Below are 134,817 nucleotides of genomic sequence, written 5' to 3' on the forward strand. Positions count from 1 at the left end.
AGGTGTGTTTGCACTCATGTCAAGAGCTTTATTAAATATAACATCTCATACAATCTCAAGACAACATATAACAGAATCTCATACACAATATTAATGTAATTCTTGATATTCAATCAGCTGTTATTTCTTATCATCAGTTCTATCTGCAAGCTTATTTAATACTTTCAAATTCTTCTTATAGATCTTGCACTCTCATCTTCATATTCAATGAATAGAAGATTGCATCTCAGTTCATACTTTAAAAGATGTAAGTAATGTTTCTTTCTTACATTCAAATATCTTTATTAATGTTGAGAATGTGTTGATTATCATGATCACAGCTTGTATTACTTCATCTCAAAGTTCTCTCTCTAATTCACTATTAAATAGTAGATTTCATATCTTTTCTACAATTATTCAATTTACATGTTTCACTGAGTCATTTGATTATAATGTATCAGATGTAGTTATTTCATATGCTATTTCTTTACTCTGATAGTAAGTCTTAAGTTCTTGACTTTTGAACTCTTCTTCATCATCTCAGTGTAGAATTTCAACTCAATATTATATAGTTATCTTAATATTTATAATGAAATTTATTAATCTTATAGTAGATTCTCTCTTTCTCATTATAAGAATTGTTCATCTATAACAGATTGTATTATCTATTATACTTAATTAGTAGCTTATACTCTCTCTAATAAGAGTGTCATTTCTGTTAAAAAGTGTTTTTTCACTCTCTGTCAGATTGATGAAGAATCTCATTACTGGTTTAACAGCTTGTATTATAGATATGAAGATTGAATGTGTTATTTTTATCTGAACACAGACTTTGCAGAATAATAAAGCTTATTAACTAATAATTCTCATCTCTAGATGTGAATCTGCTGTTATTTTTATAATATCTGTGAGATTCAGATATTCTAGCTTTTAATACTATTATATCATTATAAGTTCTATAATCTTTATATCATTTCTTTCAGATAGTGTTAATATTATGTCATCTTTCATCTGTAATATATTCACAGATTTAAAATTATCATTGAGTATAGCAAATCTGATTAAGTCTCTGTATATAATCAGTCTTTTCATCTCATAGATATCATTCTCATTTAATCTTACTGTAAATGAGAATATGTAATCAGAAGACATAATCAATATAGTATGATTATTCTTATATATTAACTACTTATAGATATAACTCTGATGTACAAGCTTATTCATACTCATGAGATTCACTTCTAACTTTGAGACATAGCAGACATTATTTAACAGTATATCTGTCTCTTTCACTGAAATCTTTATATCTTCTATAGCTGTAGCAGAGATCACTGTTTTATCTACTATTTTTAACATCACTTTCATCTTCTGAGATTTTATCATGACAAGATCTCTGTGAGATGTGATATAAGTGCCTGATTCAGAGTCTAGAATTCAGATATCTTTTTCTATCTGATTACTCACATAGATCTTTTTTTTGATATAAAATACTTACTTTATAATATTGTGAATAGAAGTAGTATCTGTATTCTCTGTATTCTTGTCTTCATTCTTATTTCTATTCATATTAAATTTTGAAGAATGTTTCTCAGAGTATTTCTTTCAACAGTTAGTCTGAATATAATCAATCTTTTGATAATAATAGCAGGTTCTTACATTATTATCTCTACATTCAGGTTTGAATTCAGTGTTCTTATTCTTATTATTATCTTTGTTTTTATCTTTCTTATTCTTGTCTTGAGTGTTATTCATGAGATTTTTTATGAATTCAGTACTACTATTTTCTGCAGTAGAAAGATGTAGAAGTATGTTATAATATAATCTTATAAAGTCTTCTTCTAAAGATCTTGAATTATTCTTATTAATCTGATTCATTCTATTCTTTATAAAGAATACTCAATCTCTATTAACTTCTGTCAGTAATCTATTGAAAAATATGACATCTTCAATCTTATATCTCAGACAGATATAATCAGTTCTGATAATAATTAATTATTCAATAAAAGCTCTGTCAGATTCTTTGCTTTTGAAGATTATTTCAATAAGCTCTTCAAATAAATAAGTTCTGTGTATAGCAGATCTTTTAGAAAAGTTATTCTTTATAATAGTTTATAAAGTATAAGCTGATAATTTGAACTTCTTAAGTATAGTGAAATAAGTCTTGATCTGCAGAATAATTGCAGATTATATATAATTATATAATTAAAGATTGTATTCTTTTCAGAAATATTATATATTTATAATAGTATTCTTACTAAAATTATTATTTTTAAGAATATTATTGATTTCAGACTGTTCTACAGCTAAAAGAATTTTCTCTCTTTATATTAAGTAGTTAATGAATTCAGTGAGAATAATTAATCTTTTGATAAGTCTTACTTAGCTTCTGAATTCTTTAAAAACTTTTATTATAATAGATATTTTCTCTTTTTATTAAAGATATTTTATCAGATCTGCTTTTATCTCATTATCTACAGAGTCACTTCTACTGATCTTTATTCACTCAATCTCATGCTGAAGTCTTGTAATTTCAAGTCTTATATAAGTCTTCTCACTTACTGAGCTATTGTTATTTCAGTTACTTAAGTCTCTTACATTATCTAACATCTCACTGATATCTTTAACTGAGTCTTTATATATATTGAACTTATCAGACTGTTCTTCTGTAATAATTTCATTCAGCTTAAATATCTCTGAAGCTGTCTTCTGATTTATTATTAATATTAACAGTGATCTGTGATCTTGTGTTTACTACTCTGATATTTTCTCATTTCTTTATCTTGAAGATATATATTCTTTTATTAAGTCAGACATCTTCTCAGATCTTAGATTAATTATGAGTTCAATTACTTAATAAATTATCTAGACACACTTGTAATGATGTGTGAAGATATTAATTGTATGTTATTTTACAGCTTTTCATTGCGTGTGAAGAGCTTCATAATCTCTTGAAGAATAATATTGTTGTGTTGTAATCTAACTACGCGAGTTACACTAAATAGATTAAGGTGGCACGTGACTAGAGTAGGTGTAGTAATCATCAACACACTTCACAGATTCCACGTACGCTCTGATTCTCAGTCATTCTCAATCACTGATTCTCGGCCGTCACAAACATATACACTTCAATTCTCAGCCATTCTCAATCACCAATCCTCAGCTGCTATAAACGCGTGTATATTCTTTCACCCTGAAGCTTTATCATATACATGTATAAATATTCATCTTAATTGCTGATTCTTATACTTTCTCTTTTCTTTCTTCTTTAACATTTTTATCTTTGTTATATAAGATCTATCAATATTATACTGATCTATTCAGTGTAGATCTCTTACACTATAAAAACATTCATTGTCTTCTTATTAGAAAATAATTATTTATGTATTATCTTCTTATCAGAAATAATTATTTATTAAGAGATATCTGAACACATAACAATGTATAAGAAATAGAGAAACAGTTAAATAGTTAAGTGAACACTGAGTTCTTAGATAGAAGCTTACTCATCAATTACTCTAATTCTGTAATAAAATCTTATAAGAGAATGTCAGTGAAAGATCTGAGAGTTCTGACACTTAGATATATAAGATATTCATATGATTACATTTCTTCAGATTTCACAGATATTATATATCTAATAATTGATATAATCATGTCTAATGATAATATGAAACTCTTAAATATAAGTATAGACACAGTATCACAGTGACTCTGAGTAATGTTGAAACTATAATAATAATAAATAGCTGATATACATGCAACTTAATAATATCAATATGAAGAGATTTAATAATTATTATAATAAGAAACTCATACAATTTCAACATCTATAGAATTAAATATAAAAGCACTGAAAGAATGCTTAGATACTTCTGTATATTTTAATACTTTCAATCTCACTCTCCACTCATTATGAAGAATGAAAATGCTTGTGAAACTGAGTATAGATAAAGATTTTATCAGTTTATTAATCAATCAAGATTGATATATCAATGAATAATTGAAGAATTGCATGAAACAGAAGTTTTATTCATGAATAAAAGTATGTAAATCAGTGTTGCAAACTTCTGACAATATTATGAAACATCTTGATATTCTGTTTCAAGACACTGTTATATAACAGAAAGTATTAGATTGATTACAGAGTATCTGACAGAGAAATACTTCTCTTACAATATTCATCTCTGACTTCAATATCAAGATTCTAGAAGTAGGTGATTAATCTTGAGAGAATTGAATAAAGATTAGCATGCTTAAGAAGACATTAACTTTCAAACTCTTACAGACTCTTGTAAGTATAGATAAAGATCAGACTTATGAAGGCTTCTGCACACAGCTTCAGATAATGAATGATTATCTTATCAAGCTCAAGAATATACAGAACAGTAATAGAAGATATTACATCTCAGTAACTTATACACTTACACTGAGAAATAACAATAATGCAGATGCTATGAATTGAATAGACTTAAATATCTATATATAAGCAAGAGTCTCTGCTGTCTGAACAGACTTCTGAGTCTCTGAGATCACTCTCAAAGAAGTCACTGATTAATATCAACATAGAGTGTGTATTAACTGTAACTGATTAGAATATATTGCTTTCAACTGCTGATTAATCTATATATCTTTATATTTGAGAGAAAGAGCAGTGTCTTCTTATTTAAAGAATGAATCAGCATCTGTCCACATCAATCATATTATATTAGAGAAAGATTCAGAGAATAACTATGAGAATATCTCAGTGAAACAGAGAAAAGATTAACTTCTATTTAAATTTATAAACAGAAGCTTGAAGAGGTCAGATGATAATAATTTAAAAAGAAGATAATAATGAATGTGATTCTTGTATCTACTGTGATTAATAACATGTATAATATGAAGATTATAATAGACAGTAATCTATGTCACTATACAATGATAAAATCTTCAGTTGTAAGATATTATAATCTTCAGTATATTTCTCTATTAAAACTCTGACTTCTCATAGAATTTAATGATTCAAAAGATATTTATATCTATTACATGATAAAGCTGATCATAGATATAGAAGAACATCAACATGAAAATATCTATATATATGAAGTTGATAATCTTGATTATAATCTTATATTAGAACTTGTCTGACTATCTGAACAAGGCATCTTATTAAATGCTTGAAACAGAAGCTTGATATTTCCTAACAATGATAGAGTTCATGAAGATAACATTCACAAGATTATAAACCTGACACAGATCTCTGTCAATGTGTATAAAATACTCTGAAAAAGAAGTCATTATCAAAATCACTGACAGAGTCACTAATAGCAAGACTATGTATCAATCTATTCTGCCAGTCTGACTGATATCAAAAAGGCTTTAGAAAAGTTATTCTGTGTTACAATAATAGATTCTTATATGAAACTCTCTTAATAATATTATGAATATCTAGATATCTTCTGATAAGATAATATTATAAACATATCTCTCTTACAAGATTCTGAAGTGAATCACAGTATCAAGTTAGAGAAAAAGAATGATAAGAACTCTGAACTGTTATAAGACCCTCTTTATAATATATCTCAAGATGAACTTCTTCTTCTTCAAAAGACACTCAATGATCTGTTGAATAAAGAATTTATATATATTAGTAACTCTTTCACTGCAGCCTCTATTCTCTTTGCAAAGAAATCAGATGAAGAACTCTGATTCTGTGTGAACTACTGAGATCTGAATAGATTGATAAAGAAAGATTGATATCTCTTATCTCTCATCAATGAAACCCTAGCACAGATCAGATAAGCTCAATAATTTATAAAACTAGATATTATTACTGCATTTCATAAGATTCATATCACTGAAGAAGATAAATAACTTACAGTATTTCAAACATATTATAGTCTCTTTGAATAAATAGTCACACTTTTTAAACTGATTAACACTCTCAGTACATTTCAGAAGTATATCAACTGAGCACTCTGAGATTTTCTTGATAAGTTTATATCTGCTTATCTAGATGACATTCTCATCTTCACTGATGAATTCAGAAAAGAATATCAAGAATATGTACAAAAGATATTACAACAGTTATAAGAAGCAGAACTACTGATAGATATTGATAAGTGTGATTTTGAAGTTAAGAGTATCAAGTATCTGAGTTTTATTATAGAAGCTGGTAAGAAGATTCAAATGAATTCTGAGAAAGTCTCTATCATTCTTGAATGAGAAGCTCTGTATACTGTGAAAGATGTATAAAGCTTCATCAGATTTGCTAACTTCTATCAGTGATTTATATGAAACTTCTCAGATATTATAAGATTACTTACAGATCTTACTAAGAAAGACTCAGTATTTCAATGATCAGTAGACACTGAAGCTGCATTTACACAGATAAAGAAGATATTTATTAATACTTCTCTACTGATAATCTTTGATTCTGATTATGAGACAGTTATTAAAGCTGATTTCTCTGACTACATGATAGAAGAAGTGATATTATAATATGATAATGAAGATATTCTATGATTATATGTCTTCATATCTAAGAAACTGAGTTCTGCTGAATGCAATTATGAGATCTATGACAAGAAACTTCTCACAATTGTATACTGTTTAGAAGAATGAGACTCTGAACTTCAAAGTATCTCTGAGTTTAAGATAATTACAGATTATAAGAATCTTAAATACTTCACAACTATCTGTAAACTTACTGAATAACAGATATAATAATCTGAGTTCTTAAGCTGCTTTTATTTTACAATACACTACTGTTCTGACAGTCAGAACTCAATGACAGATGCTCTCTTACAATAAGAGTAAGATATATTATTCAATGTAACAGATACTTGCTGAATGAACTGAGAGCATCAGCTCTTGAATTCAAAGATACTAGTTGATCAAGATGAAACAGCTCACAGCACTATACATGCTTCTCTGATTAGAACTGTTACTGATATCTCAACTTCTTCTGAATCTATATTAAATAAGCTATGATATACAGCAGCTCAAATCAATGAACTTCTTCAAGCACTCACTGAAGCAGTATAACAAGAAGCATTCTGATTTTCCCTGGAATTATAAGTAAGAACTGATATCTCAGAATGTTCAATTGATAATAATAATGCTCTACAATTCTGCAAATGACACTGAGTCTCTCACTCTGAACTCTTACATACTCAGATAATGCAAGAGATGCATGATTCATGTATAACTGATTATTCAGACTGTGAATAACTGTATAAAATGATCTCTCAAGAATTCTATTAATCTGAGATATTAAACAGTATTAGATACTTTGTCTGAAACTGCAATCACTGTTCTTTCATTATCTTATGAAAGAATCATAGAAAAGATCTACTGAAATCACTTAATATTTCTGATAGAATCTGATAAGATGTGATAATTGACTTCACTATTAATTTATCTGAGAGTAAGAGTTGTAGAAACATTCTGATCATTATGAATTGATTAAGCAAAGATGTAATATTGAAATCTTATAATAAGATAAATATCAAACAAGTCACTGAAGTCTTTCTACAGAGCCTGTTCTATCAGATGTATAAATTACTGAGATTCATAGTATCAGATCAGAGCTGTTAATTTATAAGCACTCTCTGAACTAGAATCTGTCAAGTTCTTAAGATTATATACTATCTGTCAACTGTCTATCACTCTGAGACTGATAATGCATCAGAACAGACAATTCAGACTGTAGAGAATTATATTTATAAGTTCTGCAATTATTTATAAGATGATTGATATAATCTTCTTCTATATACAGAGATCACTATTAACAGTTAGAATACTGTTTTAACAGATGTAAGTCTGTTCTTTCTTATACATGAATATTACATGAAAGTGTTGAATCTTCTAGAGATTACACAGTTCACACTGAATCTCTGCAGTTCAATTCAGATTGCTGACAATATAGTAATAAAGCTCTAAGATGTCTGTAATTGAGCAGAGACCTTCATAGCAACTGTGAAATAAGATTAAGAGAATCAAATCAATGTTCACTGAGATCTCACTGAATAATATAAGATAGAAGATCTGATATGATTAAATCTTAAGAATATATAAATCACATGTTCATTTCATATGCTAGATTACTGCCATATCAGATATAAAGTAATAGAAGTTCTAGATAGTCATAACTACTATCTTGACACATTATCAGAAATTCATGATGTATTTCACACAAGCTTGCTCTGCTGTGCTATCACTGATCTGTTTTCTTCTTAACTGACTTCTGACTGACAACTGCCAGAGATCATAGAAGAAGATAATGAACTTGAGTGAGAGATTGAAGAAAATTTCAATAAGAGATTACACAGCTGCAGCTGATAATATCTTATGAAATGAGTTGACTATAATTAACTGATCTGAACTCTGAGTTCTGTGTTATCTGAAACAGTGACTCTTAACTGATGAGAACTGCTTCTGAAAAGAGGGAACTAATGTGACAGGCTGCGCCTGATCAATCATATAGACTATTCTGTTACACTTCACAGATTTCACATACACTCTGATTCTCAGTCATTCTCAATCACTGATTCTCAGCTGTCATGAACACATACACTCTGATTCTCAGTCATTCTCAATTGCTGATTCTCAGCTGCTATGAATACATGTATATTCTTCTGCTCTGAAGCTTCATCATATATATGTATAAATATTCATCTCAATCACTGATTCTTGCACTTTCTCTTTTCTTTCTTCTTTAATATTTTTATCTTTGTTATATAAGACCTATCAATATTATACTGATCTATTCAGTGTAGGCCCCTTACATAATTATAGTAATAAAAATAGATTTAATCTATATATTTAAGTAATTAATAATTGATTGAAAATCAGTTGATAATCAATTCAGTATTATTATTAAATTCAAGAATAATTTCAGTATTAAATTGATTTTAAATTGATTTTAAATTGATTTTAAATTAATTCTGAATTGATTATAATAATAAAAATAGATTTAAGCTATATATTTAAGTAATTAATAATTGATTGAAAATCAGTTGATAATCAATTCAGTATTATTATTAAATTCAAGAATAATTTCAGTATTAAATTGATTTTGAATTGATTTTGAATTGATTCTGAATTAATTATTAATTAATTATAGTAATAAAATAAATTCAATCTGTATATTTAAGTAATTAATAATTGATTGAAAATCAGTTAATAATCAATTCAGTGTAAATTATATAAATACTTACTTTATTATTAAATTCAAGAATAATTTCAGTATTAAATTGATTTTAAATTGATTTTGAATTAATTGTAGAATTGATGGTAAATAATTAAGAAAGAAAGAGTGGTTTCAAATTACAAGAAAAGATGTATTGAGTGAGGTCAGGTAGTGGCACGGGCCACATTTGCGAGGTCAGCTTACATAACGAGGTCAAGTGGCGCACTTAGCGAGGTCAAGTTTTCTGCTTCCTGTAGTAGGAGACAACAACCCTGGCTGTGTCAATATTAGTAATAGCGGCGGTGACAAATACAGTATCCAAGGCTAGGCTGCAGGCTTCCTGGAGGATCTTTGGCTGGGCTTGCAGCGAAGAGATTTTCATAGCATGGTTTCTCGTAACACGAGGCTACATCGACATTCATCAACATACTCCGTCACGGTAAACGATTGGTACTTATTATTTGAATTCTTTTGAAAGCAGCAGAATTGACCTGATTGATAACTTTGGTGCTAATCTGTCTACAGATGTATATATAGGTATGGTATGCAACTCTCCATTATTTGTATGCCAACAGAGTTCGGATAAAGATGCCAGACGCTAGTCCCTTTGCAGTCTAGCCGCGGCGTGGCAGCCCTCTGCTTTAGTCAGCGCCCCATTTCCGTGGGGTCCAAGCGTCTCCCGCGAGTTCTGGTTGCTTTTATAAATGTTATCATTCCCCGACACGAGGAAACAAATCCCACGACAACCCTTTGTTTCTGTCCTTCCCACCTTCTCGCCGGGTGTTATAACACCTCCTGCTGCTGCTGACTCCTCTCATTTTCCGGTCCATGGTTCATTGACCAGAAGATGGCCTTGAATGGATTCCCCCAGGTGGTCCTAACCGCTCCATCGACTTTCAACAATGTCAGCTCCGCATTGCCTTCAGCCCTCGCCCGCCGGCAACCTTTCTGCGGCGATAGCGAAGGATGGGGCCCGATAAGCGGCACGAGATTCGACTTCACGCCTTGTTTTCTAGATGTCTGGGTATCTCTGGTGGCCGGATGGGGTCTGGTTATGGGCCCTGGTGCCATATGGTTCCTACTCAATAAGCGAATCGCCCAGCCCGTACAGAAGAATTGGCACTTCTACGCAAAGTTGGTAAGTTCATCCATGAACCCTATTTACAAGCTGTTGGTGTTGGTTGGTCTAATACGGTTAATAGTCGGTTATATGGGCTCTTATCTTGGTTACCACCCTCCAGGCCTCACTTCAGGTCGAGACCTATCCCAAGATCTGGTTTGGAGACTTTAGATTCTGGACGACGATCCTTATTCTCGGATCTTTGGGCGTTATTTATACCGTACAATACTACGAGCATTGGAGGAGCCGGCAACCGAACGGGGTCGTTCTATTCTATTGGCTATTTTTGATCATCGTCTACGCCGTTAAGCTCAGATCCCTTATCTCCCAGCAGTTATACCGACATCAGTTACCTTATTTTATCTCGTTTACCGTTGGCTTTGGCCTTGCCATAATCGAGTTTGTGTTAGAATACTTTATCGAGAAGAAACAAAGTGCGTATGACGCTCTTGGAGACGAAGACGAATGCCCGTACGAATATGCCGATATTTTCTCTGTTTTGACTTTCTCTTGGATGACACCTTTGATGAAGTTCGGCTACAAAAACTTCCTCACCCAAGATGACTTGTGGAATCTGCGTCGCAGGGATACCACAGGTGTTACCGGTCACGAGCTGGAGAAAACGTGGGCTTGTGAGCTGAAAAAGAAGAAGCCGTCGTTATGGCTTGCCCTCTTTAGAGCGTTTAGTGCGCCATATTTCCGGGGTGCCGTGATCAAGTGCGGTAGTGACATTTTGGCTTTTGTCCAGCCCCAGCTCCTGCGTCTCCTTATCTCGTTCATTGACTCATATCGCTCTGACACGCCCCAGCCGGTTGTTCGGGGTGTCGCAATTGCTCTTGGCATGTTCGTCGTTTCCGTGAGCCAGACAGCTTGCCTTCACCAGTATTTCCAGAGGGCATTTGAAACTGGTATGCGAGTTAAGTCGTCTTTGACTTCCATGATCTATACAAAGTCCTTGAAACTCTCGAACGAGGGTCGCGCTTCAAAGACAACCGGTGACATCGTAAACCATATGGCCGTTGACCAGCAACGACTTTCTGACCTGGCTCAGTTTGGGATGCAGCTTTGGTCCGCTCCGTTCCAAATTACCCTTTGTATGATATCTCTATATCAGCTTCTTGGGTTGAGTATGCTTGCTGGTGTTGGAGTGATGATACTTATGGTTCCACTCAACGGATTGATTGCAAAGATAATGAAAAACCTTCAAATCAAGCAAATGAAGAACAAAGATCAGCGAACCAGGCTAATGACGGAAATTCTAAACAACATGAAAACTATCAAACTTTACGCGTGGAATAACGCCTTTATGAACAAGCTAAACCATGTTCGCAATGACCTGGAGTTAAATACACTAAGAAAAATTGGCGCAACACAGTCCATTGCAAATTTTACCTGGTCGTCGACTCCATTCCTGGTCTCCTGTTCCACCTTCGCCGTATTTGTTTTGACGAACGATAGGCCCTTGACTACAGAGATAGTCTTCCCGGCATTAACCTTGTTCAATCTCCTAACATTTCCTCTGTCTATTCTCCCAATGGTCATCACGTCCATTATCGAAGCTTCAGTCGCAGTATCTCGTCTTACGACTTATTTCACTGGTGAGGAATTGCAGAAAGATGCAGTTACATTTGAGGAGGCTGTTTCTCACGACGGGGATGAGTCCGTACGAATTCGAGATGCGTCTTTTACATGGAACAAACATGAAGGTCGAAACGCGCTGGAGAATATTGAATTCAGTGCTAGGAAAGGGGAGCTGAGTTGTATAGTCGGCCGTGTGGGCGCTGGAAAGTCATCGTTCCTTCAAGCTATGTTAGGAGACCTGTGGAAGATTAATGGGGAAGTGGTTGTCCGAGGTCGCACTGCGTATGTCGCACAACAAGCTTGGGTTATGAATGCTAGTGTCAGGGAAAACATCGTCTTCGGTCATCGCTGGGATCCTCATTTCTACGAGACTACTGTAGAAGCTTGCGCCCTGCTCGACGACTTCAAGACCCTTCCGGATGGCGACCAGACAGAGGTTGGTGAACGTGGTATTTCTCTTTCCGGCGGCCAAAAGGCCCGTTTAACGCTGGCAAGGGCCGTGTATGCCCGTGCTGACGTATACCTTTTGGACGATTGCTTGTCCGCAGTGGATCAACATGTCGGGAGACATATTATTAACCGAGTCCTTGGCCGGAATGGTGTACTGGCTGGAAAAACGAGGATCCTCGCAACTAATGCGATCACTGTGCTAAAAGAAGCGGACTTCATCGCATTACTACGCAACGGGACTATTATTGAAAAGGGAACATACGAGCAACTCCTTGCCATGAAAGGTGAAACTGCCACTCTTATCCGCTCCACTACTACCGACGACGATTCTGGTTCAAACGACAGCACTAGGGAAGAAGAAAGCGTGAACAGCCCAGAGACATTAGCAATCGTTGACGATGTAGATGACTCTGATCTCTCCGAAATAGAAGAGGCTCAGGAGCGACTGGGACCTCTTGCACCTGTTCAGAATGGTGGTGCCATGCGACGCACAAGCACTGCAACTCTACGACGTGCTAGCACGGCAAGCTGGCAAGGCCCACGCAAACTCGTGGACGAAGAAGGCGCTCTCAAATCCAAGCAGGCGAAGGAAACCTCCCAGCAAGGAAAGGTCAAATGGAGCGTCTATGGCGAGTATGCGAAGACGAGCAATCTCTACGCGGTGGCTAGTTATTTGACGGCACTTCTATTGGCACAAACGGCGCAGGTTGCTGGTAGTTTCTGGCTAGAGCGATGGTCGGATGTAAACAAAAAATCTGGAATGAATCCACAGGTTGGAAAATATATTGGCATTTATTTTGCGTTTGGATTTGGATCTTCTGCTCTTGTTGTCCTGCAAACCCTGATTCTTTGGATATTTTGCTCTATTGAGGTATGCTTCTCAGTCATTTGTACTCTTATAGCTATCGTCGTGGACTATTTCGCTAACTACATTATCAAGGCATCGCGTAAATTGCACGAGAGAATGGCATACGCTATTTTTAGGTCTCCCATGAACTTTTTTGAAACTACACCTTCTGGTAGAATTCTTAATCGCTTCTCAAGGTTAGTCCTTCTCTTTATCCTAGTCATGCAAGTTCAGTTGTGTTCGTTGCTAACGAAGTGTAATATAGCGATATATATCGAGTTGATGAAGTTCTCTCCCGCACATTCAATATGGTAAGATATCCTGACAATCTCTCCGGGTAAAAACTTAATACTAATCTGGGGAAAACAGTTATTTGTCAATGCTGCTAGAGCAGGATTTACAATGATGGTTATCAGTGTTTCGACTCCACTATTCCTCGTTATGATTATTCCTCTCGGAGCAGTTTATTTCGGATTCCAAAAGTATTACTTGAGAACGTCACGCGAACTTAAGAGATTGGATAGCGTCAGCAAAAGCCCTATCTTCGCTCACTTCCAAGAAACTCTCGGCGGTATCTCGACCATTCGGGCTTATAGGCAACAGGATAGGTTCTCAAAGGAGAATGAGTATCGGATGGATGCGAACCTTCGAGCATACTACCCTTCCATCAGTGCAAACAGGTGGCTCGCTGTACGCCTAGAGTTCATTGGCTCCGTGATTATCCTGGCAGCAGCCTCGTTCCCGATTCTGTCTGTGGCGACTGGGAGCAAATTATCTGCTGGAATGGTTGGCCTATCGATGTCATACGCGCTCCAAATCACCCAGTCTCTTAATTGGATTGTGCGACAAACGGTCGAGGTGGAAACGAATATCGTGTCGGTCGAGAGAGTTCTGGAGTATGCAAACCTGCCCAGCGAAGCTCCTGACGTCATTTTCAAGAAGCGGCCCCAGATCAGTTGGCCGTCCCAAGGTGGTGTACAATTCAAGGACTACAGCACACGATATCGTGAGGGCCTAGACCTTGTATTGAAAAACATAAATCTTCACATTAAGCCACACGAAAAGATCGGCGTCGTTGGTCGGACAGGAGCAGGTAAAAGTTCACTGACTTTGGCACTGTTCCGTATCATTGAGGGGACATCAGGAAGTATAAGGTAAAGGCTTTTCGAGATGAAGGTGGTCAAATTGCCGGGACCTTTGTTTGCTGACTTCCTCTGTGACAGTATCGACGGTTTGGACATCAGTTCTATTGGCCTCTTCGATTTGCGGGGTCGCTTGGCAATCATCCCGCAGGACGCGGCATTGTTCGAAGGTACCGTCCGAGACAACCTCGACCCACGCCACGCCCATGATGACACCGAGTTGTGGAGTGTCCTTGGTGAGCCCTCTTTCAGCCTTAGCTGCCCAATCCGTAGTTCCCCGCTGACCACTGTCGATCAGGACATGCACGATTAAAGGACCACATTTCCAGTTTGCCTGGACAACTTGATGCACAAATCCACGAAGGAGGTCAGTTTCCATACAATCACTTCCAAGACAGCCAATCAGGTAGATATTTATCGTTTTAATTTTCGCACTGATGTGTTTGCATTTTTAGGTTCGAATCTTAGCCAAGGCCAGCGACAGCTTATTTCACTAGCCCGAGCCCTCCTAACGCCAAGCAACATCTTGGTGCTCGACGAAGCCACTGTAAGCCACCATTTTCTTTACCCCAGCAAAAACGCTAGTTAGCGCATTGTGATTATCTTTTTTTTCTTCCATTTTTTTCTTTTTTTGTCTAGCCAGCTTTGTGATTTTGATTCCTCATTGTTCTTTTCCACAGGCCGCCGTCGACGTAGAAACAGACGCACTGCTGCAGCAGATGCTCCGGAGCAGCATTTTCCGCGACCGCACTATCATCACCATCGCGCACCGTATCAACACTATCTTGGATAGCGATCGGATCGTCGTTTTGGATCATGGAACTGTTGCTGAATTCGATACCCCAGCCGCGCTTATTCAGCGCGGCGGCCAGTTTTACGAGCTTGTGAAGGAGGCTGGACTCCTTGAATCTAGCGGCAGTGCCAGCAATGATACTAACACAAGTACGACGACGACGTCCACGCTTACTTCATAAACAAGGAAGGGAACAGGGGTTGTCCGTCTATTTCCGGCATTTTTTTTTTCTTTTTCTTGGATTATGTTCTCCTTTTGAGTCCCCACTCCCCAGTCGCTGTGCGGGTGGATGGGGGTTGTATAGCGATGGAAAATGAGCGAGAGGAAGGCGAAGAAGAAATCTTGTATATGTACATATAATCCGCCACAATGTTCAATATTTTTGTTTTCTCTTCTAACCCCCGTATCTTGATTGGAGGTTTTTGTTGAGGTTCTGGGGCGTAGTACTCTGTATTTTCTTCTATTCACAACCGTCTATGGGCTGCTTTTCTTTCCCGGCCAATTTTCTTTTTTCTTTTCTTTTGGAATCGATTTCCATTCCTAGCGCGCCGGGGAAGCCGGATTGGCCGGGCTGTCGGTATGCTCGAAGAAGCCCAAGCGCAAGGAAAGGAACAAAAGCAGACATCTAAAGAGCCAATTTCTACACTGGGGTAAACTATTGACGGGGTTGTTTGCTTTGCTTTTCTCCTGCACTTTGCTTTTTTTTTTTTTTTTTTTCTTTTTTTTGCCCCTGCTGTTTCCCCTCCATCCCATCTCAGGTCGTTCTGTCCGCAGAATTCCTCTACTACAGCGTATGTAAATTACATTGATCCTGCTCAACTTTGCCCGCCGTACTCCGTACCGCGTAGATAATGGCCGAGAACATTCAGACCGAAGAATAAATTGCTTGGGGCCCCAGAACCCGCTCCTTAACCCTATGTCGCAGAAGCTTCTTGCTTGCTTCCCCCTTCCGTTCCGGCTCGATAGTCGAAGCGGTTGGGGCACATAGATTAAATGTATGGCATATTCACGCCTAAAACGAATCCCCCCATTTTCAACTACAGTACTCCGTTCTACTAACAGATTTTAGATGTCAGATGTCCTCCGTACAGTATGGAGGATGTATCAGGCGATGACGCGGCTTGTGTCTTAAAGTGTTGATGGCGTGCATAAAAAATTTGAATTCGAGCGGCCTGTTCGTTCTCCATTATTGTTCCCACCCAATTCTCGTCGAATTCCATTCGACAGAGTACCATGTAAGCTGAAAGCTGGCTCCGTCACAGCATCCATCCATTCATCAGCTGCAAGTGATATGCAGTCAAGGGAGTGATTCCTTACCACTAGGCGCGGCACGGAGTTTTATCCCCAAGCTTCTTCGGCAAATCATGAGGCGTTCCGCGGCCGGGGTGGGCCCGAGACCTGAGCTTGGAGACTCGGTTCGGTAGCTTAGCGACCTCACTGTCTCAAGAAGGGGTTGTAGATTATCACTGTGAGTGGCGGTCCGCTATGTGGGTGGTTAGGGGTTATCCGCCCAGAGACGGCCCTACAACATTTCCCCGATGGCTGGCGATAGGCTACGCTTAGCACCCGGTCTTCTGGTTAAAGTACAAAAATGGCTCATAGGCTCTAGATAGGCGGTCACACTAGAACCACGCAAAGCACTGTCGCTGACCCAGAATCCTCCCGTCTTCCCTGTAGAAGACCCCTGCTAAAAGAATTCCAGGCCCAACAAGATGAGCGAGATAGGTGTAACCACCCTGGCCGTTTTCGCTTGTCATGCGAGTTAGTGTTGGTATTATATGCGATCCCTTAATCTAGACGGGATCAGGAACAGGGACCCGGCTGGAGGGATTTTTCTGTGCCAAACAGCTGGCTGCTGTGGCTTGTCATGGGTTAGGAAGATGGGTCAACCCTTCCTTTGGCCAGCGGGAGGGATCTTCTGCTCTCAGTTTGCTATTCTTCTGCCTAGGTCTAAAGGAGTGCCGGGAGGATTGGAGGTGCTGCTGTATAGCGTTCTTCACAATGTTTAATAGGCTTGACATCAGTTGGCTAAGTGACCGTGCACAAGTGTTAAAATCTCAGTTCGCTGGGTGGGGACGTTCTGGGGCGTTGAGAGGCGTTGAAAGGCGTTGTCCTAGTTATTTTAGAAATTCATGGCTGAGAATCAAAACGGGACAATGTTTGAAAACTCCCGTAAGAAGAAGCAGGCATGGAGTTTTCAAGCACAATTTTTGGGTTTTCACACGCTGTCACCAGGGAGAATTCGACAACACCTTGGTGCAGTACTGCGTATTTGGGAGTTAGCCATGCGTGATATTTATTGCTAACCTCGAGTTGAAGAAGAGTGAGTACTCCGTACACTCCCAAGGCTTGCGTTCAAGATCTTCAAGTTAGCTCAGCCGCCAAGAGCATCCCGTGAGATTGAGCTTCTCGCTTCTCATATCAATACGAGTTCTTATTTAGCAGTTCAATAACCCTCGTTTGTGGAATGCAGCTTTGTCACAGCGTTTAATCGATTCAATTGGCAAGGCCACCTCCCCATCCGTGCGCATCGTATCCCACCAATACGATCATCATCCAAACAGAGCAACGAGAAACCATAACAATGCATAATTTTCACCTTGTTCCACCAAATTGTGGGTTTTCCTACCATCGTACAGCACCAAGTTGCCAGGACGGCAAGGCGGCAGACATGGCACGCCGACGTCAGTAATTGTTCGGAATAATCCCCGGAATCTTGTTGCTGATTATGTGATTTCTGGCCCTACGAGCGGTCAACCCAGTGACAACATGTCACGTTGAATAATGGTTGGAGAAATGCTAGCGAGGTTGCGGCTCGCGGATCGATACTCTCTGCCTTCCACCTTGTCAGGTATGTTTCGAGGGATGCTCGCAAAAATACAACCCTGTTGGAGCAGTTACTCTCCGTGGCTCCTACAAATCTCCTGTGGAATCTATATACGGAAGAACATTCCGGAGAGAGCGTGTTAAATATATCCACGTGTATCTTGCGAGAGACTGGACAAACTGCGCTACCTTCAGTATAGCGAGGAGATATTTGGAAGTAGCGGTGGCCTGAACACTTTGAACCAAGAATGGTATGAGCCCGCTACCGCGAATGGTGCCCGCTCGGGTTCTTTCATCGTAAAATCGCTGCCTCGAAGGTGCATGTAGTTCGGCCGCTCGTTTAACATGGCGAAGGGGTTGAGAATGCGCTTCCTTCTTCAAAGCGGGTTTGTCAAGACCTAGCAATGTGCTAGAGTAAAGCGTCCCGGACTTTAAATTGCGTCATGGCGTCAAAGGTGCACTGGTAGAAGCAGGATCCTCGCCCCTGGTGGATGTCTAGTTATGTGTTGTCCAACATCAACAGTGCCCTGAGCACCTCGGGCAAAGGCCATTGGGAACAAGTTTCTTTCCGCCTTCACCAACAACTCCACACCGTCCTTGGAAATATAAAATATCCTTAGGTCAACAAGCCAGAATGCTCTTTTTTCTTGAAAGCGCGTTGCCACTGATGCAAAAGAAAACAACAATATGCCGACCCAAACCGAAATTAATAAAATGTGCGAAGGAGAGACCAGAAACGCCGACAGCCTGGCCAGTAAAAATCCCAAACTCTTATTTCTGCACCTTATCTGTTCTCAGTAGCTCAGAAGAACTGGCAATGCAATGTATGAAGAAAAAATTATAGTATAAAAAAAGAAATAAACAGAATGGTCCAACCAGCAACATCTATTATTGATTTGCCGTGTTGAGCGGCTATCCGGTTTTGTCAACTGATGGTAGAACTTGAATATTTCAACTCGACATTAAGCAAGATTATATTGCCTGCATTCTCTGACACCCACTTAAGATTGTTGATCGAATTATCAGCATTATTAGCATTACCGCCGCAAATCGCCATCTGATCGATCCAAGAGACCTTCCGATTAGACTACCTCAAGAGCAAATAAGGATTAGGTTGGCGCCGATTTGCATAACTATGCCTCAAACCTTGGAAGGTTGCCTTGAGATTTTGGGGATGATCGCACGGTACTCGTAGAGAATAATAGAACAAATGCTTGCCACAAGGAATCGCACAAACCTCACCTTGAATCCGAAGACAATCATGTAGAAATAATCGACAGATATTAATATTGAGCATACTCGTGATAAGTAGTCTGTTCATAGCTCCTATCAGAGTATGCCATCCGCGATGGCTCGGGGCTTCGAGTTCTGTGACTTAAATTACCCGCACTCACTGCGAGTGGAATTAAGTTTGCATGGCATAGTTACTGACTGCGAAGAGACCATCCACAATATTATTTAATAATCTTCACAGGCCAGGAATGCATCTCGATCCTTGCTGGCGTGCCGATCAATGTGTGGACGTAAGATTTTGGAAAAAGAAATATTCCTGAGGGCACCTAGACCCTCACAAGCGCAATGTTGTTCAGTAGGTCGCATGTTTGATACCTCCATTTTTCAATATCTCTAGATACCTCTTGATAAAGTAAGCCGGGCGCAAATGAGCTGGCTGTTGTTAAATAAATGTTTTCCAAGCTCGTAGTAGAACCATGTCCAGCCGCTTATGATTCTCCTAAGTAAATCGGGTTCTTCAAAGGGGGTTGTGGATTCCGCTGCGGTGCTTTTGGCCAGTAAGTGCACTAGAACCACATGGTGGTGGTCCATTGATCTTCATGGATCTTCAGCCTGGATGTCGGCAGACAAGATGTTGCGGGGATGGATGCTTAGGAAATAGAGTAGGACAGCCTTCCGAAATTTCTCGCTGTCTAATATCCAAGTTTTCACATTTTGGAAACCTTAATCCATCCCATCTGCACTGCAAAAGAAGTAGCTACACGAAAGTCTGGACAATGGTTGTTTTAAAACCCCTTAGACAGCATTATTTCACCAGTAACTTCGCATGTAAACTATCTCTCCATCCGGGTGACCTGCTGCCAACCTTACTCGGAACGCAGGTGGACTACGGCAACAATTCTTCGACTCCATCCATTGCATCTCCGAAGAAAAACAGCACTAACCCCACCTAAAGGGCGAACCATCGAACGTATATGGTGCAGCTATCTGTCTCACGAATCCTGTGTCAGACTCTGCATGTGGAGTCGCCCCGCGGTATACCAGAGCTTCAACTCTAGTTCATTGGACGGCCTCACATTTCAATTTCGGTGCGGCAAATTCCTCGCATGACGATTCAGTCTGCAACATTATATTGATTTACCTTATAGGAGAAAAGATCAAATGATATATAAATAACGTAAGCGATAAGCCGGAATCTTGACAGTTAATAGGATTCGATTCGAGGCGGTGCAGTGGCCTGGGAAGTGAAGCGTTGTTCGCGCGGATGCCTTGTAGAGGGGGGTGAACCGGCCTACACACTTTCGAGGGCTTCGATCCGCACTCCTCTCCTAGGCTCCGCAAGATCAGGGGGTTTGCACGATGCAAGATAAGATGTCATCTGATGCAATGCTGCTATCTCGTTTGAACTCCACCATCAGGCTGGGAATCAAGAGTCCATGCCATTTCACAAGCCCGCAACTGGCATCCTTGTGGCGAGCCTAGGGATGCTTCATTCATAGTTAATTGACTCTTGGAACGAAGGTGTCAACTACCTTGGGAAGCTTCTCGATCCCAGGAAGACTAGGACAAGTGCAAAGTGCCTACCCTGCACGCCACAGTCGATTCAAGGGGCGAGAAGAGAAATGAACGGAAATGTTGGGGAATGCAGAAGGTCACTCACTCCAAGGTCTTAGCCAAAATGCTCCAAGATCTGCATTTGCTAGGCTCCGATTCGAGTCTGCTTTGCCCTCAAGAATAGGTCGGATTTCCAGGCTTGACTGAGGCGCTTCTTGACGTGCTGGTGACGAGAGTCATGGTTATTCCCGCGGATTGGCGGAGAGAAACCATTCCATTCCCCTGATAGCAATAATAATAGTCTGAGATGCGTTAATACCCTAATTCCGTAGAAGAATAATATTCTGTCCATAGCATGAGTAGCGCTACTCCGCAGTTGGTCTACATAAACCGCTGACGTTGTTGCGGAATGGCTGGATGTTGGCGAAAAATACTACTCCAAGTGTCCAGATTAGGAAATCTCCCGAGTCCCGCCCAACCTCAGCCTCAAATATGTAGTTGTTGAAAACAGCCAGGGTTGGACATCGCAGGATTTCCGGCATACTTTAAACACCGAATCAGACAGTCTCATGCAGCGTGCGAGAACAGTAATAATAATGTTTACTTTGCCACCCGAGATACCAATATGTCCTCCATCTGCTGGTTGTGTCACGGAGACGGCCGGCTCTCTCAATCAACCTAGCCCATACGCTATCCAGGTGTGATTCCAAACGCTCCATGACAGACTATCATTGACCCGGATTGTCGGGAAGCGGCGTCAGACCGGTATCTGCCTGATTGATATTCGGCAGGGGAAGCATTCAGGCTTGAGCTATTCTGTCACCAGAGATGACCCACGCCGCCTAGGCACGCCAGGACGAGAAAGCCTCAATAACCCGGACTTAAGGCTGCTGTCCATCGGGTGAATTTGATGCATCCCCCTTACTTACTACGGCACGCAAACGAGAGATGCGTTTGCGAAATGCATCTGAAGATGCGCAGAGGTCGAACAGAGGAATTTCAAGCGGGCCGTAACCTGGGCTTCCTGTTGGCGCTGCCCCGTTTGCGATCATTATTGCTGCGTTCCCAGGTTGCTGCCCTTTGGAGCCTTTGAGGTCGCCAAGTTTTCAGGGGGTCAGAGCGAACAGAACCTGGTCTTGGTTAATTTGTGCACTCAACTGATTTTAGTCTCGACTCCAAACCGGCCCCACAACCCCCGATCCCGCGATCGAACCTTGCAGATTTTGTCTGGATGTCCCAATAATGTGCCAAAATCTCTCCAAGGCCCCAGCCAAAGTGGAACTCTGGAGGCGGGACAACCCGACAAGGGGCCCCGAAATAACCTTCATAATTGGAGGCGGATACAGCGGTTGGACCAGGATCTAGATATCCCTTGCCCTGAGGCTTGAGCAACTTCGATCTGGATCCGTGACGGATTCTGCGGATCCATGTAATGATGCTTACTGGGCTCGTGTTCTTCAGTTCTGTACAGACATTGGGCAGCCCAACTTGAAGAGCGCGCTCTATTGAACTAGGCCTTCGGGATCACTATTCAATGATGGGTTTACAACCTTTTGGGAGCGTTGAAGTCCCTAGAGGAAATAGGAAACAGGAGATCAAATGGCGGAGGACAACCATGTACTGTACATGTACCTCTGCTTGAAAGAAAAAGGACGGCATTTAATTTTGATTCGAGAATCAGCTAAATGTACCCTCCTTTTTCTTATTGAACGAGATGCCACGCTGACGGTGGCGTTTCCCCCAAACTCTTGTGTTAAATCTCGCCATGACCGTGGAGCCTCCGTATTTTCCAGGGAAGGACCAGTTCCCTTCCAACACCTGCGACAACTCTCGAGACTACTCTTGAAGCTCCCGCACGGTCCCTCTGCATTCATTGTCGGTCTCTTGGCGGGTGCTACGAATCATTCTTGCTCCCCGAACACCCTGATCGCCCCCCATTTAGTTCGAGCACTGGTCGGTGGATCCCACTCTATCAATGAGAAGTTAGTTTAGCCTCCAACAATAATCAAGTGGAACTGCCGGATCACACTGCAGTTGGAGGGGTAGTAGAGCCGGGGAAGATGAAGTAGCCCCCCGTGGAGCCGTGTCGCTTGTGTTTCTTGGACATCACTACTTGTTTTGAACGACCGCCACTGTCTTGCTAGCAGATCAAGGTCCTCATGTACCTCTCGCTCCAGCTGGCAATGAACTTACTGCACGGACATGCCCTCGACGTATTTATCTGCCTCATTCCCCGTCCTCCAACATCTGATTTCATCACTTTTCTACAATAGCATGCCAAATATCGCTAGCATCGTTATCCTGACGAAACGTTCTACCTAACATCGAGTCGACATCTACTCCCCATTTTCAGCCAAGAAAGAACGAACTCACTCTGCGTCCAGATATCTCGGAACTGGGGGATCCTGTCAGTACATTACGCTCCTAATAATCGACTTGGTTTTTCATGGTGTATTGGGAGGTCGTGTCGATTATCCATTGTTCATCCGTCATATCTCTTGGTTCTAGTAAATTCTGTTCTTCCTGTTTGCCCCTCACTTCATCACTCTGGGGATCCCTGTGCTGTCTATTACGGATCGCCTTGGGACCGATCATCGTATATCTCGTCTTTGGCTTGGGACAGCTAAGGGAAATCAGTACATACGTTATATGTGCTACGTGCCTAAACCCTAACCGATTGTCGAATAAAATATTGGAAGGCCTGCTTCAGCACTATGGTTGTCAGACCCGCGCCCACCGCTTCAGACTCTCAACTGAAATCTGGCAACGGTGAATCGATGGAGGGAACTCAATCTTGGGAGTCCCCACCCGTATGTAGATATGCTATGCTGCCTCCATCCACAATATTACCGAGGAGCTAACATGACTAAGGATGTGTTCACAGTTGAATCCCGTTCAGCAATCCACATTCCATACCGACATTATGCCCTGGCATATCTTGATCCGTCTGGGAATGTCCGGTGTGAATTATCTCCGTCTATGCACCACCACAAGAGTGAAATATTTCTTCCGGACTTTGAAAACGGGTTCATACAGCGCGCCTCCCAGGCGATATTTCCAGGTTTGTATACCTGATAGATTTTCGTGAAAATCAATTGTTAAGGTGGAATGCAGGCCAGTCAAATATAAACCCGGCGTCCAGTTCAAAAGCCAGACGACCCCGATATCTGTCTTCCCTCAGAGATATGCCTGCGCAGAAGCGCCAGCGATTGGCGTATACGGTTAATGGAGCCTCTGAGGAGGAAGACGACGACGAATTTGAAGACCATCCTGTGAACAAGATTGGTTTGCCTATCGGTGATGAGGAAAGAATGATGGCTTATTACGCAGAAGCCTTCAGAGCCTTTCAGCAGATTAACTGTCGCCAGGTCGCAAAGGCTTATATCAAGCTCATTGAGCCCCGGAAGCAGGCAAAGCATCCGTATAACGGAGGAAAAGCAGCACCCGGAGAGACTAGAGATCCCGAGAAAACTAAGCCAGAGTGGTGGCCTGCTGACGTGATTCATAAAGAACCTGACCATCTGAGGAAAATACGTAAGCCGCTCTTTCCTGATCCCCAACCAGTTTATTCCTCTAAACCTCCAGAAGCTTATAAATACACAGCCCGGGTGAAACTCCTTATTCATATATTTCGAAATTTGAGGAAATCCCATGGTATTACAGCCAGGAAACTCAAAGCGGCTGGTGAGGAAGCACAGAAACAATGTAGGCCCACCGAAAAAGCATCTGTTCTGGATGAAATATACCGAGTAAGGGAGGAGGAGGAGCGTTATGAGCGGGGAGAAATTGGTTCGTGAAGTGCTTCATCATTCTCCCCTTTTCCAATTTCTATGATCTAATGGGCCATCCATTTGTCAGACGCCGATACATTGATTTATGTTGTTAAACGAGAAAAGACGAATCGCTGCGTTAGGGAGGAGCCAGAAACTGCATCGGACTCCGAGCAACCTGGCTACATCGACGAGACCAATGATTCTCGCGGGGGACATGTATCAGAAGTGGCGGGTTCAAGTAGGCCGCAAAATAACTTACAAATGCCACCCCAAACTCTACCGATGCATAACCGTGTTGTTCCCACCTTCGCAGAAACCAGGAATACCATCTTCTCGTCGTCGATATCAGGGCCTTTTGAAGCTGGAACACCGAATTCTCTCTCACCTCTGGGAATCAAACCCGACTACGAGGAATTCACCCCTATGGGAAGTCCCGCCTCAATTGATACGAGGGCAACTCTATCTAATGTCAACTATTTTCAAGGATTGCCTCAATCCCCAGTCGATGGTCAATATATGAATCCAAGAGGCTCCGTTACAGGAAATCAGGCCGCGGGAAATTATGGTGCTTGGCCAGTGGCACCAGTGGCATCTTTTCAACACCCAGGCTTTATCCAAGTTGAATATGCAAGCAGCAATGCAGGGATGATTCCACAACAATTCATGTCGCCCATGATGCCTTCATCCCATGCTTCTCTTCCTATCCGTGACCTCCAGGAAACACGTTCGCAACAACAGATGGGTGGTAGCCCTATATTTCACCCATCGTTCCGCACAGATTCCTAAATCATTATTATGTGAGGATGGTCCCGACCCGCCTGATGGCGGAACAAGGGAAGAATATAAAATAGCTCTCTTCTCCTTTGAATTGATCTGATCTGTCGCCATCCAGGGGGGAAACTTCGAATTATCCTTTTGGAGCTAGCGATCTTTTTTTTTGTCCTCACTCTTTCTGGGTCGGTTAGTAGTCTTATACGGAACAGATTTTGGGCGGCCATCTGCTTTAGCTTTCAAGCGAGAAAAACGATGCCAAAAAATGGCAAACAAGGTCCGGTTTTTCTTTTATTTTGGCGTTATGGGTACAGTTTCCTATTGTTTGGCACATCTTTTCGTACATAATTCCCTTAATCAACAACCCAACCACCCCACCCCCCGGTTTCGTTTCCCAAGACAACCGCTCCAACCACCACTAGCCAGATCACCGGATTTTAATCTAACCGTCCGTGGCTGTGGTACACTTATATTCCAGCGCCGGATATATCATCAGTTTGAACTATGGCCTCACAGGAAAGCAAGCAAAAAGTTCAACACGCAAGGAACACATGTTCCAATTTGACCAGTTCTCTTCTTAGGTTTTTGCTACTCTTTTCGGTTTTGTTATTGTTCTTATTCCGGTCTACTTGTCCTTTCGTGAAATTTACCCTCCATCAAGCCTTCGGTTACCAGCAGTTACTCTTTCTCCCCCTTCCCCCACCCTTCGCAAAAGCTGAAGTCGTAAAGCGTTTCTCTTGGTCGTTTCTCTTTTATCTTCGGTCCACCAGCTGTTCCCGTGAATTGTCCCTAAAACAGCCCCAAAGCTCTTTATCGCCCTTTTTACCTGTACTGTGTTTTTCTTTTTCTTTTTTTTCTTTTTTTCCTTCCCCACCCTATTTTTTGGGTCCTGAACCCCAAATGCAATAATATAACTTATCCCTATTTGATGCCCCTTTTCTACACACAAATAATGGCCTACCAGATCGAAGACACCTTCAGGCCCACTTAGCTTAGTTATTCAAATAAAAATAATACCAGACATTCAATACTCATGAAGGGTCTTTTGGTGGTAGATACGATACATGTATATTCCTGGCGAGAGTGATGTTGATCAAAATGTCAAAAGAATAATCACCATGTCACGAGTTTAGGGGGAAGAAATTAATCAAATCCACATTCCATTTCATTCGCAACATGCCCAGGCCTAGGTGGGTTATATACGTGTGAAAATATTTCTATGTTTAATATTGCATCCACTTAACATGGGCGAGTTCGATCTTCATGACGCTTTGCAAGTTGCAATTCGAGCAAATACAGAGAACAATAAGATGGCCTCTCGCCAACTTGCGCCCCAAGCAACCCAAAAGCATATGTTTCATTTTTTTTACTGCTTCCACCCATTCATTCCTCTTTCCGAATTCACCTATCGCGCTGGAATCAAGGCAGGATCCATTTCCTGGCGGCTAAGGTCATGGCGGTCCTTGAACGAGTCGGTGATCTCTTCAAGGCAGCCTGAGGCGGCAGCAAAGAAGCCAAGGAACGTCTTGCTGGGCGCAAGCACTCGAGAAAGATACTCTGGGTGAAACTGCACGCCAACATACCACTTGTGGTCTTTGAGCTCGATGATTTCCATCCGCTCACCTTTCTCGTCCCTGCCTACAAATGCCAACCCGGCCTTCTCCAGCTGCTCCACCATCTCTGGATTGACTTCGTAGCGATGACGATGCCGCTCCCAGATGGCAGGTGCGTCTCCGTATAGCTTGCGCAGACGAGACCATTCCGTGTCAGGCTGGAAGATGGTGGGTCGTTTGCCCAATCGCATCGTCCCGCCCATCTTCTCCTTGTTGATTTCAGGCATGTAGACAATTGCCGGGGTTGAATGGTGCTCGTCAAATTCCTCACTATGAGCATCTATACCGCAGACGTTGCGTGCATATTCGATGACAGCAAGCTGCATTCCTAGGCAAATGCCTAGGTAGGGGACGTTGTTGGTACGGGCCCACTTGGCAGCTTTGATCATTCCTTCCGTTCCCCGGTAGCCGAAACCTCCAGGGACGAGAATTCCGTCTGCCATGCAGACAGCATGCCATGCTTTATGGAATTCTGCGGGGGAGATCTCTTGAGTCGTCTCTTCCAAGTGAGAGGCATCAACCCAGATAAGGTCAATTTTCCGTTTACAATGCATAGCCGCATGTTCCAGCGACTTGCTTACACTCATGTAGGAGTCGTGAAGGGCTGTATATTTGCCAACAAGAGCAATAGACACAGTCTCCTGCGTATGATCATGAGCTGTCGCCAGTGATTTCCACGCAGTCCATGTAGCATTGCCCTGCTGTACAAGATTTTTAGGTATAGTGACAGTATCAAGCTGAAGGACGCGGTTAATGGTCGAGAGGACACCCTGGTTCTCAAGAAGAACGGGAACGTGGTAGGTTGTTGAGACGTTGTGTACTGTGAGAACCTGGTCACGATCAACCTGACAGGCGCCGGCGATTTTGACAATTGTTTGATCTTCGAGAGGTCTCTCGCAACGACAAGCAATCTAGAAGGTTCAAAACAATCAGCTAATAGGGCAGGAAATGTGAAGGGTGGAGCAAAATGTAGGATATACCAAGTCTGGACTAAGACCTGCGCTCCGGACATCGCTGATCGCCCGCTGGGTTGGTTTCGTCTTCTGCTCGCCGCTACCAGGTGGAATTACGGGGACATAAGAAACATGGATTTGTAGAAAATTGCCCTTTCCGGCTCGTCGCTGTAGCTGGCGCATGGCTTCAAAAAAGACACCAGATTCCACGTCTCCGATTGTGCCTCCGAGCTGTGATAAAGAGAAAGTTCAGAATTTGAAAAATGGGGCCAGATATCCGGGTCCCTAAGGGGGGGTCTAACCTCGACAATACAAACGTCTGGCTCTTGCCCGGATTCATCAACGGGAATTTTAGCCACACGTTCAATCCAGTCTTGGATTGCGTCTGTCAGATGTGGTACAATTTGTACCGTTTTGCCAAGATAGTCGCCACGGCGTTCACGCTCAATAACGTGTAGGTAGATCTTGCCAGTGGTTATATTATGCTCGTGACTCAGGGAAATATTCAGGTAGCGCTCGTAGTTTCCCAGGTCCAAATCAACCTCCCCACCATCATCTAAAACGTATACTTCCCCATGCCTATGTTCCCAGTCAGTTCTAGTTGTCCCTCTATTGGGTCTTTTACGGGTGGGAGGGAAACCAGGAGTTCAAATTGGAAGGGTGAACCAACTCTGTAGGACTCATAGTCCCAGCATCAACATTCATATATGGGTCTATCTTAATGCTGGTCACTTTTAGACCACGAGTCTTCAGGAGTAGCCCAGTGCTGGAGGCAATAATGCCCTTGCCAACCCCAGAGATGACACCTGCACGCGAGAGGTTTCGTCAGACACTCCGGCGAAAAACACACGGAATCACAAGGTACAAAACATACCTCCCGAAACCAAAATGTACTTCATCTTGATGCGATGTTGAAGTGGTATTAATGAGCCCTAAATTCGCAATTCGCCCCTCTTTGGGGAGGGGGCGGAAAAGGGGGGAGAAGAAGAAAAAAAAGAGAAGAGAAGAAACAAAAAAGTTTGAGGGTGTGTTCGCTCCAAAGCGGCAGTATTCCGAGAATGGAAAGCGGTGACATTAGACGCGGCAAGCGGTAGCCTTCAAACTTAGCGTCATAGGCGATTAAAAACATTGTGTTGATAACTTGACGTGGTTCTTTCTGAACATTCCTACCTAAAATTTCCCCAACGGACATCGCAAACTCCAAATGCTTCAAACCAGGGTTGTTTGTTAAGGATCGGATCATTCTGTCAAAAGGAAAAAAGGGAACCAGGTGGTCAAGGGCCGACGCTTCCCCCACTATGACCACAATAGGTACCTTTTGTATGCGTATCTCATATAAAAGGTACCTGTCAATTCATGTTTTTAGAATATACTATATCTGCAACACAACATCAGATGTACAATATTAAAAAGATACAAGTTATATTCTAATACAAAGAATGTGATTATATAAATTTTTTTTAAATAGAAGTAAATTATTCTGCTTATTTTATATTAGCTATAATTTAAAAGTAAAAAGGTTTAATATACTTAAATTCTTTGATACTACTCTATTTCTCTGCTCAAAAATATACACTGATATCTCTCATATCTGATGTTGGGTTGAAGATATTAATTTTTTTACTATGTATATGGTGAGCCCATACAAAAGATACAAGTTACACAAATTAGGGGGCACGGCATGGTGAAAAATGCGGAGCTATGAGTAGATAGACACGTCTGCTGCATTGATGTCATACGCAGGCCAATTCGGGAGCGAATTATTGTGGAGTCCCAATCGCGGCGTTGCTCACTCATTTATCCTTCAAATGACGTTTCTATGAATCACCCACGGTGACCTAGCTGAAACATGCCGCGACGATCCGCCATCATTCGATAGCTTTCCCCGCCATTTCTGAGGGTTAGCATGCACGCCGTCCGGCACCAGGGTCTCCTTATGTTTCTGCGCTCTAATGGAAGGTCAATTCGTGGTACTCAAACAAAGTTAGTCTAGATACAAGATTTCAGCAGAGAGAGGCAATGTCCACCGAGTATTCGAATTGTCTTTCCAGCTCTATCTACTCTCTCATCCTCTTGCATGGACTTCCCAAGTCTTGCGCGGAATAAATGGTTCATTGAATTGCATTCGCTCTGACAACAAACATTCTTGCCTCATCTTCCCATTGTGATTGATTCAGTCTAGGACAGCCGTGGGATGATGTCTACTTGCAAGGATGTTAAAGTGGTTTGTACGCATTTTTGTTGCATTGATAACTTTCCAGTAACGTTATTGTAGAAGTACGAGGTGAGTCCGCTACAGATGGACAGATCGATGCTGTTATATAATGTTTGAAGACAAAACCTTAGAAAGAAACTATCTGGCCACTTTCCCTGAGGATTCCCGGTGGAAACTAGGTAGGTTACAATATCCGTTCCTCTTCCGGAGCAAGGGAGCTAGCTGCACGTAACATAATTTAACAAATGTGCCACTCTATTCAATGTGCTATCCTCGGATGCATTGGGAGGTTTAGGAGAAATATCGGCTCGGTTCGGTTCGGTGGGCTCATTTTCTAGTCTCTACCAGTGGAAACTTCGTGGTGGAGATTGATAAGATATTAATAATAGTCTGAAGAGGGGTTCGTGGTTTGTGGGACAGAAGATCTAACCAAGTTACGTTAGTGTTTCTTAGTTCCTTAACTCTCGTTGAAACCCAACAGGATTTATCAGTTGGCTTATTACAGTTACGCAGCGTATTTTGCTGTTTGGTTGGCTGGAGATGAAAGTTTTTCCATTATCTAGTGTCAAAATGAACATCCAGTAATAATTCCTATAAGAGGGCCCAGAACCAAGCCGAACCGAACTGATGAATTATAAATTTGGTCTGCTAAACATCTCTATTTGCAAGATAGTAACTAGGCTTTCTATAAGATCAGGAATTATTTGGCAGAAACGGCGACAAACTCGATCTTATTATATCTTATCGATCGGTTGTAGGATACATACTCTCCTTATTATAAGCCTTATAAGGCGTCGCTGCTTCTTCATCTGAGAATTTAGACTACTCTGCCAAGACCATATCTAGCCAATCACGGTGCTGTAATCTCCATTTACCCGCCGCTCAACCAAGATCCGCATGGAGCAAACCGGCCCGGTTGGCTGGTCTTGGCGATTGGCCACGCCTAGACTCTTCAAGGCACAACACCAACCCTGGGAACTTGGAACCTTGAGAAAGGGAGGAGGAATGAGATATATTAATTTAAAATAATAATGAATGCGCCACTGCATGTGGCCAATTTTGAGGAAGAGTACATCTCAAACAATGACAAGGTTTCCTCATTTCCAGACTATATTTATCTCTTAGAGGAATGATTTATTTTTCATCCATCTTTCGCCCATCTTTCACTGTTACAGTAAATCTCGTCGTACCCCTCTCACCTTGCGCAAAATATTACGACATTATTAAAATTCCCATCAGACAATTGCTAGCGCCGAATTCAATGCCAGTTTTCGTCTAGCCCAAGCCGTCCCGCCTGTAACGCAGTGTACGGTGCGATCTCGCCTAAAACCGGGCTTCAAAGGGCTAGGCTAGTATTCCTTGACCGTTGACGTTAATAACACCTTACAAGTCAATAACAGCACTTGTATCTTGGCGGTATTCCACAGGCCGGCCCATAGAACGCTTGCTTCTGCGGGGATCGAAAACTCAGCGGATTCGTCATCCCGAACTCTTTTTCTCACTTTCTGACCCCGACGTTGTGCCTATATCTCTTGCCATATCCCTGAACGTATTTTGTTGCATATCTATCTCGATATATCTCTACGGAGTACATACATCGGATATTGGATTTCTGATAAATCAAGCGAACCCAAAACCCCTATAGGCGGGAAAAAAAGGAGAAAAAAAAAAAAAAAAAAAAAAAAAAGGGACCTTGTCTTCAAACCCGCCTATCATGAACTGCCCGTCCCGAACCGATCAATGCCCCGACCATCCAGACTGGAACCAAAGCCCACCATTGTTGACAGCCGACCTGACTACATGCGAGGACCTCAACGGTATTGTCAATTCCAGGGCATACCGGAATCGGGATTCCCATCTGTCCTGCGATTCTGCTCAGACTTCGGATGGTCTTCTTCAGAGACCGCCTGAGAATTACCGTCCGCCTCTGGCCAGCAAGGGCGCAGATGCAGGTTGTCATTTTTTGAACAAAGAAGGTATTTGCTTATAATTTATATTACGCACAAGCTGTTCTCGGGAATAAGTTGAGGATAGAAAGAAATATTCATGCTAACAACTATTTCGATGACTCCAGACACCTGCTCTGCCACCCGTGCTTGGCCTCCCGCAATTGGGACAGACCAGCGATCTTGCCAGCGTCGAGTTTGGATCTGGCGAATCGCGTTATTTGTATTGTTTGCATATATATCTTATGCCGCTGGAGGCTCGTTGTTAGCTTATGGTATGTTTAGGTATCCTTGATTTATTCTAAAAAACCACCCTCGGTTGACCTAGAACTCTTCTCTCATTCCTCCGAATATCTATGTATATATCTGCATGAAACAAGGAGCTAACCAATCTCACAGCAGCAACCTTAAAATCAAACCTATCCCACAAACTGCCCACGACCCGATTACAACGGCGCGGAACCTGCTCCAACAATCCGGCTTCCGACCGCGAATACAACACCCCCCTCCATGTCGGCGCCCTCATGATCATCCTCTCCGTATCCACCCTCGCCTGCTCATTCCCCCTTGTGGCCGTCAAATTCACCTTCCTCCGCATCCCGGCCTGGTTCCTCTTTCTCGTCCGCCACTTCGGCACGGGAGTCCTGCTCGCAACGGCCTTTGTGCATCTCTTGCCCACCGCCTTCGGCTCGCTAAATGATCCGTGTCTCCCTCGTTTCTGGACGGTAGATTACCAGCCCATGCCTGGTGCGATTGCGCTGGCGGCCGTGTTATCGGTGACGGTTGTGGAGATGATATTTAGTCCTGGGAGGCATTGTTGTAGTGATAGGGGGAATAGGAGTGTTTATATGAGAGGACAGGAGAAGAAGGGGCATGATTGTTGTGGTGGTAGTTGTGGTGGCGGTCAGGGTGGAAGCAGAGGCGGCGGAGATGATTTTGAGACATCTAAGACACCCGACTCCGATCGACTGAAGTCGCGGCCCAGTATTACGACGGATGCCTCACTGCGCCGCGAGCGGCCGCTTGTTGGCAATTCGAGTAGTCTTGGTCGCGAGTTGGCGCATATTAACGCAGATTTGGTGGAGATGGAGCGGGTGCAGTCACCAGGTCGAGGACAAGGACCACGAGTATCGGCGGCGGTGTCGGCAGCGGAGACCAAGGCCGATGTTGATGAACCCCAGTCGGAGAGCGATGATGAGCTTTCATCGATCAAGTTGACGCCGGAGCAGCAGCGTAAGAAGGCTGTGATGCAGTGCATGTTATTGGAAATGGGGATTTTGTTCCATAGTATTTTTATCGGGTTGGCGTTGGCGGTGTCCACGGGGAGTTCATTTGTGGTTTTGTTGATTGCTATCGCTTTTCATCGTATGTCCTGCCCCAGCATTTCAATTTCCCTTACAATCAAAGCCGGACTTTCCTCAGCCGGAAGATTAAAGCGAAACTAACGAGACGGGGATAACTTACAGAAACGTTCGAGGGCCTCGCTCTAGGCTCGCGCATCGCAGTGATAGACTGGAAGGATAAAACTTACCAGCCATGGATTATGGCCCTATTATATGGCTGCACGTAAGTTATAAACACCCCCCCCCCCCCAAAAAAAAAAAAAAAAAAAGAAAAGAAAAGAAAAAGAAAAAAAACCTCATTCACCTCAAAAAGTACCACTGTCTGTCGGAACGCACATGCTAATACCTCGTTAGTACACCTCTCGGCCAAGCAATCGGCCTAGGAACGCATACCCTCTACGACCCAGACTCAGAAGTCGGCCTCATAATGGTCGGCGTCATGAACGCCATCTCATCAGGTCTGCTTGTCTACTCCTCACTGGTTGAGTTGCTGGCTGAAGATTTCTTGAGCGATGAGAGCTGGCGCATACTACGGGGTAAAAGGCGAATTTATGCTTGTTTGCTTGTGTTCTTTGGTGCGGCTGCCATGAGTTTGGTAGGGGCTTGGGCTTGATTAACAGCGCCTTGCTAAAATAAAAGTCTGGAACTTTTTTCGCAGCTCAGTTTGAGGGGTTCACCTTAAGGAACTAGTTCGTCCTTTCGTTAAACGCTTTTACTTGTTGATCTTTCCTTCCTACTAGATAGTATGAGATGACATGATTAATTGCAGGCACTTTTCAGATTTCTCCTTGTCTCTAGACGTAAAAGAAAAGGTCTCCTAAAGCAAACATGACTTTGCTAGAATGAAATTAGCCGTTATAATCGCAAGCGCCAAACGTGGCGTTAACCATAATTTCCGAAAATAGCCTAGCGTTGCCTGCCAGGAAGCTTCACGTATTTTGTATTCACGCCTCGACTCATCTCAAGACTCGCAATAGCGTCTTCATTCACGGGCCTTCGTCGAGGCTGCTGTCCAGTCTAGAACAAACAAACAAGCTTATTAATTACCGCTTAGCTATAAGGAAGGAACTTGAATTACAAATCCGCAACGGGGTCATCTACAAGCACCCGCGCTGTCTGCCTTGGCTCGTGAAACTTGAAAGTCCTCGAACTATCCCTCTCCGCCTTCTTTTGGTTTATCATCGAGTGCCTGCAGCAAACCACCTCTGAGCGACTGACTAGACATACCCTTTACACACCACAGGTATTAACGTATCTTACTCTGGATTGCCGCCTTTGTGGCGCTCGCGTTTGACTCCTACCCTTGCTCTCGCTCCCTGCCCTGTATCTTCACCTCCCTTCGGCGCCCGATCCCCCGGGGGAAGTTCGATTGCTCTGATCATAGTGTTTGCTCCCATAGATTCATAAGCTAACTAGTCTTCTGTTTTCTTTGCGATGTTTGTAGTTGAGAGGTCTTGCCACGGAGCCTGCACCGCTTTTCTCCCTCCGTTCCCGCTGCGGCAAGTGTCTCCCGCTGAGCGCTTATCTATCGCCCGTCGTATTAAGGGTTCCCACCACCGAAAATATAGGTTTTGAGGTTACTTGGAAAAACAGAGTTAAGAGAAGGTTGCGGTTTTTATCGGGGCTGGAATGGTTCGATACCAGCACTCGTGCAAATAGCGGTTCCTACCTGGGAATACCCTTGCCAACAATTATCCGATAAGAATACGTACGTCTAAAATCGTTCAGTCTACTTTCGTCATATATTTAAACCCAAATCTCAGTCCGAGTTTTGAGATCCGGCAATTCGCGGGACGATTCATTTCATATACCGATTCAACCTGAGATTTTGATTCGCCGTGTAAAACGTCGACGGACCGATTCCCTCTCCTACCTATATACCTCTTTCTTTATTTTCATGGCATGATCTAAACGTATGACACAACAGATATTTCTGCCTTCTCGAGGGCAAACAGGATGTCAGCTACGTCAAAGGCCCCGACGCTGACAGGCCCTGCTGGTTTCAAACGAGGGGCTTCTGGACCGTCATCTGCCCGTGGTCGCGTATGGAGGGGTAGTACTGCAGGATCGCGGCCCGCACCTGGCACTGATGATAGTACTCGAGGTGCCAAAACTCGTGCCGCCAGTCGCGGCGGGCCTCGAGGCGGCCGCGGGAGGCGGGGCGATATCTCAGTTGGTACTACTGTACGCCCAAATGGTGTCTCGAGCAGGTCATCCCCAGGACCATTTCGAGGTAATGATTACAACAAGCTGAATAATTCGCGCTCAGTGCTAAGTTATATTGGTTTAGGGGTTGGAAGGGGGAACCTCGAAAATGGCTCCCGACCTAAGAGCAGTCAAGAAAATGGTGTAAAGGCCCCGGTTTTTGGTTCGCGTTCGGCAACTTCAAGTGGACAATCATCGCGACCTTCTTCTCCCTTTGGCGCGGTTGCGGGTACGGATGTGTCTTTCAATGACCACTCCAGGGATCCGCGGCGACGAAATGGCAAACTTTCAGGCGGAAGCGCAAAATCCGGAATGCCGCAAGACTATAATAGCCGCTATGAGCAGGTGTTTTCTTCCTTCCTATTTTGTCTCGAAACGATGCGGTTTCTCTAATTGAGGGGTGTCCACGACTAACCGACTATCGGATTTATAGTTGAAACTTGATCGTGCTAGGCAACGAACAGAAGCCATAAAAACCGGGCAAATGGCTGATCCAAATCAACCTATGTTATTGACAAGTGCGATTACCCCGACAGGCACTTGTACAGAGATGTGTCCTGAATTCGAACGAGTGGAACGTATTGTCCAAAAGATGGTCGATAAGAGTGAAAAGGTTTTTATTTTATTCGTCTTCTACCATCAAGATTTTAGCCAGACACTGACTTATTCGCTTCAGTCTACCGACCCGGAGTCCATGGTATCCCATACAGTCGAGGCCAAAATGCTGAAAAGATTCAGAAGATCTGCTGCTGGCTATGACGAGCAGCTACCTTCAGATATCAGAACTCCGAAGACCCTTCTCCAAACGATGAACTACCTTCTGCGACATGTTGTAGTGGATGATGAAACTTTAGCTCTTACTCACAAATTTCTCTGGGATCGCACACGGTCAATTCGCAATGATTTATCTATTCAACAACTTACTCAAGCACAGGACGTCGCAATTGCAGTGAAGTGCCTTGAACGAATTGCACGGTTCCACATCGTTTCTCTCCATCTCCTGTCCAGCCCTGAGAACTCGGAACCCTTTGATCATCACCAGGAACGGGAACAACTGAATAATACCTTATTATCTCTCCTATACTACTACGACGACAACCGAGATTTGATCAAGTTTCCAAACGAGGACGAATTCCGAGCCTATTACATCGTGTTCTCCATCCACGACCAGCGGCCCGACCTCGAAGCTCGAGTACAAAAATGGCCTCGGGAATTGCTACAGTCTCCTCGTGTTCAGGTTGCACTTGAGCTATTCGCTGCAGCCGGGAATACTTGGGAGTATCAAGGTACCTTGGATGCGAAAAGGACAAACGCCATTGCGCAGGGGTTTTATGCGCGTTTCTTCCGTCTCATCCAGTCTAACAGCGTCCCCTATCTCTTGGCGTGTATTGCGGAAATCTACTTCAACCAGGTCCGACAAACGGCAATCCGATCAATATGGAAAGCCTATTGTCGACATCCTCTTTCACAACAACATAAAAACCAAGAATGGACGGTTGATGAGCTTACTGGGGCACTGGGATTTGACGACAACGATCAAACAATTGAATTTTGCGAGGAACAAGGGCTCCAGTTTGCTACAAATTCTGATGGGCATATGTATCTAAATTGGGGCCATTTTCCACTTGACTCTGTCGGTGCGTGTTTTTACCAACCAACAAGCCCCCTTTTATGCCGCCCTGCCAAGCCGTTCCCTTCCGTGATTTCACCGATCGTTATTTGACTATAAAACTCTGACTTACTTTTAACCATCAATTAATTGGTAATTAATAGCCTTCCAACCATCCTCACAACAAACATTTTCGTACGAGCACGTCGAATCTAAGCGTTGTGGAAGGACGCTGGTCGCTCTTATTCTTGGCATGAATGTCTTACAAGCTGCCAGATACGGGATGATCGACCAGTCTCTATTACAAGCGGACCCGGCATTTCAACAGGATTCGAAACAGAATGTGGAGGGGGATGGGTTATTTGTGAGCGACGATGAAAACGAAGCCCAAACGCGCGATACAAAAAGTGGGCAATCTGATAAGGCGGGTATCGGAACCTTCAAGCCTACTTTTTCATTCCCTAGCGTTGAGGACCCAGGCCTCGCCGCGAACAAGTTGTTTCAAGGGGCCGCAGGGAAGCCTTTCTCGCCTAGTAGTCCAGCTGTGCAGCAAACGTCTTTATCCAAGGCGGGACAGCTGTCCCCTACCGCTTCACCTTTCACCCCTCAAGGTCAATCGCCATTTATGGCAACTACAACATCGGTAATACTTCCCTTCCATATGTCACGATACTGGATTTTCGGTTATATTTGTCTTTCTTCGATCTTCTGTTGTTTATTGGGCTTGGAGACTGACAGGGTCTTTGGTTTATAGTCTCCTTTCGGTGCTAAACAGCAACCAGCTAGTACAACATCAACATCTATAACAGCACAGCCGCCTGAAGGATTTGGACAACCTTCTAAAAGCCTATTTCCATCTTCACAAGCCACACCTCAATCAACTCCACCCACTTTCTCCTCCACGTTTGGCGCGAATCTCGGATCGTCCCGGGGATCCAATTTTGGTTCAAGCTTTGGCGTCCAGAAAGATAATCAACAATCTCGAACTGTGCCCTCGGCTCCCACGAACTCACCATTCAAACCGACAAACCGTACAATTTCGTTCGGTCAACCGAGCTCTTCCCAACTAGGAACTAGTACCCCCAACCAAACATTTCCACAATCAATCCCGTTTGCACCTTCTTCCCAACCGAAGGAAGCGATGACTGCTCCTAACCAGAGTCCCGGGGCTGCGAATGGTGTACAACCCCGTGACTCTTTATTTAGGCCTTTCCCGAGTGCCCAACCAGGCAACCAGCCTGGCGTCTTTGATAAAGGTAACTTATAAACCCATCCGCTCTAGGTTATTCGATGCTAATAGACGTTTAGGAACGCCGCCAGCACCGTTCGCGAGCTCCGGACTTTTTGGCCAGCCCAGTAAAATTGCCGCTGGTGACCAAACCACCAACGCTGGTGGCATATCATCAAGATTTTCTACAACCCAGGCAGCACCAGCTTCGAAGCAGGACCAAGTAACAAATAAGCCAATCCCTACATCAAATATATCCTCGTCTCCTTTCCCATCGCCGGCGGAGTCTCCAGGTAAGTTATGGTTCAAAAGCCCACGATTAGCTTTTGCTGTGATCTCTCCATTGTTGATAATCATAATGTTTGCGATGCTTACTCTTCTGTACAGCATTCAAAGCACCAGCGCCGAAGTTTGAATTTACAAGTTCAATTGATAAACCCAAGGGATCCAAAGATGATATCGACGAGCGGAAAGCGGCTGAACGAGAGGCTGCAGAGAAGAAAAGAAAGGCAGAAGAGATGGAAGCAAAACGGATTGAATCCGAAAAAAAAGAAGCTGCTCGACGTGAAATTGAGCGGGAGCGTGATAGAAAACGAGCTGCGGCGGAGGAGACTGCCAGGCTCGAGCGGCTTGAGAAGGCTAGGAAGGAAGAAGAGATGTTACGTGCTAGACGACTGGAGGAAGCGAAAATTAAAGCGGCTGAGAGGGAGGCTTCGCTGCGTGAAATGGCTAGACAACAAGAGGAGGAACTCCGGGCGGCAGAGTTAGAAATTGCGAAGAGAGAGGCGGCGGAGCGCGAGGCAGCACGCCAAGACGCTGCCAAGAGGGAGCTGATAGAGCAAGATATCGCGAAACGAAAAGCGGATTCCATCGAAGAGGACGAAACTGCCAAGGAGCAGTATAGAGCTAGCCGAAGCATATCGGAGGGACTATTAACAGTCGAGGAACTCCTCAGTCTAGACCGTCCGAGTACGAACCTGAAAAGCTCACAGCGGCCACGACCACAACCGCCGCCACCAGCATCCCGCTCTCTGACCGATTCCACAATCAACGAAGACGAACTCCTCTTTTCCGCCGCGCGCATGGCCGCCAATACCCTCGCAAACGGCAAGAATTTATGGCATGATGTCCCAGAACTTCGGAACTCGATGACCATGTCCATGTCCATGTCCATGCCTCCGGCTCCCACTTCTGCCCCACGTTTCAGCCGGTCTAGCGTCGGCCCAGACAGCTCTAGGGGCATGAATGGCCCTCACGTCCTCGTGAACGGGTACGATGTGGCGCTTGCACCCACGACGCCACTGGGGCTTGGCCGTACCTTATCTCGCACAGAGCAGAGGATCCGCCAAACGGGCGCGAAGGGTTTTGCGTCGCTGCCCATCGCGTCGTCGCCGTCGCCGGCACGTGGTACTAGTGCGAGGAGCGGCAGATTGCTGAATGGGAAGGTGCAGAAGCGGAAAAATAAACGGCAGAAGAGGGAGGGGGATTTGTGATGATATGATGATGATTATGTTGTGATATTATTTTTATTTGTTGTCTCAAGCGCGGTCGAATGATTTTTTCCATATCCTCATCAACATGTTGGATTCCTTTTGTTCTTTTTCCTCTCTCTCTTTTTTTTTTCTTTTTTTTTCTTTTGCGATGGATTTTGGCATTTGTGTTTGGAGTTTGAAGTTTGAAGTTGATATGTATGCATGTCCTGTACATATATTCTTTTTCTGATGTTGTCTTCACTTAGGCCAGTAAGCATGGGATATCTGCACAGTTTCTATTTATGAGTCTAGAGGGTACAAGCAGCATTATTTCTGTCCATTTTTTCTCTTGATGAATTATGAAACCAATTTATTCACAGAGACATCCGTGGAATATCAAAGATACATGATGCTCAATGCAGAGTGCAAACTAGAAGTGTATTATTGATCATCTTCAGTAGTACAGTACTCACACATAGTTCTTATATTCAGTTACTTTTTTGACTGGGATGATACAGAACTTCTGCAGGCTCTTGTGAAATCTGTATAAAACAAAATCTACAGATACAAAATATCATTCTCAGCTGATATGATGAAAGAAAAGACAGTTAAACAAGAATTGATAAGTGTATTCAAGCTTGTGAAGCGGGAAAAAGAGAATCAGTCAAGAGATATACAAGGTTGCTTTCTCAATCTCACATGATCATACAGCAGTGAGTGAGAGATTTTACTGCTCTAGATGGCAAAGAGAGATGGACAGCATACAGATTCAGATTCACAAGAAATGTCTACGATATATGGATGCCAACTCATTTTAAGAGAATATGCTCCGCAGTGGATCAGATCCGGCATCTCGCAGTCGGAACTCCAATACTCCTCCCAATTATCCAATACCGAATCGGTGCTCGTAGTTGAGTATGATGATAGCTAGCCAAGTTAGTGATATATTGACTCGGCAGGTATTGCGCCGCCGCCAACTACCTCCTCTGCGGAACAACAGTCGCTAGCATAAACCCCAGTCTACTGTTAACAGAAGTTTTGTATTCAATCTTAGTTTCTTCTCACTCAACAAATTATCGGAGGCTTTTCTTCTAGAACTGCACTCGCACCCATAATTTCTCCTGTCAACCCCTGCGTCACATCAACGTGTTAGAGTTACCGCTTGTGCTTTTGGTATCAATGTTGATCTGAGCAAAAGGTCTCTATCAACATGAGTAATGAACAGCCTGAAAAAGAATATCAGGTTTGTTAAGGTACTTGCATCAGCTACATTCCCAACTGTTGAGAAATGCCAGCTCTAAGGCAGGCTGAAGTGCCAGTGTCAGTGAGACTGCTTCTATTCATTCTCGCTCTCAGCTCCCATACTATTTGTTCCCTCCTTCTCAAACAAAAAAAGTGCCCCATCACTGAGTAGAGCAATAAACACATCTTTAGTCCTTTGATTGCTTATGCCTTGTGACCGGTGCTTGGGTGGCTAGAACAGGCAAATGGTTTGATATTGAAATGGAAAAGATGATGCGTTTCCAGGGTGTAAGGGAGGGAAATTTATAGTAAAAAAACAGGAAGATAACCTCTTGATGCACTTAGGTGTAATCAAAGGTCACTCAAATATTGACTCTGGTTGAGAAGCAGGATACTCCCTGGGCTCCATAAATACAGGTCTCATTTCTCTTTGTGATCCACCAATGTATGTCATTTCTCTTTCATTGATGTGATGGAATACAGTACATTCTCCTGACTCCTCTTTTGCTACTGATATGTTCATCTTATGCTAAATTGCATCGTGGTTCTATGATACAAACCAATTCTCTCTTCTAAAATTCCATCCCTCACCCGCTGAGATGTCACAGTTATTGTACCCACATTTGAAGCGCATGGGGAGTACGGCTGCTTCAGAAAGTAGGCAGAGATAAAATGAATAGAATGCAGAGAGAAAGCACACTTGAGGCATCAAAATTGAACATTGAGAGAAAAGTGGAGAGGGAGTTATAGCTTCAAAGGAACAAGCCACATACTGATAATAGCGCTGATAAGCGAGCGTCGCCAGACATACTGAGTCAAGGCATATTCCAGCCCGCTCAGTAAGCCGACGTGCCGGCGGTAGCCCTGCCATGTAGATGCCTTGAGGGGTTTTGTCTCTGATGTTTGATATCCCTCTGCCGTGCGTTCGGGTTGGCGGAAGACTGGCTGGTCGAGTTTCTTTATCTTGATCTTCAAGTTCATACCCTGGAGGTGCGACGGGATGGGTTGCCAGTAGATATCCTCAAGCTACTTGAACTCGGCTGTGAAGTTATCATCGTTGATAGCCATGGACAGGAAATGGCCCAGGAGGTCAAGTATTGGTTCTGGGTTATGACTGATGACGAACGTTTTCCTGCAGTGCTGGTCAGTATTCGAAGGCAGAAACCACCAAAAGGGTGGGAATTACAACTCGCGGCTTCTTGTCTTCGCTTTTGGTATGAAGCACGGTCACCTTGGCTAGGAGGATATTTGGTCGTCCTGCCACGGGGCTACAGATAATATGAAATTCAATATGCTGCCAGGCAAGGGTCCAGTCTCCTCGCATCGTACTCGTCGTCCGTCACATCCTCAACGAAGCGATCAACTTCATCGAAGTCATTTCCAGCAACGATATCACTACCATTGCCGCCCTCCACGGATCCCATAGATAACTCGATGTCGTTATCTCCCTCTGGCTCGTTACTGACGATTGATTCCCTCTCATCGCTGTCGCTCCCTTCATCAATATACCCTAGGTCAGGGTTCGTATCGCCACTAGGATGGCATTCTGATTCCTCATATTCAGTGTCAGATATGATCTCTTTGTAAGGTGTCGTTTGAGGGAATTGATGGCTTTGCTGAGCCTTTGAATCGTGAGATCTCTCATTGCTAGTTGAAGGCTCCCTCTTGCGTTTCCTTGGTGCTTTGGATCCGCCATCTCGATACCTGATCCAGAATCCCACCTTCGGCTGAAGGTCAGGAGAATTCGTCTCCTTTGAATGGCGATTTTGAGAGCCCGCAATGCTCTTTGAGCTCCTGCAGACTACCACAACTACTGTTGGTTTCCCTTTTGCCTCTTCATCCACCTTCTTTACCCGGGTGTCAAATAGTGAGACCAACCTGGCACCGGAGATGAACGACGGAATACCGGCAGCAACATAAAGGCGCTGTTTCTCACCGGCATAGGCTTTCGTACAGCGCGTCCAGTGGTCATGGAGGATGGGGTAGAGATCACCTTTAGTGCCGGATGGCTTTCTCTTGGGCAGTAAACGAAAGCCCCACAGCTTGATCAAATGACTTTTATACTGGGAATGTTAGTTAGATCCAGCCAGCCCGCATTCTGGTGAACGTACATTTACATGTACATTGACACAGTCCTCCCTCATACCCTCATCAATGCTGAAACCATGTTTGTCCACAAAGAGAGACTTAAGAACCCGCCAATAAGAGTTGACAGTCGACTGCCTTGATGCGTCTCTGGTGAGTCCTCCTCCTAAGCCAATCAAAAAATGTCTTGACATGGGCAGCCCATATCTCCTGGATGAACTTTTCAGGAGTGATATCAAGTTGTTCAAGGCAGAAGCTGGTGTGATAAGCAGGGTCAGAGTTCCATTTCACCTAGATTTCGGGGTCTTACCGCTTCAGCTTCCGCCGGACAGTTTGCTTCTTCTTTTTGAAGTTGCCAGAGTCATCTTTTGGCGTGCATCCTGCATCCTTATGTGCATCCAATATGGCTTGTAGTTCGGCTTTCCTGGAGAAGTTTGACGGCGTGCTGCGCGAGACCTGGCCGCTTTCGGCGCTTGGGATCTCGCAATGGTCATCATGCAATATATCCGCCTTGGGGTCCTACGAGGAGGATTGAAGTAGGCCAACTGTCTCCAGTAGATGTAGATGTGAGAATTCGCGGACAGAGAAATACTGAATAGAAATGAAGAGATAGCACGCAGAGAAGTAGACATGGAATGATGAGAAAATATTGAGAACCAACAAGCCAGGCGGGGATGACGATAGTTAAAAAAAAAAAGAAAAAAAGAAAAAAAAATTACGGTAATTCAAGTATCCATCATTCTCAGAGCCAATGTGAGGGTGAATGCTGAGGGGGCCAGCAAGGGTGTGTGAAGGTGTGAGTGACTGTCTTGCACAGTCATAAGTGAGGTCAATTGGAGTCCCAAGAGAGGCATTTGATAGTTTCTCAATTTATTATCCTCTCATCTGGCTGTGAGAACACAATTAGTATAATACTATTAATGTAACAGAGATCAGTGTAACTAATTCAGAATCTGGAAAAGACAAGAAATAATAGTTTTCATTTCCTCTGATATCATACCTTTCAAGGCTCATACACTCAAGATACACAATGTGCCTCTGCGTGAGAGTATTGGCAAAACCACACATACCTAGAGCTCAAAGCTGGGGGGGGTTTATTAAGCATAGATTTGACATCTTCTTTGAACAACCGTTTTGGAATTGCAATATTTGATCCCGATCACAAAACAAAATTCAAAAGAAATCTATTCTTTCTGCCACCGGTATACTTGTAGACTAAACAATGGGGAGCAGTAGGTAAAGAAGTGAATTGGACATTAGCATACATCGTACTGTACGGATAGTACAACTAACAAATATTCGATGAGGAGACAAAACAAAGTGATGAAGTTGACAAAAGACACTTCAAACCTAGGATAAAAGATACCGCTTACCGCGGGAGACGTACTGAAAGGCGTTAGGATGTGGCCAGAGAGCAGAACGAAGCAAGTGCAAAGTGGAAAATGACAGCGACAAGTTATCGGCCGTAGGTGTCCCGCATTTCCGGTGTGATTGCTGCAGCAGTATAAGTGTACTCGGCTTCGATCCAGGGTTGCCAATCCCAATCAATCCAGTCATTGAATTGCATAGCCATAGTTTTATCCCACCGTAGAAGAGGTGAAATGTACTGACCAAGGAACAAGTTTGATCTGATAGCAACTGGATCATCTCTTCTGCGACCGAAAAGAGCATCAGCAAAGTCAAGGAACAGAAGACTTTGTTTTGGATCAAAACCAGGCTTCTCTACCATGATGACATTTCTAGGGCTTAGATCTGTGAGTAAAATATTTTGCTTGTAGACTCGACTTTCAAAGTTGATCACTGATTTGATGATCTCCTCTTGGCGAGAATGGCGAGAAAAATTTTCTGGATTGGCTTGATGTATTCATATCCCTGGTATATAGTCCACTAGAATAAGCCGAACTGTCCGGATTTCAGACTGCTCAACAGGAATATTCAATAATGAATATGACCTGTAGAACCTGGGTACTTGTTCTCCCTGTAACTTAGACAGAACACCATACGCGTGGGTTTCATGGGTATAGTGTTTGTCCACACAAAGAAAAGGATTAATAAATCCTTCTTCATCATTGAAATAAAGAGGGTCGTATATTTCAGCAACCAATTTTCTAGTTGATTGGAAGCATCGAGGATTAGGTCTAGTTTTGAGAACCTTAACAGTGAAAACTTGGGCATTGCAACCATCCCCGACCCTCAATAAATTTAGAATCTTCAAGTCGACGGTGCATGATCCTATGCTTCCTGGTAATGGAGGATGCCGCAAGCACTGCTCAACTGAGAGAAGTTGTCTTCTCTCTGCTCTACCAGTTTGAAAGTTGCGGCAATAGTCTTTGGTTACTCGTGTAGGCGGGGGAGGAATGTGTGAGTGGGCGGTGAATACCCAGCCCTCGACATAGGGGACTGGGGGTTTCGGAAGGTAGGTGGACGGAGGATCCATGAGGCGTTTGTGGTTCGATAGAAGTGATATAATAAGTGTGAACAGTTTAGTTTTTCTTCAAGGGGATAACAGGAGGAGGAGGAGGTTTGTATGTCGCTATCTCTATATCACGTGATCAATCACTAGATAAGATCTTTGTAGATATGGACATCAAACATACATATATCACCCGCACTGACTGCATTTTCTCCCTCTCGGCCCCCTTTCTTCCCTTTCGTCTTTCTTCCTTTCTCTATACAGGCTATGCACCAATAAGCCATCCGTACACCACCACAAATCCTCACAGATGCGCATCGCCACCCTCCAGCTCTCGCCGCGACGGGGCGATGTGGAGGGCAATATCCGCCGCGCGAATGCGCTGGTGGATGATTTAGATATGAGGTTGATGAGGTTGAAGCGTGGAGCTCAGCCAGATGGTGGCAGTAGTATGCCTGCTGGCTCAGGTGTGAGCGCAGGCGCTCTAGCGGGGTTGCTAGACGTATTGGTTTTGCCGGAGATGGCTTTTACCGGTAGGTGAGGTTTATTTAATATTTCTTTTTTCTCCGAGTTTTATTTAATTGAGATCTTTTATTATATTTTTGGGGGGATTTTAGGGTGGACGTACGTATGGATAAGCTTGAGAAAATGCAGACATGGCTGCGCTGGAGAGCCTGAGGCAGTACCTACCGGTGATTGATTCTTTACTGGAGACTCCCATCCTGTTTTTATTGTTATTACCACCCTCTTAATGATAACAAGTCTATCCTCTACATGGTATGGAAGGCAGGCAGAGTGATAATATTATCACGGCCCCTCAAAGTTCCGACCTTGTTTTATCTTTATAATTAAAGCCTGGAATAGTTACTCGTCTAACCACGACGGGAGAATAGAATAACCCGCTAACTTTTATCGCAGGCTACAACTTCCCATCCCTAGAGGCCATCCGGCCGTATCTTGAGCCCACAACATCTGGACCAACAGCGGAATGGGCTCGATCCGCCGCGCGCCGCCTCGGTTGCGTCGTTTGTGTGGGTTACCCCGAGCTTGCAGAAGCCCAAAGTACTTCACCGGCAACATCAGCATTATCATTGCCGCCGTTAAGAAGTGATATTCATGCGGCCATGAGAAATAAAAACTCTGATGAACCGGCAAAAGCAGACCGGCATCACACCAGCCATGGCGATGGGAAAGAAAATAAACCTATAGCCGACGTTCAAAGGACAAATGATGATGGAAGTATAAAAAACACAACCAACGAGGAAAGCAACAAAAACAGCAACAACACTACCACCGCCCCATCCCGCTTCAACTCCGCCCTCCTCGTCTCTCCCACTGGCTCAACCCTCTACAACTACCAAAAGCGCTTCCTATACTACACCGACGAACCATGGGCCGCCGAGGGTCGGAACGGGAAGGGCTTCTTGCATCTCCAGCTTCCGTCCACGACCACATCCCCGGACACAGACGCAACCACCACCACCGCCATCCCCACTGCCATCGGCATCTGCATGGACATAAACCCGTACAAATTCCTCGCGCCTTGGACAGTCTACGAATTCGCCACGCACGTTCTGGCCAGCGGCGCACGGCTCGTCCTGCTGCCCATGGCGTGGTTGACGCTGTTGAAGCCTGGAGAGCTAGGGGAAGGGGAAGGGGAAGGGGAAAGGGAAAGGGGGGAGGAGGAGAAGTTGGCGTTAGCGCGCCGGCCGGATATGGAGACGTTTAGGTATTGGCTTTTGAGGTTTTGGCCGTTAGTACGAGCTGCGGGGAAGGGGGAGCGGGAGGGAGAAGGGGAGGGGCAGGGTGAAGCTGGGATGGTTATTCTCGTCTTCGCGAATCGGGTTGGGGTTGAGGAGGGGGGCTTTAGGATTGGGAAGGACGGGGATGGGGTGGCAAGGTATGCGGGGAGTAGTTGTATTGTTGGGATTAGGCGGGGGCGGAGGGAGGATGGAAGTGAGAGCTGGAGAGCAAAAGGGGAATCAGGAGGTGAGGAGGCGGAGATTCTTGTGTGGGAGATGCTAGGTCGTGCGGAGGAAGGGGTTTGCTTCGTTGATACGGAGGCAGAGCCAAAGTATGTGTTTCGGATGAGAGAGCCGGGGGGTGATGAGGCTTAATCCTTAAAGTACTTTTTGGTTACGACCCAGATAGCTATGGGTTGCTCCTAATCTACATCGTCACATAAGTGACTTGATGTCGTCAGGCCTCGATACCTTAATGTTTTATAAGAGATGATATGATGATATTCGGTTGTTATTGTATTTTACTGTACCTTTCTCATTGCTGAAGTGAATGTTTCCGCGAGTTCGGGTAAGTCATAGAAAATTAAATAGATATCTTTCCTACGCCCCCTTTGCGTTATTCTATGTTTTATCCCGTCTGAAAATATCAGCCATCAACTCACACAGTTGAACCTCTCTCCTTTTTTTTCTTTTAACCAACCACCACCAGCAGCTTGCATAGAGATATCAAAAACTGCGTGCCGTTATCGTTTTGTCCCCGTCTATGCGCACGTTTATACAGTAGAGGTACATGTACATGGCACAGACAAACGCGAACTGCCAACATGTTGCACTTCACCAACATAGACACAGGAGGGGTGGGGGAAGCAGAGGGGCACAGCAGGGCTTGTGGAATGAATCTCCTATTCACGCTTTCGCCGTCTCCTAGTTCCTATGCGTTTAGGATACAGTCTGTAGATACAGATGACTGTCACAAGCCATCAACGTACAGGGTTGGAAGGGAGTGTTGATTGGTTATTATGGTACGTTCTTAAAGAGGCTTTTGTTTTAAGGTTAGCTAATTATGTTATGTTAGGGTTAGATGCACGGGATTTGAGGAGGGAGGTGGGCAGTTGTTTCTCTTTTCCTTTCTTTTTTTTCTTCTTCTTCCCTATGTATAAACTCTTTTCCACTCTTCTTTACTCGATGTCGCAGAAGGCGGAGTGGGTACAGCCAGGCTCATCAGGCAGCACGTGAAGAGTAAGTAAGTAAACGACAACCAAAATTGGGGGGGAATTCTATGTATGACAGAGAGAGCAGCGTCCATCGGTCATCACGGGATAAGTTCCCATAGCTGAATGTCGTCAGCCTCCCGTAGAAGGAGAGACGGGAGGAGGGTCGAGATATGCATAGCAGCAGCATCATTTAGCCCTTTAAGCAGAGAGAATCATGAGGGGAGACTCAGGTTGACTGTATATCAAAAGACTTCCAGCAGGAACTGGCAGATATATTCTCACCCACACCCACCTCTCTGTTAACGGGGTAGCAGATAGACAACAAGCACATACTTGATATTAAATCGAACCTGGAATATCTACAACTGCCAAAAGGAGAACCTGGCGGTGTACCCAGGTATGTAACTAGATAATAACTAGTGGTAAGAGGAGGGGGGGTTGGTTCAACCCTCATCCATCCTGTTGTCTTGGAATTAATTAGGGCAAGCAGTGCTCACGTGCACAGCCTTCTGCGCACGGGCCGCTGGGTGACGCATTTGGCCCAAAAGGAGGATAGCGCATGGCCGAAAGAAGCTAGACAGGCCGCGTGATCCGAGAGGGGTGCAGAACCAATCAGAGGCGGGAATGGAGGATGAGAGCGATGATTGGTCAGCCAGCCACGGCGGAGGGGAGGAAAGCCTGGGGCTGGCCACGGGATTTGGGCACATGATCTGCGGAGGGGGAGGAGACTGAGGAGACTGAGGAGATTGAGGGTGTGGAGGGGATAGGGATTAATTAGGGATGAAGTTTGCTGCTGATGGTTGATGTCCACGGTTGATGTTCAAGGATAAAAAAGGGCGGGTAGGGTCAGTATGGGGAAATGTTGATTTTGTAGAAGATAGATAGTCGCGCAGTGCACTTGGAGTGATTATTAAGCCTGTTGTTCTTGCTGCTGTATTGTTGCGCCACATGTGCACCCCGCCCGCCGTAGACGGGCTTCCTTAATAAGCGAGGCTCTTCCTCCTCTTCTCTCGCCACGTGAGTCCTCTTGTTCGCTCTCACGCCAGACCCAAGCAGCGAAAGCGAGTCCGTATAGCAGTGCCAGAGCATATATACCACCCTCCATTCCGCTGTCTGCCCCTATTATTGCTGTTTTTATTGTTCGCCGCCCGCCGTCTGTTTCCCGCAAACTGGAAAACACCCCGTTTTTATTCATTGCCCCTTCGCCATTTGCGGAGCAATATATTCATTCTGCTTCCAATATCTATATCCCCCAGAGAAAGCAGGTGACCTCTTGTCACCTGATAAAAACCACCAACGAGTAAGTCAATAGAAACGCGCCCCAGCATCAAGACCATCGTCGACCCCATCACCAGCATCACCAGCATCGCCAGCATCATCAGCATCCTCAACTTCAACTGCCTCGTCAAATTCCCGCTGGCTATTCCCCTGCTTTCTGCTTGCCAGTTTCACCATCCCAATCTCCCCCAAAATTCCCCCATATCGTGCCCTCATCTAGCCGCCTCATCCCTCGATACCCCCCATCCATCAATCTTATCTATATCTTCCCCTTCCCATGATCCTTATATATCTCCCACCCTGATCGCGCAGTGGTATTTCTGGATGCGATGGCCTGGTCCATGCGAGAGATTCCCGGGCGTTTTTCTTCCTGTCTCCCTGCTGTATCCGCGACTCGCGATCGGCATGGCCTGAAAAACATCTCAACGCGTCTAACAAGCCAATATCCAGTTTGCTTACACGACTGTTTTCTCCTGTAGAATCTTATAGGATCCAAATCCTCGAGGACTACGAGTTTTACCGGTTTTTAAGTTACCCGTCTAGAGAAGATTTGCCATCGCGTTGTGGTGGGTTTTTCCCTCCCCGCCCCCTCCCTCTTTTCATCTCCGGTTTCATATTTCGTGGCTTTTCTTGTCTCTCTCCACCTCGTTGAACGGGGTTGCACATTATATTACGCCTGGATATCGCTGCTAGAAAAATCCCGTCCCGTACCAACTTGTCGCATTTTCGTTTTCTTCCAGGAATTTTTTCATTCGTCACTACGCTGCTATAACTATTTTTCCATTGTTGGTGACACACCGCGGTCATTGTGTGAATGAACGCTCCGGCCACTATTTCCTCTCCTGACCCTGTTGTGCTTCCTTGGTCTCAGAAAAAGAACGCGTCTTCTGCAGCACTGCCTTCGGTGGGGCGTGTAGAGAATTTATGAGACCTTGTCTAGCTCGAGTTGATTCGGACCATCCCCCTCCATTTGCCATCCAAGTCATATCACAAACACTTATAACCTCCAATCATTGGCTATTATTGTTGCAGACGTTCGACTTCTTTTTTAATCCTCTCGCGTGACCCCACAAGAGCTACTCTTCCCCCCAAACTGGAACTGTTTCTTGCACTTTTGCCATAGCGTGGTTTCCCATTTAGTGCGACAATGCTGCTGACACTAACCTGGGAATTGATCTAGATACATCGCAAACAATTTGCCCCCAGGAAACTATGTCCGATCAGCAAATGAACCCTGCAGACGGATCAACAGGCTCCAACAAGCGCAAGCGTGAAATGATGGACGCCGGCGACGGACAGCGTATGACACGCTCTGCGCATGGGCAAAACTCCAATGGAAATCTCCATGGTTCGTTCTACCACCTAAGCCGTATTCAGACAATGGGTATAGCTTTTTACCTAACATTGTGCGTCCGACAGGATACGAAACCCATGGTCTGCCCACAAACACGACTGAGCTCAGCCAAATCGATCAACAGCTATTACAGCATGTGGGAAATCAGAATGGAGTGCCTGACGACAACGCCATGACGGCCAAGGCTGCTTTGGCCGCGCACAGCCCACAATCCAAATACCCTCCGCCAGACCCAAGCTTCGAGAACAATGCCGCAATGGCCCACGGTCTCACGTTCACCGAAGATGTTAATCAGGTCCCTATGACCAACGTACATGGCCATTCGACCGCTGCGGCCGTCTATGCGGCGCGCGAAGCGCAGAACATTAACCCGAAGCCAACGGTCGGGTCTGCGGAATGGCATACTATTCGCAAGAATAACCATAAAGAAGGTGAGATAACGTCCACACCTTGTCCCAAATATATCTGTTATCACGTGCTAACATGAAAAATCCCAATTGTAGTCGAACGCCGCCGCCGCGAAGCAATTAATGAAGGCATCAACGAAATTGCCAAGATGGTCCCTGGCTGCGAAAAGGCCAAGGGCTCCATCCTCCAGCGGGCAATCCACTACATCAGCAAACTCCAAGACGAAGCCAAGGACATGGCTGCGCGCTGGGATACGGCCAACATGACCACCAACCACGCGCTGGCGGAGATTAGTGCGCAGAACACCAAGTTGAAGGGCGAAGTTAATCGGCGCGGGGAGGTGGCGAGGAAATGGATTCAGAGGTGTAGAGAGGCCGGGCTGGAGTTTGAGGATTATGAGATGGATGAGAAGGATTTGGGGCTCTTGGATGTTGAAGGGGGTGGGGAGCCGCAGCAGGTTGGACCGGTCGGACAGGTCGGACAGGTCGGTGTTGGGCAGGGGCAGGAGTAAGAGGGGGTAGGATAAGAGTTGTGGGGGGAGTTGATAAAAATGTGGATTTTTTGATATAGTTATATGGGGTTGTTGGGATTTGTTTTTCTCTTCGTCTTGTTCCTCTTCTTCTTTCATTGTTTCTATGTTTCGTGGCTCTCTTTCCCTTGTTTTCCAAGTGTGGTGGTTATACGTGGATTCTTTTTTATTTTTCTACCGACCGTCTGTTTTCTTTTGCCCTTTCTCCCCCTTCTATAATCACCTCTCCCTTCTTGTTCCTGATTTGCCTGGGTTCTTTGTTCTATTTTCTTTTCTATTCGATATTTATTCTTACTGCGACCCGTTTTTTCCCCGTTTTTTACTCATTTTTACTCATTTTTATTTTTGTTTGGTTTGGTTTTTTCTTATCGCACATTTGCAATTTGTAACGGCTGGCTGGCATGGATGATTATTGACTTCGACTTTGAATTTGTTATTATTTTATATTTATATCTATTTTATCCTCATTTCATTGACTATTTACTTTGATTCCTTCGATTAATTCAATTAATTCATTTGATTTAACCTAACTGAGTAGGGGGCGTGATATTTTGTCATTTATGTTTTAAGCTTCTCTATCTTCAGCTTTAGCTTTATTTTTCTTTAGTTAAATAGTTTTAGCAAATAGGTTATGATATATATTTATTTTCAAGCTGTGTGTGGAGCCGTGCTGTGGTTACGGACAAGAAAGATGAAACAAGAGAGGGTATGTGTAGGAAAGGCTGATGGCGGAAGAGAATTGATGTAGGGGAGGGATTATAGCCATCGATACGGTTATACAATATCTCTATGTTGCTGTATAGAATGATTTACCACCGTTAGATCAAACGGAGGAGCAGGGATCTCCCAGATTCAAAATGGAAGGGGGAAAAGAAATCAAAAACAAGGGAAAGAAATCGCCCACATATAGATATTATGCGCACATACGTACATGTACATACATACACAACAAACTCAACAAACATCCCTCCATTTCTCCTTCCCCCTCCGCCTCTTCCTACCATCCCACCGTATGCCCTCCGCCCTCCGCCCTACGAATCCCACATAACCTCACTCAACCTCAACAACGCATCCCCACACGCCCTCTTCGCCGCCAAAACGTCCTCACGACTAGTACTACCAAAACTACCACTCTCCCTCCCCTCAGGGACCCTCAGAATCGCCGAAAAGCACAGCTCCACAAGCACCTTCAGCTCCTCGTACGTAAACGGCTCCCCATTACCCGCCTGCAGCGCCTTCTCGCTCCCGTGTTGCCGGAACTCTTCGCGCTCAGCGTGCGCGTGCTCGAGCGCTTTGTCAGGGCCGTCGAGGAACCAGTCGAGGAATTTGGCGGAGCGGGGGAGCGCGATTATTTCTTCTTCTTCTGGTTCTGATTCTTCTTGTTGGTGGGGTTGTTGGTGGGGTCCTGGTTCTGTGTCTTTGGAGGTGGAGGTGGAGGAGGATGAGGATGGCGGTGGTAGCGCAGTGGGAGGAGAAGGGGGAGGATGCACGATGATGTTTTTCAGATTCTGCTGCAGGACTAGCACGTCGAGTTGGAGGCGGAGGGCGCCGTTGTGGTTCATCGCGCCGATGAAGCGTGTCGCGGAGACGAAGGCGCGGTCTATCAGCTGGGCGAGGCCGGAGGTTATGAAGCGGCATTCCTTCGGGCCGAGGTAGGTGGCTGTGTTGGCGTCGAAGGAGATCAGGTCGTTGTTCAGCTCTATAATTGCTGGCGAGGCGGAGGAGGGCGGTGTGGGTAGGACGTGCGGCCACTCTGTAGTGTTTGAAGCGGAGGCTGGCGGGGTGGTTGAGCGCGCGGAAGGGGAAGTGTTGTTGCTGGCGAGGCTGCGAGTGACCATGTGGATAGCGCCGCAGCGGAGGTCAATGTGTAGGGTTAGCAAGGCTGTTAAGGCGAGGTTTTGAAGTGATTCTAGTGTGGTATCGAAGCCAAGAACAGAGTCTTCGGTCATGGGGAGGTGGATCGGGTTGCTGGAGCTGTCGCGGTTGCGATTCATGGAGGAGAGGAGCGTCCAGCGCCGTGTGTTAGGCATTCGGCCTGTGGATTGACGCCGGTTAGAATCTGTTTCGTGGTTGGTTATGTGGCGAAGTCGAGAGAGGCTGCTGACAAGCCATTGCTGTTTGTATTCTGTTAGGAGCGTTCTCCCTTGGAGGATACATAGCACTTGTACATACCATGCTGTTGTAGAGGAGCGAGAGCGAGAAAACGGTTTTGGGGTCTGAAACGATGTCGTACGGCTCAAGAGGCGTTTCGTTTGTGTATTTTATGAGAAGATCGATTTCCTAACGAGTTTGCATCAGTAAAATAATCCGCCAGAAACTTCACGCCAGGGAAAAATGTAAGTACTTTGGCGATCAACTCCTGTCGTTTGCCGTTGCCACATTCCCACAGCTCTTTGGCAGCCTCTCGAATTTCGCCGGATTCAGCGTACGCAGCAGCAGCTTTCGGCTGTACCCCTCCAGTGGGCCGAGGAGACACCCGCGAAACCAGTGCTAGACATATCTTTTAGCATTGCTCAAAGAATTCGAGGAAATGTAAGCGGATCCGTACCTTTGTACATGCCACAACATTTATCATAATAGGTTACGATCTGGTTTATCACCAGCTGCGTGAATGCCTGATCATGCGGAATACTGTTTAGCATTTTGCTAAATGATTTGACGAGCTCCATGAAAGCAATTGTTCCCTGCAAATAAATTAGAATCACCTCCCTGAGGAATAATCTGAGGGTCAAGGTACATACTTTAAAAACGGGTCGTGGTGAAACCCTTGTCCACTGCGGATCTTCAGTAAATGCATCCACTGCAATAAAAGTCAGCGCGCAGAGGTCTGTTACAGCTTCATCCAGCTGTGGTTGGAAGACATTGATCATGAAGTCGTCGAGGAATGAGGTAAGGGTGCTCATGACAATATCTGAAGTGAGAGGGACAATATCCTTCAATCGTTGAATGAAAGAGAGCGACGGCGGCAAAAGTAGGCTCATATTGAAAACACTGGGTTCGATCAGGAGCTTATGTCCGGTTCCAGAGCTTTCTTGTCTTGACCTGGACGAGTCGGTGGTAGATGTCTTCTGTCGCGATTTCGACACGAGGCCGGGCACTGACGACCTTAGGATCTCCTCTAACTCGTCCTGTTCTGCCTTCATTTCTGATGATTTATCGTCCACTTCGGAGAGTGTGAACATTTTCTGCATTATCTGTTAGTATGTTCAAGCCATCATAGGATCATCCAGCTACAAACCTTTGTCTTATCTCTTTTGTGGGAGTTGGGTGTGTATTTATCATCAGAGATATTCGCCGGAGCCCGATAGCTGACTTCTCCATCTGTGGCTAGGTAATCGTGTAATAGGGACCGAATCTAGTAATTGTAAGTTATATCCTGCTACCATTAAAAAAATCGAGAAATAAATATAATTTAACTCACCTCGCTTTGATAAAGTTTCCACAATTCCTTGAAACCACTTGTAAGTGATCCAGCTTTCCGAATGTTCTCCCGCTCTACAATACCAGCAACGACATCATGCACGATGCGGTGGCCTTCGGCGATAGCCTCGAATTTCGCATAGAGGTTCCACATAAACTCAGACAGAACGTGTCCCCTGTCTCCACCCAGTTCGTTAGGCATGCCATGGACCGTAGTGTCTCGTGACTGTGGATTTCTCCTGTGTTCAGGATAACGGGTGGCGACCTCTGAACTTGTCTTATCGACAACTGCAAAGAGCTCGACCGGGAGCCTCTGCTCGATCCGATCGACAGCAAGTTCAAGATTGCCCATCTTGTTCAACGCCTCGATGACCACACGGATGTAATGGAACGTATCAGCCTCCGGATTACGTGATGCGTCTTCCGCAACGGGAGTTGTCATGTCTAGATGGGCTAAGAAATGGTAAACTGGTTTCTCCCAATTTGTCCCACTACTTAAACCGATCTGCCTTGGGCCGTCCTTGCCTTCGTCGCCGGTTGTCAATTTCCAGCGGTCTTGACAATACGGAGATTTGAGGTACAAGTGATCATGTAACTCTTCGATCAGGATATCCGTTAATGATAATTCCTGGTTGCTGAAGTACGTTCGGAGATCTCGAAGACCTCCGATTCCGTCAAATTCCGACTTATTCACAAGCCGTAGTGCATCCTTGAGGATTTCTACTGCCGCAATGAACCTCTTGTCCGATATGCGCGCCTCTAGTTTTTCCGGTAATGATTGAATATTCTCAATCTGGCCGAACAATTGTAGTATATCATCGTAATTCTGGGAAGCCGTCGCAAGACCCTTCAACTCCGGCTTCGTTGTAAGTAAACCCGCTTTAGCTTCGATCAGGGTCCCCTTAAGCATTCGAAGTCGATTTTGAGAACTTTGGATACTCGACTGGATTGTGTGGTATGTTCCAATAGAGCTGTTGAAACCCTGGTGGTGTTCTACAACAATAGTTCATTAGTAGTCGCACTGGTGAAGCATCTATTGGGGTGCGAAAATTAGACCCAACAAACCATTGACAATCGATTTCAAAGATTTTTGTATCTGCTTATGTGTCCGTATAAAATCTGGTTCTCGATCCGCCTTGCCCAGGGTACTTGAGTCCATCAACTGTAAGCCAACCTGAACCGGTATGCAGTCGTCGGTGGCCATAAAGTCCCAATCCTGCTGTATCGTCCGGAGGACATCTATTTCCAAACTCAAGTCAGCTCACGCATCACGCACAGTATTACCGGGTCCAGAAACAATCATAAACCGTAGACACCATCCTAGTCCCACCAGAAGTACAACGAAACATACCGTCAATCGGTAGCGGCCCACTCCTTCCAGAGGTAGCATCGGACCTATTGCCATCCCGATTCCTCCCACCATCTCCATACCTTACTTCATCTCTACCGCCGCCACTACCCCACAAGGGTCTTTCAGTATCATAGGGTCGCGAGCGGGAGGACGAGGGGAAAGGTTGTTCAGAACTCTGTAATGAGGTCGACGACGCGGCCGGGGAACCGCCTTCATAGAACCCGCCGTAGCCGCCAGCGCGGCGCTCCCGGGAGGAAACGTACCCTGAGCTCGACACGGTACTCAGTGAGGCATTGTCCCCTCTGTAGGGCCCGTAGTCTCGTTCGGAACGGCCCGACGACGGGCCGCCGTTGGGAAGGCCTGTTCTGCTCATGCCAGCTTGCAGAGGTGTGTCGGTTTAGGATTGACTGGGCTGTTGGGGTTGGGTTGGAGAAAGGGGGCTCATGGTGTTCGGGGAGGTTTTGCGACCCAATTCTGAGGCTTTATTTGGGGGTTGAGGAAGGATATATGATATATTTGGACTGACAATCGAGTCGTTGGAGCGATGTCATGTGAGGGTAGGGATGGGATGAAGTCACGATACATGGTTATTTAACTAATCGTTCGCTGGAAATAAGCGTTCTTGCACCACTAGGTCCCTCGCCATTCGCGACTTAATATGAAGATTCAAATGCGATTTTACAGGTAACTATGAATTAGCATTTAAATATGTAAGGTACCTTTTCTGGTCATTATTGGACCTGGCTTATCTGTAAAACATACGAACGAATACAATACATGTAAATACGACGTCAGCAGCATTGTATGGATTCTCTAATGTATACGCCGTGCGCGCGTAAATCTATCACAAACTCACAACGATCATACTAAATGGTACATCAACAATACCGATAGCCACCATAAATACTATAGGAATATTGAATTTATACAAATATGGGAAACATTGACACATTGCCATGCGCCAATACCCCTCCACACGTGGTGGTACTCCGAATAAGAATCAAGCCTATCTAACATTCCATCCATGAATTTGTCAATTCATTCAGATAGGTTGAGTCTCCCTCTTAAGCCAGTTTCTCGTCAGCTCATCGTTCTCGAAATAGCTGCTAGTCTTCTCCCAAACTTTACTGTGGTAGTCGTTCACCCATTTCTTCTCTCCGTCAGTGAGCAGGCTTGGGTTGATCAATTTTTGGCACAATGGTGTCATAGTAACATGCTCAAAGCCTAACCAGGGTTTCTCTCCAAAGCCATGCGTTGTTTTCACCTCCTTGGCAATGATAATGTCTATGACAGGCGTTAGTTGGAAATACTACGCTTATTGGTAGATGTGGGGAAACATACTTTCGATGCGAATGCCGAAGACTCCATCTTCATAGAAGCCAGGCTCTACAGGACTATTAGCAGGCTTCAAGGCAATAATACCCAACCATCGCTTAGAACATACCGTCAGATATCACGTTTCCTGGGGTAATGGCAACCTCAGCATACTGAACTCGAGTGCCTAGTCCGATCGGACCTTCGTGGACATTCTTGGAACATGTTAGCACTTGAGGAGGAAAGATCAGACAAATGTAGGGCGTAATACCAGATATGACCCTACGCCATGACCGGTACCATGTAGATAGTCTAGGCCTTCTTTCCACAGATGTTGTCGTGCAAAAGCATCTAGAGCGAATCCAGTTGTTCCTTTAGGGAATACAGCAGTATCAATGCTAATCAGGCCCTTGAGAACAAGCGTGTAGGCCTTTCTCTCCATCTCTGTCGGTTCGCCGAAATGGAGAGTGCGGGTTGTATCGGTAGTGCCATCCAAATATTGGGCACCTGAGTCACATAGATACACGGCTTTCGGATCGATAATAGAGCAAGTATCTCGTTCGGCCTTGTAATGAATGACTGCGGCATTTGGACCAGTAGACGAGATGGTGTCAAAGGAAAGTCCGACGAAATGCTTATGCTTTGATCGGATTTGTTCGAGCTTGTCGGAACCATCTACCTCGTTAAGAACTGTCTTCTTGTTGACCAATTCGTTTTCGAGCCAGGCGAAATATTCTGTGAGTGCTGCGCCGTCGCGAATGTGGCAAGCTCTCATTCCTTCCAGCTCAGCTTCATTTTTGATTGCCTTGGCATCAGTGATCGGACTGCGGACTTCTTCCACATTCTTCTCACCTCCTAGAGCAAGACTGAGCGACCATGATGCCTTCGTCGAAATAAGGAACTTCTCAGATGGGCTGGTTGAAGCGTCACCATCGCTTTTCTTTTGAGCAGATTGGCTCAAGGCTTTGGCATCTTCGAAAATAGAACCGTATGGCTTCACAGAAACTTGATCACCCAGATATTTCTTCACCTCGGCAGGTAACTTCTCGTCATCAATGTACAAATCAGCAGTCGTCGGTGTAATTATGGCATAAGCAAAAAACACTGGGTTGTACGGGATGCTGCGAATGATAATTAGTGTCAGTCAGCAGTCAAATTGACAAATGGCAGGCGGATATCCGTACTCATTTCCTCGAAGGTTGAACAACCAGGCGATTTCGTCAAGCATCGCTAAAAAAGAGTCAGAAATTCAGGTACTTTGTTGGCAGGAAGGGTCAAATACACACAGATGACAAATCCCGCGCTTTTCTTCTTCTGGAGCTCCTTTCGTAGGTCACTGATCTTCTCCTCAAATGACTTCCCTGCAAATTCGATAGGATGGAGAGCAACTTTTTCGCTTGGTCTGGCTGGGCGCTTCTTGCCCCAAACAAGGTCAATTAGATTCTCCTGCACGCCTTGCAAGGACCCACCGCTTTTTTCGATTGTCTCTGAAAGGCTGCGCGCCTCGGCTAGATGATGTTAGTTATATTCATGGACAAAAATATATTCACAAACGTGGAGAAGATAATGAGCTCACAGGCTGTGATGAGTGATGGGTCGACTCCAACGACCTTGCCGCCCTCAGCTTGTTCCGCAGTCCTATATATCCATTTTCAATACACGCTCACACATGACATGCTGTATTTCTCTGTCCATACCATTCCTGCCAAGTAGGCATATTCTCGAAGCCCCTCTTCAGAAGCATCCAATTATTATCTAGCTGCTTTGCTGCCTGGTTGAAGTAACGTCCGTCGGTAGATAGCGCTGCTTTGCTCATCGAAACGATGGCACATCCCGCAGAGCCAGTAAAGCCCGAAATGAATTCTGTATTTAATAATAGTCATGAGCTGGCCCGTCCTGGCTGGCGTAGATGATGGGATTTAGATCGTAAGGGAACAAGGTAGAGCTAACCGCGGCGGCCATCGCAAGGGGCAATGTATTCGGACTGGTGGCTATCCTCAGAAGGAACAACTGAATAAAAGTAAAGCATCAGACAATGGGATCTTGAAGAGGGTTAACTTGTATCATTACATACTGTAGACATCAACCTTCCTCTCCTGCATCAACTCCCTCAAGCGGGCAAGGCGCTGCGAAGTATCGACAGGGCCCATGTCTCCAGAACGAAGTGCAGTAGATGAAGTAAATAATCTCGTTGTCGGTTTAATCAAGCGGCTTAGTGATGGTAGTAGAGGCCGTATAGAGCTTGTAGTTGTGGAAGCAAGGCGGCAAGAATGACGGAGAAGAAGCATTTATATTGTAGCGCTTATAAGGCAGCACCGGGGGGTTTGGCGGGGATGAGGTTGTGGGTGGGCGGCCGGATATATCAAACCGTTGCTATGCGGGAGTACCAATCGTGGTAGGCGGAAAAAGTTGACTGTGCCTGCGATGTAACAACGAATGATTCCGGCGCGAGCAGATCAGTCATCAGCAGCTGCTAAGCGCGAGATACCTGTCAATTGCAAGAATAACCAAAAGAAATGTACTCTGTATTATCTATCATCATTCTATCCATTCTCTTCTCCGAGATTTCCTGTGACATTGGAATTTCAAACCAATCACGTGATGTTGTTTAGATAAGCAATATTGGGCGGCGGTTGTCTCCTAAGTTAAAAAGTATTCCGCCCACATCGCACAATCGTTTTCTTTGTCCATTTCACAGATATACAGAGAAACTCGTTTAATTGTATGAATTTGACTACATCGTCTATGCATCAATTTGCCTGGCTGTACTTATGAGCTAACAGTTTATTTCGTCAGGGAATTTTACACTGAGGGCTTGCGTACTCACGTGGCAAACATCAGAACTACAACACCCCTATCATCCCGCTCTCTTGGCACATTCAACGTCATTTATGTTACTGATTAGCCTGGAAATGAGATCTATCAATCTGTGATAGTATAGGGCCACTCATGTTCTTGGGTTTCTCGTTTGCCAGCGAAGTGTCATTTTCTTCTCTGTTGCTGCTCCTGTGACTAGAGCTTCATGGCATATTGAACTCTTCACCCATCCTGCCCATTGCTAATTAGGTTTTTATTCCTATTCTTCATGTGACTCTGTCCTTCTGATCTCACCCTGTTATTCTGTTTTACACTCTAGTTTGAGGTCGTATATGGACATCATATCAGTACACGTAGCCAGAAACATACCAAACCCCCGATTCTGTGCGGTGTGACATAGGTCTAAGAGAGGGATGATGGCGGGAATTCATTCAGCTGAACAGGAGAGCCAAGGCCTCATTGATGAGTCACTTCAGGTACGGTTATTAGTCTGTATTCTAATAACATGGTCAGTTATGGTTGACGTTTGTCTAGCTTATTCACGTCCTCAATGCTCCTGGAAATGCTGCAATCGCCAAATCTATCCAGGAGAGATTGCAGGCGCTGCAGAAGTCAGAAGCGGGGTGGGCTATTGCAGATGGTCTTTTGACCAGTGATGATGCTAATGCAAGATTCTTCGGTGCCCTCACCTTGACCGTTAAAATCCATCAGGACTGGTAAGAATTCAAGTCACCATTATTTTGTTTTTTTAAGGTCGTTAGCTGACATCATGCTAGGGACCATCTTGGAGAAGAGAAAGCCAAAGATCTTTTAGAACATCTGACTAACCTCTTCATCTTAATGGTCTCCAGAAACGAAGGGGCTGTATCTATGAGGAAATTTATGTCAACATTGACTACCTTCTTTTTTAAGCCTGAAGCTCCCTGGACTCATTGTATACGACATATTGCCATGTCCATGGCTAGTGGGAAATACCTGTCAGAAGATCAATGTGAGCAGGGAAATTTCGAAAAGCTAGCTCTCCCTTCGCTCAGTTATGAACGGATGCTCCCACTTTTGTCTTTTTCTACCATCCTGGCTGAGGAGTCATCGCGGTATGCTCTGAATGAGTGAGTTCGCAGCAGTATCCCTTCCTATGGATTCTGATAAATAATCCCTATCCTAACACTGCAAACAGGGATCTCCGAGGGCGTTTAGGTCCCAATCTCAGGGATGCTCTTTATCTTGTCCAGTTCGTTTTGGAACAAGTATCCACTTTTAAAAGAGATGGAAATCAGCCGTCCCTCTCAGATCAATTAAATAAATTAGCTATCGAAGCAATGAAATCTTTAAATGTAAGCATCTTAGCCCCGCGTTACCCTTCTCTGCGGCCGCTACAATATTACTCTAGGCATGGCTCATCGCAATCCGAGGAGACCGCATTTCTCCTGGCAATCTTACGAAGATGGTCGCCGTACCTTTGAACTATTCTGTTCAGTTCTTAGCAGTACCCGAACTTGCAGAGATGGCAATGGAACTTCTTGCAGAAATCCTTAATAGCCATGCGAAGTTACTAGGAGTTGAACACCTGACTGCAATACTGCAATTCCTCTCAGGAAACTTCGGGGAAAAGTATGCATTGGCTCTTTTAAACGCGGATTATGATGAAGACTCCATGCGATTCTTGGATTTATTACTGCGCTATGCAGCGACGGAGCACATACAACTGTTCACTGGCGAATTAAACGAACAGAAGCAAAGGATCCTGTTTTTGTTACATACCCTTTTCCGCGGGCCAGGGTTTGTAGAAGTTGACGATAAAGCGAGTTCGCTTCTTTTGGAATATTGGACTGAGGCGGCGGATGATATTAGCGATTATATCATGCAGGGTGAAATGAATATTTACTCGACTCGTGTCAAAGGGGAGTTTGTGCAAGTCATCGCGGACTGTTATGACAAGCTCCGGTATCCTGATCCATCAGTCCTAAAGGAGTGGGATGACGATGATGTGAGGAATTTCAATGGATTCAGACGTGACTTTGCGGACTTCCTACTCGCTACTTATCCTCTTCTAGGGTTTGAGTTGATCGAAAAGCTTGTTGAGAGAGCAACTAGTTCGATGAACAGCCAAATATGGGAAGGGTTTGAAGTAGCAGTATTCTGTCTTGGTTTCTTGGCTGACTCTGTTGTGGAGAGTCCGAATGTGGACAAGCTACTTCATACGATTTTCCATTCCGAAATATTCAATGGCATTTGTTTCAACCGCATTTCCATTTCTATGAAGCCTCGCCAGACCCTATCTGACATGATTGCGAGGTACACAGCATACTTTGAACGGAACCACGATCTTCTCCCGCGAGTTCTTAATTTCCTGTTCAATTCCCTCGATGCTGCGTCATGCGACCAAGCTGCGTCAAAATCCATTTCATTTCTCTGCCAGAACTCTCGCCAGGCTCTCCCAATGTATGTTGATGATTTTATCAATAAGCTGGACCAACTTCGCTCGAATTCCTCTGTTAATGTTACTACCCTTGAGCGAGTATCCGAAGGCATTGCAGCAGTTGTGCAAGCGGCGACTCCAAATACAGCCCAGGCAACATCCCTGGTAAAACTGCTAGCGCCCCTCCATCAGCTAGCGGAACAAGCCAGGCTAGAAGCTCAATCAAACCAGTATGATGAAGCGCTTGAAAAAGGGATCAAAGTAATGCGTTGCACGGCAAGTATCGGGAAGGGGTTTAGGGCTCCTGATGACGCCGTAATCGATCTAGATGCCGAGGGGCCGAGTGAAAGCACAAATAATTTCTGGGCAAGGGGTGAACTCGGGGGAGCGCCACAAGCATACCTGATTCAGATTCTGGACATCTTAATAGGCACATTCCCCACCGATGGTGATATAATCGAAGCTACATGCGACGTTCTGAAGGCCGGATATACAGAACACACGCCGGGGCCATATGTCCTACCACCTCAAGTCACTATCCGTTTCATTAAGGCTGCCAACGTTACCTCTCCTCGCTTCCCCACAATCATGGGAACCGCCTCTGCTTTCTTAGCCTCCCACTCTGCGCAACCCTTAGTAGTCCAAAATGAAGCCGCGGAACTAATCGTCCATGTTTACGAACTCATGAGCTTCATGAACACCCAACCGGATCAATATGACCCAGAAGTCGCACACAGCTGCATCGATTTCCTCAACCTGATGCTCCCAAAACACAAAGCAGCTTTTTTCAACCTCGTCCACTCACCGATACCACAGCACAGCGCTGCAATCCTCACCATCCTCACATTCACCCTGGCAGTGCTGAAACGTCCCGACCCTCTTCCACTCCGCTCTGCTTCTGCATTCTGGTCCACCCTATTCTCCCTCACAGATCTGCCACCTGAGCTCCAGCCGGGCCCCGGTAGCTCTACCATAAGACACGCCACTACAGCGGCAGCTAACGGCGCAATTCCACAACATGCGCCACGCTTTTTCGACACCTGCATATCTTCGCTGGGTAATATACTCATGTACCAGGTATCGGGTCACTGCGCGCGCTCCGACCTTGACCACCTGTCTGAGGTGGTTAAAAAATTCATATTCCACTATCAGGGCGCGGCGCGTGTGCATTTTGGGGCTGCATTGGCGGAAATGGATGGTGCTCTTTCGCCAGATGGGGCGGGAGGAGGGGGACGCGTACCGGAGAAGGCAGAGCGAGAAAGATTCTTATCATCGATGCTCTCGCTGAGGGGGTCGAGGGGGACTAGTCGTGTTGTGAAGGATTACTGGGTAGCGTGTAGGGGGAAGGGCTTTGCATATGCCAGCTAAGGTGGTTGATCTAGTTAGCGACGGCTTGGATTGGTAGTCAATTTGCATAGTTTAGGTAATTGAATCTGGGTCATGAAGGAAAAATGGCAACGCAAATGCATATTTGCATATCAAATGGATATTTTCCCCTGATTATTACTTAGTTAAATTATTTATTTCTTCCGGTTATATTTGTGAAATGATCTTGAATATTGATTTAAGTATATATTTACAGAACACACGGAGCCACCGGATATGGAGGGAGTGCAACGTCTAAGCCCACCTGCGTACGCAAGGCATATGGTTGAAATATCAAGCATGCGCACCTCGCCAATGCATTCATCATTGGTATCAATCATAACAAACTCATCTGGTCACATAGCCAATCCTTCTTTTATTTTCTGCTTCTGCCTTCTTTACCATCCTCTCGTCGCCAGTTTTTGTGTCTCTCCCATGTCCCGCACACTAATGCCAACCATCGCCTCACCAAGCCCCTCGCTCAACTGGCCCAGAACCTTCGCATCCTTATAGTGTGTCACAGCCTGCACAATCGCCTTGGCCCGCTTCTTTGGGTCACCAGACTTGAAAATTCCTGATCCAACAAATACACCATCACAGCCCAGCTGCATCATCAACGCCGCATCCGCCGGCGTCGCAATTCCTCCGGCCGCAAAGTTCACAACGGGCAACCGACCATTCTTCGCGGTCTCCAGCAGCAGCTCATAGGAGCATTCCAACTCGCGGGCGAAGGCGCGCAGCTCCGCTTCCGCCGCAACAGCGTCGTCGGGGTAGGCTCGCAGGATCGAGCTCGCCTTGGCGATCTGGCTGTTCACGGTACGCATGTGGGAGACGGCCTCGACGACGTCGCCTGTGCCCGCCTCACCCTTTGTGCGGATCATGGCAGCACCTTCGGAGATGCGGCGAAGGGCCTCGCCCAGGTTCCGGCAGCCGCAGACGAAGGGAACTTTGAAGTTGTGCTTGGTTACATGGTAGAGGTGGTCGGCTGGGGTGAGGACTTCGGATTCATCGATGTAATCGACACCGATGGCTTCGAGGATCTAGATTAAAGTGGGTTTGTTAGGATAAATTTTATATGTTGATTTATTATATGTTGTGGAGAAATTGGCATACCTGGCACTCGACGAAATGCCCTATCCGCGCCTTGGCCATAACTGGAATCGTAACAGCCTCCATGATCTCTTTAATCATCGTTGGGTCAGACATGCGCGCCACACCACCCTGGGCACGGATATCTGCTGGCACCCGCTCCAGCGCCATGACGGCGCATGCGCCTGCTTCCTCGGCGATCCGGGCCTATTAACATGGTTCAAAAAGAGAATTTTGTCAGCAATCCGAGCTGTCTGATTACTCTTGTTGAGGATTGGGATGGCTCCTCGTAATCGATAACAGCCATGCGAATGGGGCCAGATGGATATCGTCGGCAAAGAAAAAAAAAAAAAAAAAAAAACAACGCGGGGGTGCAACGTGGGGTCGGGTTCAAAATTTACCTGCTCCGCATTGACGACGTCCATAATCACACCACCCTTCAACATCTGAGCCAGGCCAGCCTTGACTGTGAAGTCGACGGGCGAGGATGAAGCAGCAGCAGCGGCATCGTTGCCGGTAGAGGTTTCTGGTGCCATTGGAATGGGAAAATTTATGTTGCGCAAAGAAAGGTTATGTATGATATTTGAAGTGGGGTGAGGGGCAGAAATTTTTTTCACTTCAGGCGAGGGGTAAATGTAGGGAGATATGTGCGATGCGATTGTATGTTGGTTGAATATGGAACTCGCAGAAACTCTGCTGGGGGTCTTGAAGAATATAAAGCGAATACTTGGGTCTTAGAAGGAATGCCGCTGAGGAATCAGAAGGTCTGAGGAAATATAAGAGCAAAAAGATATTCGGGGCAGAAAGACGAATGAATGACTAGGCTCGGTGAGCGGCGCCGAGTTTGTGAGTCAGCCAGCGCCCATGTAATGGGAAAGGCGCGCGGGTGCCGAAGGGGCGGAAACGACTAGGAGTTATCGCATGCGGGATATGTTCTGGAAGCCGAATGTGCTGTACAGCGTAATTTTTACTCTTTATTGCATGATACCGTGACATGTTCTGATCAAAGATTCCTAAATCTTTCCTCCAACCAAATTGCTCGCAGCGGAAGTGGGCTGATAACATTGAGATAAATATTCGGCGGAAAAAAAGCAGAAAATCAATTAACTGGCTAAACGACAAACCACCAAGTTAGCTGCTTGAGCGGGGTCCGGCTATCTCCGGCGCAAGCTAATCGGCAAAGAATATAGTTATTTGACAGCTTCAACATGTGCCTGAAGAAAGCAATAACCTAATCTATTTTTCAAATTCTCTTTTGCGGTTTGCCATTCCCCCACACTCCGGGAAACGAATACCCACCACTCCCTACGCGGGATTTGCAATGCCCGTCCGGCCTCAATCTCTGCAGATCCCCTTCCGCTGGAATTAATTGAACATATCTTTCATTTCAAATGCTCTCTGAGCCAGGTTGATTTCCCAACAAGCCCTTTAAGAAAGAGAATAGAACCAAAAAGACAGAGATTCAACAGGCTAGTCCATGTATATGTACAGTACCTTTTTCTGAACACCCGCCGACACACCATATTGACAGAATGACGTCGGTTTCGGCCGATAATGTCGGGATTCTAGAGATGTATGGCCTGTGGAGGGTACTAAACTGGGCTCTCTTTGGCGGTATTTCCCGCAACAACTTGTTGATTGGCTCCAGTTTAGTTAGATTTAGGGGCTGTGTCACTGGTGATCGATCAATCAAACGTTCTATTCTAGGCCGGTAAATCAAATCTAAGCTCTCTCTCAAATGGTCTCGGCGCCTACATCTATATAGAGTACATCCTGTCACTGTATATAAGAAGTAGAGCAATGTGAATCCCCAAGGTGTTTTCAGCAGGATATGACTCACGACGCCGAAATTTGGTAAAATGTGCACTCAGTACCTAATTGCAGCTTTAGGGAGACAAAATAATAGATCCTTCCGAGCGTTCATTGACCATTTTGTCTACAGCATGCATACTACAATATGCCAATCGCTTCTTGCATGCCGAGTTGGCGAGAGACACTCATGACCATTGCTTTGTTCGATAGAACATGTGTTGGGAGATAGGGCGGAACATCAAATTGCTCCGCTGAACAATTTTCCGATCTAGAAGACATGTAGCAAGCGGTTTCGGATGTCTGCAGTCTGATGTCTCCGTTACATATATGAATCGAAGTGAATCTCGCCCTGAATCCACCATAATGCCAATTCCTTTTGCGCTATTCTGTTCCATCTCCTTATTCAATTCAATCTCCGGCATCAATGCAGCTTGAAGATCAGCGTTTCAACACAACTGGCCAATTTTATCCCTCGGTTGTATTGCGGAACCGGGGCACTTCTGAGCATGGTGTTGCGGCTCAATGTTATCCTTTAATGGCGATCTAGGCCTTTCAACATTAAGTCCTGTCTCACGACTACCTCTGGGAATACTTGACCTACACAAGCGGACTCAAATAAACCACCATATCCAACTAGATTGAATACCATAATTACGGTGGCTTCCGTGAATCCTCCCGCACAGAGTCCACCACAATTAACACGACAGAATAAGCCATATGATCGAATGTTCTAGACAGGGTATGTATTTCTTCCCAGCACTCAGAAAGTCATTTTCCCTGATCCCACCCTTGCATCCCATTAAATCAGCCTCTCTCCGCCATCATCACCGCGCCATATAGAAAAACTCCCTATTAAGTGGCTGGAACGGCATTCCTGAACAAACCACGATCGAAGGTGGATCGTAAGTCCGCCAGATCTCAGCCATTGCTCAGTATACCCCAAGTCAGGTCGGCGGCTAAAGTTGAAAGCAAGTTTTCACTGGCCCGCTGCTATATGTTCCTGATGGACGGGACGGTCGCCGTCCATGTCATTCGCACTCCGCACAAGTATTGCGTCTATCACCAGCTCCTTTCTATAGTGGTAGGCTCACAGCATTAGGGCATATGTGTGAAGATTCAAGCCATGGCACAGGTTTGAGAGAGTTGAGGGGTAATTTCCTTAGTTAAATGAAGAGAAGTAAGTGAAGGAGTTTTGTAGCCGAGCGTTCGACTGAGGTTATGCGTTACCATCTATGATGTGTTGTAGACGCATTGTCAACGAATATAGATTAAATGATACTAGATGCAAGCCACATGGAGACTACTTAAGGATAAAACAAAAAAGATGGTTTAGTGGACGTACTTGATATCATTTTTCTCTGCTCATGCGGATAACGCGGGGATGAAAATCTGATTAACAGGAGGATTGTAGATCAAAACCTGCAATGCAAGACTAAAATGCTAGTTAATAATAAAATATGAATAGCGGAAGAGTCACTCACTGCGTAAATATTTGAAATTTGAGAACAAAGCGCTGTCTCTTACAATGAAATGCCGACTTGCCATGATGAGTAATTCCCCTCAAATATGGCCTGATAAGAGTAATATCTAATTAACAATTGTGAGCCAGATAAAGTCATAAATACAACTACAGAAAGGTGGCGAACCAGTGGAAACGGGGTGGGAATTCACTAAACTCTATTGAGTAAGGCTGCCGTGATTCTAAGATTTAGCGTGAGTTTAAAAAAGCCTAAATGCACCTCCGCGCTCGGCCATGACATCAGCGCCGCCTTCCCCTGGTTTCCTTGGAACGCAAAGACAAGACGCCCAACAACGCTCCGAGCTTGGCAAGCGTGGGACCTGCATTTAACATCCCATACTCCGTACACCAGCACATATTATTCACCCCTCTTAGGAAAGGAATAACGTTGTCCATTAAACCCAATTGCCAAACAGAACACCCCTTACAAATCAAATAAAACCTACCAAATCAACCCGTGAAACACAACCACACAGGAAAAAAGATGGCCGCTCCTTTCCTCGCCCGCTTCCTCACCCCCGCCAGACCGTTCCTCTTCGCCGTTCCCCTCGGCCTCTCCCTCTACACTGCTCTCCCAAGACGACAACCCATCCTTTGCGACTTTGCCGGGCCCTTCACCACTACTAGCCATTCGCAATACGGCAGCAGCCCTGTGTCCGAAACAGCAAGCGGGATCCGCAGTCGGAGCGGAATTAGCGAGACAACTGCGAGGCAGATTAGTTTGGGAAGCGTGCTGGGGTTGGTGGCCGGGCTTGGGTTGAGGATATTTTCGAGGGCGCTCGTATTTGCGCTGGGGGTTATGATTTTGGGGGTGGAGGTATGTTTATTAAAATATTGTTTTAATTTATTTTGGTTTCATCCACATGGTTTTGTCTTTATTTGGAGGGCCAATGAATTGATTCTCCTATAATGTCTACTCGCTAACATGCGGTCTTGGAATCGATCAGTGGGCAGCCTCCAAGGGCTACAATATCGTCCCCACACGCTGGTTGCAGAAACATGTCAAATCCGCGGATGTTCAGCGGTTTGTGACAGAAAAGGTCCCCTTCAAAGTCAGCTTTGGAACGATGATGATGTTGGCTGCATTTGCGCAATTTTAGGAGCTAAAGACAACACCACGTATTGCGAGATGCTCTTTTTAATGTAGTGGATCTCTCCATCCAATGGAGATAGGCAGCCGCCTGGGTGCTCTGGTCTTCGTTAATTGTATTCATTTTATCTGTATATTTAAGCTGGGCTCTAGATATAGATAGGGTATTATATGCTTGTGAATATAATCATCTGGAATGGAACGCAAATATAGAAAAATGGGGAAAACATATGATGTGCTATAATATTTCAATCAATAATTAAATCTTCCAAAACTCCTTCCATCTCTTCTCTGGAGAGAGGGATTCCAAGCATTTCCACTCCGCTCGCATCAGTACGTGACACGATCATTTGATGGTCATAGAACTCCTTCAGCTGCGTACGGAACATCATTTCTGACGAGGAGATGAATTCTTCGGCAGCTTTGTGAAATAACGTTCGCCATTCTATGGCTATTTCTTCGCCCGCGTGGACTCCACGGGCTTTCTTTCCGTCTCCGTCACCATTATCCTCGTCTTCGGAAACATGCTGCTCGCTTAGTAGTGTGAGGATCTCCGTCACCAACAAGCGATATAGTTTGCGAGTATTTTCTGGAAGACTTTTCAGGACAAAGTTGACTCCGTCCTTTCCACCAATTCGACGTACTTGACGGCCGAGAAGGTTGTTTACCTCATCAACGACGTTGAGTTCCACGTCATACGATGCGAAGGTTGTGCAGTCGTGGAAAACAAAATTGAATTGATCTCGATGACTTACATCCCATAGCAACGGGAAATTCGGTGTATCAGCTGTGGCAAGTATATTGACCAGGGGTATGCTGGCAAGCCGTGCCAGAAGGGCCTGATGAGAAGGACGCCGGAGGGGCGATGCATCTATGGAATTTATAAAGACCATAATTGGTCTTGGGGGTGGATTGGTATTTAGGATGGATTGAAGTAGCTCCAAAACCTCTGACGGCTGCGTACCAAGTTTCGAAGGGGTATCAGGCCCAAGGATTGCGTTGATGATAGTCGAAAGAATAGACCGTATCGTTGTGCTAGACACGTAGCCATTCACAATTACGATCGTTGGTGGATCACTGTGCTGTTGGGACAGCCATTCCGCAAATCGATTCACGAGCCGCCTTTTTGAACCATATCCGTATAAACATATATTAAACCCCTCGCTCAGTTCAAATGCCCACTGCGGAAATGAATGTTCATGCAATTCAAGTAAAAACTCTTTTTCCTTTTGGTGTGGATCCACAAATTTGCTCATCTGCTCGAAATACTCCTCATGCGTCAAAAGCGATAGTTTCGCAAGCGTATTATTAGAAGTTTGAACAGGTCCCGGTCGATTTTGAAAGAAATATCTTTCGTGGGGTGGGAGATCTCCCTCGGGGGTCGGAGATCGCCGGTTTTTGGCGCCTTTAGGGCGTCCAGCACGGCGCTTTGGGGTATCTTGAGTCTTTGCAGCGCCGCTTACTTTCGTTGCTAGTCGCTTCTTTGTTTTCTCTTCCTCTTTATCATCCTCGCCCTCGGCCTCAGCATCATCGTCGTCGGGTTCCCAGATGGCTTGCGCCAATTGATCTGCTCCATCCCAGTCATCCTCGTCATTGTGTTCTAGAAGTACGCGCGCGCTCTTCCTCTTCGCTGAGCGATTAGCATTTCTTGCTACGGACGGAGAAACATCCGTCGCTTTTTCCCCCGTGGCCTTTGTAGGGGTTGCGAATAGCGATCTTGACTGGGTCTTTGGGACTGAAGAATTGTTGGTTGGCGTATTTGGATCGGGGGTAGGTTTTGTTTTGGGCCCATTCCTCGTGGAGTTAGGTTTTCTTGAGGGTGTTTGGGGTATGCCTGTGGTGGTGCCGTGAGGGTCTGTGGTCGTCCTTCGCTTTCGCGGTGTGGTGTCAATTGAGTGCTCCTCCTTTGAAGAATCCGGTTGCTTGCGCTTCATTGTAGTCATAGGCCATGGGCTTAGGTGAAAAAGACAACCAGAGATGTTATATAACTACTGAGGCAATGAGCAGAAGATGAACAAGCAAAAGCAAGCGCGTTGAGCTGGATAAGAACAGCGGAAGCTGTTGATGCAAACTCCGATCTTGGCAACGCGAAAACACGTGATATTTAAAGCAAAAATTCCACTTCAACATAGTGAGTCACGATAGGAAGGGAATTATATCAAGGGAAGCCAATTGAGTCCGCTTGCGGTGCTTCTGGTGGTTGTTAAATGCGGGAGAGCTCTTGCGGACTCGGTTTGGCTTGTCGGAATCCTCTCTACCTGCCATACTCAACCGTTCACTCTGAGATTTCTGCTTCGCTATAGTTACAATAGGTCGAGTAAAATCTACATATTGAGTTCTTGCGCTCTTAGGAAACCTTTTTATATACCGGGAAAGGTTTTGCTGTGACTTGCTAAGTGAGAACCCTATTATTTTTCTTCCCTTTGAACAGGCGCTGAGCAGAATAGCAGAATCATGAAAAGCACGCAGTCTTTTTCTGCCGTGGCTGGCTTCGTGCGCTTGCCCAAGAGCAGCCTTGGCCAGGTCCGATACTACTCTATTCTAAAGGATATGTCCATACCAGCTTCGAAGCAAAAATTCATTCCTAGTTCGGGCACATACCCTAAAGGGTTCCTGGTTGCTGGTGCCCATGCGGGTGTGAAGGAGTCAAATACGCGGTTCCCCGATGTTGCCCTGATATGCTCCGAAACACCATGCTCAGCTGCTGCTGTCTTTACAGCGAACAAATTCCAGGCGGCTCCTGTTCAAGTGAGCAAGCAGGTACTTGAAACAAGACAGGGCACAGGTATCCGGGGAGTGGTGGTTAATTCTGGCTGTGCCAATGCCGTCACAGGAAAGGGAGGGCTGGAAGATGCCAAAATGATGAGCGCCAAAGTTGATGAATGTACCGGGACTCCATCAGCTGACCCCCAGAATACCAGCACTCTCGTCATGAGCACTGGAGTTATTGGCCAACGGTAAGTCCAATCCTATATCCCCTTGGTGTTGACAATTACAACGACGTTCCACAGCATGCTCACATATAGAACTCCAGACTTCCTATCAAGAAAATCCTTGACACTATCCCAACTGCGCATTCCAACCTGGCTTCAAACCACTCAGCCTGGCTCACGGCCGCCCGCGCAATCTGCACAACAGACACCTTCCCCAAGCTCCTATCGCGCACCTTCACCCTTCCCTCCTCGCCCAACCGCGCCTACCACTTAGCAGGCATGACCAAAGGCGCCGGCATGATCCACCCGAACATGGCCACCCTCCTCGGCATCCTCTGCACCGACGTCCCCATCAGCCCCTCGGTCCTAAACCCCCTTCTAACCCACGCCGTCTCCCGCTCCTTCAACTCCATCTCTATAGACGGCGACACAAGCACCAACGACACCGTCGCCTTACTCGCCAACGGCGCCGCGGGCGGCGAGACAATCACCACCACCTCCTCCCCAGATTACACCGCCATGCAAACCATCCTAACCAACTTCGCGCAGTCGCTCGCACAACTCGTCGTGCGCGACGGCGAAGGCGCGACGAAATTCGTCACGGTGCGCGTGCGCAATTCTCCCTCGCACGCGGATGCGAAGGTGATTGCGTCGACGATCGCGCGGTCGCCGCTGGTCAAGACGGCGCTGTACGGGAAGGATGCGAATTGGGGGCGGATCCTGTGCGCCATTGGGTATTCGCAGGGGATCGCGGAGGGGACGGTGGTTCCTGAACGGACGAGTGTGAGCTTTAAACCGGTTGATGGAAGTGAGGAGTTGAAGTTACTTGTTAATGGGGAGCCAGAGGCTGTGGATGAAGAGAGGGCGGCGCGGATTTTGCAAGATGAGGATTTGGAGATTGTGGTTGATCTGGGTGGGGGAGAGAAGGGGGACAAAGGACTTGGTGGGGAAGAAGGCGTGTATTGGTTCTGCGATTTTAGTCATGAGTATGTGACTATCAATGGGGATTATAGGACTTGAGGTAAAGAAAAGGGAGTTTGAGGAGGGGTTTGCGGAGAGGAGAGAAGTTTTTTTGCGAAAATTTCTTTGTTTATTGTTGTATTGTTTCTAGATAAGGCTTGTTTATTGCCTTGATGCGGGATGTTGGTTTGAAGAATACAGTGCGATGCTTTCTTCTCCAATCATGCTTGGAGAAAGGCACTTATTCTGAAAAACAAACTCGATTCATTATACACACAACTAAATAGGTAGAAAGCAGGCAGGTTGATGTATATATACATTTTGGTTATTTCTCATCTTCCTTTTCTTGTTTCAAGAAAACTAGGCCGCTCTAATAATTTTGCGCTTTTCTCCCTCCTAGCCAAATACAGTCCATGTTCCTTCAGTGAAAATGGATTTAGAAATAGGTGAAGTTGAGGTATGAGAACAAAAGAAAACGGAATCCAAGAAGTTTGGTGGAAAAAAGGCTGTTGTGGATTGTATTCTGCTCAGGTGTAGACCTAAACTCATTAGGGGAGAAGAAACCGATTCCCCCGAACACTACCTGGCTCCCGTCACTTGACTTTTCTGGATACTCCGCCCGAAGATTCAACTTATGTGATACGTCACAAGAGAGAGTATTTATAACCACCACAGAACAGAAAAGAAAATAGAGAAAAATATAATGGGAATATATTAAGACAGACTGTGAAAATATCTTCCCGAATTGTCATAAAACGAGATTCGTTCAGTTTCCGGGCACTAAACCTTTCAGGCCAGCACCGAAGTCACCTTCTCGTGCTGCGATTTCGAAATATCCGTAGATGATACTATACAACTATTAGTGACAACGCGATATGTGACGGTGACGAACAATAACTGAAGGACTTACGTGACAGCCAACAAGATACCAGTGCCGCTTCCGAGAGCCCCAAGCAAATCACTAGCCACGGAAAGAGCTCCGATACAGGCACCACCGAAGGCAGCTGCAGTAGGGATAACGCGCTTGAGTTCCTTGTACATGCTCTGCTCACGGTGTCCAGCCATCACAAGTCCCTGATCTTTGAGCTGCTTGGCAACATCGCGGGGAGCAGAGCCGGAAACCTCGATCCAGGTCTTAGAGAACAAAGCGCAGGCAACCAACATGAAACTGATATAGACAGCGGTGTGGATGGGATCCAGGAGAGCATCCTTGAAGTTGAGAGGGGGAGACATGTAGTAGGCAATTCCAGAGGCAGCATAGAGCTGAGCAGATCCACCTTCACGCGGTTCCCAGACTCCTAGAAGCTTAACAAGAAGGTTATCCGAGAAGCGGGAGTACAGCATCTGGCTGATCAGGAAAATGTTGGAGCAGAGAGCGGACTGAAGCATAATTGGCATATTGGAGGTATAAAAGAGGCGAACGGGATAGGAGCCACGCATGCCACGCTGGCGGGAAGACTTGACAGGGATCTCAACGCGGAAACCTTGGAGGTAGATGACGGTTGCGAAAACGAGGAGAGTGGCGAGGAGGTTCATGATATTGGGGAGATTCTGGCGGTAGAACGCCTCATGAAGAGCACGCTGCTTGTCTGGCCAGGTGAGCAACAGGTGGAAGAGAGCGATGACGGCTCCCTCGAATTCCGGGCCACGTCCAGTATTGATGGTGGTAGGAGAGAAGGCCTTCCAGATAATCGACTCGCAGATGTTGGTTGCGATGAAAAGAGAGATACCGCTTCCAAGACCATAGCCCTTCTGGAGAAGCTCATCCAAAAGGATGACAACAAGGCCAGCAACAACCAACTGAACGATCAATAGAACACAGACACCGGCACCAAGGTCGCTCGGCTGGCCGTAGAGGCCGGTAAGAACGTAGACACATGCCTGTCCGAAAGACAGGATGATTGCGAAAAGTTTTTGTGCGGTTTGGTAAAGTTCGCGATCGGTTTTAAGGTCGAGGTTGACATCGATGAGGTGAGTTCCGGCAAGAAGCTGCGAAAACATGTAAGTATAATGCTGTGATTTCCCCGAACCAGCCTGTCTCTCTACCACATGAAGCGTACCTGGAAAACCATGCCAGAGGAGATAATGGGAGTGATACCCAATTCCATAAGGGTACCACGGTTACTGGCCAACATCATGCGGAGCCAGTAAAGCGGATCGGAGGTATCTGAAGAAACAATACCATAGAGCGGCATTTGGCTCATCACCAGGAATATAAGTAGAGTTAACTATGCGCAAATAAATCAGTACGCGGACAGCCACGCAATTACGCGCGCTATGGCAGGATACAGCAACATACACCTGTCCACATCAATTTCTGGTTGAAGGGGACCTTGGTTTCGGGAGCTGCCACCTCCGGGAGGAGGGGCGTAAAGGGCTTGATCAAGTCGAGGAAGCGTACTATTGTAGTGAAAATTAGAATCCGAAACAGAACGAACTGCAATTGTTGGATATTCCGGTACAGGTGTCAGGGATACTCACGGCCACTCATTGTGACGGCTTTGTCCTCGATTGACCCACGAATTAAAGGAGTGGGAAAAAGAAAACCAGGCCCAGGCAGAGACGCGGGTTATGAAACCAAAAACAGAAAAGAAAAAAAATAAAACACAAAAAAGGAGAATTAAAAGAAGAGAAAGAAAGGGAGATGGCGGGCAGGGAGACAGAAAGGAAGTAGAAAGAAAGGACGAATATATGGAGATTAGGTTGAAGGTTGAGGTTGAGGTTGAGATTTGGCGATGGTTTACTTCGGGCGGCGTCTGAGTTGTGCTTGTTGTCCAGTTCGGGCGGCGCTAACGCATTAAGGACACTGTGGTCGCAGCAGCGGGGTCACGTGTACCACGCGCTTCTTGGAACCGCCAGCCTTTTCCCTTCTTGGACTAAACTCGACGCAAACCATCAACCACCACCTTATCATTAACCTGCGTATCAACACATCAACTGTCTTTCTCTCCTTACAGCTCCATAATTCTTCTTGTCCTTGGGCTTCAGACCTTACCCCGGTAGACAAGCAATGCCCATGGAGTTAAGAATGTCCTCTTTATGCTTTTTAGTTGGATTGAGAACTCTCAAACCTACATATTTGCGAACGGTTTACAGCATACATACTATATGCGTGACTTTGGCACATCCCGGTAGTTGCCAGTAAAGGGAACTCTCCGGTTATCCTTGACGACGCATAAACCCTCATGCGATTAAACACTCGCATCTATGTTTTACTAGCTTGTCTCTACATTTAAGTTTGTTTGTTCACGATAAGGTTTCGCGGATTTTACCATGGACCTGTCTTGAGCTTGTTTAAACTCAGGCAGTTAATGGAGAAATGGTTAATATCTACCGGCCAGCATTGTTGACATGCACTCGAGAGCAGACAACGGGGAAGATTCCCAACTCTATTTGCTATTAGAACCTTCGCATTCACGAGTGCCTGTACAACTACGTTGTTTAATACAAAGGCATTTTCCTTCTGACATGACTTACTTTTCTACTTCTTCTTTTCTAACATATATATGGATGTATAGCTGCTCTGATGCGTCAATAACACTCTCCATCCAGTTTTGGGATTCCTGAGATCTGCTACGTGTTTCTACTACAAGTATATCTAGCATCGCCATATTATTGATATCTTGATCAAATCTCACGGCCTTGCTTCCTTCAAACGGCCCTATCATAGAAATTCCGTGGCTCTCAGGCCTCCAAACCAAGTAGCACGCCTGCGGTACACACCACCACGAAGTTTTACACCATCTCCTGTCCTCATTATCAGCGCCGTGCGCAATTTAGGAAATATCCCACCCCGTCCATCCATTTTTTATTTTTATTTTAATTTATATTTTTCATCCTTAACTGGTCACCTCAGTATGTTTATTTTAGAAAAGTTTTCCGCAGCCGCAACTAGAATGAAGGTTAGTCCTCCTCTCCCCATATATTATTTTACGCATGCACTTACAGTGCTAGTTGATGTCATTCACGCGAATGATATCCTTCAAGGGACACGGCCATGCCTCTGTTAGTCCGACGGTTGGCAAAGCAAAAGCTCGAACAACCCGCCTATCACCCCGGAGTTGGCGCGCCGGAAGACCGTCAAGCTGCAAAGTAGATTCGGAATTGATTCTCGAAGTCTCCCCTTGCGCTTCTCTGCGCCCCTTGCATCCGCCTGCATCACCGGCCGTTCTCGAAAATGCAAACGGTTCATGCAGCCGATTTTCCACTCAGGTAAATGATACCTGCTCTAACTTTGCGGAAGAGGGCTCTATTACAGGTGCTCTCGCTCCTCCCGTTGAGGCTCCACCTAGCCCTATAGTCGTGCCCAGTAGCAACACTCCTATTCTCCAGGACGGCGACATAGAGGAAGAAAGAATGACGCCCTTTGATGAACCTGACTTTCGTCTTCAATATGAGCAGCAACGGCATGCAATTCACATCGCAGCATTAGAAGACGAGTATAAAGAGAAAATGAGAGCTGTTGTCGATGAGAAAAATAAGCTCAAGAAAGAGTTGGAGGATGCTAAAAAAATAAGGGATGCCTTTGAGCAACAAAAAACATTTTGGAATGAAAGGTTTGTTACTGTGAGCAGAGACCGAGACGACAAAGTCAATGAACTCAAAAAAAAGCTGGAGGACACTAGAGGAGAAAGAAATATCTTTGAGGAACATAACATATTTTGGAGCGAAAGGTTTGGTACTGTGACAAGGGCCCAAGATGACAAGATCAAGGAAATCAAGAAAGAACTGGAGGACGCCAGAGAAGAAAGAGATTCCTTTGAGAACCAGAAATCCTTTTGGAACGAAAGGTTTCTTACTGTTACTAGACGCCGAGACGACAAGATCGATGAACTCAAACGGGAGCGGGATCGATTTCAGGCGTCATACACTGCTGTTGAACCGAGAGCTAAGGCTTTGGAAGCCCTCGCAAATCACCAACAAGTTCAGCTCGAAGAGATGGAGAAGGTAATAGAAGAGTCTAAATTACAGCTTGGGAAACAAAGAGAAGAGCTCGAATACCGTTGCCAGGAAAACAACCTTTTGCTTAAGCAGATTGAAGAATACGAAGCCAGCAACCTTACATATTTCCAAAACTTCCACAATCTCGCCCAATGTACAGAACAATTTCAGAGCCGATGTGCACAACTCGAGCAGGAGGTAGAAAAGCTAAATGCTACCAAATCGGAACTAGAAGCTAGCTTGACTGCGGCTCATGATAAAATCCAGATCTCAACCCTCAAACAGCTAGCAAGGGAACAGGAGCTCTCCGAAGATATCTACCTCGCTAAAACACGACAAAATATTGCTGAGTATCACCTCTCTTACCTTCAAGAGACGTGGCGTGCCGAGCATACCAAATCTGCCAATGAACTTGCGGACTGCCGGGCAGAACTCCTACTGAAAGATAAGCATATCGATGTGGTTCGCCAACAAAAGGATTGTTGTCAACACGTCATTACGGAGGTGGTTTCCATGCTAGCCGGTCGGGCTGAGGATGGAAACGAGTTCGCCCGACAACTTTCCCTGTACGTGTCGGAAACTCTTGATCGAAATGAGGAGCTTGGACTGCAGATTTTCAACCCCCATGGCAAAGAGCTTAGTGACAGCGAGAATGAGGGTAGCGGGTAACATATACTTCTCGAGCCCTCCACCTTTGCTCTCTCCGGGCCTCTCTATCATTTCGGATGGAAGACGAATTTTACTCGTTCCAATTATTGTTTTGGTGCCGGTTACTCATCTCCAAGATTGAAATGCAAATCCTGCTTAGAATCTTACTGACTGCCTTGTTCCTTTTGCTTTGATTGCAACGAGAAAAAATTAAAATAAAAATAAAAATAAAATAAATAAAATAAATAAAATAAATAAAATAAATAAAATAAATAAAATAAATAAAATAAATAAAATAAATAAAAATAAATAAAATAAATAAAATAAAATAAAATAAAATAAAATCATTTTTGTCTTTGACACAGACTTAGCCGCCTAATAGTCACTTCAAGTTGTAAGGTGTGCTTTTATGTCAAGCATTTGTCTCAGTTTGAGTTGGTTCAGTTCCCTTTTTTTTTTTTTTTTTTTTTTTTTTTGGGCATCCATTTATCTGTATACTGGTGCTGTTAAATGCTACTGATGTCCCTAATAATATAACAGTTATTTGTCCGGGTCTAACAACGTCATAGTTACAGTGTTTGCAAGCCGGTCCGCCCCACCCCCCCCCCCCCATTTTCTCAGTTACTGGTTACATCGTTCCCTTTGCTTTATCTATCGTTGGAGGTTTTTATAACTTGGATATTGGTACGGAGTACACATGTACGGCATTACAGCATGATGTCCTGTTCATTTTTGCAACTTGTTCATCGATATTTGATTCGGCCAGATTGTTTTTGCAACAGTACTTGGAAGTTAATATTTGCGGAAGTTCGAAAGAAAAAGAAAAAAGAAAAAAGAAAAAAAACCATTACATGCATCATAAAATGAGCCTAGCTAAATGCAGAATAATACTTAATGATATCATACCGCAAACTTACGCGTAGACATATAATTTCCCATGTTTTCCATTTCTAGTGGTTGCTCAGTGAATTATTTACATTGATAAACCGGAGGAAACACCGGCAACCCGTGACCCATCATCGATGACATTATGACAACCATCCAACTTCGACCAGCCTGCCTTTTCATTTTCCATTCCACGTAAATCCCTTCTCTCTTCTCCCTCTTTCTCCTTCCTCATCCACTCCTCCCACTTTCCCTCCCACTTCCCCGTCACAACCCCATCTTCATCATTCTCCCTAGCTCTCCCATTCCGCTGGTCGGAGTTATTATTCCCAACGAGCCTCCCAAAAGCCAGCGCAGTCCATACCACCCCATACCAACCCATCCAACATCCAATCCACATCATCCCTGCCACAACAGTCCCCGAAACCGTGACGGGTACAAGAACCAGTAACGCACCGCCGATAACTAGCGCACTTAGTGCTACAGCGCCCAGGAACGTCAGGACTAGCGAGAAGAGTATCGTCCCTATCGCGAAGAGGGTGAAGAGAAGTAGCGGTAGGGCCGCGAATAATAGTTGGATTGTGACGAAGGTTGTTATGTGGGGGTGAGCGGAGAGGCGAGCTGAGTAGGTGTCTATAAAGGATGAGAGGTATGATTTGGAGGATTCTGGGAGATGCTTGTCCATGGCTGTTTGGAGGGGGGTGAGGAGGGCGGTTAAGGTTGCGAGAAGGTTGCTTGATGTTGAAGTTTAAGGTGGAGCTGTGGGAGTCGCTTTTGTTGGTTTCGGGGAGGGTCGTGTTGGTGGTAGTTGTGTTCGTGCTGTTGACAGCCACGGCTGTTGCATCGCCCTTCACGGGAAACTCCGGAATTGCATCCATGGCTGCTTGGACGGGCATTTTGGCTGCTTGTTGCCCTAGATGTTGTTCTTTGCTAATGGGCGGCGGTCAAGGAGCCGTGGATAGTGTGCATTACGTTAGGCTTTTTGGAGTAGCGATTAGGTGTGAACCTAAACCGGGGAAGGGATAATATTCGATCATCCAGTTGGATTATGGATGGCCATTCCTGGGCTGCGATCAAGAACTTTAGGAGGCTGAATTGGAAGGAAATCTGGGGTAGGAATAAGGTTAGGGTTGGTGGGGCCTCATTCTCAGCCGCGGGTCATTAAAAGCTAATTTTGACGGTTGGCTGGCAATGCTTGTGGTGTGTATCTATCCGTCTACCACTCAGGCCCTGTCTCTCTCCTGGAGAGCATCAGAGTAGTTAATCACAACTAAATGAGACAAATACAATATGTTATGGGGACAAAGAAAGAGCTCAACATAGGCATGGCATGTAAGTTTGTATAGTTTGTATATACATAGAAAACCAGGTAAATGAGAAATGTTCTTTTCAAAGAAACAAGTTGAGTAAATAAACTTCAGATGAACAGAGAAGAGTTCATTAATATAATTTCTACATCTTAAGAGGTAAACTTTGTACTTCAAATTTTTCTCTGTCTGGTTAAGATCTCAATTAAAAAGTACTGTATTCATTGAAAAAAAAAGAAAAGAAAAGAAAAAGAAATCAAGGACAATGTTATATAGTGACTTGCAGATGGAGACTCATGCATAGCTTAGTTCTCATTTTTACTGTTACTATTTGTTATCACATAACTCATTCTATCAAAATCTTTTGTAAATAAATACTCCTGTCATATTATTTGAAAATGAACATATGTATGTACATGCTTATATTCATGTAGTGCCAAGTAAAGCCATGCATATGTCACATTTCCATACTCTCCTTGCATCATTCATGGATTCACTCTGTGTCACCCATAATATGAAGGGGAAATCATACAAGGGATGGGGTAGGTCCCAGAACATGAAAATAGAAAAGGCATAATGATAGAAAGGCCTCTTTGAGTAAAGACTGGGTTAAGGTAGAGATCCTGAATCGCCTATCCTGTGCTTCTGACTACGCTGTATATGTTGGTTATGAACAGTAGCGGCTGGCTGTATTACAGAAGAAATATATCAAGCATAGTTATCTGAATAGCATTTGCTCAAATTGAATTCTCCGATTTGAGCAGTCTTCATTACGAAAAGAGATGAGACAAACTAAACAATATAGATGCACTCAATCTCTCATCAATTACCTTATAACTCTCACCCCAACACTGATATACATGTGTCTTGCATAAATCCAATGCCTCAATTGAACGACCCCTGACTAGGTTCCTCATCCCATCTTTCCGCTCCCTCAGGAATCTCAACAACTGCCTCCTTGCACCAGATGTGTATCGCACCCGCCATCATTTCCTTGTTCAAGCCCTCAAGGCATCCGGCCTTAACACTCAACCGTTCCTCCCCGCGCACCCGATGCATCAAGCGTACCCCACACTGCTTGCAAAACAGACAGTCCATAATCTTGTTGGAAAACGTCTGCCGTCTGTGGATACCAATGGCTGATGAGGATGTTGGGTCGTAGTTGGTGATTGTGTGGGAGACACTAGGTTCCGGTTCTGGGATATCGAAACTGGGGAAGATGGCCGTTAGGCCGTAGGAGGAGGCGGATTGGTGGCGGCATTGAGTACAGTGGCAGATGTAGATTTTCAGAGGGCGGGGGCAAGGAGTGGTAAAGCGGATTAGACCGCATTGGCAGCGTCCTTCCATCTTTTTGTTTCTTTGTTCCACTCTCCTTATTATCTTTTTGAAAACGGATTGGTATGATGTGTATATGAAGTTGAGAAAAATTGTCTAGTTGGTGTGTGAGATCCTCCTAAATTCAGGAGGTTATTATATGTAGGAGAGATGGCAGGTTGCGTTTATCCAGAATAGTTGAATAGGAAAGCAGAAATGAGAGGTCGCTTTGCTGTTAGTGAGTATTGTGGAGGACGTATTTAATTATTTATATAACTTAGCTTTGCCAAACCAGCTTTCCCCGCATTCAAATACGAGGAGAACCTGAGCTCGGGCTGGCTATTTCGGCGTCCATGCCAATGCCGTCAACGTCAAGGCTTGGTGTTTTAACTCGCTGGCCATAATCACACCAATTCTTCCATCTCCTGAAATGCATTCCAATTCAAAGCACTGACACGGCTTGGTGGTCGATAATATGAGTACGATAGCTAGATTAAATATTTAATTTCCTCAAGTTGTTCGCAGAAATCCGTCACTCACGTCCAGGTATTCAAAGCTCTTTGCTATTATTAAATACACTCTGCAGTTGATAATATCCAACAAATATATATTCCAATTCCTATTTTTGAAACAAAAATGTAAGTTTCATTCCTGCTTCAAAAATATCATCAAAAGAATCTTGCAAGAGTTACCTGACTCCCAGGCAAAGACACTATGTATATAGAAAGTCACCAGTAACACTATCTACAACATAATAAACTTGGTCAGGCTGGAATCTCTCGTATATAAAACTGAGAGAAGGTCGGTTTAAGGAAACCAATATCTCGTTTGTACATGTACAGCGTATATATGGAGTAGACAAGGAGCAGCTCGCCCAGAAATCTAGTACATACACTACATACAATGCACTATTTAAGCGTCTGTCCCCCACCCTTGTCAAAAGAAGAAGGACCTCTTTCCATGACACATAGTTATGGTGTAGAACTATGTGTCGGCCGAACCGCTAACTCCCAGAGGTGTACGTAGTAGGTAGTTTCGAGAAATTTCACCTAGGACCAAATATGGCAAATATGATTTTAGCCCTCCGCAACCTCAGCCATGAATCGAATATTGCACTCTACAGTCTTGGACGGGAATGCTCTGTTCGCAAAACCTCATCAGATGCCATTTTTTGCGGCGCGACGCCAAAGACGTTCAGCCAATTATCTCCCACCGACGGAAAAGGGAATAATCGATATTGGTAGCATTCGCTCCTCGCCTACGTTCGAGATAATATAGAGAGAGGTGCCCCCGATAAGCAAGGCGCGCAATTGATTCTTGTCCAGATTAGCTGGCGATGGCGTTCGTTCTCCCACCAGCTGATTTTGCTGGTCCTCCTTCCAATTCTTCGGATCGTGCCATTTCAACTTGCGCTTCATCGGAAGCTGCGGGTTATGATGCCTCAGTGCACAAGAGGCCTGAGGAAACAGTAGAGGAACCTTCAAAAATCCCGCTAGGAGGGTCGATCAATGACTCAGTTAAAGAAAAGTTGAATCCCCCGGCTCCTCCTGGGCTATAGTCAAATGTGAATGAAGGGAATAAGAATCCCGACCATGCTGAATCTCAATCTGTCAGAGGCTCAGAAAGCGATGAAATGTCCTACCCTGAAGGGGGCCTCAGGGCATGGTTGGTTGTTGTCGGATCTTGCTTCGGAACTGCGGTCTCCCTTGGGATGATGTGAGTCGACTTTCCGAAAACAAAGTGGAAAAGCAATTTTCACTGATTAATTTCTATTATAGGAACACAGTTGGCACCTTCCATTCGTACATTGGTGAGCATCAACTCAAAGAATACGATGAGGCCACAATTGGCTGGATTTTCAGCGTCTTCATCTTCCTCGGTTTCTTCGGTGGCATTCAAATCGGACCCGTGTTCGACGCTCGGGGACCCAGAATGCTTATGCTTGCCGGCAGCGTCTGCATGGGGACTAGCATGCTACTTCTCGGATCATGTACTGAGTTCTGGCATTTTATGCTTTGCTTTGGCGTGCTTGGTGGCTTGGGTGTGTCTTTAATGGTCACTCCGGTGCTGGCAGCAGTAAGCCACTTTTTCCTCGAAAAGCGAGCAACTGCCACGGGCATCGCGGCAGCTGGGGGTTCACTGGGTGGCATCATATTCCCGCTAGCTTTGCAGAAGCTATTCTACAAGGTTGGGTTTGCTTGGGCTACCAGGATCATCGGGTTCGTTGTCATCTTCTGTTGCGCAGTCGCGGTAATCCTCGTTCGCTCGCGATTACCTCCCAAGCCCGGACAAACGGTTATGCCCAACCTAAGCATCTTCCGAGACCAGTCGTACCTATCGCTTACGTTGGGGATATATTTCATGGAATGGGCGCTTTTCGTTCCAATAACCTATCTTACTTCCTTTGGCCTATCCACAGGCGCCATGTCACAGGGAATGTCATATCAGCTCATAGCAATAATGAACGCGGGTTCCTGCATCGAGCGGTCAGTGCCTGGGTACATCGCCGACAAGCTAGGTCGCTTCAACAGCATGATTGCTGCACTTGTTCTTTGCACAGCAATGACTCTAACCCTGTGGCTCCCTGCATCAATCCTTACCACAGGCGATTCCTACTCCTCCTCCGTAACCGTTATCAAGGCACTTTCAATCACGTATGCGCTGATTTTTGGCTTCGCCTCTGGTTCCAACATATCATTGACTCCAGTATGCGTCGGGCAGCTCTGCCACATAAATGACTATGGAAGGTACTTCGCAACCTGCTATACAATTGTCTCATTTGGCACACTCACGGGTATCCCGATTGCGGGGAGTCTTGTTCGAGTGACCGGTGGACGCTATTGGGGTGTCGTCATTTGGACTGCGGCTTGTTATATCGCCTCCTTGGTCTGCTTCATCTGGAGTCGTGCTTGCCGCGTGGGTTGGAAGTTAGGAGTGAAGTTCTAAATCAGCACTCAGGTCGACGTGCTGTATAATTATAGTGTTTATATAAGTTATCGGCCGCTGCTAGGAATCCAAGGCCCTTAAAAAAGGGATGTAAGTCGTATAGAAATGTTTTGCGATGTCTTCAGCTAGGGAATTTCAAGCAATATTCCGGATACTTCCCTAGTAGGCGTAAGTAGGAAACCTGCTATTGTCCCAGGAATCTCTGATTCTCACAGCAAATCGTACTTGCAAGGCAAATCTTCTCGTCACATCTTCCAGGCCCCTTTCCCTTTTCTCTCAAAATTGGGGTGATGGGCAATATAGTAGTCAATATAATGATATTTGTGGTACCCCTCACGACAATGCCCCAGAAGGGATATTTTTTATACTCAACCATATTACGGTTGACTGGCGGAATGAATAGATGGCCAAGGAGGCTACCATGTAGTAAGTAAATTCAAACAGCTAAAGGCTTAAGGGTAAATAAACTCATCGAGTTAAGGGTTCTACCCCAAATTTTATTCCGTCAGTGGTTACTTGATTTCTATCCCCTAGGGAAATAAACGTGCATCAGTGTCTAAGTCAGCAAATAAATGGAATATCAGGAAAAATAAAGTAACAAGAACAATGGTTATCCAATCCCGCACTTCTCAAGAATAATCAACCTACAGTCCGCCCACTTTTCCTCGCCTCATGCTCACTCCACTCTACCCATCTCTTCACGCACGCGTCAACCATTCTCAACTGCTCCCTATCAGCCTTTATCTCAAACCATTCCTTATGTTTCTTTCCACAGCGCTCGCACGGCTCTTGCAACTTGACCCTCCTATCTGCAAGCTCCAAATGCACCAATCGCTCTACTTTATGCACATGCGGCACCTTCCGAGGGGGGAGTGGTGCACCCAGGTGCACAGATGGTGACGAAGGCACGTACGGATAATACCGCATTAGAGTAAGATTATGACCGCATTGTTCCTTCCACTGATTCATTCGGCGGTGGACGTTGGCTGCGCGGCCAATTTTCAGAGTAATTGTGTCTGTAGCTTTGGTTTCTTGCGACCCCTGTACTTTATTTGGCGCAACGCCGGCGGAGCGCATGATTTCGCCTGTGTTTCTTCTCCTAATGCCATTGCCAGGTGATGTGGGTAGGAGAGATGAGGCGATCTCCGCTGCTGGTGGGGAGGTGGCCTGAGTGTGTGAAGTTACCCAGCACATGTATATATATCCCGGCTCGTCTGAGTCAGATATTGGCTCCGATAGATGCTTTAGAAGAGTGGAATGAGTCATCGGTGAGAGATAGCTGGGTATCCAGCGTAGAAGGGCATCCGTCTCTGATATAGTAGAAGCGGGGCTGCTCTGCAGTGATGGCTGCCTTAATCTTGCTGGCGAAGGAGATGGAAATCGCGCGCTAGTTCTAGGTCGGCGCTCAGGAGTTGATGGTTGAGACACTGAAAGTTGTGTAGATCCGTGAAAATTTGATGCACGGGATGGGCGTGAATGCCTTCCATGAATAGTATCTGCGGATTGAAATGGAGGCCGGACGGCTGGTGGTCGAGAAGATATATTGGAAGTTCCTGATTCGTTATTTGAAGCCGTGCGACGATGTCGCACTCTCGAAACGACGATTTCTTCATCGTCGCCCATACCCATAATAAAACGAACGATTTTTCCTCCAACGCTGGATTTGCTGCTCGATTTCAATTTATATTTAAGTAAATGAGTTCTTGACTGTGCGGAGCTAAGCGGTGCATTGTCGGCAGGTTGGCAGACATGCACCCCTGGAGTATCCATTGAGTGCCTCCTTGTTCCACGGCGCTGGATGGTATGCCCGCCAAGAGGTAGCTCTGCGCGAATGGGTGCTTGCTGCTTTCTACGGGCAGACGCGGTGTCAAAAGCGTTCCCCGCTGAAGCAGGGCGGCGTTGATCATCAACATCCAGCAATTGAACCCTCTCCACCAGAGTTTCAATACTAGATCGCAATTTCAACTTCGAAGCGGGTTTAGGTGGTTCCGTGGAGGGTGAGTTGATATGGACCTCCTGGTCTTTGTGCTGCCAGCAAAATGCAGCAGTGGTGATGCTACCAATTTCACTCTTCCCTACAATCACTCCTTTTGACGGCGAGGGAGGAGGTGATAATTTGGCTGAAACTACAGTCCGACGACACTTCTGTCCATCAGCCCTCAAGCCCCGGCATGTGGTTGCTGGGTTTTTCGAATCGGTACGAGCAAGCCGATATTCAGGTGTGTTGTGTGGATGAGACATAATGGACGCGGGCTGTAGAATATATAGCGTCACAGGGAGCAATACTTAAAAGAAAAGGAAAGGAAAACAAGAAGTTCCTGAAACTTCGGGACGTTTTAATAGATGCGGAAGCTGGTGGGTTGTGTCGTTCGGGAGAACCCTCTCGGGAATGAGGCACAGCAACGAGGCTGAGAAGCAAAATGCAGCTTCGGAAGGGGCTTAGCCAGGTTTCGCCAACAGCCACAGTCCCCAGTCTGCATGAGTTGGTTAAAACGGGCCTCCAGGTGCAATCCGCGGCTACTCATTCATTTTTGGGCTGTCTACTCTTGCAAGACTCGACTTAGTATCTATCTGAGCTCGAAGGAATGCTAGGGAAAATCGTAGCAACGATGATCTGGAAGCCATGCGTTACTGGATTTTATAGGTTTAGATTCTTGGTTAAAAAGGGGAGCCGGCCATTTAAAAGCCGCGGTAGCCTGGATAGCTGCACTCAAGTTGATTTATTAGTTATTTTGTTGAATAGTGTGAGTGAAGGCCCACCCGCGGGATGATGCTGGTGGTTTAAGCAGGTGAAAGCGAGCATTCCACAGCCGCGTAGCGCGTTTAACGTAGCTACCTAAACGCCATCTTGATGTTCATTCTAAAGATGTAGTTACAGCTCTTCAACAACGCTTATGGTAGAATTCCACTTCCATTCTCTTCATTATACCGGTTTTGATCTCTTTGCGGATCGAACTTAGGCCGCCGGGTGGACAGCTAAATTCACCGCCTCTCAAGAATTTAGAATCAATTTCGCCCAACTTTCCAAACCAGCCTCTAGACGGCTGAATTTATACAGCGGATGTTGAGAAGTAAAGCTTTTTGGAAAGCTCCGGAATGGGTAAATTGCATTATAACAAACGTAAATATTGCGGCCTGTTAAATCTTACCATCTTGCCCTGCATCTCTTTTATCGGCACGACAACTCATTTAAACACACGAATTGCCTTTGAAGACTAATCCTTTCTAAGGATGACTTGCTGATTAGACCAACGACGAGGGCTTTAGCCCGTGTTTAGTGTTCTATAACTACCTACGGAGTACTGACGACCAATTATCAGTAACTAGGATGGCCGAGCTGCTAAGGCGACAGGCAAGGGCGGGTCTAATGCCACTCGAACATAACGTAAAGCCACAACCCCATACAGATCTTCATGAGGTAGCAACCTGAGCATTGCGTCACTATATCTAACATTTTGACATGGTGAAACTAGCTGATTCTTCATCTCAGCTTCACACAGTGAACTTTCAGATTATTATTATTATTATTATTCCTTTTATTCTCCTATTCCAGTCAGAGACAATACAGGAGACCCCCCACCAGCATCTTAGTCTGCTTACTTTTGACTAAGTAAGTTCTTACTGTAGCTACGTGCCATCCTAAGGAAATCTCGGTAGATTTATATATAGGTACGCTTCCCAGTAGCTGAGTTGATCAGCTGGAGACATAACCTCGTTTGCGCTCAGGGCGGGGATATGATTCAGGCTGAAAGTAGCTAAAAAACGAAAAGAAAAGAAAGACAGAAAGAAAGAAAGAAAGCCCCTCCGTGCATTTTACTATCTCATCCTCAAGCACCTCAGTGATACCTAACGAACCAGCAAGCCAGAACTTGGGCGGAGAGCGTTTTTACCGCTCCAGTTAAAATTTCTTTTTAATGTATCCGCGCCGGTCCATCCCAGCAGGACATGTTTACAGATCATTAGGGAATCGGTAGCTAACTAGTTAACTAGTTATGAAGTTCTGACCGTAGAGCCCAATGGCTTTCAGTGGAGGAAGTTGAGTAATATTTCTAGAAATTTTTTGATTATTTTATTCAAGTGAGATAAAACAAAGGCAAGAGAAAAAGTATGTATGTAAGACAAAACTTTTTTTTTGTCTATTTCTATATACACAATTACATGTAGAGTTATCCAGTTAAAGGACCAGTTTAACAAAAAAGAAAATTTCTGTTAAACAATATAAAAAGAAGAAAAAAGAAAATAATAACATGAGAGGAAACCAAATAAAACAAAACACAAGGGAATATTACATATATATCGCTAACCAAAGCAGGGAAAATATGTGGCAGCGAGGTTTTGTCTGGTAGGATGAGATAGAAGGAGGACAAGCTGGGAGCAAACCCAAAACGCGGGACATCATCCAGGGGCGCAGATGCAGGAGTAGAGTGGGGAAAATATGAGGAGGGGAGAAGGGGATAGTAATAACATACACAACAAGGAATCCCTATAATTGGTAGTCATATATATGAATGGGCACACAGAGAATCATCGGGAATAAGTTTTAGTACCACCAGAGCAGGAAGGAGGTGTGATAAATGAAAAAAGATAATAGAAACACAGGTAAATGGTGAAATGAAAATAAATACTCTTCTCCTGTCCTCTCCCTTCTCTCCCACCCCCCTATCTTTCTCATAGGAGCTCAGATCCGAAGAAAAATCTAAATAAACCACTTTGGGGGAAAAAAAAGAAAAGAAAAGAAAAGAAAAGAAAAAAAGGAAGGAAGAAACAAGAAAACAAAAGAGGAAATTACTGAGTCTTCCCCAAACTCTGCAAACTCACCAACTCGAAATACCTCCCCTTATTCACCAACAACTCATTATGCGTGCCGCTCTCCACAACCCGTCCCTGATCAATGACATAGATGACATCGGCTTTCTGGATGGTGCTGAGACGATGGGCGACAGCGATCGTCGTGCGGCCCTTTGCTGCCGCGTCCAACGCTGCCTGCACGACCTTTTCGGACTCCGAGTCGAGGGCTGATGTGGCTTCGTCGAGGAGCAGGATTTTGGGATCGCGGATGAGGGCGCGGGCGATGGCGATGCGCTGCTTTTGACCGCCGGATAACATGCTGCCTTTGCTGCCCACGACGGTGGAAAAGCCGTCACTGATTTTTGGGTCAGTAAGTGAGTGGTGTGTATGGGTTAGGGTGAGGGGTGAAATGTTTGATGGCGGATTTCTTTTTTTTTTTTCTTTTTTTCTCTTTTTTGTTGATTTGGTAAAAGGGAGGAACTTACGGAAGAGACATGATGAAATCATAGATATTGGCAGCTCTGCAAGCCCGCGTGATTTCTTCATCGGGCATATCCTCAGCATCGACGCCGAGCAGGATATTATCGCGGATCGTGCCCTGGTAGAGAGTGGGTTCCTGGCTGACGAGAGACAAGAAACTTCGATAGGAGTTGACATTCAACCTCGTGATATCCTTGCCATCGACATATACACCGCCAGCCAGCGGATCATAAAAGCGCTCAAGAAGGGCAATCGTAGTACTCTTCCCGCAACCGCTAGCTCCCACCAAGGCGACGTACTGGCCAGGTTTAACGGTCAGGTTTAGGCCGCGAAGAACAGGTTGTTCAGGCCGGGTGGGATACCTGAAATGCACGTCGCGGAACTCAATGGTGCCCTCAACTGAATCCACCACATCACCTTCCTTCGACCAAGTGTCGATAACTGGCTTTCTATCGAAGAGTCTCTTGAATTCCGCAGCGGCGGACTTGGCCTTGCCCATGTCGGGCGCGAAAGAGAAGACAGTTCCCGCAGACTGCGCGCCAAATGTAATCTCCATGAAAACAACGAAGAATTGGAACATGCTGTACTCCTTGCTGCCTAGCAATGTACCGCCGTACCAGAATCCAAGGGCAATGCAGAACATCATCATGGACTGCGAGGCAGCATACAGCAATGATGATTTGAGAACGGAAACCAGACTCTTCTTAGCTTGGGCTGCCAATTGGTTGTGGTAGCTACCGCAGACATCCGCTTCTCTAGTCAAGGATGCGACTGTTCGAATTGCCGATGTTGCCTCGCACGCGTAGCTGGCAGATTTCTGGTAGACCTTTTGGGATCGAGTTTGGAAGACAGCCAGGATGTAAAATCGGTAGTATCCGCAGCCTAGAAGAACAGGAATGGTTGCGATGCAGACCAGAGCAAGTTTCCAGCCTATTACTAGCGCTACGATACATGATGCAGTGAGAGTAGTGGTGACAAGGAGGATGGTGCCAAGGGTCACTCCACTGACTCCAGAGAGATGCTTGGTTTCGGTGGATAGGAAAGAGGTCAGAGCACCGGTGCTGTTCTCCTCGCGATCGAAAAAGACAATATCTTGTCGAAGCATTGCACGGAAGGCCTCATGTCGTGCTCGGTGGATTAGCCGCTCAGAACAAACAGCAAAAATGCTTCCTTGAACAGAGTATGACACTAATGTCACCAGTCCAAGCATTAGGAACATGAGTGACCAGAAATTCGCATCGCTTCTCAGTTTATCGTAAAACTGTTCGGGTAGGGAAAGCGTGGCAATTGCTTTGGCGAAAAAGATCGCCATCGTGGGCTGTCCACCACCACAGATGATGGATACGAGGAATCCGGTGAACATCAACATGCCTTCGGGGATGTTGAAAGAGAGGATAAACCGGATCAGGGTTAGGAGGCTATACTTCTGCTCGGGTTCCGCAGGTCGCTTGGACAGGGCTAAACTCGAGAGCGATTTCTTTGTGTCGGCCCGCTGCAGCTCCTCGTCATCTGCGCCAGATCCACGATACTTGCCAGAAGACACGCTCTGAGCGGGTCCAGAAACCTGACGATTAAAAGTATACTCCTTGGATTTTATCATCTCATCCTCGTCTTCTTCCTGTTCTAGGTCTACGGTCTCCCGCTGTTCATTAATTCGCTGTGCCTCGACTAGTCTGAGATAAGCTCCATCACGGTCGACCAGTTCGTCATGGGTTCCTTGTTCGACAATTCGTCCCTCCACCAGAACAACAATGTTGTGGGCATTCTTGATTGTAGATAAACGATGGGCAATGACGATTGTGGTTCTTCCGACAGCCGCTGCATCCAATGCAGCTTGGACAACGCCTTCTGACTTGGTGTCTAAGGCAGAAGTGGCCTCGTCCAAGAGAAGAATCTTCGGGTCGCTAACCACTGCACGAGCAATCGCGATACGTTGTTTCTGGCCACCAGAGAGTAGGAAACCTCGTTCTCCAACGTGAGTCTCATAGCCTTCAGGGAGCCCCGTGATGAAATCGTGTGCGTTGGCCATTCTAGCGGCATTCTCGATACGTTCTCTAATTTTTTCTTCGGGTTCCTTCTCAAAGCTGGAACCGATCAGGCCCTGCTTGATGTTCATGTAGATTGTGGTGCCGAAAAGCGTTGGCTCCTGGCTGACGAGGGATATCTGTTGGCGGAGCCAACGTGGATTGAGGGTTTTCAGATCATGACCATCGAGGTAAACGGCGCCGTTAACGGGGTTGTAGAATCGCTCCATTAGGCCCACAACTGTACTTTTACCGGAACCAGATGGGCCAACGAGTGCAGTTGTTTTACCAGCAGGAACTACCAAACTGACATCCTCCATGACAACCACCTCTGGTCGGGACGGGTAGATATGTTTGATGTTTCGGAACTCGACGACACCTTCGACATTGTCAAGTCTCTCACCTTCGTCGGAGGTGGGATCGATCGGGGATACACGGTCAATGGTGCTGTAGATCTTCGCGCCTGCGCTAATTGCTGAAGTAAACGTCTGGGCATAGGGGGTCACATTACCCAAGCTGAAGGAGCCCAGAATAATGGCCAGAAGAATAGTGATAATGTCCTGAAGGCTGGCTTCTCCACCGACAAGGAAACGCGAACCCATCCAGAAGCCCAATCCATAGTTCAGGAAAATGATGGCCATCATTCCTCCAACCATGCATCCAATAACGACCTGCAGCTTTACTCCCCATTTCTGGGCCTCAACGAGATGAGTGTCGTATTGCCGTGCAAGCTTCTCCTGAGTACCGAATGCGGTTGCGTTTCGAATCGAGCTGAGCACCTCCTCTGCCACGGTTCCGCCCTCACCATAGCTGTCCAACGATTTTTTACTATATCCGATGATGAAAGTGGAAGCTGAGCCCATTAGAACCGTGAGAGCAACAATTGTCGAAGAGCAAATAAGCGTTAACTTCCAGAACTTGATGAAGCCAATGATGAATGCGGTCACGAATGTCGCGAGGGCAGTCATTGTCAGGCCGACTTTCTCCGATATGCCGTCCTGGATCAGATTGGTATCAGCAGTAATGCGGGTGGTGATTTCGCCAGCACCCAGTTTGTCGAAGTATGCGATGTTCTGGCGCAAGATGGCGGCGAGATACTTTTCTCTAATCTTCTGGGAGATCTGTTCGCCAACATAGATGAAGCCAACTGTGCCGATATAGATGAGGACGAACATGCCAATTCCAAGGTAGACGAAGTAAAGAGCATATTTTGAAATCTCGGAATTGAACTCGTCTACGGAGATGGTTTGTAGGGTAATGTCTTTGAACGTGCCAGCCATGGCTCCAAAAAGAATCTATGACAAAATAAATTCAGTCAAATTAGAACAACTGCATCCAGCCATGTTCCCCGCCTAACTCAACTCTTAGCAGCAAAAAAAAAAGAAAAAGAAAAAGAAAAAAAGAAAAAAAGTTCAAGTACGTACCGTGAATAGTGGGAGCACAGCACCACCAGCAGTCGCACCGACTGAGGCAATAATGAGAACGATGATATCCATTTTCGTGGCATAGCGGAACAACGTGAGGTAGTTAACCTTGACATCGGGGATATGGAGTTGTTCTTTGAGGATTGCCTGTTCATGTTCTGGGAGATGGGCGAGAGCAGCATCGAGATCTCCCTCCTGCAGCGGGGCAACCACCTTCGAGTCCAACTTCTTGAAATTTGTATGGTCCTCGTTATTGCTCACGGTTGATCCAGATCCAGAACCTGATATCTCGTTGTTGTTGTTGGCATCTTGGGGTTTCTCGCCTGATGTCACTGTGGGTGGACTCTCCGGGCCCGCATCGGGGACACCAGATTTCTCCACCGCAGCACTCTGTTTCTCTGGATCGCCGTGCATTATTGCTGTACCTAAGCTTTGCCTTCACGCACTAAAAGCTCGACGAGGTGAAGAAAAAGGGATTGATAATTGCAATCCCAGATTTCTAAGATGGTCCAGACCTCGTTTCCAGCCAGTCTGACCCAGCAGAGGAAAACGCCGACAGGAAGGTTCAGGGCCGCCCAGCGGTTTCTCTTGCTGTTATGTCTACAATATCTGGAGACAAAACCCTGACAAAGAAACCATCAGGACTCGAGGGGGGGAAGAAGGATAGAAAAGAGGGACGGAGCAGAGGGGGAGGGGCAACAGGGGGAAAGAAAGAAAAAAATGAGATAAATGAAACGGCACGAGAGAGGATTAAATTCAAATTCAAATGAACCCCCAACACACGCCAGCGGGCCTAATAATATTCCCAAAGCTATACGAGACAGACAGGGAAACAGAGCGAGACAGACAAGCTTCTTCTGATGGCTTCTTTTTAGCCTTGGTGGGGGGACTTTAATGATGATAATAGTAATATTAATAATAATATCACCAGCTTGTAAAGCAAGAAAAGAATGTTTCATGCAAATAAAAGAAAAAGGAAAAAAAAAAGGAATTCTCAAAGATGCGAATGGAGCTATTATTATCCTTTTTCCAGAATATCCATCGATATAATTTCCCCCACCTGCGAGTGCCAGTCAGGAGGCGAAAAAAAAAGAAAAAAAAAATGCACGCCAGCAATATCAATATCAATACCAATATCCCATCAGAACCAAGCTTTTTGCAACCCTCCTCCAGCTTTTCTAGGGGCTTCTGGGGGCTCCAAGTTCCGGGGGCGCTTCACAAAAACAATGATGAACCCAACCCAACTCTGGCTGCCTGGCGGGATTGCTGGCTTGCTGACCCTCTCCATGGTCGTCGTCTGGACGGACTGTTTGCAGCGATTGGGCGGCGTCAAAGCCTGGGCGGGTTCCGAGAGACAATCACAATTCCGCATTCAAGAATAGTTAGTTAGACCTAATACTAAATAATACTGCGTAATACTAATAAGAAACAGCAAAAAGGGGACGACGGGGCTTGAAGACTTCCGACGCCCGTGCTTGCCATACGCAGCGTACGTTTGTCCCTCTGCACCGGCTGTGATTGGCCGCTTCGGCAAACGAACTGGCGCCAAATTTGTACTAGTGACCTGTTTCTCACTCTGTCCATAACCTAGGAGCGAGGTATCTGGTACCGGGGGGGTTGGGCTGGTTTGGGGCCTGTGCATATCTTGCATAAACTCCCGTTAGCGAACACGCGTGAAATTCCGTTCCGAGGCCGTAAATTACCCCCGGCGACATGGCAAATGCGTGGCAGGTGGCAGCGATGACGTATCTGCTGTGTAACAGGGCCTGTAATTGTGCATTAATATTATTATTTTCAAGTCTTGCATCCGGTGGCGCCAAACCAACTTTGGAAGGTTTCGTGCCCGTCTGCATAAAATGACTGCGCACTAGCCCGGTTGCGGTTACCGCCTATTTGCCCTTTTCGGTACTAGTCCCCGTTAGGATACTACTGTGTTGGGTTATGGCCGTCTGATGGATCCGAGATTGACGCAGAATTGCTCAGCCTGAGTCTGGAACTAATGTAACTCCCGCAACTAATATAACTGAGATCAAAACAAGTGAGAAGTCGATGGAAGGATCCTGCTGCAACTTCTTGCAAGGTTCTGGGGAGAGTACTCTGTTGCAATGAGATGGTCGAATCCTTGTTGTATGGGCCTTCCTTCTCAAGTCCAGACCCTGTTGTTCTGTGAAAAATATCGGCCTCCGTCTCTGCGGCATGAATACGATGGAATTACTGGACTTGGACTCCCTTGCTAGCTCCTAAGGTTAAAACCTCGCTAGCTAACCTAACTAACTTTTGATGCTTATCTGTTGAGCTGCCACTGGCTGTGGTTTATTCAACGCGCTACCCGTCGATTTTGATATCACTAATAAAAAAGGGCTTATCCCAGTCAAGTCAACATTGAATGGGCAACTCGGAGCCAATGTCAACCCGCCTCCCCGACAAGAACCCCACGTCACACGCAGGGTTCCGATCGGAGGCTTGGTATTTTCGTTGTTCACAACAAAAATGTTGAAAAAAAATTTGAAAAAAAAGGGAATAAAAAGGGCTGTCCAAGCCTCCCGAAAATCCATGTTTCATTTGTCTGGTACTAACGTTGCGAGACCAGCTACTTCCACCCAACCTTTCCATTCACTATTTGAAAGCTCCCGGATTCAAAAAGTCAAAAATCAAGCCGGGTCGGTCGTCGGGTCGCATCGGTGCACCCCAAATGCGAAACATTTCGGGCCATCTGCTTGGGACAGGGAACCGTTCCGGGCTACAGTCATCTCTAGACTGCATTCTGGTGAGTCACACGATATACGGGCTGCAAAGGTGCTATCCCCCTTCTGTCGGTATGAGCAAGCCTCGGCATAAAACAATAAATTTAAATTTTTTCGTCATAACTGCGTCAAGAACCAAGCAAGCTTTCGGGACCATAATTTTGTTTTTCCTTTTTCACTCATCGCAATACATAGCAAATCCTTTGTCACTTGCAATTATGTATGTATTCCGGGCGTTGGACAGTGCCGGTACACACGGGTTGACAGGGGCGAAAGGGATGTCTGCGAGAAAGAAGCACAAGAAACGAAGGTTGAACTTCAGGTGTGCCCTCGTCATACATCATACATATATCTCTTGTCCTGATGATCAAAAGATGCCAAAATGCCCAACGGAACAGATCTTTGAAATTCATGCCTAGCGCATTCGGTCTTTCGGTCATGGAGATCGAAAAGCTTATTTGTTTTTTTTTTTTTTTTTTTTGCTCTAACCCAGGCATCAACATCAACATCCACGTAAATAAGGCAGCTTCTTCCAAGGTTCATTCCTTCTAACCCTCCAATGGTAGGCAACGAAAATATGAAACGAAAGGAGAAGAAAAGAAAGCAGCCCCCAATGACAGCCAAAAAACTCCCTCCTTCGCAACACAGAGTGACTTATGAATAATGAGTCAGGATGAGCCTTAATGAACCATTTCCCCGTATCATCCCAACGAGGCGTGACATATAGTTACCCGTAGACAGACTTATTATGCCACAGCTAACCCGCCCAACCCGAACAGTGCACGAGCCTAGTTCATTAAAACACAAAAATAAAGATCCGATCGGTAAGTTAAGTCTCGCCTTTATTTGCCTAGCCATTCGACTTCCGAGCGGACCTTTTATGTCTGCCTATAACGTACAAGCCAAAAATAGATCCAAAATCGCCACTGCTAGAGGAATGATTCGAGGGGAAAAGTTATTGCCTGACATGACGTTATGTATGAATATAGTTGGCCTCGTTCGCTATCCATGTCATGTTTCTTGATTGCTTGCTTGATTGAGATGCAAAAAGAAAACATTAAACTCTTATATATAATATTCCTCTCGAAGCCTCAAGCCCACCCACCTCTTAACCCCGACCGTTCGACAAATTAACTCCAGTGCTGGCCTATCTCCATCCAGATGTCCCTCATACAAAGAGGTAATAATGACAGGAATGAGGGAGATGGAGGAAGAATGTACCGTACTACTGTATGTCTGTACGAAGTACTTGACTTGATACGGATCAGCGAGTTTCAGGTTTGCTGAATGTGACCGTTTGCGGATACTCGGGATCTATGCGAAACTTCCCCAAGGTTCCTGTGGTTGTGGAGATGGGGGGAGATCTTTGTTCCTCTCCATCCACGCACTGCTTGCTATTATTATCAAAATAATAATAGCTCTCCCTTTCTTTCAATTTTTAGGGTGAAATCTTAACTCAACTATTGTTCCCATTCTTTGCTTAAACTTTATAAACCTTCCAGACAATTTCTTTGTGTCTGCTTAATCTGCACCGGTTACTCTCTTCCTATCATTCTTCCGGGGAGTTGGGTCATATATCCAGCCCGCCCGTTCCCCTCACACGTTTCCTTTTTATCATAGTTTTTTACCCGTGGTAAGGCGATAGATTTTGAGATGATCATTTAACACTCAGCAAAGTTGATAGGACCATTCCACGAATTATGGTTATAATGCCACCAGAAACTCCATGCGGGTGCCGTTTATAGAATGAAATAAATGTCCTGTCAATTACCTTTAAGATACATCAGACAGCGCTGTCCTAGAGTCCGGCGCGGGTATAACACGATTTACCGTGTGATAAGGACGAGATCGAGGTTCTCGTTCCCCAATTCCTCCGAAATAGGCTGTGGGCATGCTATGCTATATATAGCTCTCTACTCTCCGTAGCTTTTGACTGAAGACGTTCAACTTGGGATAAGGCGGGCTTCTAGGACTGGCCGTTGCAATTTGAAGGGGCACAGATAATGTGCATATCTGTTGAAGGGACAAGAAAGAAGGAATAGTGACGAACACGCTCTACCCTTCGAATCAGTGGTAGGTAGGTGTGGGTGAGAAAGAGTGATTAGGGATCAAGATAGAGGGGCCTATGGCTTCACCGGGCGATGCCAGGCTGTAACCTAACAGCTCCGCTGCCTTGTCAATAATATTGAGTTCTGTCGAAACGCAAATTCCCCAGACCTGGGGGTAAAACGGGTCCATGTTGGGGACCTCCACATGCACATAGGTGTAGAGAGAGAGATAGAAGGGCCAGGGAATATTATGGCTCTTCTACGACCCAAATAACAGCATGAGTATTCTGAATATCTTTGCCATCCATGTCCCTAATCAGATGCGCCTTGGTTGTATAAAACAATGGGTGAAATTTTCGCCAACTCCCCATCAACATCATGGAACAGACTTAACACAGCTGCAGTATTGTATTGCGACTTGTTGAGCAGGTTAGATACAGCTCCAGCTTCTCATGCCAAAGCCTACTTTAAATAACCTTATTAGAATGTCGCCAAGCCGAGCGCCAACAATATCACGTGATTCGGCCCGCCACGCTAAACCCGATCAGTAAGCGAGTTCCCTCCGGCCACCAAAAGGAAACCCACACAAAAAACTCCCGCGAGCCAGCCGCACGTAACGGTCAGCTATCCCCATCCGACATCAACAACCATCCAGCGCCCATCAAGTCTCGAGCATTTACAGTGCCCTAGACCGCCAGGATGCCGGTATGTGCGAGATACTGACTGCTACTGATTTTCTTCCCGTCCCCTCCCCTTACGTCGATCGGCCGCTCGCAGGCGCTGCACCACTACCACCACCACTACTACTACTACTGCTACTTGTTAGAATAGAAATAACGGCTAACTTGGGATCTGAAATACAGAGCCAGAAATCGTTCCGCACCAAGCAGAAGCTTGCCAAAGCCCAGAAGCAGAACCGTCCCATTCCCCAATGGATTCGTCTGCGGACCGGAAACACCATCAGGTAAATCATTTTCCAATTCTAGCTTTCTTCTGCGGAGCGCATACAAGGGATGGGATTATTTGGGGGGGGTGGACGGTGGAGCAAAAGAAGAAAAAAAATGAAACGGTGGCAGGGGGTAATTCATGAGCGAAGAGGAGGAAATACGACGGGAAACTCAAAAGAATCGAAGGGATGTGAATCCCAGGTATCCATGGCAAAAGGGGGATATTTTCAGGAGCAGAGACATGATAAATTTCCGGTTTTATGACAAGATATGGAAGGAAAACAATACACACGGGCTCGAGTGCAATGAATGCTGTATAGAAAAGGTGGCGATCGAGAACTATTGGCTGACTGGTAGCATTTCTTTTCTTTCAACACAGATATAACGCCAAGCGGAGGCACTGGCGCAAGACTCGTCTCAACATATAGATTAATCGCAGAATACACGATCCTTCCCCGCCTAGAAAGCCCGCAAAATCTCTTCTCCCCGCCAGCTTAAATGACGCGCTTCAGTCTTTTTAAAAAATATTTTTTCCCATCTCGGTACATTCTCCGGCACGGACCCTACAATCTCAACTTTTTGGTCGTCTTGTGACTTGAAAAGTCCGGGTATTTCGACGACGGAAACCTGTCGATTTCCCGGAGGAATAAGAAACGTCTCAAACTGAGTTAGGAGGAACGTACCTGGGGAAATTTTTGGTTGGCCGGGAGGGTGTTCGATCTCGTTCTTCGTTTTCTTTCTACTTTCTGTAATGGCATTGTTGGGGAAACCGGAATGCGAAACGGGGAAAATGGACAGAAAGAATTCAAAAGCATCAAGGATTTTGTGGGGTTTTTTTTTTTTTTTTTTCATGAGATTAACCAAGGGGAATGATCAGTGGTGTGGGGATGCAAAAGAGGGGGGGGGGGGGGAGTGCTTCTTCTGCATGGTTTTTGCCCTTGTTTTTTAAATCTGATGTATACGACGAGCCCAAATTCCAAATTTTTTCCATTTCTTTCTCGTTTCCTTTCTCTTTTTCTTATCGTCCTTGGTCCGCGCGTATGGAAAAATGTGAGCAATGGTCGTTCCATCATCTTTCTCGCTCCTGCAAAGAAAGCGGTTTTCGGACATTGTGCATGTGCTTTCTTCTAACGTACCGTAACTTTTGGAACGGTCGACTAAATCTTAGAACGGAATCGTCTTCACAGCTATTCATGTACTATGTACTACAACACACGTACGTCGAGCAACAGAAAAGGATACGAGAAAGACAACTGAGCGTTGCCTAAAACATCTTAAGAAAAGATAAGAAGAGGAAAGAAGAGGAAAAAGAGGAGACGCATCGAAAGCTGGCAGCACAAACGGCTACAGAAGGAGAGAGGAGGACAGGGGAAGAAGGAAAGCGAGTAGCCCGGAAAATGAAAAGGGGGAAGGGGAAGAGGGGGAACCAAGAAGATTTGTTATTAGAAGTATGTGAATGGATGGATAAAATCTACACATGGATCAAAGAGGGGAGATAGAGAGATTCAAAAATAGAAATGAAAAACAAAAAGACAAACAGAAGAAAGGATACATAGAGCCTGATTGATGTGCACACAAACTCACTTCCTATACATACCTGGCTGGCTGAGCTGCTTGCTTCAAAATACTTACTGACGACGAATTTGAATTCTATTGTTTTCATGTATGCATTCATATATTAAGAATGTTCTGTTTGATAAATTAACGAGAGTACCACCCCTTTTGTTTTTGACTGTGAAGCAAGGGGAAAGATTCAAGAACTTAGTTAAGGACGTGGGGATGAGGGAAGAGGGAACAAAGAGAAAGAAAGAAAACGGAAATATGAGTGATAATTAAAATGGAGACGATAAATTTGAGCTTTGAAAGAAATACACTAAGCTGAGAACAAACGCCTGACCGATCAGTATCATATCGAATCGAACCGTGTCGTATCTGAAAGGGGAAAAAAAGGAAAAAAAGTAACGACGATGCAGGAAATAGAAGGCACAGCGAGGGACGTGTATGTGGGATTCTTTCTGGTTGAATTTTTGAATATTAGCTCATTTATTTCATCCCGCCTTTTCCACCCCGTTCCCGAAGCGTTGCGTTCCCCTTCCAAAATTCCGCATGTCAACCCAATCGTGCTGGAGAATGTGACTTAAGACCAGTTGCAACTGAGCTTGTATATATGGCGGATTTATATGAGGAAAATACTCGAGAAGGGACGAGAGTTAGTTTCCTATAAAGATGTCGTAAGGAGACGGGGGGGATTAACGGCTGTAGATAGTGGTCAGTATGATGTAACTGGGAAAAGAAATGTGTAGATATAGGGGAGAAAGAAAGAAAGAAGGAAAGAAACATACTCCTCAGCCCATTCGTTCTCCGCGCGGATTTGAGCTTCTTCCTCTGGCGTGAAGTCGTTTTGGATATTGAAGGTCTTGCGGATATCTTCTGGGGACTTGCCCTTGATCATATTCGCAACGGTCTTGCAACCAATGTCGAGAAGGGCCTTAATATCAAGGTAGTTGGCGGCCTAGAGAAGTTTCACGATTTTCCATCAGCATATATATACTACGAAACGTAGCTAGGAAGCAGGATAGGACATACTAGAATGATCTCGAACAGCATCTCCTGGTCGACTTGCATGAACTTTTGATCCCATTCGTCGATGTCTGTGGTTCTTCTACGGGAGTCGTTGTCCTCATCGCCGGTGCTTGGGGGGTCATCCTGATGCTTTGTGCACCAAGCGATGACCTTTTCGAGGACGGCTCTGTTGACCTATGGGGTACTGTTAGTTGCTGTTGAGGCGTGACCTAGCGAAGTTTAGAATAGGAGAAGTATATCAGTACGTTTGGAATTGGGATCTCTTCTTCTACGCTTCCGCCACCGACATCCTCAAGCATGTTCTTGATTAGGATGGAGCGCTCAATGATGGAACGTTCTAAAATTGGCGTAAGATATACATATTAGTCCAACCCAAGATAAAACTAGAACTGCTCCGGCGGCTTTTCACCTGGGTATTTGCGCACGCTACGTTCTGGGTTCAAACAGACACGAAGGGAAATTGTAGCATACCAACTGTAATTCCAGGGCCGCCTTGAGGCTCATCGGAGGGAATCAACCGCACTTCATCCTTGCCAGTACTGGAGGAATGGGTGTCATCTTTCGCAGGAGGAGCCATGTTGGTATCGTATCGGGGTATAAGGGTTTCGGACCAGCTCTGTCGTTTTTTGGGGAGAATGGGTTAAAATGAAGAAATGAGTATCCTCTAGGACGAGGGGACTCGGAGTTTCTGTATTCTTGCACAGGAGGACGTTAGATTTTGCTGGTTCTTGTCTAGAGAAAGCACAGGCTGCGGGGAAGCTGCGATAAGAGGGACAGACAAAGGGAGTTGGACTACCTTGTACAGGTCGACAGTCGAGTGGGCTTTGGAGAAGAGAGGTTGCGGAGTATTCAGAGCAAGCTTATAAGGGAGAGATAGAAGAAGTAAAGTTGTGGTGATGAGGGTTGTAGATGTCGCGGAAAAGGTGGATGTGATACGAAACGCAGAGCGCAAGGCAGCCAGCGGCCGGCGAGTGACAGAGAGGGGTCACGTGGGGTTGTCACTCCCATAGTCATTTATAATGGATAGTATGGAGGGTAGGTACTACGTCCTGGTTCGGGTTCTGCCTGGCGGTATTTGTGGGATGATTCTATTGTGACAGGCAAGCTTGCTTAAGTATGCTATTATTATTATTATTATTATTGTTATTTAATTTATAGTTAAGACTATGATATTTATTATTACAGTGAGTAGTTACCTAGGTACATACTTTACATATGATCATGTGATACGGAAATTATCTTTATTGTTAAGGCAACCCATAGGTTCAAATCGTTCAAACTCAAAAGAACTTGTTTGAAAGCAACAGAAAGTGAATTTTAAAAGCCAGTTTGCAAGAGATTGCTGAGCTGCACAGTCATGATATTGTTTATTTAGATGAAGTAAGCACTCTTCAGTAAAGAGATAATTGTTGAGCAGGTTCAGATTATCTCTCTAAAGAGAGATACATCAAAGAAATGTTAGCCAGCAATAATAACTAGTATTCACTTTAAAGATAAGCTTAGTCAGTCTTCTGACATCTTCTTCTTTGTAGCTGTGATACATTGCATTTCTTGTGATTAGAATTTATAGAAACATGAATTGTAAAATGCACTCTCTCTAAGTTTCACATCATTTACCTGCAATATTAGGTTTTTTTTCTAAAGACTAAGAATTGAATAAGCTTATAAGACATGTTGATGATAAGAAACTTAACTGTCAAATTCTTAAATTTCTTTGAGATGATTAAATAGCAGACTATTATTATTATTATTATTCTTCAATTATAGATGTATGCAGTCAGAGACTATGACATCTATCTGAGAACTTTTAGTTCTCAGGGTTTTTCCTATGTCTGTAAAGTTAACTATTATACATTCATCAATTTCAGATATGCAAAATCAGAAAATTCCAGCCTAGAATACAAAAACTGTTTACAAATTGCAGTGTTTTAACATCTTTTGATACTTTGAAATCATTTGACAATATCATGACAAAGGAAAAGAGAAAAAGAACACAGTCTCAAAGATAGACACATTAAATAGATAGTATAGAAAGAAATTGAAAGAAAAAGATAAAGAAAAAGATAAAGTAAAGAGAGACTATAATAAAATAAATTATTAAAAGAGAGTGTATAGCTGTTTTAACAGACTATATCTGATTGATTTTCTCCTCTTCATATTCAGATAATTCTGAATTTAGTCATTTTCTTGTAGCTGCTTGAGTTTCTGATAGAAAGTCTATTAAGTATTTAATTTCTGTCTCAGTTGAGAATAAGAATCTCATATTTAATTGATTTAGATCATACTTCTCTTTCAATCTGACTCTGAGACTATTGTATAATGCATAGTGTAGTATAATATACTCAGAATTCTCATTTGTATTGTAGAATGAGCATTCTATTGAGTCAAATCTATCATCAAATCTTTGTATATAAGATTTGAAATAGCCATGTTCTAGTTTCAGCTGTATTATAGATGAGAATATTTTCTTTTTACATTTAATTGAACAAGATTTCTACTTGAGTTTTATTTCAAATCTTGAATAATATATACTCTTCTTTTGTTTCTGTCAGCTTTTATTTCACTTGTCTAAACAAGATTCTTTTATTTTTCTCTTTATAAAAGATCAGGACATAATTTTTTGAATAGATCTGCTTAATTCTGCACTCTTTTTTGCAGCTGAATCAGTCAATTCATTGTCATGAATATTCATATGAGTAGAAACTCAGTGTAGATGAATTATCAGCTTTGATATTCTTCTCTTTTGAATTTTTAAAACAGAGTTTAAGATCAGTTCAAGATTCATTTGATTATTATAAATCTGACTATTTCTAAGTCTTTTTAAAGCAGCTTAACTATCAGAGAATATTCATATCTCTTTCAAACAATTTCCTCTTTTATAAGATTTTATTTCAATGAGTTTGAAAGCTTTCACTATTACAAATAGTTCAGCATCAAAGACTTCACATTCACAGTCTAGATTTCAGAAATCTGAGATAAAATTGATATTATCTTCAGTATAAGCAATGTCTGTGTCTAATCTATTCAAGTTCTCATTTTTTGAGTCATCTGAATAAATCAGAATAGAGTCTTTTATATTGATTGTAGAAATTCTCTTCAAATACTGTTCATATTCTTTCTCTTTTGATAGTTCACTTATTTATAAGTCTATAAGAGATTCAAGCTTTTCTCTTCAGAGTGATAACTTCTCATGATCAACTTTTTCAATATTTAAAGAAGAAAATTGATTTTTAATCAGAGAGCATAGTCTGTACAGTTGAGAAGACATTTTCTTTGAAGAATTATTTTCATTTCAATCAAGAAATCTATTTCAATTCAGTTCATTTCCAGAGTTAATTGATGAAAATGAAGAAGAGACTCTTTCTCTGATTATATAATTTGAACTCATCTTTACAACTCTCAGAGTATAGTTCATACAGATCTTTTCAAATCTAATAGCAGAAGAAGGAATTGAAGCTTCAATTTTTATTGCTTTAATAGAAGATGATTTGAATGCTTTCAGAATTCTTCTCAAGACTCTGTTTTACAGACTTTGAAAGAGTTCAGTGAAATTCTCTTGATTATTTCATCAAACTTGAACTTCATAATCAGCTACTGATGTAATACAGATTATATATAACTGTCTCATAGTCTGAAAGAATAGACCTCTCTCTGTATTTGATAGTCTGATTATGTTGTTCAATAGTCTTTCTGTCTTGACAGTTCTTTGTTGAATATGATATTTAAAATTCAACTTAGAGTTTAATTATACTTCTAATCATTTGACATTTACACTGGGTTTAATCTCTCTATTTAAAAGAGTTAGAGATACTTCTTTCTTATTGAATCTAGAAAAGAAATGAATTAACTCAGTTTTATTCATATTAAATTGAATTTGATTGATATCTGCTCTAACAAAGATTTTCTTTGCAGCTTCTTCAATTACTTTTAAATTCTCTTTGATAGTTTTTGAGCTGTAGACTAGATCAATATCATTCATATAACTCAGAGATTACACTATTCTTATATTTCTATTTTTGAATAGATATGCAGTGTATATTATAAATAAAATGAGTGAGATTGAAGATCTCTGTGATACTTCTATTTTTATCTCAGTCTTATCTTGTTTCATTTCATCAAAGAAGAGTTATATAATTCTTTTAGATATAAAACAGTTAACTTATTTTATTAGAGAAAGTGACAGTTTTAATATCTTTAATATCTGAATTAACTTTGACTTTGAAACATGATCAAATGCTTCTTTTATATCAATAAAAACTGCAGTTGAGACCAGACTCTCATGCTTTGCTATTTGAATATCATGAACAACTGAGAGAACAGTGTCAATTGCAGAACACTGTTTTCTATCTCTCATTTATTCACTGAATAAAAGAGAATCATCTATAGAGCTTATAAAAGATAGTTAAGTAGCTATTATCTTTTCTAAAACCTTTTCTAGACAGTTCAATAGAGATATTACTCTATATAACTTAGAAATTGAAGTTTTTCTATTAGGTTTTATAAGAATCACTTCAGTGGCTTCTCTCCAGTATTCAGAATAATATTCATTTTTCAAGAGATTGAAAAAGAGCTCAAAATATTCATTCTTTAAGTAGAAATATATATTTTGAATAATCAAGTGATTAATTGAATCAGGACCTGCAGCAGTTTTAACAGAACTTGAGAAGATAGCTGACTCTAATTCATCTTGTGTAAGATCAGGCTATTCTCAGTCATTTTCATCAATGTAGTTGAGAAGTGATATATTCTCTTCCTCTGAATCTGAATCTGAATCTGGTAAGTTCTGAAAGAGAATTCTCATGAAAGCTTGACATTTTTTCTCAAAAGAGTTTGCTGTATATGATTCATTCTGAAACTTATATTCTAAGACTGAAAGTTTTGCTACACTTCTTGTTTTAGTATAGTTAAAAGCTTTAAAAACTTTCTTCTCTTATACTTCTTTAAGAAATTTATTTCAGCAGTCTGTTTTAGCTCTTTTAATATCTGAGAAATATTCATTTCTGACAGCTTTGAACTCTTTATCAGATATTATATCATTCTTTCAATCTCTTCTAGCAGTAGCTAATTCTTTTCTTTTAGATGAGATATTCTCATTTCATCAAGGTTTTGAATACTCAGAAGATTTTCTTTTTAAAATATTATCTCTAATACTTATTAGAATAATAGATGTAATAAGCTTCACTCTATTCTCAAGCATTTCATTTGAGATATCTTGACCAGAATTTCAATATAGCTCATTCTGTCTTTCAGATTTTAACAGTTTTATGCTTTCTTCAACTACTTTTCAATCAGCTTTTTCAAAGTTATACTGATTAGAGAGAAGAGGATTTTCACTCATTTGTTTTTCACTCAGTTCAATATCAAATTGAATAACCTCATAACCTGATTCTGATGTCTCATTTGAATCAATAAATCAGTTTACAAGTCTTCTTTTCATTAGATTTTATGATATGAAGATTAGATCTATAATAGACTTCTGTTTCATGTCTTTTCTAAAGAATGTTTGTTAATTAGACTTATTAATCAAATCTATTGAATGCTTAAAGATTCATTCAACTAGATTATCAGCTCTCACTGCTCTCTTGCATTCTGAATTTCATCAGAGATGATGTGCATTGAAATCTCCTGCAATTATAGAGTTTCTTGATGAAGTTATGTTCAGAAATCCTCTATCAATTGTTCAGATATTATTATTTTTCTTCAATGACTTTTCATTATAGATATTTATGAGCTGTATAGTATTAAACTCATTTTCTTTATCTATAATATCACTCATCAGAATATCAGGGTTAGACATGATATCAAATCTTAGATTAAATTGATATCTTAATCTCTTTCTTTCATAGATCACTACTCTTGACTTTATCTCAGACTTTTGAGATAGAAAGTAGTAGTAGCTTGAATAAGAAATGATATAATTTTACTCAGCATCAAAATTCGGTTTCTGAAGTAGTATAAAATCAACTTTTTATTCAAATACAATTTGAAGACAAGAGTAAATACAATTTGAGTTTCTATTCATATTATTTTGAATAAATGTGATTTTTGAAGAGTTTTTAAACTTTTTTTGTTGTTTTTGTTGTATATTCATACTAAAAGAGAGTAGAGATAGAGTAGAATCTAGTCACTATCATCAGATAGTAGATTATAACTATTTTGAAAAGTAGGAATCTCAACTGTTTACATTATATCTAGTTTATTATCAGAGTCATTTCTCAATTCTCTAATCTTAACAGAAGTTTGAGAATTTAAATTCTGTTTACATTTAGCTGAAGAATTGAAGTTTGAAGATTTAGATAGTTAAGAGTTTCTTCTTTTTAAGCTTGCAGTTATAAGTCTACTGACTTGACTCTTCTCTTCAATTCTAGATTGACTTTGAGCTTCATCTTTTCTCCAGTTCTTTTGAGTTCTAGAAGTAAACATACATTCTTTTGAGCTAGATGCATGTTTTTCTTTGCAATTAGAGCACTTAAGCAGAGTGTGTTGACATATTTCATCTCTTTTTAAGCATGTTTCACATTTATACTCACTAGTTTTATAATCTCTGGCACAGAATGCACATTTTAAGTCTCTAAAACATGAGATTGCAAAGTGTTTATATCTTTGACAGTTTGAACACTGTGTTTGAGCTTTGAGATTCATTCTTGAGTCTTTGTATTCATGAACTCTCATTTTCAAACCTGCTACTCTTACTTCAGAGATCTTTGACTATTTAAGTGTTTTTATATATACTAGAACAGAGGCATTTCTCCTGCTTTATCTAAACTTAATTGAATTTAGTCATACAGGCTTCTTTCTCAGTTGAATAGAGTTGTATTCTTTTAATTCATTTTTAAGAAGTAGCATTTCTTCTTCACAGTCAAAAATTTCAACTGAAATATTATAAAGAATGAATTTGTCTCACTTTTCATCTCTTTCAGATAGAATTATTGTGTTTAGCAAAGATTCTACTGCTGACTTTCAGAGATTCTCATTCTGAATAAGGAATTCAGCACTGAATTCAGACATTGTAGTCAGAATGATGAAGTTTTCAAAGAATGATGACTCAATTGAAGCTATAACTGATTTTTGAACTTCAATATCAGTCATCAACTGAGAAAAGAACTGCTGATTAATTTCATTTCTAATTCTGAAAATGAGATTTGAGTTTAGTCTGTTTCTTTGCAGAATGTCCTGATTTGAGACTTTGAGAATAAGTCTTCTATTTCTGAAGATTTGAAAGTTTTTCTCTTTTTACATTTTCTTTTTCACTTTTCTATGAATAGAGGCATGAGCAGTATTCTTCTCAGTTTTCTCAGGATTTTGAGCAGGTTTTGAGACAGCAGATTTAGAGACAGCAGATTCAGCTGCTTGAGCATATGTTTTCTTCTGATTCAAAGAAGAAGAAGAAGTAGGAAAAAAGAAAGAAGAGCAAGATGAAGAGTCAGTAATTATACTAGAAATTTTCAAGGTTTTTTGAACTGTGTTTGAGATTCCAAGTTTAAACTTGATCATCTTCTGTAGTTGTCTAGTCTGAGTATGAAGAATTAACAGAACTTCTTCATTCATCTCACTCAGACACTGCTTTTCAAGAATCTTACTTACTTTTTCAAGTTTCTGTATTTCAAGAACTTGTTATTTCTCTATTTCTTCTTTCTTTCTTCTCTTCAGAATTTCAATCTCAGAAATAGCATTTAAGAAAGCATCTTTTTCCACATCAACTGAGTGTATTTTTGAACTCATTGTTTTCACTCAATGAAAAGTTGATCAGACTGTTTCAATTGAGATATTTCTAAGTCTGTTTTCAATTGAAAAGTTGATCAGACTGTTTCAAAAGAAGAATAAAAGACTTTTGTGTATAAAACACCTGATTTTTTTCACACTAGTTCAGTAACTAGGTTAGATTTTTGAAGAGAATCTAATAAACTAAAATTGATTTTTAAGATAAATCAATAAAATCTTTACAATCTCTTTCTTGGGATACAGTGAGGAAAAGTATGATATCAATTGATAATAAATCAGATAATATGACAGTTTTTGAGAGAAAAACTGACAAAAAATAAATCAATTTTTTGCAGAGAAATTGATTAAAACTATTCAATTTTATTCTAAATTATTCAATTCTTCTCACACAACAAGTGTGCAACTCAAATCAGTTAATAAAGAGTATAAAAAAGAATTAAGTATTAATGAAAGCTCTTCAGTCACTGAAAAAGTAATTCTTACTTAAAAGAATATGAAATTATGACAGAAAACAACTCTGTTTTTAATTCTTTGTAAGAATATTGTGTAAAACTCAGAGAAAAACACCTTACTTTTTCAAGAGAAGTAAAAAACTATTTCTAAGATCTTTTTTTTTGCATTAACTGCTGCAGAAGAATGAGATAGAAACTGTTAAGATATGTACTACTATATACTCTCTATCAAGACTGTCTCTCTTCAGAGTCTTGATATTATAGAGAATATAAGTCTGTTTCTATATGATAATATAAATATTGCCAGCAGAATGTAGAGGAACTGGTTATTTATATCTTAAAATAGAAGACTTTATCAATGATTATATCAATATAGAGTTAATTCTCAAATTCAATAGAAACCTAGTGTTGCTGTTCTCAATCTCTTGCAGAATCTAGTGAATATTGAGATATTAAAACTAGATTTAATATATCTCACTGTGCAGGGATCAAAGGCTCAGTCAGACCCTGGAGTATACTGATTTTATAGTTGTTGATGTGCTGTTGACTCATTGTCCACTGATTATGTATTGAATGCTGTTGCCAAGGTATCTTTTTGTATCATTCTGCCGGGGATGGGCCAGATTGAGAGGGGTAGTACAAGGGTGAGACTTGGTGTTGAAGTCTAGATACACTGGCGACAGACCGTGGAGATTGCACTTCAGAAGAGTCTGTTGATTATATGCTTGATATTATCACTGAGGTATCTTTTTGTATTTTTCTGCTGGGGATGGGCCAGATTGGGAAGGGCGGTACGAGGGTGAGACTTGGTGTTGGTGTTTTGGAACATTAAAGATGGACAGGGTTTTCGCGGAGGTCGCTCCTCGGATATCTCCACAACTACAGGTCGGGGATCTTCCAAAATTGAGAAGATTGGTGTATATGGCTAGGTCACTTCACCTTACAATTTGTATGGCACTCTGGCCCGGGGTTGTGGTGTGGTAGGGGAGAACGGGGGATAATCCCACACAGGAGTTTCGAACAACGTCCGGTTCACGTTTGGCTGGATAACTCCACCACCACACAGGGTATGCGGTCGGCGATGGGGTCAGAATGCTCGTATGATCGAGGGCTTTTCGATGGATCTATCGGCGGGTTCTTATTCGAAAAATCGAGCGAGTTCGTGGTGGAGCGGTCGCTTGAAGCATGTATAGTGTCATGGACTATAAAGAGTGATTGCAAACTAATAGCAGACTATTGTTTCTATAAGCTATTCTCAAATTGACTGAATGTTAATAACAACAAGTTCAAAAATATTATTTATAAAATGATAAACTTGAATTCTCAAAAACAAATAATAATGTGTGAAGTATTGAAACATCTTTAATTTACTTGCTATAAATTTTATTAAGTGTTCTAGAATTATTCTTCTTATAATATTGTAATTTATCTAAAGAGACTGATAAATATTCATTTTTTAATAACATTTTTCTTATCAGATCTTTCCTGTCACTTTCTTTTTTTACAAACACTATCTACTTTCAAGACAAATTTATTACAGTAGAAGAATCACTACTATCTTTATCTATTTAAACCTTGCTTTTCTAGCTGACCTCTTTTCAATTATATCATTTAAAGTTTGAAGAACTTATTAACATCAATAAAACATAGTATAGTATTATTAAAACTATTAATCTGTTAGAGACTGACAGACTGTAATCTATGAAATTATGACAGAGAAGTGTTATTAGTTTAATCTCTTTAATAATCTATTAACTGAAAGCTTGTTAAGTTACTTAGTTCTCACAGACATCTGAGATCTCTACTTAACATATAAAACATTTAACTTAAGTGATTATTTATAAGAATAAGTGCTCACAGGTGATTATTCAGATGTTTACAACTTAGTATGATATATACTGTTAACTACTAAAAGTATTCATGATAGAAAAATAAAATGTAGAAGTCAAATATATAATAGTATTTAAGCTGAGTTATGAATAGTATTCATGAACTTCAGCCTATATAGTTATATGTAGTCAAGAGCTGCTAACTCTATTAATTACATAAGAGATAGAAATAGAGATAAAGAATTTATAAGAAGTGAGATTTCTTACATATCTCTTTCTCTCTAAGACTTTATCTGTGAAGTCTTTCACTGAGTGATTTCATAGAATCAGACTCAGTACTATAGTAATACTCACTAAAAACTCTTCACATCTATAAAAAAAATCTCAGTGAGAAAAAATCTCTTATTACTATAAAGAGAAAAGAGTCTATCACTCAGTTTCTTATTCTGTAAGATTCTTTATAATCTGCAGATCTTTCTCTGACTATTATATAGATTTATCTTACATCTTTTATATAGAAGAGTTCTGATTGACTCTTAATTATTTTCATAAGATTCTTATGTAATTATTACACAGATTCATCTCATATCTTTCAATCTGAAGAATTTCAGTTGATCTTCAATCATTTTTCTATGAGATTCTTATATAATCATCACACAGATTCATTCTGCAGATGAATCACTCTCTGTGAGATTATTCTTATTAAAGAGAAGTATTCATAAGTTAATCTTTCACTTATTCTTACAAATCATTGTTCTTTAACACTGTAGAATTATAAGGAATTTTTCATTCTTTTATCAACTCTATAGAATTGTAGAATCAAGATGTTTATAGTCTGTAATTACTCTTTATAGTTATATAGAAAGATTCAGATCTGTAATTTATAATCACTTTTTATTTACTAGAGTAATCTAACTGTTCTATAGAATCACTTATAGTGTAAATAAATCTCTCTAAAGTAGTATAAATATCTCAGATCTATCTGTAAAATCTTATCTTCTTTTCTTTTTTTCTATAACAGCTTTCATTCTCATAACTGTGAGTATTCTTATTCATTTATAAAGTGTTTTTACTCAGATAATAGAGAGAGAGTGTTTCTAATAATATCTATATATTAATTCAAGAACTTCTCAAGAATAAAATTTTTTTTAATTTTAATATCTTTGTAAATAATATCTGACTACTACTGAGCTTCTTATGAATATCTCTGCAACTTCTCTAATTACTTTTTATCAGCTAATGAAGCAGAGATATCACTGTTTATAACAGTGTCTTTACTTCTCTCAGTTCTATTACTGTATCTGATCTTCAGATCAGCAGTCAATTCTATATCTCTCTCAGATCAGTTTCTGACTTTAAGTAGTGCAGTTCTGCTCTTTACTGTAAGTCTCTCTATAAGTAATTTCTTACAGACTCTAGCTAACAGTTTCTGTAAAGCTCTCAGTGCTGTCAGTGTCTTCTGCAGCTCTGTAAGTCTATGACTATCTCTCTTCTATCTGTACAATCTCTGATTAGATATATACAAATATATCTAGATTCTCTATTAACAGTTCTCACACTGCAGCACATTTTCACAATTTCATTGTTAATAAGAGATGAGTTTCTGAGTATCTGTAAAATCTGAGTAATTAAAGCAATGCAAATGCTATGAATTTGTGATAAGAGTTAATCTGAGTAGATAAACTCTCTCTCTATATCTTAATTATTTTCAGACTGAATACTTCAGTATAACTGAGAAAGCAGACATAGCTTTATAAGAGATATCTGATTATATATATAGATAATACGCTCTCAAGACTCTGCTATAACTATATATACTCTGATATCTGACTTCTCTGAAGTCTGTGCATTTCTGATAATCTTCATAGTAAATATAATAATTGTCTGTACTGTAGATATAATACTCTCTGCTTCTTTGAAGAGAAGAATTAATAGTTATGAGAAAATTAAGTATTATAAATATTAAGAATATAAATATAAGTTTTCTTTGTTTTTTCTTTGTTAATCTCTAAATTATGTTTATAGCTCTGTTTTTATTTTCTTTATTTTTTAGCTTTAATAAGAATATAATTTCTTCTTCTCTTTATATACACTGCAGACTGTTCATCTCAGTAGAAACTCATTATCTTATAGATTAGAGTTTGTAAATGACAGTATTAATATCTTTATCATAATCAAATTCTTAGTGAAGACTTGTAAGAGATCTACACTGAATAGATTAGTATAATATATAGATCTTATATAACAAAGAGAAAAATGTTAGAGAAGGAAAGAAAAGAGAAAGTGTGAGAATCAGTGATCAAAGTGAATATTTATACGTGTATGTGATGGCTGAGAATTGATGATTAAGAATGACTGAGAATCAGAGTGTATGCATTCATGACAGCTGAGAATCAGCAATTGAGAATGACTGAGAATTAAAGTGTATGCATTTGAGAATGAAGTGATTGAAATCTGTGAAGTGTAATGAAATAGTCTATATAATTGATTGAGCGCAGCCCATCACATTAGTCCCCCTCTTTCAGAAGCAGTTCTCATCAGTCAAGAACTGCTGTTTCAGATAATACAGAACTCAGAGTTCAGATCAGTTGATTATAGCTGACTTATTTTACAAGATATTGTCAGCTGCAGCTGCAGAGTCTCTTATCAAGAATATTCTCAATCTCTCACTCAAGCTCATTATCTTCTTCTATAATACCTGGTGACTGTCAGTTGAAAGTCAGTTGAGAAGGAAATGAGTCAGTAGCAGTGTAGTGAAGCAAGCTTGTGTGAAAAATATTATAAATCTCTGATAATGTGTCAAGACAGTAGTTATAGCTATCTAGAACTTCTATCACTTTATATCTGACATGACAGTAATCTAGTGTACAAGATGAACATGTGATTTGTATATTCTTGAGATTCAATCATACAAGGTCTTTTATCTTATACTGCTCTGTGAAATCTTGTTAGATATTGATTTAATCTTCTTGATCTTGTTTTACAGTCATCATAGAGGCCTCTGCTCAGTCACAGATGTCTCAGAGCTTTGTTACTATATTATCAGTGATTTGAATCAGACTGTGAGAGTTTGATATGAACTGTGTGATCTCTAGAAGATTCAACACTTTCATATAATATTCATATATAAGAAAGAATGAGCTTATATCTGTTGAAACAGTATTTTGACTGTTGATAGTGATCTCTGTGTGTAGAAGAAGGTCATATCAATCATCTTATAAGTAACTGCAGAACTTATAAAGATAATTCTTTATAGTCTGAATTATCTATTCTGATGTATTATCAGTCTCAGAATAATAGACAGTTAACAGACAGTATATAATCTTAAGAACTTGACAGATTCTTGTTTAGAGAGTACTCATGAATTGATAATCTCAATTCAATACTATGAATCTCAGCAATTTATATATTTAATAGAATGAACTCTGTAAGAAGGCTTCAGTGACTTATTCAGCATTTATCTTATTACAAGATTTCAATATTACATCTTTACTTAGTCAGTCAATAATGATCAGAATGTTTCTACAATCTTTACTCTCAGATAGATTAACAGTGAAGTCAATCACTATATCTCACTAGATTCTATCAGAGATATTGAGTGATTTCAGTAGATCTTTTCTATGATTCTTTTATAAGATAACAGAAGAACAGTAGTTGCAGTTTCAGATAAAGTATCTATATCTCAGATTAATAGAACTCTTAAGAGACTATTCTATACAGTTGTTCACAGTCTGAATAATCAGTTATACATAAATCATGCATCTCTTACATTATTCAGATGTATAAGAATTCAGAGTGAGAGACTCAGTATTATTCACAGAATTATAGAGTGTTATTATCATTAATTAAACATTCTGAGATATCAGTTCTTATACATAGTTCTGAGAAAAATCAGAGTGCTTCTTATTGTACTGCTTCAGTAAGTACTTGAAGAAGTTCATTGATTTAAGCTGTTATATATTATAGCTCATCTAATATGAATTCAGAAGAAGTGAAGATATCAGTGATAGTTCTAACTGAAGAAGCATGTATAGTTCTAATTAAAGAAGTATGTATAGTGTCATAAGCTGTTTCATCTTAATCAACTAGTATCTTCAGATTCAAGAGTCAGTGCTCTCAGTTCATTCAGTGAGTATCTGTTATATCAGATAATATATCTTACTCTCATTATAAGAGAGCATCTATCATTGAGTTCTAGCTGTCAGAATAATAGTGTATTATAAAATAAAAGCAGCTTAAGAACTCAGATCATTGTATCTGTCATTCAGTGAGTTTACAGATAGTTGTGAAGTATTTGAGATTCTTATAATCTGTGATTATCTTAAATTCAGAGATACTTTGAAGTTTCAAGTGTTATTCTTCTAAACAGTGTATAATTGTGAGAAGTTTCTTATTATAGATCTCATAATTGCATTCAGTGAGACTCAGTTTCTTAGATATAAAGATATATAATTGTAGAACATCTTTATTATCATATTATAATATCACTTCTTCTGTTACATAGTCAGAGAAATCAGTCTTAACAACTGTCTTACAATCAGAATTAAATATTATCATCAGAGAGATATTAATAAACATCTTCTTTATCTGTGTAAATACAGCTTCAGTGTCTGCTAATCATTGAAATACTGAGTCTTTCTTAGTGAGATCTGTAAGTGATCTTATAATATCTGAGAAGTTTTGTATAAATCACTGATAGAAGTTAGTGAATTCAATGAAGCTTCATACATCTTTCACAGTATATGAAGCTTCTCATTCAAGAATGACAGAGATCTTCTCAGAATTCATTCAAATTTCCTTATCAGCTTCTATGATGAAATCTAAGTATTTAATACTCTTAACTTTGAAATCACACTTATTAATATTAATTAATAGTTCTGCTTCTTGTAGTTGTTGTAATACTCTTCACACATACTCTTGATATTCTTTTCTGAATTTATTAATAAAGATGAGAATGTTATCTAGATAAGCAGATGCAAACTTATCAAGAAAATCTTAGAGTGCTCAGTTGATATACTTCTGAAATGTACTAAGAGTATTAATCAGTTCAAAAAGTGTGACTATTCATTTAAAGAGATTATAACATGTTCAGAATACTGTAAGTCATTCATCTTCTTCAGTGATACAAATCTTATAAAACATGATAATAATATCTAACTTTATAAATTATTGAGCTTATCTGATCTGTGCTAGAGTTTCATTGATGAGAGATAAGAAATATCAATCTTTCTTCATCAATCTGTTCAGATGTCAGTAGTTTACACAGAATCAGAGTTCTTCATCTGACTTCTTTGTAAAGAGAATAGAAGCTGCAGTGAAAGAGTTACTAATATATATAAATCTCTTATCTAATAGATCATTGAGTGTCTTCTGAAGAAGAAGAAGTTTATCTCAAGACATATTATAAAGAGAATCTCATAATGACTCAGAATTCTTATTATTCTTCTTTTCTAACTTAATACTGTGATTTACTTCTGAGTCTTGTAAAGAAGGTATATTTATAATATTATCTTATTGAAAGATATCTAGATAATCATGATATTATTGAGAAAGTTTTATACAAGAATCTGTTATTATAACATGAGATAACTTTTCTAGAGTCTTCTTAATATTGATCAGACTGATGAAATAGATTGATATATGATTCTGCTATCAGTGATCTTATCAGTGACTCTGTCAGTGATTTTAATAATGACTTCTTTTTTAAAGTATTTCATAAGTATTGACAGAGATCTGTGTAAGATTCATAGTCTTGTGAATATCATCTTTGTGAATTCTATCATTGTTAGAGAATATCAAGCTTCTGTTTCAAGTATTTAATAAGATGCCTTGTTCAGATAGTCAGATAAGTCTCAATATAAGATTATAATCAAGATTATTAACTTCATATATGTAGATATCTTTATATTAATGTTCTCTCATATCTATGTTTAGTTTTATCATGTAACAGATACAAATATCTTTTGAGTCATTAAATTCTGTGAGAAGTCAGGGTTTTAATAAGAAGATACACTGAAGATTATAATATCTTATAACTGAAGATTTTATCATTGCATAGTGACACAGACTGCTGTCTATCATGGCTTTTATATTATACATATTATCAATCACAGTAGATATAAGAATCACATTCATTGTCATTTTCTCTTCAAATTATTATCATCTGATCTCTTTAAGCTTCTGTTTACAAATTTGAACAGAAGGTAATCTTTTTCCTGTTTCACTGAAGTATTCTCATAGTTATCTTCTGAATCTTTCTTCACTGCAATATAATTAACACAGACAGACACTGATTCATTCTTCAAGTGAGAAGACATGTAGACTGATTAGTAGTTAAAAGCAATGTGTTCTGATCAGTTACAGTTAATGCACACTTTATGTTGACATTGATCAGTGACTTCTTTGAAAGTGATCTCAGAGACTCAGAAGCCTGTTTAAACAGTGAAAACTCTTGCTTATGTATAGACATTTGAATCTATTCAGTTCATAACATCTGCATCATTGCTGTTCTTCAGTATGAGTGTATAAGTTACTGAGATGTAATATCTTCTGTCACTGTTCTGTATACTCTTGAGCTTGATAAGACAGTCATTCAATGTCTGAAGCTATATACAGAAGTCTTCATAAGTCTGATCTTTGTCTATACTTATAAGAGCCTGTAAGAGTTTGAAAGTCAATGTCTTCTTAAGCATGCTAATCTTTATTTGATTCTCTCAAGATTAATCACCTACTTCTAGAATCTTGATGTTGAAGTCAGAGATAAATGTTATAAGAGAAGTGTTTCTCTGTCAGATACTCTGTAATCAATCTAATACTTTCTATTATATGATAGTGTCTTAAAACAGAACATTAAGATGTTTCATAATATTGTCAGGCATTCATAATGCTGATTCATATACTTTCATTCATGAATGAAACTTCTGTTTCATGTAATTCTTTAATCATCTATTGATATATCAATCTTGATTGATTAATGAACTGATAGTATCTTCATCTACACTCAGTTTTGTAAGCATTTTCATTCTTTATGATGAGTAGAGAGTGAGATCAGAAGTATTGAAATACATAGAAGTATCTAAGTATTTCTTCAGCACTTTTGTATTTGATTCTGTAGATGTTGAAATTGTATGAGTTAATCATTGAATCTCTTCATATTGATGTTATTGAGTTGCATACATATCAGCTATTTATTACTGTTATAATTTCAACATTACTCAGAGTCACTGTGATATTACTTCTATACTCATGTTCAAGAGTTCTCTCATATTATCATTAGACATGTCATTCATTGAGTGTATAATATCTGTGAAATCTTGAAGAAGTGTAATTGTATGAATATCTTATATATCTGAGTGTCAGAACTCTCTGATCTTTCACTGATATTCTCTTTATAAGATCTTATTGCAGGGTCAGAGTGACTGATGAGCAAGCTTCTATCTGAGAACTCAGTGTCTGCTTAACTGTTTAACTGTTTCTCTATTTCTTACACATTGTTATACATTCAGATATCTCTCAATGAATAATCATTTCTAATGAGAAGATAATGAATGTTTTTCTAGTGTAAGAGGCCTACGCTGAATGAATCAGTATAATATATAGGTCTTATATAATAAAGAGAAAAATGTTAGAGAAGGAAAGAAAAGAGAAAGTGTGAGAATCAGTGATCAAAGTGAATATTTATACATGTATGTAGTGGCCGAGAATCAGTGATTGAGAATGACTGAGAATCGGAGTGTACACGTTCGTGGCGGCCGAGGATCAGCAATTGAGAATGGCCGAGAATCGGAGTGTACGCGTTCAAGAATGAAGTGGTTGGAATCTGTGAAGTGTAACGGAATAGTCTATATAATTGATCAGACGCAGCCCGTCACAAGACTGTATTATTCTAACTTATTAGAATTTACAGTATAGAAGTCATGTCTCAGCTTCTATAGATATCTTATCTACTCAGATAATTCTTAAGTGAACTTATTTATCTTATCAGAATACTCTTATCACTGAATCTTGAATCAGAGCTTATAATCTCACTTCTCTGAGTTAATAATCTCTTTAATCTGATATTCTCTTTCACTCTCTAGTACTTTGTAAACAGAGTGATAAGTCACAGAGTTCTCTTCTAAGAATTTCTTATATTCACAGAGTAAAGAGATATGAAAAATATTATATATCTATAACTTAGATAATAGTTCTAATCTATAAAACTGCAAACTAACTTTCTTTATAATCTTATAAGATTCTATTTATAAGAGATTCAGCTTCTTACTAGATCTCTGTATAATAATATTTTCTAAACTTAGTCAGACTTTATTATCTTTCTTAAAACTCTTTATAATATACTTAAAGTCATAGTATCTCTTCTGATACTTCTAAGTCTTTCTCAAGAATTCACAGACTTTCTTTTGAATATTCTGAATTCTCTCAGTCTATTTACAGATATCATCACACTCTATAGTATACTTCTATAAGTCTATCAAGATTATTCATGAGTGAGTCTCAGTGAGTATCTCAAAGAGAGTTTTATCTGTACTAACATGTTTTGAGTTATTATATATAAACTCTATAAGTAATAATTAATACACTCAGTCATTCTAATTATAATTAATAAAGCACTGTAGATACTGTTTTAATATACTTATTAGATATTCTGTCTGATCATCTATCTATTGATGAAAAGTCATGCTTAAATCTTATAAGATCTTCAGTATAGTCATCAGATTAGATCAGAACTCTCTTATGAAGATTAATTCTCTATCTGAGATAATATTTACAGATAACTCATGCAACTGAATCATATTATAGATGAAGATATAAGTTAAATTCTTTGACTTTAAGTTCTTATATATGAGTATAAAGTGTGTTATGTTGATGAAGTAATCTACTATCATCAGCACACTGTTAAAACAGGTATTATATATATTCTTACTTTCAGAGAGACTTATAAGAATGTTTATTTCTAGCTATTCTCAAGGTTTCTTGTAGAATAAGTGCTCGCAGGCGATTATTTGAGTGTTTGCAGCTTGACGTAATATGTACTGTTAACTACTAGAAGTATTCATGATAGAAAGATAAATATAGAAGTCAAATATATAATAGTATTCAAGCTGAGTTATAAATAGTATTCACAAACTTCAGCTTATATAGTTGTGTGTAGTCAAGAGCTGCTAACTCTATTAATTATATAAGAGATAGAAATAGAGATAAAGAATCTGTAAGAAGTGAGATTTCTTATATACTCTTCTCTCTCTAAGACTTCATCTGTGAAGCCTTTCACTGAGTGACTTCATAGAATCAGCTCAGCACTGCAGTGATACTCACTAAAAATTCTTCACATCTATAAAAAAATCTCAGTGAGGAAAAATTCCTTATTATTATAAAGAGAAAAGAGTCTGTTACTCAGATTCTTATTCTGTGAGATTCTTTATAATTTACAGATTCTTCTCTGACTATTATACAGATTCATCTTATATCTTTCATACAGAAGAGTTTCAGTTAACTCTTAATCATTTTCATAAGATTCTTATGTAATCATTACACAGATTCATCTTGCAGATGAATAACTCTCTATGAGATTATTCTTATCAAAGAGAAGTATTTATAAGTTAATCTTTCACTCATTCTTATAAATCATTGTTCTTTAACACTGTAGAATTATGAGGAATTTTTCATTCTTTTATTAACTCTGTAGAATTATAGAATCAAGATATTCACAGTCTGTAATCACTCTTTATAGTTATATAGAAAGATTTATATCTGTAATTTATAATCACTCTTTATTTACTAGAGTGATCTGACTGTTCTGTGAAATCACTCACAGTGTAAGTAAATCTCTCTAAAGTAGTATAAATATCTCAGATCTATCTGTAGAATCTTATCTTCTTTTTTCTTTTTCTGTAACAGCTCTCATTCTTATAAACTGTGAGTATTCTCATTCATCTGTGAAGTGTTTTCACTTAGATGATAGAGAGAGAGTGTTTCTAACAATATCTATATATTAATTCAAGAACTTCTCAAGAATAAAAATTTTTTCAATTTCAATATCTTTATAAACAATGTCTAACTGTTACTAAGCTTCTTATAAGTATTCTTATAACTTCTCTGATCACTTTTTACTGACTGATAAAGCAGAGATATTATTACTTATAATAGTATCTTCACTCTCTTCAGCTCTGTTATTATACTCAATCTTCAGATCAGCAGCTAACTTTATATCTTCTTCAGATCAGTTTCTAACTTTAAGCAGTGCAGTCTCATTCTTTACTGTAAGTCTTTCTATAAGTAATTTCTTACAGATTCTAGCTGACAGTTCTTATAAAGCTCTCAGTGTTATCAGTGTCTTCTGCAGCTCTGCAGGTCTACAATCACTTCTCTTCTGCTTATATAATCTCTAATCAGATATATATAAATATGTCTAGATTCTCTATCAATGATTCTTACACTGCAGTGCATTTCTGTAATCTTATTATTAATAAGAGATAGGTTTCTGAGTACCTGTAAAATTCAGATAATCAAGACAATACAAATACTATGAATTTGTGACAGAAGTTAATTGAAACAGATAAGCTCTCTCTCTATATCTTAATTATTTTCAGGCTGAATACTTCAGTATAACTGAGAAAGCAGACATAGTTTTATAAGAGATATCTGATTATATACATAGACAGTCAGTCTCTAAGATTCTGCTATAACTGTACATACTCTGATATCTGACTTCTTTAAAGTCTATGCATTTCTGATAATTTTCATGTCAAATATAATAATTGTCTGTATCACAGATATAATACTCTCTGCTTCTTTAAAAAGAGAAATTAATAGTTATGAGAGAATTAAGTGTCACAGATATTAAGAATGTGAGTATGAGTTTTCTTTATTTTTTCTTTATTAGTCTCTAAATTGTGTTCATAGCTCTGTTTCTGTTTTCTTATTTTCTAACTTTAATAAGAATATAATTTCTTCTTCTCTTTATATACACTATAAACTGTTCATCTCAGTAGAAACTCATCATCTTATAGACTAGAGTTTATAAATAATAGTATTAATATCTTTATTATAATCAGATTCTTAGTAAAGACTGTGTTATTCTAACTTATCAGAATTTACAGTATAAAAGTCATGTCTCAGCTTCTGCAGATATCTTATCTACTCAGATAATTCTCAAGTGAACTTATTTATCTTATCAGAATATTCTTATCACTGAATCTTGAATCAGAGCTTATAATCTTACTTCTCTGAGTTAATAATCTCTTTAATCTAATATTCTCTTTTACTCTCTAGTACTTTATGAACAGAGTGATGAGTCACAGAATTCTCTTCTAAGAATTTCTTATATTCATAGAGTAAAGAGATATGAAAAATATTATATATCTATAACTCAGATAACAGTTTCAATCTATAGAACTATAAACTAACTTTCTCTATAATCTTATAAGACTCTGTCTGTAAGAGATTCAGCTTCTTACTAGATTTTTATATAATAATGTTTTCTAGACTCAGTCAGACTCTATTATCTTTCTTGAAACTTTTTATAATATACTTGAAGTTATAGTATCTCTTCTGATACTCTTGAGTCTTTCTCAAGAATTTACAAGCTTTCTCTCAAATATTCTGAATTCTCTCAGTCTATTCACAGATATTATCACACTCTATAGTGTACTCTCACAGATTTATCAAGATTATCTACAGATGAGTTTCAGTGAGTATTTCAAAGAGAGTTTTATCTGTACTGATATACTTTGAGTTATTATATATAAACTTTATAAGTGATAATTAATACACTCAGTTATTCTGATTGTAATTGATAAAGCACTGCAGATACTGTTTTAATATATCTATCAGATATTCTGTCTGATTATCTGTCTGTTAATGAAAAGTCATACTTAGATCTTATAAGATCTTCAGTATAGTTATCAGATCAGATCAGAACTTCTCTACAAAGATTAATTCTCTATCTAAAATAATAGTTACAGACAATTCATACAACTGAATCACATTATAAATGAAGATATAAGTCAAATTCTTTAACTTCAAGTTCTTACAGATGAGTATAAAGTATGTTATCTTGATAAAGTGATTCACTATTATCAGCACACTGTCAAAGCAGATATCATATATATTCTTACTTTTAGAGAGACTTATAAGAGTGTTCATTTCTAACTGTTCTTAAGATTCTCATAGAATGAGTAGAGAAGTAAGTTCTTTATATAATCTAAATCACACTATCTATGAATTCTGATAAATAGTATAAGAATTTACTATCTTCTTCATAAGTTCTTATATCTTCAGTCAGAAGTATTTTCTTATAAATAACTTATAAATTCTAGTATCTGTAAAATAACCTGCTAGAGAAGAGTTATGATATCTTTTAATAAGTTCTATATATAGAAACTTATTCACAGGTATATAAATTCAGTTCTCTCTTTATAAGAGATTATTTAAGTCTCTTCAATTCTTTATTTCTGTAGAATTAATCTCTGTTATAAGCAGTTTCTGAATATACTAAGTATATTTATTCTTTAATTGTAGTTCAGACAATCTGAATAGAAGATCTTATAAAGACTTATATTCTGTTTTTTCTTATATCAGATCTTCTACAGTACTTCATAAAGTCTGTAAACTCTTCAGATTATAGATACTCTCTTCAAGAATTCTTATGAAGATTCTCAGAGTGTTAACTTTCAGTGTTATAAAGAGTAGTTATACAGACTTCTCTTCTCTCTCTCTCTTCTTCTCTTATAGAGAATTAAGAGACTCTTCAGTTAATCTCTTTATAACACTCAGTCTGAGCATTCTATAAAGCTTTTCTATCTTCTCTAGTCTCTTTGTATCTATCATTCTGATCTTCTTAATATAGTCTGATCTGTGAGAGAGTTCATTCACTGAATTCTTAGTTCTCTTGATATATTCTATCTTGAATCAGAACTCACTCAGTCTCTGAGCTCAGTGAATCTGCTATTATAAAAGTTTCTTGATTGAAGTAAACTATTATAAGCTATTATAATCAGTTCTAACAGTAATCACTGTTACAAGACTCTCAAAGTAGTGATATTAGTGACAGAAGAATTTCACTATTATAAGAAGCTTCTAATTATGAATGTTATAGTTAATCTCTACAGATTGTATTTTTTATAAGAAAAAGATTACTAAAACTCAGTTCTTATTTAACTGTAGTTATAAGATTATTTCTGAAATTGTAAAGAAGAAGATATCTGTCTTTAATCTGATTAAGAGTAAGAGATTAAAGTGAAATAGTATTACTGTATCTATAAATGTCTATTTCAATCTTATAAAAATCTTATAAGCTTCTGAGATAAGAAAGTTCTCACAGCTCTTTCTTCTTAATAATCTTTTCATTCTTTATTTATAGAATAACTTCTTCTTATTTTCATTCTTCAGCATGTCTGTAAGAGTCAAGAAGATTCTTATAAATACAAAGATAAATTATCTATAGAAATTCACAAAGCTCAGAAAGATCTGAATCTCATGAATACTAGTTAACTTCAGTCATAATAGAATAGTCTCAATCTGTAAAGATTTCATCTGAATATCATCTGTGATAATTACATATTCTAGAAAATTAATCTGATAGATACTGAAGTTATACTTTACAAGCTTAATATACAGTTCTGTCTTATCTAAGACTTTTAACACACTTTATACATGCTCAGTGTGTTCTTTCTTCTTCACAGAGTACATTATCACATTATTCAGATATATTATTATGAAGACATTCAGATATATATGAAGTATTTTATTAATAAAAGACTGAAATATCATGAAAGTATTAGTTAAATTAAAAGATATCACTAGATATTCAAATAATTTCAGTACAGTTCTAAAGACAGTCTTTTATTCATTTTCAGATTATATTTACAGTTATATATATATATTAATCACATTCAGTTATATGAATATGACAGCTTCTGTGAGACAGTTAATCACATTCTCAATCAGAGATAGAGAGTAGTGACTTTTTATTATCTTAGAGTTCAGATTATAGTAGTCTATATATAATCTGAGATCTTTATTCTTCTTCTTTATGAATATCACAGAGACTCTCACAGAGATTTGTAAAGATTAGATGAAGTTATTCTTCAGATTTTTCTTTATATAGACTTATAAAATCTCTGTCTTATAATAAGAGAGCTTATAGATTAATTCTTAGAAGAGTTTCTATTCTTCTATTAAATCTATTATCAGATTCTTCTCATAGTGAGAAGAAAGCTCAGCTGTTTTTACTAAGCTGAATATCTCTGTAAGATCTCAGTATTTCTCTGATATCTGAAGCTCAGTTTTCATGACTGTGAAGTTCTCAGATATTTATAAAGTTATTATATAGATAAGCTTATCTTCTCTAATTAACTCTGCAGTATTAACTGATTTTATCTCTGTAAGTAAGTCTGCTAACACTGATTAGAAGTATAAATCTGACTTATAGACAGCTATGTACAGATTATGTCTTTAAAGTTATATAAGTCTCAAGTATATATCATCTGTGATGTTTATAATAATCACAGTTTTTACAAATCTTCTTCAGATTCTGAAGAGATCTTATAATTTAAAAATAATTCTTATAAGTCTCTCAGATCTCAGATCTGAGTTCTTATATTCTACTTATTATAAGAGCAGATTCTCAGTTTTTATCACTTAACTCATTCACTCTATAAGCTTTAGAGATACTACAGTGACCTAGAATTCTAAGTCTATTAATACTTTTCATACTTATAGAGCAGCAGCACTGTGATACAGTCTCTTCTTATAAGCAAGTATTTTCATCAGAGAAGTAACAGATTCAGATATCAGCTTTAAGACTCTTAAGAAGACTGTTACTGACTCTATTTATAACTTCTCGAATTTCTATTTTAGTTTATCTGAACAGTTTGTACAGAGATATTCTGATTTAAAACAGATAAAGCAGAGTCTCTTTTTCTTAATCTTTCTATTATACACTCTATTTATAAAAGCTTATAAAGCTCTTACTCTCTGCTCAGCAGTCAGATATGAATCTCTCTATATTTTATTATTTTTCTTTAATAAATCTGTTCTCTATTGTTCTGATTCTTGCAGAACTAGTTGATAATTTACTCTCTGTAAGTCTGTGACTCTCACAGTGATCTGTAAGTGATGAATAAGAGTCATCAGTTTCTTCAGAGTTAAGAACTTAGAGTCTTACTCAATGAGCTTATTCTGTATATCTTTATTCAGTCTCTTTATAAATATTATTATTCAGATCTTGTTTCAGAGCTCTGTTTTCACAGATCTTAATTCATATTATAATTTTATAAAGTACTGTGAGTAGTCTTTATCAGATTTCTTATCTCTTTTTCTAATATTAATAATCACAGTTCAGATATTCTCTATTCAGCTTACAGAGTCTCTTAACTTATTCTCTAGATAGATCTTGAGAACAGATCAGTAGAATCTCTTATAATCATTCTCTATATAATTCAGCCAGTTCTTGACTTCAGTGTAGTAGAGATCTGTTATTATATAGATAATAGTCTCTTCATCTTTTATATTACATAGTCAGACTTGTGAGTCAATTTCAAATACAAACTTATAAAAGCTTTTATAGATTGTGATTCAGTAAGTGATCTTAAGTGATTATAACTTAAGAAAGTTTCTTTTCAGTTTATAAGTGTCTCTGAAGATCATGTCTAGAGACTCAGTTCAAGAGTGTTTGTAGACAGTAAGTATTTCTTGTAGAAAATTAACTTAATTCTGTGAGAGATGCTCAAGAATGTTCTTCACTGAGATTGATTCATTTGTTAATTTGAAGAGTTTCTCTGTCATAGATATAGAGAATGATGTTCTGTGAGTGATTGATAAGTTCTCTGAGACTTCTTTTACAGAAATTATTCATGATTCAGATGACTGCTTCTCAGTGTCTACAGTAGAGTTTGCAGGAATTGAAGTATATAAGTTTCTAGTTCTTTCAGTCATAACAGATGATTACTGACTGACTGAGCTTGAAATGTAAGAATAAGTACTCACAGACAATTATTCAGATATTTGCAGCTTGATATAATATATACTATTAACTACTAGAAGTATTTACAGTAGAAAGATAAATATAGAAGTTAAATATATAATAGCATTCAAGCTGAGTTATGAATAGTATTCATGAACTTCAGTCTATATAGTTGTATGTAGTCAAGAGCTGCTAACCCTATTGATTACGCGAGAGATAGGAATAGAGATAAAGAATTCGTAAGAAGCGGAATTTCTTACATTTCTACAGAATGAGTAGAGAAGTAAGTTCTTTATATAATCTAAATCACACTATCTATGAACTCTGATAAATAGTATAAGAATTCACTATCTTCTTTACAAGTTCTTACATCTTCAGTCAGAAGTATTTTCTTATAAGTAACTCATGAGTTCTAGTATCTGTAAAATAATTTACTAGAGAAGAGTTATGATATCTTGTAATAAGTTCTATTTATAGAAACTCATTTATAAGTATATAAATCCAGTTCTCTCTTTATAAGAGAGTATTTAAGTCTCTTCAATTCTTTATTTCTGTAGAATTGATCTCTGTTATAAGCAGTTTCTGAATATACTGAGTATATTTATTCTTCAATTACAGTTCAGATAATCTGAATAAAAGATCTTTGTAAGAATAAGTACTCACAGACAATTATTCAGATGTTTGCAGCTTGGCATGATATGTACTGTTAACTACTAGAAGTATTTGTGATAGAAAGATAAAATATAGAGATTAAATGTATAATAGTATTCAAGCTGAGTTATGAATAGTATTCACAAACTTCAGTCTATATAGTTATGTGTAGTCAAGAGCTGCTAACTCTATTAATTATATAAGAGATAGAAATAGAGATAAAGAATCTGTGAGAAGTGAAATTTCTTACATACTTCTCTCTCTCTAAGACTTTGTTCATGAAGTCTTTCACTGAGTGATTTCATAGAATCAGACTCAGTACTGCAGTAATACTCACTAAAAATCCTTCATATCTATATAAAAAAAACCTCAGTGAGAAAAAATTCCTTATTATTATAAAGAGAAAAGAGTCTGTCACTTAGTTTCTTATTCTGTAAGATTCTTTATAACCTGCAGATCTTTCTCTGACTATTATACAGATTTATCTTATATCTTTCATACAGAAGAGTTCTGATTGACTCTTAATTATTTTTACAAGATTCTTGTATAATTATTACATAGATTTATTTCACATCTTCTAATCTGAAGAGTTTCAGTTAATCTTCAATTATTTTTTCATAAGATTCTTATATAATCATTACACAGATTCATTCTACAGATAAATTACTTTCTGTGAGATTATCTTTATTAAAGAGAAGTATTTATAAGTTAATCTTTTACTCATTCTTATAAATCATCATTCTTTGACACTGTAGAATTATGAGAAATTTTTCATTCTTTCATTAACTCTGTAGAATTATAGAATCAAGATATTTACAGTCTACAATCACTTTTTATAGTTATATAGAAAGATTTAAATCTGTAATTTATAATTATTCTTTATTTACTAGAGTGATCTGATTATTTCATAGAATCACTCACAGTGTAAATAAATCTCTTTAGAGTAGTATAAATATCTCAGATCTGTCTGTAGAATCTCATCTTCTTTTCTCTTTTTCTATAACAGCTCTTATTCTTACAAACTGTAAGTATTTTCATTCATCTGTGAAGTATTTTCACTCAGATAATAGAGAGAGAGTATTTCTAATAATATCTGTATATTAATTCAAGAACTTTTCAAGAATAAAAATTTTTTCAATTTTAATATCTTTATAAATAATATCTGACTGTCACTGAGCTTCTTGTGAGTATTTCTATAACTCTTCTAGTTACTTTTTATCAGCTAATGAAGCAGAGATACTATCACTTATAACAGTGTCTTTATTTCTCTCAGTCTTATCACTACATCTGATCTTCAGATTAGTAGCTAACTCTGTATCTTTCTCAGACCAGTCTCTGACTTTAAGTAGTACAGTTCTACTCTTTACTGTAAGTCTTCTTATAAGTAATTTCTTACAGATTCTAGCTAACAGCTCTTATAAAGCTCTTAGTATTATTAGTGTCTTCTATAACTCTGTAAACTTATAATTATCTCTCTTCTATCTGCACAATCTCTGATTAGATATATATAAATATGTCTAGATTCTCTATTAATAGTTCTCACACTGCAGTGCATTTCTGTAATCTTATTATCAATGAGAGATGAGTCTCTGAGTATTTATAAAATTCAGATAATTAAGACAATGTGAATATCATGAATTTATAATAAGAGTTAATCTGAGTAGATGAGTCTTCTCTTCATATCTTAATTATTTCTGAGCTGAATACATCAGTATAACTGAAGAAGTGAATACAGCTTTATAAGAGATATCTGATTATATATATAGATGATCAGTTCTTAAGACTCTGCTGTAACTATGTATATTCTGATATCTGACTTCTCTGAAGTCTGTGTATTTCTAGTAATCTTTGTGTTAAATATAATAATTATCTGTATTATAGATATAATACTCTCTGCTTCTTTAAAGAAAGAAATTGATAGTCACAGAGAGATTGAGTATTATAAATATTAAGAATATAAGTATGAGTTTTCTTTATTTTTTCTTTATTAATCTCTAAATTATATTCATAACTCTATTTTTATTTTCTTTATTTTTTAGCTTTAATAAGAATATGATTTCTTCTTCTCTTTATATACACTGTGAACTGTTTATCTCAGTAGAAACTCATCATCTTATAGACTAAACTTTATAAATAACAGTGTTAATATCTTTATTATAATCAGATTCTTAGTAAAGACTGTGTCATTCTGACTTATCAGAATTAATAGTATGAAAGTTATGTCTCAGCTTTCACAGATATCTTATCTATTCAGATAATTCTCAAGTGAACTTATTCATCTTATTAGAATACTCTTATCACTGAATCTTGAATTAGAGCTTATAATCTTACTTCTCTGAGTTAATAATTTCTTTGATCTGATATTCTCTTGCACTCTTTAGTACTTTATAAATAGAGTGATGAGTCATAGAGTTCTCTTCTAAGAATTTCTTATATTCACAAAGTAAAGAGATATAAAAAATATTATATATCTGTAACTCAGATAATAGTTTCAATCTATAAAACTATAAGTTAACTTTCTTTATAATCTTATAAGACTCTGTTTATAAGAGATTCAGCTTCTTACTAGATCTTTATATAATAATGTTTTCTAAACTCAGTCAGACTCTATCATCTTTCTTAAAACTCTTTATAATATACTTAAAGTTATAGTATCTCTTCTGATACTCTTAAATCTTTCTTAAGAATTTACAGACTTTTTTCTGAATATTCTGAATTCTCTCAGCTTATTTACAGACATCATCACACTCTATAGTATACTCTTATAAGTTTATCAAGATTATCTGTGAGTGAGTCTTAGTAAGTATCTTAAAGAAGGTTTTATCTATACTGATATACTTTAAGTTGTTATATATAAACTTCATAAGTAATAATCAATACACTCAGTTATTCTGATTATAATTAACAAAGTATCACAGATACTGTTTTAATATACTTATTAGATATTCTGTTTAATTATCTATCTATTGATAAAAAGCTGTACTTAGATCTTATAAGATCTTTAATATAGTTATCAAATTAAATCAGAACTTCTCTATGAAGATTAATTCTCTATCTGAGACAATGTTCACAGACAATTCATACAACTGAATCATATTATGAATAAAGATATAAGTTAAATTCTTTAACTTTAAGTTCTTATAAGTGAGTATAAAGTATATTATCTTGATGAAGTGATCTACTATCATCAGCACACTGTTAAAGCAGGTATTATATATATTCTTACTTTCAGAGAGGCTTATGAGAATATTTATTTCTAACTATTCTCAAGATTTCTGTAGAATGAGTAGAGAAGTAAGTTTTTTATATAATCTGAACTATACTATCTATGAATTCTGATAAATAGTATAAGAATTTACTATCTTCTTTACAAGTTCTTGTATCTTCAGTCAGAAGTATTTTCTTGTGAGCAACTCATAAGTTCTAGTATCTATAAAATAATCTACTAGAGAAGAGTTATGATGTCTTTTAATAAGTTCTATACATAGAAACTTATTTATAGATATATAAATTCAGCTCTCTCTTTATAAGAGATTATTTAAGTCTCTTTAATTCTTTATTTCTGCAGAGTTAATCTCTGTTATAAGCAGTTTCTAAATATACTAAGTATATTCATTCTTCAGTTACAGTTCAGATAATCTGAATAGAAGATTTTATAAAGACTTATACTCTGTTTTCTCTTATATTAAGTCTTCTATAATACTTCTCAAAACTTGTAAACTCTTCAGATTATAGATACTCTCTTCAAGAATTCTCACAGAGATTCTCAGAGTGTTAACTCTCAGTGTTATAGAGAGTAGTTATACAGACTTCTTCTCTCTCTCTTTCTTCTTCTCTTATAAGAGATTAGAAGACTCTTCAGTCAATCTCTTTATAATACTCAGTCTGAGTATTTTATAAAGCTTTTCTGTCTTCTCTAGTCTCACTATATCTGTCACTCTGATCTTCTTAATATAGTCAGATCTGTAAGAGAGTCTGTTCACTGAGTTCTTAGTTCTCTTAATATACTCTATCTTGAATCAGAACTCACTCAGTCTCTGAGCTCAGTGAATCTGTCACTGTAAGAGTTTCTTGATTGAAGTAAACTATTATAAGCTGTTATGATCAGTTCTAATAGTAATCACTGTCATGAGACTCTCAAAGTAGTGATATCAGTAACAGAAGAATTTCACTATTATAAGAAACTTCTGATTATAAATATCATATTTAATCTTTACATATTGTATCTTCTATAAGAAAAAGATCACTGAAACTCAGTTCTTATTTAACTATAGTTATGAGACTATTTTCTGAAATTATACAGAAGAAGATATCTGTCTTCAATCTGATTAAAAATAAGAGATTAAAGTGAAACAGTATTACTGTGTTTATAAATATCTATTTTAATCTTATAAAGATTTTATAAGCTTCTGAGATAAGAAAATTCTCACAGCTCTTTCTTCTTAACAATTTTTTCATTCTTTATTTATAGAATAACTTCTTCTTATTTTCACTCTTCAGCATGTCTATAAGAGTTAAGAAGATTCTTATAAATGCAAAGATAAATTATCTATAGAAATTTATAAAGCTTAGAAAGATCTGAATCTTATGAATACTAGTTAACTCTGATTATAATAGAATAGTCTTAAATCTATGAAGATTTCATCTAGATATTATCTGTAGTAATTACATATTCTAGAAAATTAATCTGACAGATACTGAAGTTATACTTTATAAGCTTAATATACAGTTCTATCTTATCTAAGATCTTCAATATACTTTGTATATACTCAGTGTATTCTTTCTTCTTTATAGAGTATATTATCACATTATTCAGATATATTATTATAAAGATATTCAGATATATATAAAGTGTTTTATTAATAAAAGACTGAAATATTATAAAAGTATTAGTCAAATTAAAAGACATCACTAGATATTTAAATAATCTTAGTACAGTTC

The 134,817-nt window shown here is 41.5% G+C and overlaps 31 protein-coding genes across 36 annotated transcripts; 14 read left to right on the plus strand and 17 right to left on the minus strand.

Moving 5' to 3' along the window:
• The first annotated feature begins 9,411 nt into the window (after positions 1-9,411).
• BDBG_08486 (ABC metal ion transporter) lies at positions 9,412-16,583 on the plus strand. Its single transcript, XM_002621068.2, has 11 exons — positions 9,412-9,601; positions 9,677-10,289; positions 10,354-13,173; positions 13,243-13,346; positions 13,415-13,460; positions 13,519-14,303; positions 14,373-14,527; positions 14,590-14,658; positions 14,747-14,838; positions 14,972-16,079; positions 16,154-16,583. Exons 2-10 carry the CDS (start codon positions 9,999-10,001, stop codon positions 15,263-15,265), a joined length of 4,656 nt encoding a protein of 1,551 aa, XP_002621114.1. The 5' UTR covers positions 9,412-9,601; positions 9,677-9,998; the 3' UTR covers positions 15,266-16,079; positions 16,154-16,583.
• A 1,414-nt stretch (positions 16,584-17,997) lies between these two features.
• Positions 17,998-18,461, minus strand: BDBG_08487 (uncharacterized protein; the record flags this gene model as incomplete). Its single annotated transcript, XM_031723583.1, has 2 exons — positions 17,998-18,339; positions 18,372-18,461. 2 exons carry the CDS (start codon positions 18,459-18,461, stop codon positions 17,998-18,000), a joined length of 432 nt encoding a protein of 143 aa, XP_031580788.1.
• A 1,407-nt stretch (positions 18,462-19,868) lies between these two features.
• BDBG_08490 lies at positions 19,869-26,741 on the plus strand. Of its 2 annotated transcripts, none has more exons than XM_002621072.2 (6): positions 19,869-20,231; positions 20,292-23,507; positions 23,569-23,758; positions 23,812-24,231; positions 24,301-24,486; positions 24,556-26,741. In XM_002621072.2, exons 2-6 carry the CDS (start codon positions 23,412-23,414, stop codon positions 25,254-25,256), a joined length of 1,593 nt encoding a protein of 530 aa, XP_002621118.1. In that variant the 5' UTR covers positions 19,869-20,231; positions 20,292-23,411; the 3' UTR covers positions 25,257-26,741. The 2 variants fall into 2 exon arrangements, with proteins under 2 accessions (XP_002621118.1, XP_031580789.1); XM_031723584.1 differs by having other exon boundaries at positions 23,582-23,758.
• BDBG_08489 (uncharacterized protein) lies at positions 21,177-22,464 on the minus strand (the record flags this gene model as incomplete). Its single annotated transcript, XM_002621071.2, has 4 exons — positions 21,177-21,422; positions 21,627-21,784; positions 21,879-22,199; positions 22,389-22,464. The coding sequence occupies 4 exons, from the start codon at positions 22,462-22,464 to the stop codon at positions 21,255-21,257; spliced, it is 723 nt and encodes a 240-aa protein (XP_002621117.1). The 3' UTR covers positions 21,177-21,254.
• On the minus strand, positions 26,074-29,264 carry BDBG_08491 (CTP synthase). The gene is made up of 6 exons (XM_002621073.2): positions 28,978-29,264; positions 28,682-28,902; positions 28,478-28,613; positions 28,110-28,386; positions 27,835-28,038; positions 26,074-27,765 (listed from the first exon to the last, which is right to left on the minus strand). Exons 2-6 carry the CDS (start codon positions 28,704-28,706, stop codon positions 26,647-26,649), a joined length of 1,761 nt encoding a protein of 586 aa, XP_002621119.1. The 5' UTR covers positions 28,707-28,902; positions 28,978-29,264; the 3' UTR covers positions 26,074-26,646.
• A 2,472-nt stretch (positions 29,265-31,736) lies between these two features.
• Positions 31,737-33,924, plus strand: BDBG_08492 (plasma membrane zinc ion transporter; the record flags this gene model as incomplete). Its single annotated transcript, XM_031723585.1, has 6 exons — positions 31,737-31,998; positions 32,097-32,243; positions 32,368-32,862; positions 32,899-33,333; positions 33,435-33,534; positions 33,666-33,924. 6 exons carry the CDS (start codon positions 31,737-31,739, stop codon positions 33,922-33,924), a joined length of 1,698 nt encoding a protein of 565 aa, XP_031580790.1.
• Positions 33,925-41,100: 7,176 nt separating this feature from the next.
• On the minus strand, positions 41,101-44,100 carry BDBG_08494 (uncharacterized protein). The gene is made up of 3 exons (XM_031723586.1): positions 43,872-44,100; positions 43,179-43,697; positions 41,101-43,130 (listed from the first exon to the last, which is right to left on the minus strand). Exons 2-3 carry the CDS (start codon positions 43,344-43,346, stop codon positions 42,354-42,356), a joined length of 945 nt encoding a protein of 314 aa, XP_031580791.1. The 5' UTR covers positions 43,347-43,697; positions 43,872-44,100; the 3' UTR covers positions 41,101-42,353.
• Positions 44,101-44,608: 508 nt separating this feature from the next.
• BDBG_17764 (uncharacterized protein) lies at positions 44,609-44,881 on the minus strand (the record flags this gene model as incomplete). Its single annotated transcript, XM_031725414.1, has 1 exon — positions 44,609-44,881. One exon carries the CDS (start codon positions 44,879-44,881, stop codon positions 44,609-44,611), a length of 273 nt encoding a protein of 90 aa, XP_031580792.1.
• A 135-nt stretch (positions 44,882-45,016) lies between these two features.
• Positions 45,017-45,708, minus strand: BDBG_17765 (uncharacterized protein; the record flags this gene model as incomplete). The annotated part of the gene is made up of 1 exon (XM_031725415.1): positions 45,017-45,708. The coding sequence occupies exon 1, from the start codon at positions 45,587-45,589 to the stop codon at positions 45,017-45,019; it is 573 nt and encodes a 190-aa protein (XP_031580793.1). The 5' UTR covers positions 45,590-45,708.
• Positions 45,709-45,726: 18 nt separating this feature from the next.
• BDBG_08496 (N-terminal amidase) lies at positions 45,727-48,190 on the plus strand. The gene is made up of 2 exons (XM_031723587.1): positions 45,727-46,098; positions 46,484-48,190. The coding sequence occupies exons 1-2, from the start codon at positions 45,876-45,878 to the stop codon at positions 47,680-47,682; spliced, it is 1,422 nt and encodes a 473-aa protein (XP_031580794.1). The 5' UTR covers positions 45,727-45,875; the 3' UTR covers positions 47,683-48,190.
• Positions 48,191-49,821: 1,631 nt separating this feature from the next.
• On the plus strand, positions 49,822-50,301 carry BDBG_17766 (uncharacterized protein). Its single transcript, XM_031725416.1, has one exon. It carries the CDS (start codon positions 50,129-50,131, stop codon positions 50,276-50,278), a length of 150 nt encoding a protein of 49 aa, XP_031580795.1. The 5' UTR covers positions 49,822-50,128; the 3' UTR covers positions 50,279-50,301.
• A 710-nt stretch (positions 50,302-51,011) lies between these two features.
• Positions 51,012-52,072, plus strand: BDBG_08497 (HLH DNA binding protein; the record flags this gene model as incomplete). The annotated part of the gene is made up of 3 exons (XM_002621079.2): positions 51,012-51,147; positions 51,219-51,584; positions 51,657-52,072. The coding sequence occupies 3 exons, from the start codon at positions 51,012-51,014 to the stop codon at positions 52,070-52,072; spliced, it is 918 nt and encodes a 305-aa protein (XP_002621125.1).
• Positions 52,073-52,586: 514 nt separating this feature from the next.
• On the minus strand, positions 52,587-57,512 carry BDBG_08498 (xaa-Pro aminopeptidase). Its single transcript, XM_031723588.1, has 9 exons — positions 56,862-57,512; positions 56,576-56,749; positions 55,512-56,503; positions 55,329-55,445; positions 54,832-55,275; positions 54,639-54,774; positions 54,435-54,580; positions 54,263-54,370; positions 52,587-54,204 (listed from the first exon to the last, which is right to left on the minus strand). The coding sequence occupies exons 1-9, from the start codon at positions 57,232-57,234 to the stop codon at positions 53,122-53,124; spliced, it is 3,573 nt and encodes a 1,190-aa protein (XP_031580796.1). The 5' UTR covers positions 57,235-57,512; the 3' UTR covers positions 52,587-53,121.
• A 39-nt stretch (positions 57,513-57,551) lies between these two features.
• BDBG_08499 (xaa-Pro aminopeptidase) lies at positions 57,552-60,704 on the minus strand. The gene is made up of 10 exons (XM_002621081.2): positions 60,250-60,704; positions 60,126-60,185; positions 59,873-60,038; positions 59,752-59,813; positions 59,462-59,683; positions 59,360-59,405; positions 58,447-59,296; positions 58,306-58,390; positions 58,203-58,247; positions 57,552-58,145 (listed from the first exon to the last, which is right to left on the minus strand). Exons 1-10 carry the CDS (start codon positions 60,461-60,463, stop codon positions 57,904-57,906), a joined length of 1,992 nt encoding a protein of 663 aa, XP_002621127.2. The 5' UTR covers positions 60,464-60,704; the 3' UTR covers positions 57,552-57,903.
• Positions 60,705-60,739: 35 nt separating this feature from the next.
• BDBG_08500 lies at positions 60,740-65,026 on the plus strand. Of its 2 annotated transcripts, XM_031723589.1 has the most exons (6): positions 60,740-60,897; positions 60,972-61,468; positions 61,527-61,708; positions 61,769-62,101; positions 62,170-62,326; positions 62,383-65,026. In XM_031723589.1, the coding sequence occupies exons 2-6, from the start codon at positions 61,406-61,408 to the stop codon at positions 64,777-64,779; spliced, it is 3,132 nt and encodes a 1,043-aa protein (XP_031580797.1). In that variant the 5' UTR covers positions 60,740-60,897; positions 60,972-61,405; the 3' UTR covers positions 64,780-65,026. The 2 variants fall into 2 exon arrangements, with proteins under 2 accessions (XP_031580797.1, XP_002621128.2); XM_002621082.2 differs by having other exon boundaries at positions 60,740-61,468.
• BDBG_08501 (pyridoxine biosynthesis protein pyroA) lies at positions 64,800-67,289 on the minus strand. The gene is made up of 3 exons (XM_002621083.2): positions 66,267-67,289; positions 65,890-66,072; positions 64,800-65,816 (listed from the first exon to the last, which is right to left on the minus strand). Exons 1-3 carry the CDS (start codon positions 66,399-66,401, stop codon positions 65,175-65,177), a joined length of 960 nt encoding a protein of 319 aa, XP_002621129.1. The 5' UTR covers positions 66,402-67,289; the 3' UTR covers positions 64,800-65,174.
• A 2,048-nt stretch (positions 67,290-69,337) lies between these two features.
• Positions 69,338-72,608, minus strand: BDBG_08503 (origin recognition complex subunit 2). The gene has a single exon (XM_002621085.2). It carries the CDS (start codon positions 72,227-72,229, stop codon positions 70,535-70,537), a length of 1,695 nt encoding a protein of 564 aa, XP_002621131.2. The 5' UTR covers positions 72,230-72,608; the 3' UTR covers positions 69,338-70,534.
• On the plus strand, positions 69,462-70,627 carry BDBG_08502 (uncharacterized protein). The gene is made up of 2 exons (XM_002621084.2): positions 69,462-70,013; positions 70,144-70,627. The coding sequence occupies exons 1-2, from the start codon at positions 69,681-69,683 to the stop codon at positions 70,294-70,296; spliced, it is 486 nt and encodes a 161-aa protein (XP_002621130.1). The 5' UTR covers positions 69,462-69,680; the 3' UTR covers positions 70,297-70,627.
• Positions 72,157-74,843, plus strand: BDBG_08504 (arginine biosynthesis ArgJ, mitochondrial). The gene is made up of 3 exons (XM_002621086.2): positions 72,157-72,682; positions 72,737-73,243; positions 73,321-74,843. The coding sequence occupies exons 2-3, from the start codon at positions 72,741-72,743 to the stop codon at positions 74,237-74,239; spliced, it is 1,422 nt and encodes a 473-aa protein (XP_002621132.1). The 5' UTR covers positions 72,157-72,682; positions 72,737-72,740; the 3' UTR covers positions 74,240-74,843.
• On the minus strand, positions 73,734-76,945 carry BDBG_08505 (protein transporter SEC61 subunit alpha). Its single transcript, XM_002621087.2, has 6 exons — positions 76,661-76,945; positions 76,479-76,579; positions 76,240-76,407; positions 75,090-76,168; positions 74,046-75,027; positions 73,734-73,988 (listed from the first exon to the last, which is right to left on the minus strand). The coding sequence occupies exons 1-5, from the start codon at positions 76,668-76,670 to the stop codon at positions 74,946-74,948; spliced, it is 1,440 nt and encodes a 479-aa protein (XP_002621133.1). The 5' UTR covers positions 76,671-76,945; the 3' UTR covers positions 73,734-73,988; positions 74,046-74,945.
• A 124-nt stretch (positions 76,946-77,069) lies between these two features.
• BDBG_08506 (uncharacterized protein) lies at positions 77,070-79,990 on the plus strand. Its single transcript, XM_002621088.2, has 2 exons — positions 77,070-78,081; positions 78,134-79,990. The coding sequence occupies exons 1-2, from the start codon at positions 78,037-78,039 to the stop codon at positions 79,787-79,789; spliced, it is 1,701 nt and encodes a 566-aa protein (XP_002621134.2). The 5' UTR covers positions 77,070-78,036; the 3' UTR covers positions 79,790-79,990.
• A 539-nt stretch (positions 79,991-80,529) lies between these two features.
• Positions 80,530-81,770, minus strand: BDBG_08507 (uncharacterized protein). The gene has a single exon (XM_002621089.2). The coding sequence runs from the start codon at positions 81,336-81,338 to the stop codon at positions 80,742-80,744; it is 597 nt and encodes a 198-aa protein (XP_002621135.1). The 5' UTR covers positions 81,339-81,770; the 3' UTR covers positions 80,530-80,741.
• Positions 81,771-82,346: 576 nt separating this feature from the next.
• Positions 82,347-83,521, minus strand: BDBG_08508 (uncharacterized protein). The gene has a single exon (XM_002621090.2). The coding sequence runs from the start codon at positions 83,305-83,307 to the stop codon at positions 82,846-82,848; it is 462 nt and encodes a 153-aa protein (XP_002621136.1). The 5' UTR covers positions 83,308-83,521; the 3' UTR covers positions 82,347-82,845.
• Positions 83,522-84,610: 1,089 nt separating this feature from the next.
• On the plus strand, positions 84,611-86,220 carry BDBG_08509 (MFS monocarboxylate transporter; the record flags this gene model as incomplete). Its single annotated transcript, XM_002621091.1, has 3 exons — positions 84,611-84,790; positions 84,833-84,990; positions 85,053-86,220. The coding sequence occupies 3 exons, from the start codon at positions 84,611-84,613 to the stop codon at positions 86,218-86,220; spliced, it is 1,506 nt and encodes a 501-aa protein (XP_002621137.1).
• A 506-nt stretch (positions 86,221-86,726) lies between these two features.
• BDBG_08510 (uncharacterized protein) lies at positions 86,727-88,461 on the minus strand (the record flags this gene model as incomplete). Its single annotated transcript, XM_002621092.2, has 2 exons — positions 86,727-86,750; positions 86,869-88,461. The coding sequence occupies 2 exons, from the start codon at positions 88,459-88,461 to the stop codon at positions 86,733-86,735; spliced, it is 1,611 nt and encodes a 536-aa protein (XP_002621138.2). The 3' UTR covers positions 86,727-86,732.
• A 1,308-nt stretch (positions 88,462-89,769) lies between these two features.
• Positions 89,770-97,537, minus strand: BDBG_08511. 2 transcript variants are annotated; one of them, XM_031723590.1, is made up of 5 exons: positions 97,514-97,537; positions 96,763-97,297; positions 94,937-96,702; positions 91,494-94,807; positions 89,949-91,363 (listed from the first exon to the last, which is right to left on the minus strand). In XM_031723590.1, exons 3-5 carry the CDS (start codon positions 95,348-95,350, stop codon positions 91,006-91,008), a joined length of 4,086 nt encoding a protein of 1,361 aa, XP_031580798.1. In that variant the 5' UTR covers positions 95,351-96,702; positions 96,763-97,297; positions 97,514-97,537; the 3' UTR covers positions 89,949-91,005. The 2 variants fall into 2 exon arrangements, with proteins under 2 accessions (XP_002621139.1, XP_031580798.1); XM_002621093.2 differs by lacking the exon at positions 97,514-97,537 and having other exon boundaries at positions 89,770-91,363; positions 96,763-97,475.
• On the plus strand, positions 96,075-96,522 carry BDBG_17767 (uncharacterized protein; the record flags this gene model as incomplete). Its single annotated transcript, XM_031725417.1, has 2 exons — positions 96,075-96,317; positions 96,369-96,522. The coding sequence occupies exons 1-2, from the start codon at positions 96,163-96,165 to the stop codon at positions 96,520-96,522; spliced, it is 309 nt and encodes a 102-aa protein (XP_031580799.1). The 5' UTR covers positions 96,075-96,162.
• On the plus strand, positions 96,961-99,999 carry BDBG_17768. 2 transcript variants are annotated; one of them, XM_031725418.1, is made up of 2 exons: positions 96,961-98,002; positions 98,055-99,999. In XM_031725418.1, the coding sequence occupies exons 1-2, from the start codon at positions 97,629-97,631 to the stop codon at positions 98,230-98,232; spliced, it is 552 nt and encodes a 183-aa protein (XP_031580800.1). In that variant the 5' UTR covers positions 96,961-97,628; the 3' UTR covers positions 98,233-99,999. The 2 variants fall into 2 exon arrangements, with proteins under 2 accessions (XP_031580800.1, XP_031580801.1); XM_031725419.1 differs by having other exon boundaries at positions 96,961-99,919.
• A 181-nt stretch (positions 100,000-100,180) lies between these two features.
• BDBG_08513 (ribosomal L39 protein) lies at positions 100,181-100,696 on the plus strand (the record flags this gene model as incomplete). Its single annotated transcript, XM_031723591.1, has 2 exons — positions 100,181-100,275; positions 100,384-100,696. 2 exons carry the CDS (start codon positions 100,181-100,183, stop codon positions 100,694-100,696), a joined length of 408 nt encoding a protein of 135 aa, XP_031580802.1.
• Positions 100,697-100,903: 207 nt separating this feature from the next.
• Positions 100,904-101,489, minus strand: BDBG_17769 (uncharacterized protein; the record flags this gene model as incomplete). The annotated part of the gene is made up of 1 exon (XM_031725420.1): positions 100,904-101,489. A coding segment is annotated over one exon (355 nt), but the record flags the coding sequence as incomplete, so codon positions are not given.
• A 279-nt stretch (positions 101,490-101,768) lies between these two features.
• Positions 101,769-104,515, minus strand: BDBG_08514. Of its 2 annotated transcripts, XM_002621096.2 has the most exons (7): positions 104,467-104,515; positions 104,055-104,377; positions 103,730-103,946; positions 103,504-103,595; positions 103,262-103,432; positions 103,018-103,187; positions 101,769-102,931 (listed from the first exon to the last, which is right to left on the minus strand). In XM_002621096.2, exons 3-7 carry the CDS (start codon positions 103,833-103,835, stop codon positions 102,925-102,927), a joined length of 546 nt encoding a protein of 181 aa, XP_002621142.1. In that variant the 5' UTR covers positions 103,836-103,946; positions 104,055-104,377; positions 104,467-104,515; the 3' UTR covers positions 101,769-102,924. The 2 variants fall into 2 exon arrangements, with proteins under 2 accessions (XP_002621142.1, XP_031580804.1); XM_031723592.1 differs by lacking the exon at positions 104,467-104,515 and having other exon boundaries at positions 102,134-102,931; positions 103,730-103,953; positions 104,055-104,374.
• Between the last annotated feature and the right edge of the window lie 30,302 nt (positions 104,516-134,817).

The sequence above is a fragment of the Blastomyces gilchristii genome (assembly GCF_000003855.2).
Source record: "Blastomyces gilchristii SLH14081 genomic scaffold supercont1.24, whole genome shotgun sequence".
In the NCBI taxonomy this organism is placed as follows: domain Eukaryota; kingdom Fungi; phylum Ascomycota; class Eurotiomycetes; order Onygenales; family Ajellomycetaceae; genus Blastomyces; species Blastomyces gilchristii.

What these genes read in the sequence shown, in the direction of transcription:
- BDBG_08486 (XM_002621068.2), top strand. Translation starts at nt 9,999, where the DNA reads ATGGCCTTGAATGGATTCCCCCAGGTGGTCCTAACCGCTCCATCGACT. An exon ending in GGATATTTTGCTCTATTGAG is followed by an intron (nt 13,174 to 13,242) that starts GTATGCTTCTCA and finishes TACATTATCAAG; the next exon opens with GCATCGCGTAAATTGCACGA. An exon ending in GGGACATCAGGAAGTATAAG is followed by an intron (nt 14,304 to 14,372) that starts GTAAAGGCTTTT and finishes CCTCTGTGACAG; the next exon opens with TATCGACGGTTTGGACATCA.
- BDBG_08490 (XM_002621072.2), top strand. Translation starts at nt 23,412, where the DNA reads ATGGTTGTCAGACCCGCGCCCACCGCTTCAGACTCTCAACTGAAATCT. An exon ending in CTCCCAGGCGATATTTCCAG is followed by an intron (nt 23,759 to 23,811) that starts GTTTGTATACCT and finishes GGTGGAATGCAG; the next exon opens with GCCAGTCAAATATAAACCCG. An exon ending in TGACCATCTGAGGAAAATAC is followed by an intron (nt 24,232 to 24,300) that starts GTAAGCCGCTCT and finishes ATAAATACACAG; the next exon opens with CCCGGGTGAAACTCCTTATT.
- BDBG_08491 (XM_002621073.2), bottom strand. Translation starts at nt 28,706, where the DNA reads ATGAAGTACATTTTGGTTTCGGGAG. An exon ending in CAGACGTTTGTATTGTCGAG is followed by an intron (nt 28,039 to 28,109) that starts GTTAGACCCCCC and finishes TCTTTATCACAG; the next exon opens with CTCGGAGGCACAATCGGAGA. An exon ending in CAGGTCTTAGTCCAGACTTG is followed by an intron (nt 27,766 to 27,834) that starts GTATATCCTACA and finishes TGAACCTTCTAG; the next exon opens with ATTGCTTGTCGTTGCGAGAG.
- BDBG_08494 (XM_031723586.1), bottom strand. Translation starts at nt 43,346, where the DNA reads ATGTCAAGACATTTTTTGATTGGCTTAGGAGGAGGACTCACCAGAGAC. An exon ending in GTGTCAATGTACATGTAAAT is followed by an intron (nt 43,131 to 43,178) that starts GTACGTTCACCA and finishes TAACATTCCCAG; the next exon opens with TATAAAAGTCATTTGATCAA.
- BDBG_08496 (XM_031723587.1), top strand. Translation starts at nt 45,876, where the DNA reads ATGCGCATCGCCACCCTCCAGCTCTCGCCGCGACGGGGCGATGTGGAG. An exon ending in GCCGGAGATGGCTTTTACCG is followed by an intron (nt 46,099 to 46,483) that starts GTAGGTGAGGTT and finishes CTTTTATCGCAG; the next exon opens with GCTACAACTTCCCATCCCTA.
- BDBG_17766 (XM_031725416.1), top strand. Translation starts at nt 50,129, where the DNA reads ATGGCCTGGTCCATGCGAGAGATTCCCGGGCGTTTTTCTTCCTGTCTC.
- BDBG_08498 (XM_031723588.1), bottom strand. Translation starts at nt 57,234, where the DNA reads ATGAGCAGAACAGGCCTTCCCAACGGCGGCCCGTCGTCGGGCCGTTCC. An exon ending in ACAAAAGAGATAAGACAAAG is followed by an intron (nt 55,276 to 55,328) that starts GTTTGTAGCTGG and finishes CAGATAATGCAG; the next exon opens with AAAATGTTCACACTCTCCGA. An exon ending in CGCTCCTCTACAACAGCATG is followed by an intron (nt 54,205 to 54,262) that starts GTATGTACAAGT and finishes GAATACAAACAG; the next exon opens with CAATGGCTTGTCAGCAGCCT.
- BDBG_08499 (XM_002621081.2), bottom strand. Translation starts at nt 60,463, where the DNA reads ATGCTTCTTCTCCGTCATTCTTGCCGCCTTGCTTCCACAACTACAAGC. An exon ending in CCCTTGCGATGGCCGCCGCG is followed by an intron (nt 60,039 to 60,125) that starts GTTAGCTCTACC and finishes TATTAAATACAG; the next exon opens with AATTCATTTCGGGCTTTACT. An exon ending in AGGAAACGTGATATCTGACG is followed by an intron (nt 58,248 to 58,305) that starts GTATGTTCTAAG and finishes ATAGTCCTGTAG; the next exon opens with AGCCTGGCTTCTATGAAGAT.
- BDBG_08500 (XM_002621082.2), top strand. Translation starts at nt 61,406, where the DNA reads ATGATGGCGGGAATTCATTCAGCTGAACAGGAGAGCCAAGGCCTCATT. An exon ending in GTTAAAATCCATCAGGACTG is followed by an intron (nt 61,709 to 61,768) that starts GTAAGAATTCAA and finishes ACATCATGCTAG; the next exon opens with GGACCATCTTGGAGAAGAGA. An exon ending in AAGCAATGAAATCTTTAAAT is followed by an intron (nt 62,327 to 62,382) that starts GTAAGCATCTTA and finishes ATATTACTCTAG; the next exon opens with GCATGGCTCATCGCAATCCG.
- BDBG_08501 (XM_002621083.2), bottom strand. Translation starts at nt 66,401, where the DNA reads ATGGCACCAGAAACCTCTACCGGCAACGATGCCGCTGCTGCTGCTTCA. An exon ending in ACGTCGTCAATGCGGAGCAG is followed by an intron (nt 66,073 to 66,266) that starts GTAAATTTTGAA and finishes CCATGTTAATAG; the next exon opens with GCCCGGATCGCCGAGGAAGC. An exon ending in GGCATTTCGTCGAGTGCCAG is followed by an intron (nt 65,817 to 65,889) that starts GTATGCCAATTT and finishes ACTTTAATCTAG; the next exon opens with ATCCTCGAAGCCATCGGTGT.
- BDBG_08502 (XM_002621084.2), top strand. Translation starts at nt 69,681, where the DNA reads ATGGCCGCTCCTTTCCTCGCCCGCTTCCTCACCCCCGCCAGACCGTTC. An exon ending in TTATGATTTTGGGGGTGGAG is followed by an intron (nt 70,014 to 70,143) that starts GTATGTTTATTA and finishes GGAATCGATCAG; the next exon opens with TGGGCAGCCTCCAAGGGCTA.
- BDBG_08503 (XM_002621085.2), bottom strand. Translation starts at nt 72,229, where the DNA reads ATGACTACAATGAAGCGCAAGCAACCGGATTCTTCAAAGGAGGAGCAC.
- BDBG_08504 (XM_002621086.2), top strand. Translation starts at nt 72,741, where the DNA reads ATGAAAAGCACGCAGTCTTTTTCTGCCGTGGCTGGCTTCGTGCGCTTG. An exon ending in ACTGGAGTTATTGGCCAACG is followed by an intron (nt 73,244 to 73,320) that starts GTAAGTCCAATC and finishes ATAGAACTCCAG; the next exon opens with ACTTCCTATCAAGAAAATCC.
- BDBG_08505 (XM_002621087.2), bottom strand. An exon ending in AGAAATTGATGTGGACAGGT is followed by an intron (nt 76,408 to 76,478) that starts GTATGTTGCTGT and finishes ATTTGCGCATAG; the next exon opens with TTAACTCTACTTATATTCCT. An exon ending in GGTATCTTGTTGGCTGTCAC is followed by an intron (nt 75,028 to 75,089) that starts GTAAGTCCTTCA and finishes ATAGTTGTATAG; the next exon opens with TATCATCTACGGATATTTCG.
- BDBG_08506 (XM_002621088.2), top strand. Translation starts at nt 78,037, where the DNA reads ATGTTTATTTTAGAAAAGTTTTCCGCAGCCGCAACTAGAATGAAG. An exon ending in CAGCCGCAACTAGAATGAAG is followed by an intron (nt 78,082 to 78,133) that starts GTTAGTCCTCCT and finishes TTACAGTGCTAG; the next exon opens with TTGATGTCATTCACGCGAAT.
- BDBG_08507 (XM_002621089.2), bottom strand. Translation starts at nt 81,338, where the DNA reads ATGGACAAGCATCTCCCAGAATCCTCCAAATCATACCTCTCATCCTTT.
- BDBG_08508 (XM_002621090.2), bottom strand. Translation starts at nt 83,307, where the DNA reads ATGGAAGGACGCTGCCAATGCGGTCTAATCCGCTTTACCACTCCTTGC.
- BDBG_08511 (XM_002621093.2), bottom strand. Translation starts at nt 95,350, where the DNA reads ATGCACGGCGATCCAGAGAAACAGAGTGCTGCGGTGGAGAAATCTGGT. An exon ending in CTGTGCTCCCACTATTCACG is followed by an intron (nt 94,808 to 94,936) that starts GTACGTACTTGA and finishes ATTTTGTCATAG; the next exon opens with ATTCTTTTTGGAGCCATGGC. An exon ending in GATTTCATCATGTCTCTTCC is followed by an intron (nt 91,364 to 91,493) that starts GTAAGTTCCTCC and finishes CCCAAAAATCAG; the next exon opens with TGACGGCTTTTCCACCGTCG.
- BDBG_17768 (XM_031725418.1), top strand. Translation starts at nt 97,629, where the DNA reads ATGCGAAACATTTCGGGCCATCTGCTTGGGACAGGGAACCGTTCCGGG. An exon ending in AAACGAAGGTTGAACTTCAG is followed by an intron (nt 98,003 to 98,054) that starts GTGTGCCCTCGT and finishes GATGATCAAAAG; the next exon opens with ATGCCAAAATGCCCAACGGA.
- BDBG_08514 (XM_002621096.2), bottom strand. Translation starts at nt 103,835, where the DNA reads ATGGCTCCTCCTGCGAAAGATGACACCCATTCCTCCAGTACTGGCAAG. An exon ending in CGGCCCTGGAATTACAGTTG is followed by an intron (nt 103,596 to 103,729) that starts GTATGCTACAAT and finishes CGCCAATTTTAG; the next exon opens with AACGTTCCATCATTGAGCGC. An exon ending in AAGAGATCCCAATTCCAAAC is followed by an intron (nt 103,433 to 103,503) that starts GTACTGATATAC and finishes AGTACCCCATAG; the next exon opens with GTCAACAGAGCCGTCCTCGA.